Here is a 113,948-nt window from a genome sequence, read left to right as displayed (position 1 = left end):
GCCCTTCACTGACAAAACGGTGAGAGTATGGATGGGGTTGGATGAGGAATAGGAATGCACTTATGCCATAACATTCAGGTCATGAGAACCATAATTCCCAGATTACCCATAAAAGTCTGCCTGCGAACATACAATTCTTAAGAAAACAGAGTTGCCATGAGGACAACAAGATACAGGTCTCACTTTCTTTGACTTTGTTGTTGGGTTTGGGCTTGCAGCAGTTGAGGCTGGAGGGTAAAATGCAAGATTTGCACCCGTTGTTTGGAAAACCTGAGGAGCTGGGTGCTGGGTGCCCTTTCATTAGGGGGCAGGTCCAGCTGTTGCAGTGGGCTGGGAAAGAGAAGAGACACACTGTGCCCAGGAGGAGAGAGGGACCTGGTGGGTCGAGAGTTGTTTGGCTGCCATGTGCTGACAATTCTCTTGAGGTCCTGGCCCTGGACGTAGTGGATGGCTGGGCTCTAGTTGCCCGTCATCTCCCTGGGGTGCCCTGGGATGAGCTGATTACATGGGTGGACACCTGCACAGCACATTGGCCTGCAGCAGAAGAAGATGCAACCAGGTTCCCAAATGCTCAAAAGCAAAGGAGAGGCCCAGCAGCGAACCAGTCCCATCAAAGGCACTGCAGAACCCACTCCTTGAGGTCCTCTGCCTTATGGCAGTCTCATATCCAGTCCAGCTGCAAGGTTGAGTTCAGCATGGTACATTTTGGCCAGCAAAGTAAGACTCAATCTGCAGGACTTGCAGGTAGGGTCTTCCTAAACATGATCTCCCCATGGAAGCCTCCCAAGGCACCAGCTTGTCTCTATTGGTATTTGCTTTAGAAAAGCTCAATTGGTGCTTGAAATGCTCCATTTGGTGCTTGAAATGTAGGTACAAGCTGGGTGTAGAGTGAGCAGATGCCACCCTTCGTGCAAGTCGTTGCTTGCTTGATGACCCCACTTGAGAGCGTGACTCTATCACGTTGCGAGGCACCAGCGGCTTGGCACGCATCTGTACCCTTGCAGTGCATCTGTACAAACACCCTAACTGCCAACACTGTTAATAAGTAAGTCAAGCATCACTTACCACTCAAAATCAGGCAATATGCTGGCAGCTACATATTTTATTACTTGGAAAAAAATCACTAAATTCTCAATTAATCTTCCAGCATTGCTATTGTCCTGCGTTTCTTTCATCCTAGAAGGTGAACAAAATTTTTGTTTAGAACTAGCCTGAGTTTAAGCTTTGTCGAAGTCATCTTAAATTGTGCTGACACATTGGTCCTACAGCAGAAAAATATAGATTTTTTTTTTGTGAATAATTTTTGCTCTCAAAACACTTTGTTCTTGAAAAGATTCCAGGTAGGTGCATACCGGAAGGTCAATGGTGGAGGCAGGGAATGCAGGGTTTTGCAAAAGGCTGTTATCAACGATATGCGTGTTCTCATCCTCAGTTGAACCTCAAAATCTAAGCAAGGACTGAAGAAATTAAAAAGGGTGTAGTCTGCCCTGAAACGAACCTCCTTAATCTTGGAAGGTGGTTGACCTTTTCCCCGGCTGCAGGAATGCTTGGATTGTGCCAGCAGAGACCAGGCGGGATGTAGCTTTAATTCCTCCTCTCAGTTTGTGCTACCGCTCTTGTTCCCAGCAACTTTTCCAACAAATTGGTGGCATCTCCACTCAGTGGCACTAAGCCTGGCATTTGACACAGTGTGCCCCCATGAGACCTTCCTCCCCGGCTTGCACAAGGTTGCCCTCCCAGGACAGTTAACACCTTCTGAGACAGTTGTTGTCAAGGTCTGAGAAAAGAGATTTTGAGTTTTTTTTTTCAGGCATTTGTTTCAAGGACATGGTTTTGGCTTGTTTTGTCTTGTCAGCAGATGATTTCTGTCCTTCCTACATACAAATCTCTTTCTGGCTTTACTAAGTCATTTATGTGTAACTACAGAGGGACTGGCTGTGATTTTTTTTCTCTTGTTGGTTCCAGGCAATTAATGAAAGATATTGGCGCTTTTGATCTTTTCCCCAAACACTTATAACTATTAATCATTTCAATTGGACTCAAAGAAAAGTCAACATTCTTTCTAACCAGCACAAGAAAGGAATTTTTCAGGAAGATGCCAGGCTGTGTTGCCAATCAGTTCAGAAGAACTCCTGACAAACTCCCGCAATTCACTTCCCTGCTTGCAACACCAGACACCAGGGGCTGGATCCATCAGTCCTGCCTGCATCACCTTGAGCAGCAGGCGAGTGTCCTCGTTAGCCAGCCCTGGGAGGGGACATACTGTAAACAAGCAAAATAGGAATTCCCCAGAAGCTGCTCCCCTGTTTGCAGGGCAGTTGTTGTCCTTTGTCTTTTTTGTTTTCCTTCTGGGTATTGAAGATGACTAGGATAAGCACAGCAACAAATATTGGTCACACTCAAAAACATGATATGCAACCCCTCCACCCATTCCTTAGCTATGTTTTTATGTTCTTCCAGCCCCATGTTTAGTTATGGAGCAACCAGCTTTTATGAGAGTGACATGTGGACCTACATTTTTTACCAGTGTCTAAGTCTTTGAGTTGCTTCCATTTTGTCTTTCTTCTCTTTCTTTTTCCATGTTTAGACAGAGGCCTCTCAAAATAAACCATTAGGGGTGAAAACACAAATTGAAAGTACTGTGGTTTTCCACTTTTGACACCATGTCCAGCCTCCGTGCAGCGTAGGTGCAGTTTCATGGAGAAGCAAGGCAGGGTAGCTGTGATCTGCCAGGTAGAGAGCGAGGCATCAGCTCAGGGCAGTGAAGCATCCCTCTAGGATGGCTCGGCATTGGTATTTATCCCGACATATCTCTGTGCAGCAGATGTGACGTGCTTTCACTGCTGTTACCCTTGAAGGAGCATTGACCTGTCGACCTGTCTGTCTTGCTCAGGCACATTAAGATGGGCCGTGGCGGTTGCCCGTCATCTGCTCCCTGAGGGCTTCCCACGTTCCTCGCCAGCAGAGTGCCAGCAAGAGTGGCAACTCTTGCATGGACTGGCTTGTGATGGGCAGCCAGGCAACTTAACTGGATGCAGCTTGCCAAGCCTAGAGCACAACTGGCTCCAAAATGGCCATCCCCGGCAACGAGTTTCCCACAGGGAATTAGCAGTGAAGCAAGAGATGCCGATAAGCTTACCATGGAAATCTCCTGTTTGGCTTCTCCTGGGGCCTTGGGAGAGGGATTTTGGACCAGTTCTGGGCACTTACATCCCAAATGAATAAAACCCGTATAATCTCAGGGCAAACTCAGCATCAGCCAGGGAGTCTGCTCCTAGAGAAGGCAAAAAAGCCCTTTTAGCTCAAAATGGAGACCAAAATTACCTACATACCAAACATAAGTTAATGACCTTGAAACCCTTGCTCAGGCAAAACTCCCCTGTATAGCATTTTCCCTGCCTTGAAAGAAAACCACCTGTGGTTTTCACAGAAAACTGAGGTTTTAGGACACCTTATAAGCAGAAACCTGCTTTAACAGCAAACTAAAAAAACCCATAATGTCAAAATACCTTTTCCAGTCACTTCTCAAGAATCCTTTCTGTATTCAGTGGAAGGAAGAAAATTTCATAATCAGTTCCCACACAGGAGCAATGATGTATGAAAGTTAAACTTGGAATTTCAGCATTATGGTCGCTTTTAACTATGCTACACGTACTCTTTTGCTGGAAACACTGAAGTAACTATTCCATGGTGCTGAGATGGTTGCGTTATACAAGATGCTAAATGACGAAATGACTCAGGCCAAGATACTTCCGCTTCTCAGCAAAGCACTTCTTTAGAATTGAGTGCAATAAATGACAAAAAGAAATGACTATAATGTCATCCGAGGCAGAGGCACCCTGACCCTCAGCAGATCTCTTTCATAACACTGTCCCTCTTTTTGAACCTGTGTAAACCTCAAGCGACCGCAGTGCTTGGCCAGGAGAGTTCTTGGGCTGGTCTATGATGGAGGGTATCATATGAAGAAACAGCTCCCTTGGTTTTGAAGTCAGCTTGCCAGCTTCGCTTGAGGCCTCTTGGCTGCGTATCAGAGGAGTCAGCAAACAGCTGTCCCTATTTACCTTCTCCATGCAACCCATGCTGTTATTGACCTCTGCTACACTCCACCATCATCTCCTTTTCGCTGTGAGCAGTCTTGCTATGCTAATTTGTTCCTCATACCTTTCTTCCACCCCACCGAGTGATTCAAAGTGGGGAGAAAGACTCCCGTCGTGTGGTGTAGGGAAGGGCTCTGTCATCCCGCAGCATGTGGTGTATGTCTGGAAAGGGTTCAACGGGGTGGATGCGCTTCCTCCAAGCCTGTATCCACCCTGGCACCACTGACCCCCGCGCTCGCATCAGGTGTATGCCCACACGTACCGACTGCCCTGCAGACACGTAGCCAGAGACTACACCTAGAGCAAACAATATGAACAGGTATGAGGAAAAACGAAGCAAGAAAGCTTTGCAGAAAATAAATGGTAAGGGCAAGGAAATCAATAGCGCAAATATTGAACCAGGGATAAAATAGTTTATCTGTAAATTAGAAACAGCTTCAGCAGGCAAGGAAAACACTGACTGAATACCTTCCCACCTACAGGATATGGGAAATACTTGGTCACACGTGTGTATTAATGAGAAAACAGAAACCTGCATGCCAATATTTTCAAGTGACGTTCCTGTTTTCCGGGGGTAGCGCAATAGCTTCCCTCATCTGTCTGTCACCTTATCAGCATCTGTGCTGCCCTGCATTTTGGTGCACCACCCAAAATCTTGGGGTCCACGACTCAAATGAAATCGTGGTGCATGATGATGGCCTTGGCCGCAGGAGCCAGCACACCTGAGCTCCATCCCGGATGGTGTCGGGAACACCCGCCGGGGTTTCCTAGAGAGTGTTTTCCTGCAGCATCATCTCCTGGCCTATCCACGGATCCAAGTTACGCAACACCAGCGTGTCCTGAAGGGAAAGAAATTTGTCCTAGCCGTCTCATCACTGGATTAAGCAACTGTCATTCAGCAGCAGCAAATGTGGAATTTGTGGTGGATAATCCTTCCCCAGGGCCTTGCTTGTGATTAAAACATCTCCCATGGGGAGGACAGGGCAAACTGCTACCACTGGCAGAACTGAGGCCCCTGCTCCTGTCATGAAATGGCAGCTGTCACAGCCTCTGAGCAGGCAAAACTCTCCTGCTCATTCCCTACTGTCTTGTGAACCATCACGGGTACCAACTGCATGTGGTGGTGTCTTTGACAGCAGTGCTTTTGTTTTTGGGCTCCATGTGGCTACGTAAGTATGTGTTAAGGTTTCTGTTGTTGGTGGTGAAGCCCCTGGTGGCTCAGGATCGCAAGGAGATACTTCCTTTCTGTGTCATGGCAACGCTGAGGGGGCCATGGACTTGGAAGCAAAGAGGCCACCCCACTGTAGGTGGTGTTGCACATGAAATCTCCCCATGCACTGTGGCTCATAGAAAGCCCAAACTCGTGCTCCAAGTGGGATGATCATCACACCAGAGCAGGCTGCTTGAGGTTATGTGTACCTGAATACTGGAAAAACTCCAAAGATGGACATTCAGCCATCTCTCTTGGCAGCCTCCCAATTTTTTCCTAATCTCCGTCTCAAGCCTCCCAAGATGCCATCTGTGGTTGTTGCCTCTTTTTCTAGAGCCTCTCTATACCAAAAACAGCCTGGCTCTGCTGGCTCCGTAACTTCCCCCTCCAGTTGGCTGAAATCACCTCAGCCTTGAGCCTCAGAGCCTCCTGCTAAACAAATCCAGGTCCCTCAACCTTTTCTCATTGGCCCCTGGCCACCTTGGTATCACGCAACAGCCTGACTCATGGACTATGTCTAGACCTTGGGGGCTCCAATGGCTTTTACTGTTTCTGCTGCTGTCCGGACACGGGCACCCTGACACATGGGTGACTGCTCCACCTCACTTTGGCCCGGCCTGACCCCAGTCCCGTAATGGTGCCCAGAGTGTGGATTTTTGGGGAGCAAGTTGCTGCTCTGCAGTTCACAAATCTTCAAAACTGAGGCTCAGTCCTTCTCTTCTCTAGAAGATAAAAGTGGTTCACCTGGCTGTGTAATTGTTACCACAGAAATATCAGGATTACTGCCAATTTATTCCTAGCTTCATGTTTTTTGGCTCACAGCCAAGGTCAGATCCATGAGAGCATTTTTCTTCTTGTGAGTTGAGTCATCAATATTTCCTTCTTAGAAGACACACCAGAACTTTTAGTGCTGCAGTGCAATTGAGTGTACGTTTGACATCCTTGTAATTTCAATGGTATTTAAGCTCTCTGAAGCAACTTAAACCACCTCTGAATAGAATTTATTGGAAAGATAAGGCTCTGTTTCTCAAGAAAATAAAAATCTGAGATCAGAAGAATAATTGATCTTATCATATCTTATCATCTTATCATGTCTTATTTATCATATCCCCTTTTGTTATTGCCAGTCATGCAACTTTGATAAAACATGGTATGGAGTAAGTGAGTTTGATATGAGCTGTAGCTGATCTATCATGCCCTCCTTCCAAGGTTCAGTGGCTCATTGACAATGACAACAGCGGCATTTCAAAGGTTTTGTGTGGAGCTCATCTAATCAAGTCAAATTACGTTTTAAGGCTCAGTTGTGATCTAAGTTGGTTTGGATTTGTTCCTTGTAAAGATGTGCCAGGATTTATCTAACTGAGGACAGGGTAGAATATTTGTGGACCTAGTCTATACAACAGCTTTTCCAAATGCTTCCCACCATTAGCTCAATCATACTTACTTCTGTCTTCATGACATTGTGAGCCTCACTGTTAGCAACATATCAGCTTAAAAAATAAGGTTGTGTTTAAGAATGAAGGGAGAGTTTAGGAGAGAGACCCACTACGGCCAAGGCCTGGGAGACTTTCCCTGTGGTGCGCAAACAGAAGTGGTAATTCACTGAGGTTTCAGGACAAATGTTTTGGTGAGACTCTGCTCACCTTGAGCAACACCTCATCTTACGTGTGAAGAAGCTCCATACAAACATATGAAGGTGGCCCCCATGTAAGGTAACCCACCTTTGGGTCTTGTAAGCCAAGGGGCTGCAGCTGGCCAGGATCTTCAGCCAGCTCACTTGGCCAGGTCTACCACACGGGAATGGCGTGCTAATCATGCACGGCTCCCTCATTAGCCTCACATCACTCTTCTTGTGTGCGTGAGGGGTCTAAAGTATGTGCTAATACAGAATTTCAGCTGGCGAAATGCTGGCACTGCTTTTGGAAGTCACCTCTATCTGCATTTTGAGTGAATGAACACAAAGTAGTTGCCAGAAGTGCGACCTTGTGCTGTACCCTAACCACCACCCTCCTTGCAACCCCAGCCCTGCTGACAGGTACCACTGGGCAGAGACGTCAAACCCTGTAAAGGCCAAGGAGGAGGAGGATTCTGCTGAAAACGCACTCTGCTCAGCAAGCCTTCCCTCCCGCCGGGGCTGGATGCCTAACTCTTGTCACCAGCCTCAGGCCACTCATGAGGTGTTGTCCTGTCTGTTTGCAACCTCAGTCATGTTCTTGCCTTCTGCCTAAAACGTAAATGTCACAGAGGTAAAATACCTGGGCTTTATGCACATGTACAAACACCTCCAGGCCTTTACCAGCAATTATGACACTTTTATAAGAGAATGACGTTAAAAAAATCTTTTCAAAGGCACATTAGGAGGTGGGGAAGCAGCCACGCTAACCATGCAGCGCAAGCTCGAATGGGAAGAATAAACTTCTTCTGTGCTTCTGCCAGAAGATGTGGCCATGCACTAAACTCCTATTTGGTAGAAACCCTCCAGCATTTTGCTCCCGGACAATCTCAATGAGAATATGGACTAGTGTATGGCCGGATGCGATATAAACTCCACATTTTGCATTTTACTATGAGTATATGCTGAGCCAAGAGGGAAGCCATCCTGAGATGGACAGCCACTGCTGTTGCTGTGTGGCTGCTGTTGCACAGCACATCCTAATGGCATGGGACAAGTTGGGCATCACTACTTGGCAAAGCCAGAAATCCTGTCAGCCCCAGCAATGGGGTCCTTCTCTGGCCTGTCTCATAGAGGGGGCTGCAGCTTGCAACTGACTGAGTCAGTAAGTCTTGTAAAACCACAAGTAAGGGCAAGCAGCTCAGACTTGGGAGCTGGCATTGTCAGCGTCTGCAGCGTCCAGGCACTTCCTGGCTCACATATCTCTCTGCCACCAACTACAGGACTCACCTCCGTCTGGCGTGAGTCACTCTGGATTAGATGGTCTGTGTCAGACCAAGTCTGGCAAATGTTTGTGTTTCTGCCTGTACTTGAATTAAGCAGATTCAAACCAATCCATCACCAGGTATCAGCCAACTAATCAAACAAAAAACACTTCCTTCTCTGTCAGTCTGTCACCACATCAGGTTTCTACTTTCTAGGTGGCTGAGCGTGCCGCGCTCACTCCATGTCAGCGCTCGACCCATGTTAGCACTTGCTGCATCTTGGCAGGTGCCGAGCAGATCCTCCTAGCCATAAACCCATGTTCTAATGGGAAAAAGCACTCGGAGAACTTTGCTCGATTTTCCATTACATGTGCCGAGCAACTTCTTTTGGAGGGAAAGATTTATGGGCATATATGCAGGGGCAGAGAGGAAGATCCTTCCTCTCTTGAGACATGGATGCCATATGTGATGAGTTGGGGCAGCATCTTCAGGCAGGGCACCTGGAGCAAACAGTTTCTTCTGGGGGGGGCCTGGAGTTTGGGACTTCCTGATATAAGGAAGGAAAAGGCACAAAGCCAAGAGCGGCATCTCTTTATATGAGTCTATTTTTAATCTCTTGTTGGATACCAGGCACACCTGCCAGGCATGACAGACCTGACAGGTTCTGGTAATGAGGCTCCCAAATGTGTCCTCAGCTTTTCTGCACATGCCACAGCCATGACTCACTGGCTGCTGCTGCAAGAAGACACAGACAGCCTGGCAGGCTCTGGGTGAGCTGGTGGTATCAGCAGCATGATACAAGCCACTTTTAGGCATCACTATGTTTCCTAGTGAGGACTGCTGTTAAAAGCTTTCTAAGTGAAATAAGCCTGTGTGGGTAGGGGAAGGAAGGTGATACCTTAGAAAGGGTAATTCCTGACACGTGCAATGTACGGGCATGCATCTCATCCTGACAAGCACTCCTAACCCCAACATTTAGCATGTGCACAGGTGCCAGCGATATGGTTAAACACACTGTGCAAAAAGCAAACCTGGCTGCCTGTCAGGGCAAGGTGCCTGCTGCTCCATGCCCCAGGGTCCACCCAGGAGCTGGAGTAGGAGCAGGAGCAGGGCTGAGCAGATGTTCCTGCTTATGGGCGCCCACACCAACACATACACACATTATACATGGAGCTGAACACAGGGATCAACAAGGACACATACACACACACACACATATATGTATATATGGATCCTCCAGCAGCTGGCTGAGACCCTCAGCCAAGCCAGTGAGCGGCCCTGGATTGCCGCCCTCACCAGCTGCTGGCACCTGGACCTCGGTGCTCCCACGACTGCTGGTGCAGAGCCACTCACACCCACACCCACGTGTGATGCAGAGATGCTCACCCAAGAAAACAGTTACAAATGGCTTTAATAAGAAGATGCGACAGGCTGCGCTGGTCAGGCGCAGCCCCTGGCCAGACAACTGTACCCATCAGCCACATTTTCACCTGACTGGACCCTCCTATATCTCTAGCTTCCCATGTTTGAAACGAACATGAAATAAACAACTTTCTGCCCAGATCACCCACATCTCTCTCCTTCTCTGCCCTGGGTTCCTCTGGGTTTGCAGTGGCCCTTGCTGGGCTGACATGTTCCTGCGATGTGTCTAGAAGCAGCCAGGTGGGGGGTTATTTGGGTTCCCCCACCAGCCATGCTGGGTGCCCCTTGCTGCTAATGGAGAGTTTTTCCTCATACCCTGCACTGACCATGGGCACCCTCAGTCAAAGCTGTTAGCGGTTCACATGCACTCTGTCCTTACCAAAATCACAGTCTGGCCTACACGAAACCAGTGATGGCGATCAAAAGTCCATCCGGGACAGCAATAGCTGTTGAAGACTTCCAACCTATCTGGAAAACAACCTTAACTGTATCAGCCTTGCATCCAAATGAGCAATGTATCAGGAATGGGAAAGCGCAAAGCATAGACAGCAGATATAGATGGCGAGTGAAAAGATGTATGGGACTGACTGGGGAAGCTGAAGGAATTAAGTGATTCACAGTTTCTCGAGCACTGAGAACCTACCATGAACATGGGGACATTTCCAGAGGCAGAGAGGGAAACCATAATAAGCAGGGCAGGTATGTCAACAGTATTCTGTTGACATACTTCTGCTTCCAGGCTAGTTCCTCTTATGGAAAAGCCTCAATGCCCAGGAACCTTGCACAGCCACCACATTTGCTTTCCATTTTCTACCCCCAAATGGAGAAAGCTCCAGGGTGATGGGGCTGTTAGCCTCCATTTCCATTACACTGACTGAGAAGGGACACCTCTCTTTGCAGCAGCCTTTCCGGACACGTGCAGGAGCTCTCCACCACCACCGCACGTGAGGAAAGGCTGCTGCTCCCAGCAGGGAAGGCGCAGCGCGCGTGCGTGCCTTTGCTCATCAGCAGGGAAGCAGGCAAAGGGGCTCCCGAGGGTGAATGCATGTGACAGGCACGGGCCTGGGCACATCGGCGCAGCAAGGAAAGATGGAAATGGGGTGTGGGATGAGGAGGGTATGGGCAGAATTAGGAGGTGTCAACAAAAATGTTGCCAGACCGAAAAGTGAAAAAGGGAAACTTCCCACTCAGGTGTTTTAAGGAGCTGCCCTGAGAGGCATGGGTGGAGGCCCAACATTTTGGAGGCATCTGGGAATCAAGCCCACTTTGGCAGATGAAATGGTGCCTTCTCCAGCTCTCCCATTGACTGCTGCTGCCTTTCCCATGGCCCACAATCCTCCGCACTCCCAAGAACAAACAGGAGGGAAAGGAACCAGGCTCAACCAAAAGGTGACGCACAAAACCATTCAGCCTTATTCAATACGAAACCATAATTACTTGGTGAGCTGACCAGAAATCTGTGGAGTGCAGGTTTCACCCCACTCCTCCACTGCCCCTTGCGAATGCCGCATGTTGAACAAGTACAACTGCCTGCTGTTCCTCGTAGCCCAACACCATCGTCCCACCAGTGTCCGAGGGGCTGGCACCACCCATCAGCAGCCCCTGGGATACGGAGCAGGGGCTCCTCACGACGGGCGGCGCCGCTCCGGGTACCCTCCGTCCTCTTCACTTCCTCTTGTCCCCCGCCAGCAGCGGTGTGGCCTGTGGCGCCGCCGTGTGCAGCAGCGCGAGGCCGCCCAGCGTCATGGCGAGGCCGAGCCACCACAGCAGCGTCCACGTCTCCCCGAAGAGGAGCTTGCCCAGGACGGCCTGAAGAACAGGAAAGAGAGGATTTGTACTGCAGGGAGGGCTGAGTGTGGAAAAGCCAGCCTAAGAGAAGCACTGCTAGGACCACCAGCAGAAATGCTGCCGCTGCTGCTTCAGGGTGCTGCTAATGTTGAGAAAGGTCTACTCTGGCATCTGGGCTGGGAGGTGCAGCCACACAGAGGCCCAAAGCAGGAGTTTGGCAGAGGCACAGCTTTTTTGCTGCCTTCTGAACAATTTTAGGGAACTTAGACTCTACTCAAGTCAATAAAAGAGAGATCCCGCTGGTTTTAAAGTGTTTTGAGCAACCCTATAGAGCGACTGAGAACTGCTAGAGCACAGAAACGAGAGCAACAGCCTGAAAAGAAAGCAGAGGAAATGTGCAGGTCTGACACGCTCTTGCAGTGAGCAGTCACACCCAGGTAGCTTTGTCTTGCGGCAAGCGAGGTTTTGCTAAAGTAAAAGCAAAAGAAGGAAAAGTTTCCAGCTCCAGCTCTCATTGGCCCATTTTATTTCAGGCAATTAGAAAAGCTCAGTAAACACTGCAGCACCAGGTACTGTGCTTGGCAGCAGCGCCCTTCCTGCATTACTCAGAAAACACCTACACAAAGGGGTCAGATCCAGCGATACCTGACACAACTATTTCATGTCTGCCTACAGAGGAGTAGTTAAATCTCCCTTCACAGCTGCAGGTGCCCCTGGTTTCACTGAGGGATGATCTAGGACCGTCTTGCCCAGCAGCGCGTCCTCTCGTCGCTGCATTTCTGCAGCCTCCAGCACCTCTGGGGTGAATTCACTCACCGAGGAGATGAAGTTGGAGGCCGCTGTGGTCACGGAGGCAGCGGCTGAGGAGGAGGAGAGCCGCAGGGCTTTTGCGAAGAGCGTCCACATGACTGCGTTGCATGCGAACACCAGGCCAAAGCAGCCTCCTCGGAGCAGCATGTTCAGCTGCGGAACAAAAGGGAAAAACCTGTGTATTTGCACTGACTGTTCACCCACCCGCCTCATTTCAAGGACACCTGGAGCAAAACCAAATGGCAGGGTCTTGAAACTGAAGTACTAATGTTATTAAAGGATGATGAATATGAGTTGTAAATGTATTATTAAATCACAGAAGGCAACGGAAGCAAGAAAGGGCCCCCAACCCATGGCTCTAAGCTGAACAACACCAGGGCAATGTAGAGCAGCTGTCGTCAGAAACCAAAGTCCAGAAAGCTCTCGTGCCCAAGACATGATGCAGATGTCATCCAGTGAAACGAAATTCACTCATTTCTAGATTTATGAAAGAGGGTCAGACTGAGCTCTGGCATGCAACATGTGTGCAGGCAGTGAATGGTCCAGGATCCATCCATCGTCCATCATGAATTCAGCCCGAAAACACTGCAAAGACAACTATGTTCTCGACAAATCGCTCTTGTTAAATGCTAGGGCACGGCCTTTGTGCTGGTGACAAGGTCATTGTGAAGAGAGCCCTACATCTACTTCCAGCTGCATCCAAGAATGGCCTTGATCTGAAGAAAAAGAAAAGAGCAATTTCTCTTAAAAGGTCTTTACTCCCTACCCCGAGCTTTAGCTGCTGTGGCCATTGCCCTAGTCCCTGGGCATTGTGTACTTGATGTGAAAACACCATGCGAGGAAACCATAGAGTTTTAACTACATCCAGCCTTAAGAAAGAAGTTCTCAAGACTGACTTCAACAACCCATCCGAGGGTGCAGAGAAGGAGTTGGACTCTTCCCAGCTGGGAAAAGGCTAGGGGCAGCCAACCCAGGTCAGAACAATGGAAATTTGGACCAGATACAGAGGAAATCAATGTGGTCAAACACTGCAACAGAGCTGGTGAGATCTTCACCCTTAGAGATGTTCAAAGCTTGGATGGAGGCAGCGAGGAGCCACCTGGGCTATGCTGGGCAGGGGGCTACGGAGCTCGGGAGCTCCCATCCAGTCAGGGTTACTCCACGGGACGATCCGTGGTGCAGCAAAGCTGGTTGCCATCCTGGCAGCACCTGGAGCACCACGCAGGCTGAGGCGGGCACATCTCCTGGCTGCACGCCAGGAGGAAGAGCGCGGTGGCATTCCTCCCCTCGGCCGCGTCGGCCCGCTGAGTCAAGGATTACTGCGCTGGCTGCTTTTCTGAGGGCAGATTAATTTCAGTGTACACTTGAGATAATCCAGAATCACCCCCGGAGCGGCGGAAGTAAATTTAAATGGAGCTTGGCAGGCGGCCAGGGGCATGAAAAGCTGTTGTTCCAGTGAAATGACTCTGGTGGCCAGAGCTCTGGGGCTGGGACATCCCATCACACCCTCCTGGCTCGGGAGGCTCTCTGGGTGCCACCGGGGAGCATCCTGCTGCCCAGTGATGACGTTACTACCCCGAAGGAATAAGGCCACTTTTGGTGCCCGCTGCCGCTTCTAGCCTCTACGAGCAGCTGCTGGTCCCTTGCCCTCGGCTTTAGAGCCATGTGGCTCCTTCTCGAGCACCTCTGCTTCCTTGGGAGATGCCTCTGCAGGATGAAAACAGCCCTCACACCCCCCAGGGGCACCCGAAGCCGCACGGTATTTAGCCTGCTAGAAAGACCATTACGGCATTTACCAAAAATTACTGCCTATGTAAAATGCATCCGAAAGATGCAACCGAAGAAACCAATTTGTTTAGGAAAAAGAAACAAAGCATTTTGCTTCACAAAGCTTCAAATAACCGACAAACGGCCAGCTGCTCTGCAAATCCGGAAGGAGAAACCCTCCTCCAAACAGATGCTGCCAGCATTTTCAGTGACTCCACGCTCCCGTTTCTCTCACAGCGCAGAGCAAAATCTGCATTTATTTATTTATTTATTTATTCAGTGGGGGTGCGGAGGTCAGGGTGAACCCGAGGCTCCCCCGGAGCCCCGGTTCGCGCTCCCCGCGGCCGCGCTCCTTACCCCGCCCCGCGGCGCCAGCGCCGCCTTCGCTGCAGCCGCCGCCGCCGCCGCCAGCAGCCCCGCGGCCGCCGCCGCGCCGCCCGCCCGCATGGAGCCGCCCCGGCCTGCGCCGCCCGCCCGCATGGAGCCGCCCCGGCCCCGGCCGCCGCCTTCCGGGCCGCGGTGCCGCCTCGGCGGGCGGGCCCGGGCCGAGGAGCCGCCCCCAGCGCTGAGGCGGCGTCACGGCCGCGCTGCCCTGTCCCACACACAGGGTGCTCGCTGCGCTTATAGGTACAGGCTTTATTGTATTTATTTTTTTTAGGAAAAAAAGAACGACAAATAGAAAGGAATCATATAGTACTGAAATAGGCAGCAGTAATGTAGGACACAGACAGGTTCAGGGCCGCCCTGGTGCAAGGGGTGCAGGCACGGGGCAGCCCCCGCAGTGCAAACTTAGGCAGGACCATAAAAAATAACTGCAAAAATGTTTGTGCCAGAGCAGCGGCCACAGGGGCCAAAAGGGCCTCAAGGGGCTGTTTTCTGCACTATCCTTTTGTCTTCTTCCAGCTTCTAAGGTTCAAATCCTTCAGCCTAAGCCCAGTTTTAAACATCGGTGCTTAAGATCTGAGTTCAAGTAGAAATAAGTCTGTCTACAGCATTATGTGACTTTCGAAGGGGGATGAAATGGGATTCTCAGGAGTTAAGGTTTTAACTTTACCAGCCATGTAGTTGTTTATAGTTGCTCCATCATTGATTAGTATGATAAAGTAGCCAAAAAGAGAATAGGATGACTGACTGTGTATCAGAAACCTAAAATCCAGCTATAAGTGTTTGATATTGTCATAAAGATTGATGGTCTGTTCTACTAATAAAATGTCCAGTTACTTGCAATAAACCTCAATGACTTAAGTGACTTATACAGGTGGAAATGTGTGCTTAAAAGTGTGTGGATCTTCTGGGAAGAAGATCTTTAGTTTCCTAGAAAAATGATTGCTAAAGGCTCATAAAGTTATTTTCCACAATGCTGTTACAGAAATCTGCTGTAAATTTACAAGAGGGGGAAAGCTTTTTAATTTCGACTAAAGTGAGAAAGACAATGCCACAAGATATTTATAGTGCTATTTACAAATCTATTATTAAAAGGATGTTCTACTTTACTTAACAAACATCAATATAAAAATGATTTTTAAGGAACCCACAAGTATTAATGAGTTCATAGGTTTGTAGTGGGTTAAAAATCAACTTGTCAAACATTGTAAATTTTCCTAAGAATCACTAAGAAATTGTGCTTATATGAATTCAACTAACATGAAAAAAGAAAGTAGCATTTCAGAACAAACATAAAACTGAATTCAAGCACAGAAAGAAACAAAAATCCAGAGATGTTCCTATAAGGAAAGCTTTTCCTTGGCAAGGCACAAGATTGAGGAAGTTGCTTCCAGCACCTGTACAAAATCGGTTGGTGTGAGATTATAGAGCCCCTTCAATAAGAAGGTGCTACGATATGAATGAAAGCTGCCTTTTTAGCTGGAGTAGGATTCATCACTAAGAGCTACTTCCAGCAAAACATCCTGAAACAAAAAACTTCATTATTCTGAGTATAGCTGACAACATTGTTGCGCAGTTTCATGTCTGTCCTTGCAATTGCTCATGACTTCTACACATGTCACATTTTTTAGTTTCTTTCAAGAAAGCATTTTCAACACGTAGTTTTTCAGTCTCCTGTAAAACAGGGGAAAAAAAAAACAATACTTAGAACTATATAGGTATTAGGGAAGCTGTATTCATTTCTTACAGATTTCAAAGTCAGTCATATCTGCCCTTGCTCAAGTGTTTGAAACGATATATACTTGAGGAAATGGAGCGGGGTAATTTTTATTTAAATGTCTGAGTGGAGACAGACCAGTCACACAGTTGCATATAAGCAAGAGTCTTATTAACTAGAAGAGGAATTCGACCATTATCAAAGCTCAGCTTTCTTTTACATCAGGCCATCATTGCACCTGGATTCTGCTCCCTGAAGCTTACCTCAGTGAGTTTAGCATAATCCTTCTTCAGCTTCACAAGATACTGAATCTTCTGGTTTAGATTTTGATGACCAAGCAATTTCCCATTCTCCTCAGCAAGAGTTTCCACTTGCTTCCTCAGCAAGTTCATTTCCTGCAATTAATAACTAATCATTACTTGTACCTTGACTTTAGCTTTCCTTTCTCCTTCCAGAAAAAAAAAAAAAAAAAAAAAACAGAACACCACAAAAAAAATTTCTTTGAAACTCATTGACACTGCCATTTAAATGTGTTGAAACGCATGGCTTAAGAGTTGCCTCATGCAGGAAATAAGCATTTGTCACTGGCCTTCTTGGGTACAATGTTAGATCTCTCTAAAGGAGAAATGCATGATTTGATTTTTATTGTGAGTTGCAGCAGTGATTTCTGTACCCAAAATTCCCCTAGTGTTTTACCAGAAACCCAAGAAATACCATTGTAAATGTAGCTAAATGGTAAGGCAAAACATTGTCTTTGATTGCCAAGTATTTCACAATATCAACTAACCGGTAGTGGTTTTACCTCCACTGAATATGATTCTGTCGTAACATTAACAACAAAAGTACACATTTACAACCTTTGCAATTCTGTCTTTCTCTTCATATGTTTCCTCCAGTTTTGATCTAATTTCTTCTTTTTCATGAAATGCTTTCAGTTCCAAAGCCCTTGTTCGTTCCATCTCCAGGGTCATTTCAAGACAGGTATTCTCTTTGATTTTGAGGGTATTTTTGATTTCTTCTAGTCTGCCAATATAAAAGCATCACAAAATACTCAGAAACAAAATAAATGGCATATGACTGATTTATGTCAGCCTCTTTTTTCTTTTTTTTTTTTTAAAAAAAAAAAAAAAAAAAAAAAAAAAACACGTTTTTTCTGTAGAACCCAGTGCTAACAGAAGGAAAACATATATGCTGCTTCCCAGCTTTATGGTGGCTGCTGTTTGTGACTAGCCCGTGGCTTGGAGCTGCTCCTGGGAAGCATGCTGCTTCCAAGCCAGCACATACAATTGCACAATAGAAACTTAGCCCAAGGGGACCCTTGGAGATCACCTAGCACAGGGTAAATCCACCCAATGAACTCTGCTAGTTTTGGCAGCTTGTTTGTATAGGGCTTTCCCCTAACAGCATTTTTGCTGAGAAACCTCACTGAATAGCTCAGAGGGAGTCTGAGCTTGTTTGGCCAGGGGACAGGACAAGCACCATCACTTTGGAAAAATGCCACATCTGCTGAGAATGGCTTAACCCTAACAGGATGACAGAATATTGAACTGTGTCATCAAGCTTAACAGCATTTCTACTTAAAAGTCACCACATATAGAAATTCAAAGCCCTGTGCTGTAGATCATTTTATACAATCCCAAAAAGTCCCTTGCAAGTGAAGCTGTTGCACAGTTCCACTTCCTCAAGACTATTTTCTTCAAACTACTTACTCTTGCAGCAAATTAGTAATAGGTACTACTACCACCTACTGATGAAAGGGGGTAAAAACGGGGTGTTTTTCTCAAAAGTATAAACATTCTCTCCACACTGTCTTACAAATTCATGAATTTCAAATACTTGGAATTGAATCTTATTCAAATTACATCTTTTTGCTGTTAATAAGTTTAATACAGATCTCCAATCCGTTGAGAAATACTAAACTTACTCTGCTTTGATTTTCAGCATCTCCTCCACTGCTTTATTCTGTAAAAGTTCAAAATATAAATTATATTCTTAATATTTAATATATGCACATACTTAAAATTATTGCTGTCCCTTACTTAATGCCTAGTATCTTTAAGTCAGATGCCACCAAAATAACCCTGTTACCCAATAACTCGCATCTCTAACATTCACTGTAAGTTAATGTTGTTATAGGCACGTATTTGTTTCATACCAGCACAGATGACTCACATTAATGTCACTGTCCATAAATTAACCTCTTTTTGGCAGAAATCTTGATATTAGCAAGTGAAATAATCTTTGCTTTCCAACCTACTGGCAATCAATCAGATCTTTTGATTTGAATCTTATTTTACTTATTGTTCTGTAAATTTGACACCAAATTCATTACAGTTAATCCAAGGTAGAAACCATGAGAGATCAGTTTGAAGTGCTGTGTCCATCAGAATTCAGTAGCAACCAGTGCTTGTTTCACTGACACAAGACAGAAGAAAACATAATGAGCAATAATTGCTATCAGGGAAACAGAAACTGAATACTGGTGAGTGACAAACCTTGGCCAGTCGTTCTTCAGCAATCTTCTCCTCTTTGGCATGTTGAACATCAGGATGTTTCTGATCACTAGGAAATCCAAGAATTTGAGTAAAATTTTGTACGTACAAAAGGAACGAGTAGTAAAAAAACAGTTTCTCCAAATTAAGATTGTAGTGCATGCCCATTTAGATCATAAGGCATAACTCTGGAAGCGTTTTAACTTTAATGTTCTAGAAATACCACATTTTCCTTTGGTAGAGCATAAATGTAGAAAAAATAATGTTTTAGTGAAAAGATCATTTGACAAAAATTGTTACCACTATGCAACTGTATGTTAGATAACTTCAGGACTGAGGTAAGTGATTTACTGACAGTGTTCACTTGCATATAGACTTCAGAAAGCGACTCCCTCCTACAAGATCATTTCTCAGTGATCTTGCCAAAAGTTAAGAGATTTTTGTATTAGGAAGACTTGGAAATGATTTTACTAATTTTTAACAATCATCACTACAGGTAGAAGCAAGCAAATACCATAAAAATAAAAAACCAAACCCGTATGCGAATCAAAATACCATTAATGCTAGTTCACAGGTGTCTCAGAACTAGCCTTCAGGGGAAAACTGTACTGATTAGTCATTATCCTAATATAAAAGTCTGTTATTTTCAGTAGCTTAAAATCTATTTTGACCTACCTAGATAGGGTGATATTTTCCATAGGTGATATATGCTGCCTTAGGTTGAATGTGTGGGTTGGCCTGGTTTTATTTTTTGAATGTTTAGTAATAGTTTCAACAGTCTAGCCACTTCCAGTCACTTCTTCCTTAGCTTTGTACAAATCCTCTACAGAACCCACCTACATTTAGCCAGGTTAAAAATCTTTGGGAAAGACTATAACAAACCCGTGTTTCCTCCCTCTTGGTAGTTACATGACCTGTAAAATCCCCAAATACATCATTGGTTACACTTCAGTCTTTCAAGTTGTAGCACTGGTCAAGCCGCATCGATGCCTAAGAGGTGACCAGAGCCTGCTCCAGCTCAGCATTGCAGAGGTGAAGCCTGACCTTCCTTGTATGGCTGCTCTTCCCCGTGCTAAGGCTTAATACCAAAAGAGGGCAGATCTTGGCCTCATCTTGTACTCTCAAGCACCCACCTACAGCCTCCAAGATAGCCCAAGATCCTCACCACTCTATCATATGCAAGACCAACAATCAAATCATCTTGGTTACAACACTGGCCTTGCAAAGGGTAATCAGCAGCTACTGCTGTCAGCTGTTTCCTAATGTTTAAGGCAGGGGTCTGTGTTGAGAATATCCCAACCTGAGATAACCGAAACCTATTTTTTCATAGAACATGTAATATAATACAGCCTTCAACCTAGCAAAACTGTAACTCCTGTCAGCTTCAACCGCTGCTGGGAATTGCAAATGCTTTGCAAATGATACCCCAGGGTTTCAAGTCAGGGACCCAGCAGATAAGGAACATAAAATTAATGCTCTTATGTGGAAAAAAGAAGTCTAGGTAGGTCTAAATGACCTACCCTATAAACCACATGAAAAGCTAAGCCATGGAAACAATTTTTCAGGGTAAGTAACTATCACATGTTTTTATGAAAAATCCCTATCACTGCACACTTGAGACCTGCTGCCACAAACTAAGTAGAAGGCCCTAGAGACAACAGTATCATTCAGTCTCCCACCTGATCTGTCCCAACAGGCTTGTGCACAGGTTGTTTTCCACAAGTTCCATGAATCACTCAATAACTGAAGGTTATTGTATAATAAATACATATGCAAGGACAAGTTGGGGGTGCACAGGCACCTGCAGTTAAAGCATCTTCTAATTGGAATGCCTAATATGGTAAGCTTAATAACGGTCCCTTAATTTTGAATACTTATGAAGAAAGCTGTTTCTCAAACAGGCCACACTGATACTTTATTGAATAGAGATAGTCTAGAAGTGGAAAAAAAAAAAGTCTTGGAAACATAATAGGCAAAAAAAAAAGTTATTACTTATTACCTTGGCATTAAGTTATCAGTCTAGGTCAATATTTAGTAAACTACCCCCTTAAAAAGTGATTGTCATTAAATATCAACTGTGTACTGTCAATGAGTTATCTTTTTGTCAAAATACGAAGCAGCAGAGTATGCAATTCTTTACAAAACCAAAAAGGTTAAAAAGCAGCAGTGTCCAAAACCAAATCTTTTCAGTCCAAAGTAAAGTACAGATTGCAGTTCAAATCTCAGGATGCCTCCAATCTGATATCTGATACAAGTGTGCCATCTCTTCAGAAGTTTGTTCCTCCTTGAAAACATGAAGTGGTTCCACTGTTGTTGAATTCATTGTGGTATTTTATATCTACTGAATCCATAGCTTCATATGTAGTGTTGAAATTTATAATGTATTATAATGGCTACACATGCAATTTTGTATTCTTCATGCATTTGTACGCCTAACTTGTAATTTGAAGCTTGTAATTTGAAGTCAATAGTTTGTACGTCAGTAAAAGACTTTCACCAAAAAGGCTGAGATTGCTATTAATTATACAAATAAGTTGTAATGCAGTATTGTATTCCAAAACAAATGTAAATTTCAGTTTATCCTATCCAATTGTTTAAAGACAAAAATGTAAAAGAATTTTTTTTGTTTTACCTGTTTTTGCTTTGTCTCTGAGCTTCTGCAAGTTGACTCTGTAAGTTCCTGTTGTTCTCTGTTAGTATCTGCATTTCCAGTTGCAGGTTCACCAATTCGCTTAACTGTTCCTAAACAAGAAATGCAACAACACAGAAATGAAATTCCTATGTTTATTTTTGTTTTTGGTGAACCTATTTTAAAAAGTCAAGCTGATAAAACTATTTGAAAGAAAACAAGCACATTTTTGCTTCACAAAGACCTGCACAACCCCTTTAATTACAGCTTTGTTAAAAACTTGCTTCTAAAGAAGCCAAAACAGTTACACCAGCAAAAGTGATACTACCATTGATATTCATGCACAGTAATCAATTGAGACCTCAGGAAAGTGAGATATATGGACACCCCCAGGCAAGTTACCACCATGTGTGTAAAACTTTCCTATCACCAGAGAGAGAGAGTTAGAGGAGGCTCCCATTTCCAAGAAGCTGTCAAGCTAGCTACCACACTAGGCAGGAAGACCAAGAGCAGCCTTCCTGCATTACTAGACATACTGCTAATGAGGGCCCATTAACACAGAATACAGAATTCACATTTACTTTAATCCAATGGCCTTTTTAGGGTTCAACTTACAGTACCTTAAGTCTTAGAATTTCATCATTTTTCGCTCTTCGTTCTTCATTCAGTTCACGTACAAGGTGCTCTAGCGTAATTGCAGAAGCCCTCCGATCAGCTATTTCTTGTTCATGAGATTCCAAGATTTTTGCCAGATTCACATCAAAATTAGGAGGAGTTTTTGGACACTAGCGAATTAAAAAAACTTGTTGTTTAACTCATTGGTAAACTTTTTCAATGAGCTAAGTTCTAATAGCTTTTAGAGTGAAAGCATTTCTCTCAGTTGCCATACCTGAGGAAATGTTGCTGAAGATGAGTCCACAAAGCAATCTATTTGCTTCATTTTTAGTTCATATTCATTCTTCCTCCTCTCCAGTTCTTCTGTCCTTTTATCCAACTATTAGAAACCCCAGTTAGAATTAGATTAGTGCATAATACCTCAAAAATGTTAAACAGCAGAGATCTCTACTTTGAATAAAATATTTAAATACATCCCATAGATGATTTAATAATATTTCAGACTTCACTTTCATGGTTGCTTTCTATGTTTACCCAATAAAATCATTAATCGCTGAACAGTTGCATCTAACAAGCACTGCTGCAAAGCACACTATATGCTTATATATACACACACTGTCTCTAAATGAATTGTGTTGCTCTTTCTGGCTTTTTTATTTTTATTTTTTGCCTTGGGAATGTTTAATCTGCAATTTAAAGGGATTGTTAACAGAGATGAACCAGTAAGACCTTCAATGGCAAACACTCCTGGTCAAAACATGGTCTAATATCACCAATAAATTGACTGATACAGGCTTAACTTCCTCAACGAACATGCTAACATGATAGAGGGCCCTTTTTTTCTGAAATCTGTCTTCCTTTATTAGAGATTTGCCAAAAGAGGTAAGATATATTACAGTCAGCACTATGACAGTTAGGACTATTAAATTTTGAAAAAGCTTAATATAGCTATTTGTTCCAAAAGCTCCAAATCACTCTCAGATTGCATCCGTTACAGCGCTCAATAATCATCTCCAATATATAATGATACTGTTTGTGAACAAGTGTAAAGGAAGGGAAGAAGTAAAGACTTCATTTACACTAATTAAGACTGCAGGTTACTCTCCAGGTACTGATAATTCTATTCTGCTTTTAGAGTTAGCATTTCTGCCATCTCTAGACGCTTTTTTCCAAGCATTTAAAGTTTATCTAGTCTTTGTTCAAAATCCTTGTTCAAAGCACTGCTCACCAACAGTATTGTGTACAAAATGTTCTAAAATTACAGGTAACTCCCCACCATTTCTATAAGCTGTTAATAACTACAACTGCTCCAAAGAGCTAATTATCAGGAGACTTTCTTGTCATACCTGTTCCCTCAGTTCCTGGATTAGGGTTTCTTTCTTTGTTATGTCTTCCTGTGCACACTGAAGCAGTACACTATGTTTCGTAGAGGCTTCTGTCAGCCTCATCAGCTGCTCTGTGGCATGATGCAAATCTTCACACAGAAGGTCTCTCTATTTTAAATTGATGGATGAATTAAGAAAATATTAAGAGTTATAACTGTAAAGCAGCTGTTTTAAGATGTTTTTGTCACTGTTGCTAGAGACCACTAACAACTACAATACCTCATTTTTCCTTATTTTTTTTCCTGAATTGTGCCAAAAATTCATCTATGAAATTCTTATCTTAGCACGTTTTCCCAAGTCTCGGCTGCAGAATCAAAATGAGAACCATCTTACAATATAGTTATATATTTGTGAGAAATGCTTAGAATCAACCACGTTTTTCAAACATAGCTACATTTTTTTTTAGTATATGTTATTTAATAATAGAAGGCTAGAAAGGAAGACCTACATTTAATTCAATGTGAATTAATCTTTGCAGCTTTTTTACTGCACTACTATTCTATAGATGTGTCTGGATTTTTTTCTAGTATCTAGTCTTCAGTCCCTTGATCTGACAGGGCATCATACCTCCACGAGGTATATTAACATAGAAGAGGATCAGAATTTCCTATAATGACCCTTGGATCAGAGGGATCATCTCATATAATCAAAAAAGTATGAAGGAAATTAGCATTTGATAAACTCAAACCTTAAAATTACGTTGGGAGGCAGATACAAGCTCCTGACGACAAAGGATAACGCCATAGTAAGAATGCCGTTACTTTTGCTAAAAACCCTAAACAATCCAAAATAACCAACCACAAAATCCACACAATTCACTTGGCTGGAATCCCACACTACTCAGACATCATTTTTGCTAGTTGTTTGGATTCAGCATATGGAGTATGACTGAATATCTTGTAGAACCTGAATTTAGTCATAAGGACAGGCCAATTATTTTGGGTGAAGGGCATGTTCTCCAAAATAAAGGAAAGGGTAATAAGAGGAAAGACTGAATTAAAAAGTTATAGTTATAAAAGCAAAGCTGTAGTTGAATCAAACATGCATCCTAAGTCTGCTTCCAGCAGATGGAGCTTTTGGATAAAATTATGAGTTAAGAGAACCATCTAGTAAAGTGGCAGTGGGAGAAGAGATAATGTTATATATATTATTCTAACTTATATTTTCTCAGCTGCATCATCGAATACTGCTGTTAAATTCAGCTGTCTCCTCAGTCGCCTTAAGAATAAAGCAGGCCTTTAGCATAGGTATTTATAAAGCAGCTTATAAAATATTTATTTCAAATAATTTAGCAATATTTGTCAGGTATTTCACTAAAAATTCCTTTCAGAACATCCTAATCAGTTATATTTGAACTAAATAAGGTTAAGTTTCATACTAGTATTTTGAACAAAAACACATGGAATTCCTTTGTTAAACAGAGAATCACAATTGTAGTGTTCACAATACATGGAACACTAAAGCTTTTACCTCAATGTTATCTGCTATTTTTTTTCTCTCCAAGTCTTCCATCAGTTCTTCAATCTTCTTTTCCTGATCCTCTATGATTGCTTTGCTTTCTTCTTTTGCAGCCAAAACAGAATGATACTTGCACTAAGAAAAAAAGTTAAATTTTAGAATAGGAATGAAAACATGCTGCGAGTATTGACAAGTACCATATAAATAAGTGCATATCATAAGTCTTATGACAACTATAAACCTCATGTTTAAAAACTCATCTGTGTGAATGATACTAAAGTTAGTGAAATGTCACACTTGTTCAATCCTACAAACCATAGGTTATAAAAAAATGGTTGTCAGAATTAAAGAAAAATTAACCACTATACACATCCATTACAGATAGAAAAGATATGTAGAAATTAGTCTCAAACATCTTGTCCTTAGCACCTTTTGGATTCATAGTTCATAAGTATAGAGCAGCCAATGGAATGTTTTAGATGCTATATCAGTTTCTGTAAGATCTACTTAAATAAATTAGATGCATCATATTTATACGTAGGTTATTCACGTAGGTAATTTTAATTCTTTGTGTTTACAGATGTAGATAATAATCATTTCTCAGTTACAGTTCACAGAAATGTCTGAGTTCAGCTTCAATTATAAATGTCTTAAAGCACCAATTTCCCAGAAAATCTAAATGTGAGTGTCAGCTGAGTGTAGCTTACAGGATGTGAATAGGTCCCTTCAGAGACGCTGCTCTTTACCCACCACGTGGAAAGAGTTCGGTTTCAAGACAGCCTTAGGCATAAAATGTTCAGAAGATTTCAACATGTCAAAACAAAGAAGTTTCCTTCCATAACACTACAGCAAGTTATGCTGTTTGAGACCTGTGATAAGACATGTCATTGCCTTCCATTTTTGAAAACCTATACTATGTCCTTCAAAATGACAGAACATACATTTATGTCCTCCAGCTCTCTTGTCAGCCCATCTATGGACTCAGTTTTATGATTAATTGAAGACCTCAGCTCCTGGATCTGTTTCATCAAGTCAGTTACAACTTCCTGCAACACAAGAAAAAAGGTCACAATTTTTTAAAAAAACGTTTATTACTGGACATTGTTTGGTGTATATTTTGTCAATTCCAGATTTCAAACCAATATTTGAAAATGAGGCCTCAATTTGCACATGTAAAGGAGTAACAGGAAATGCTCTGATAAATCATGAGCTTTGTGCTAAGCACTTACTTAAGAGTTAAATAATCTGCTCTGCTGACTAAGAGAACACTAGTTCCCCATACAAAAGCTTTAGAGTCAGTCTGTGATGCGCTTCTAATAGAAGATTAGAGTCGCTAGCTGAAGCTCAGATTTGTTAGGAAGGAAAGTACATTCAGAAACACCACTGCACCAACAGTACCAGATTCTTCAGACCCTACACATCAGATTTGTTTTTGGTAGAAAGAAGCAACACTTGAAGCAATGCATTGTGTTGATTAACAAATACACTAGGCATTTTTTTAAAAAACTATTTTACATATAGAATAAGTGTTTGTGCTATGAGAATTCTGTTATTTAAGCTTTCCAAAGCTGGAGCTATCTTTGCATGTAAGCATGCTTCAATTTTATTAATAAAGAGTCATAATCACAGTCATGTTCTTATGATGCCTCACCTTTTCTATTAACCCACTTCAACACTGACTGGAAGGCCATGCTAATCACTAGGGAAATTATGCACTGGATGTTTCACCCACCAGATAGCTTAAGCCTCTGCTATCCTTTTCCTCCTCTCCCTCTTCTCTCCTTTCTACGATCATCTGCTATCCTTTTCCTCCTCTCCCTTTTCTCTCCTTTCTCCAATCATCTTGTATTTTCTCTAAGAGTACACCAGTTTTCTCCCATTCTGCAAACTCCATGTGAATAAAAGCTAGAATTTATTTTACCTTGATACACAGCCAGACTTGACTAGAATTACCAAGAATCATAAAAATGTTTGGGGCTTTTAACTCAGCTTCAGAACATGCAGTTACCTGCAAAACCTGGATATCAGTAACACAAATAAGCCCAAACCTTATCTGCATCATTTGTCTTCTTCAAAGAAGCAATAATCTCTTTATCGGCAGCCACCTTCTGTTCCAATTTCAGCAGCTTTGCTTCCTAGAAAAATATATTAGTAGTGAAAGAAAGCCTTAATTACTTAGGAAATCTGTTTGTTAGATGCACAAAGCTATGAAATAAATGGAAAGAACTTAATTGCATATCTTACTGGGAGAAAAAAAAAAAAAAAAGCAGTGAGAGTAATCTGAAACTAGAGAACTCTACATTTATTTACTGTTTATCTACAGAACAGGTCAGTTCTACACCAGTTAGAATGCTATCTCTACACCAGTTAGAATGCTATCAATGCCCACAGAGATCCATAAACATACAATCTGGAGTCATTTAACTCCAGTATTGTACCTGCTGCTCACATCGTGTCACCATTTCAGAGGAAGGTTTCTCCACTTGTGCTTTTTCAAGTACTTTTAAGAGCTCCCTGGAAAAGAAAACATGTTCCTTGCGAGAAATGTAATCAGAATGCAAGAGCTTTAACAGGCACCAATCCCTATAAGCTTATTCTTAGTTACATTCAGTTGTGATGAGTTCTTTAACTAACAGTTTCTCAGTACTGTATAAAACACTATTAGTTCAATTACTAGTAATATACTGCTATCAGTGTTGGAACTTTATCTTTGACGTGAAGAACATTTGTAATGTTAATTCAATACAGGAAGATGCAGCACTATTGTACAATGTATAAATTTAAAAAATCCATTATGTAATCATTTCTACAGGGACAAACACACATACTAAAAGGCTCCCTTACTAAAAGGCTAGCATAAGACAAAACCATTGAAGCTAAGTGGAAATAAACCCCACACCCAATCAAAACTCACTTTGAATTGTTTTCCTTGTCTTCTTGTAGTTGTAATGCTAGTTTTTGATTATGTTCTTTTTCTGTTTCCAGGAGTTTTAAGAGTGTCTAAAATATGAAGATTATGTGTTGCTGTTACAATTGTAGATGAAGATTATTGAGAGAACTTAGAATAATGTAAGCAAAAACACAAAACAAAACCCCTGAACTCCTAAAATTGCAATGTAAATGATTAGACTATGAAAAGTCTTAAAAACGTGATTTTCAATCTGTCAGTGTGCCTTTAAACACTATAGCAAGCTTGCTGAGCAGGCAAATAGCGAACACTGCAGAAAAGCAGGCAAAATCGTTTGCAAAAGCCCTCGAGCTACCTCATTGCTGTTTTGCAGTCATTGCTGTCTGACAGCTTTTCAAGGACAGCATCAACTAAACTGCACGAGAGTGATCCAACACAAAAAGGCACAGATCATTTTAACAAGATCACTACCACTATAGAAAGTAGCTCCTTAAAATTTTCAGAGATGGAAGAAATAAGCTGGCCTTAGCTAGCACTAAGATCAAAGATAACCAGCATTCCAATGTCAGGGATTTTTGCAAAGTGGTTTCTCATTCTGTTCCTAATTAATCCATTGCCCTCAAAATTCCCAAAGCAATTTCTTCAGCTAAAGAACTAACTACCTCATCATGCTATTGGATATTTTTTCTAGCTTTCAGTTGCAAAAAATCTTGCACTGGATTTAAACAAAACAACAAAAATCTGGATACATCTTCCAGATGAGACTATTAGAAAACCTGTTACTACTGCTGAACCTATTATCAGTGATTTAATAACATGAATTAAATAATCTGGTTTCATGAGGAAACATATAATAAAGTTTTTAAAAATCCTTGATGATCTTACACAAAGCTCAGTTTTCATAGCTTCAGCTTCTTGCTTTCTGTCCTCGAGTTGTTGCTTCAGTTGGTCCACTTCAAATTTTGTTACTTCCTGCAAATTGTCATAATCATCCTGCAGGCTTGCTTTTTCCTCAAGAATCTTCTCGTGTTCTAGCCTTTATTAAGAAAAAGCATAGTATTAAGAGACAAGAATTTGTTCCATTACAAAATGTCTTAATCAATTACATTTTACAAGCTTGAGAATCTTGAGAGTACAAGCTTGAGAGTATAGTCTTGTTTTTAGAGAAAATTAATTTTAAAAAAGTAACTATAAGGAGTGACAGCTTTAATCAGAATCACCAGATTTATAAAGAACTTTAAGGGACCCTGGCAGAGATGACAGAGTACCCTTTTAGCTCCTATATATACTTCTTCCCAAATTATACCCATGTAGGAATTTTAGTCACTGTCTTGATTGTGTTGCTCTACCCCTTAAAAAATTGCTCTACAAAACCAACACATCATAACTATCAGAATGATGCAGGTAGCTAGACTATCTGTTTAACTGATGCTTGTGTTATTTGTCCCACATAAGCATCTTTCCTTATTCTGGACAAACATGGAGCCTTTCCTTTAAAATGATTTATTTCATTGAATCTTTCACAAAATGCAAAAGTTAAGAGGGATAAAAGAGTTGTTAAAGTTTTATGAATCATGTTATTAATAGAAGGCCCACAGTAAGAATATTGACCACAGACCCTCCAAAAGTCAGTATTTTTGATAGTACATAAGACATTGGGTTTCTATTCCAAGTTCTCAGTCTCACAATGCCCCACTCAAAAGATGACATCAGCTAAGACAGGACAAAATTGCAATAATGTAGTTAATCTTTCCAGGTAAATCATGGTTAACTTAGTTGTATTAAAGATTAAAAACATAATTGATTTCTGTTTCCTAATAATAATGTCGATTATTGAAAGCAATGCAGTAAGCTTTTTAGGCTTCGATTGTCTAGTTTCATTTTTTTTTGTAGTTTCTTTCTGCATGTATTTAGATCAGCATCATTATGTCATCTGCTTCTTGGGAACAGACTGAAGAGTAGTAGTTATTTTAGGCTTTTTTTTTTATTATTAAACAATTTTGTCCTCTTTAAGACACTTTTAAGAGCCATAAGGTCTCTATTTATGAAGATCAAAAAACTAACAGGCAGATCCTACTTAATGGAAAAAGGCTATAGCAAACCAATATTGAAATTAAGGAAGCGTTATTTTAGTATTTTCCTGCTAATTTCACCATTTTCCACTAAGACTAGGAACGAGGCAGGAAAGACTTGAACAAGAAATAGGGAAAAGACATTGGCATAAAATGACAAATAAATAGATGATAAAGTGTAAGGTCACATGCAGGAAAGTAGAAATAAACCACTAGATTCACCTGGCAGGAAGGTTAAGATACTTCACCAGGCTTCCAACATACCTGACGCTATCCAGCTGGAACTGTACGTCCATATGTCTACCAGAGAGCTGAGTCATTTCCCTCTCTTGTTTTTCCCTAAAGGTGCTATACTCCAGTTTTACAGCAGACAGCTCCTTATCTGCAGACTGTAGGACAATGCGCAAGTCATGGACCTCACTTGTTAATACTGTTGAAAAACAAACAAATATTTTACTTTTTTTTTTTTTTTTTTTTTGAAAACTAAGCTAGATACAGAGCAACAAACACTACAGAATCTCATGTGACAGTCTCAGCAAAGTTCACATGTGTTTAGTAGAATTAACCTTGGAAATCAAAAAAAGAGAGATTTATAAGTAGGGTCAATGAAAAGAATATAAACAGAATCAAAATATTCTAGAGGATATTGGAGATTTCTGCAGTTCTGTAGAGTAATAATGGATTTATCCTTTATTTTTAGTTAATATTTTATCTTTAAATATTCTCTATTCTTTCATGTTCAGGAAGAGTAATCATCAGTATTGTACACTGTGAAAGAGCAGGTAGGTAAAAGGCTATTCTGGCAGTATTACATATTTTTTCTTTAATCAAGCCTGTAAGATATTTAACACCTGAAACCAAAACATCTACTTAACATGCGCTGGTTTTAATTCAAAACATTAAGGTTACTCAATACTTCGCCCAGCATTTCTGTGTTACATTGACTTACTATCAGCCTTGCTTTGAGCATCTTGGAATTGCTTTTCAAGTAACTTAATCTGCTCAAGGAGCTCCTGACGCTCTTTATTCCAGTCATTCCTTTCTGATGAAAAAAGCTTAAGAAAAGAGAAGTAAAATTTTTGAATGAAAATAAACATAGGAAAGGTCAAGTCAAACCTGTAAAAGCAACAACGTGTTAAAACATTTCTTCACTGATTATTTATTGAAGATAAATAGAGTTTGGTAAATCCATACTAGTTCAAGAAAAATTATTTCAATACAACTGGAAAAGTGAAGTTATCAAAGGAGAAAATGTTCATTTAAAACCAATCCACAGCTTGGGAGCTGAGTGTTGCTCCAAAACAAAAATATTTCGAACAGGACTGCTATGGGAAGAGCTGTTCAAACCTTACTTGTCATTTTCTACATTAAAATCAAAACTAATTAAGGAAAACTTGTGAATACTTTATGCGGTAATGACACTTCAGTTACAGTTAAGACAAACAGAATTTTCAGCATTCCAAAGAATCACAGAATCGCAGAATGGTTGAGGTTGGAAGGGACCTCTAAAGATCATCTCGTCCAACCTCCCTGCTCAAGCAGGGACACCTAGAGCACATTGCACAGGGTCACAGAGTGGTTAACATTGGAAGGGACCTCTAGAGATCATCTAGTCCAAACCCCCTGCTCAAGCAGGAACACCTAGAGCACGTGGCCACTAAAAGGTCTTACAATTTTTTGGTGACTATTGATGTTTCACAAGATACCATTAAATGTAAGCACAGATATCTGTGCTTACATTTGTGAGCATTTGTGAGTGTTTTTACTTATGTTCAAGAGCAGGTAGGCTCAAAATTGTACCATACTTTTTGAACTGCAATATGAAGTTAATTGTAGTCCCTGTCTTTCTGCACAGCTCAGAACTAAGATTATAGTAGCATTTTCTTTTGAAAAATTAAGCAATGCTTCAGACCTCACCAAAAGATACATTTAGTTTGAGTGAAACAGGTTTCAGCCTGTCATATATGTGTATGTACCAGACACACACACATGTATGCAGACACAGTTGTGAAAGCCCCTGCATTATACTGTTCTCTCACCTCCTGTAGTTGTGCAGAGTGATGCTCTAGCTTATTAACCTGCTGCTCAAGTTTTATATTCTTGCTTTCCTCTTCATCCAGCTTTGCCTGCACTGTACTCAGTTGTTCCTGTGGCACAACAAATAGTCAAAATTAGAACACCTGTCTTCAAGATATTCTCACATGCCATATGGCAGTCTGTGCATACTAAACATAAAAAGTATCAACTACTACTATTTTTTTAATAACCCAAAACAGCAGGAAACAGAACATTCAAAAATAAACTGGCATCCTAAGTAGCCCATCTCTCCCCTATTGCTGATAAAAGCTGCCGGAACACAAGGAGATCCATCAGACAGTGTAAGGACTGAATCCTATAAATACTTAATATGCGCTTTAGTCTTCAGACACTTTTATCTTAGAGAAATAAGACTCTAAACAGAAGTTATTCAGAATATAGACTAGCTTAATTTCTTGCAGATCTCTGCACTATAGTAAACAAAGTGGGAACTGGACAGTTCTACAAGGTTTTACGCACAACGAAGTTCCTCATTTGCAGTAGTTCAGCTGAATTTGTAGCACTTCTCTATTCAGGAAGGGTACAAGACAATTGAGGTATAATTCTAGGCAAACAATATTTGGCAGGTTTCTTCAAATAATACATTCATACACTAAGCATGGGTATTATTCCAAATACAATTGTCATTATGACCTTACTTAGAAGTTCCCTTGAAAACAAGCTATCAGGCCAGAATAGCAAAGTTTAAATGTTCCTGAGCATCCAATAAAATTACAGTTTGTTGAAAAATGTAAATAAGAGGTTCTCCAGACAGAATGCAGAGCATGTTTCAGTTCCACACATAATTAAGATATCAACTCCCAAACAATGTCAATATTTTCACTTTAATTCCCCTTAAATACAACATATAATTAGAGAACTTAAATTTGTCTAGTGCTTCATTTTTTTTCAGTTTCAAGGTTCTTGTTGCAAAGGGTGGGGAGGAGTGGAGTGGAACAAGACAAAGCTGTTTCATGACAAAAAAACCTGCTTTAAAATAAAATCAAGACATTCTTTAGTTTTACCCAGAACATTCACCTGCGCCACTTTGAGTTCCTCCGCAATGGCCTCATAGGCTTGTTCATTCATCTCTGGGGGAACTGGCTCTTTAAAAATGTCATCCATCATCTCGCCTGAACACGGAAAATCTTCAGAATGATAATCTAAGATTTCTGGGCTTATTCGAGGCACCAGGCGAGACCTTAGCTGGTAGGCTTTTGTTGGAGTGGTTATGTTCTGTTATAAAAATCACAAAGCAGCCTTTAACTATAAAACAGGATTAGACTGTCTGGTAACATTTTTGATGGTTTATGAGCAGAATAATGAAATAAAATGTTTAAAGCAGGTCACAGTTCTATACTACTATGATTTTTCATATTTGTCATCTGATTACAAGTAGTAGTGACTCAGAAAATTTCAGAATAAAACACAGCATTTCTAGTTTATCACAGTTTATGCCCGAATACTAGTTAAATAAAGGATCATATTAATAAATGTTATGTTCTCACACAATTCATGAGTAATTGTGTATGGTTTTAAGTACTCTTCTTGTACCTTAAGAGTTTCTCTATGTAGCTTATGTAATTGAGAGACTTCTCGCCTCTTGTGAGCTTTGGTCGCCTCCAGAATATTCTCAAGATGTTGGTTTGCTTTCCGAAGGGACTGAAGCTCCGATTCCAGTTCCATGTGCTTTTTCCTGTTCAGAAAAGTGTTACTACTGTCAAGAGGCTAGGATGCTCACCATCATCAATAAAAATAAGGTGATATATTGGCAATGAGCATCATACTGAAGCCCTCTTGCTTTCCCCAAGCCCTCTTCCCTCAAAAAAGCCCAGGAAGCTTATTTCTGATGGCACAAGGGAGAAATCATATGGATAACTAAACATGTCAGAAAGCTTATTTCTTACTGTGTAATGGATTCTGAGAGCTCTGCAATTTCTGTTTAAAAAAAAAAGGGATATTACCCACACCAATATGGTTTTAAGCTTTAAAAGTTATCCAGTTATATGAGAAGCCTGAACTAGTGGTAGCGAGGATTAAAGAAAATCCTTTCTTGCTTCTCTGTTAAAGTACCCTTACAATGCAAAATAGTCTTAACTAAAAATCCACCACTTGAAAGAAATTTGGAAATACTTTTCATCAGGTATTTTGTTATTACTGTGACAGCTTGCTTTACTGACATAATTGAAGGGTCAGAGTCTACAGACAAACAGAAAATATTTTAATCTTTGGGGAGTTCCATGCTATCACCTTCCCTCACAACTTTAGAATCTACAACAAAATAATATAGGGAATAGAGTAGAACTATTACATTTTACAGTATTTTTAATAGACATATACACATTGCAGATATATGCAGTATTACTTGCACATATAATTACACATAAATTACTCTGAAACTAAAAGCAAGCTTTGTATTTAGATATTCATAATGAATCCAGAGGATCAAAAGCGCTTTTCTGTTTGATTACACTCCACTAAGAAAATGAAAATAATTCATTTCAGTGTGTCTAGAGGGTAATTTTAGAGGCACCAGGCAGAAAATAGCCTTCAGTTTCCACCTCCCCATCGTTTCAGGCAAAGTAGCTTTGTAATGTCTTTTTTGCAGATTCGCGCAGTTGCACAAATCAGTACAAATGACAATGTAGGTGCAAGCTAAAAGAAACAAAACCCAGGTTCCCCTTTGCTTTCTAGGTGTATGTTATATTTGCTCAAATAATTTTTCCTTACATGTGAAGGCAGAGGACCTGTTCCCCCCCTCCCTCCAAAAACTGAGTTGAATCAGATTAAGCCTCATGTTTGCATGTGAATATATATGTAAGTGAAGGTGTCATCCAGGACTTCCACACTATCTTGTGTCAGCTTCAAGGAGAACAGTGACAGTAAAGTCTCTACTGCATCAGTAAGGACAAAGTACACCCTCATGTTTAGATATCAGTTAATGAAAATATTCCCAAAACTAGCACAGTGAGACAAACTCCCCGTCTCATTAAGAGGATGACCATGAGAATATCTCCTGTATATGTGAAATATTTTTTTGCATCTTAGCATATGATGAGCTTGTAGAAAGAAATTTGCCACAGTGCAGACGTGCCTTCAGATTGTTTCACTTTTGCTTACTAGCCCAAAACAGGGATGAATTAGAAAGGATTTTGCATCTATGTCATGTTTTTCCTAACTCTAAAATGCAAAGAATGTATTTATTCTATTTCCAGAATGTGAGACTATTTTTCTCTTAGATCAATGTAAGTAGCAATATAAAATACATTAAAATATGGAAGATATTTCTATACTGTTTGTCTCACTTGGTTAGCTCTTTAAATTCTTCATATTCTTGTTTGGAACTTGCCAGTTCACTTTGGGTATGCAGCAGGCGGACTTTCAGCCTTTCAACAGATGCCATGGAGTTGCCCTCTACTGATAAGCTGGTGGAGTATAATTGATGACCTAAAAAACAGAAGATAGCCTCTCTTAAAACAGAGCCACTTTAAAGAAAAAAGTTTTATCAAAATTATAACAATTGCATGCTTTTGAACAGCAGTACAACCAGGACTGAACAAAATGATCATTTTCATGTGAGGGGAAAAAAAAAAAAAACAAAAAAAAAAACACCAAGTCAAATAGTTAGTATTACTACAACCTTCATGACAACTAATGAAGCAAAATGGGATTACAGATATTGTTCACAAAATGCACCAGGATCCAAAACCCCTACAGCTGTGTTTGCACGAAGGCTAGCATGAATAAAATGAAGCAAATTTGTTTCAAAGTTTGCAGGTATCACTTTGAAGGAAGGAAAAATATGTGAAGGACACTACAGTCCAGACAACAGAAATAGAGTAGGCTATTTTAGCTCATGAAAGCATTAGCTTATTTTTACCTCCACTGTTTTTATCTGTGGTTGAAGCTTCCAAAAAAGCCTTTTCTAGCTCTGCAATTGTCTGAGCATCAATTTCTTGGGCTCTTTTCACTGATTGCAAAGATTGAAGTTTTTTATTCTCCTCTCTGAGGTTATGGTTCTCCATGGCATACTTAACAATTCGTGGGTGTTGTTCCATCTGCAATGAGCAATATTTTTCAACAGTTTTTATTTTCCAAATAATGCTATACTGTTTTAACTGTTAAACCACAACCTTTAGTAAATATTAAATTGCAATGGAAGAAAAACAAAAACAAAATCAGCATTCCTTAGAGTGGTTAAAATTGGTTAATAGAAGTGGTTAAAAATGCTTTATGTTAATTTTCTTATTCTCTTAGAGTTTAGTCTCAGAAGAAGTAGCTCCATGTTTTTCTTGTTTATTCTTTTACTGCTAATATAGCCTTAGAAGCCTTCTGAAGCTCTGGGTCTTTACTTTGCTACTTGCCTTCATCACTCTCCTCAGAATCTGGAGCTTGACTGTTTCATGGTGACTTACCAAGGCCATAACATTGGTTGCAGAATTCCAGTCACATAAGCTAGAAAACTCAGATAGCAAAATTGTTTTTAGAAATGAAAAATAAGTACCTGTTCTCTGAGCGTCTGTACTTCCTTCCGCAATTCACTGAGGAAATCCTCTTGCTCTTTTGGCAATAAACTTCCACCAGCTTCTGCGTGTAATCTCTCCAAGCGAGCAATATGGTCTTCCCGGAATTTAACTATCATTTTATTGGACTGAATAAATTTCTCCTTCTTAGCACAGAGATCTTCCAGTTGTGCAATTTTTTCTAATAAAATCTTAAAAAGCACATACGTAAATTAAAAGAAAAAAATAACAGTGACGCTAGTTGAATTTCTAGGGTGTATGTATTGCATATGTATGCAAATCAACCAGAACTCACTTTTAACAATATTTTACATAAATAAACAAAAGCTACGTTTGAATACTCTGTGGTTCATTTAGAAAAGATCTGTAGAGAACAACAGTTCATACCAAGAATACAAATTCCATTACAACCAACTGTACTTATTGCAGAAACTTTACTCCGAAGAAGCTCTAGTACAATCCTGGGGACCAAATATCTATAAACAGTGATGCAAATAAGAGACACTCTTAAAAACTGCAGCTTTCCATTCTGTTCCTTCCAAAAGAAATTTGCACAATCCAGCACTGCTTCATGACATGAACCAAAGCACAATAAACAGGGATAACTGGGAGATTTGTCTGAATTTGAGATGAAACATTTTATCTTTGTTATTTGACTGGTTCCTCTGCAACCAAATATTGCTGTCTCGGGGCAGAGTATTTTTTGCTCAAGAATGAAAACAAAAAAAAATAAATCATGAAGAGTGTGTTTCACTATGCTCTAATCAGAGAGTACACAGAAAGCACTGTAGAATTGCACTGTTAGTGCTTTCTTACCTTGTTTTCACCTTCAGATTTCTCCCAGAACAACATTGCTTCAAGGAAGTTGTTCATGTAATTTAGGTTTTTCTTCTCTTTTTCAATAGAACCTATAGAAAAAGTCCAAGAACCTAATGTCATATTTGTTATGATATTAATTTAAAACAGGTTTTCCTGCATATCTAACACAACAGTTTTATTAAAAAACCCTACTCCTGTAGAAAAGTAATTCTTCTGCAAAGATCATAGGTCATTTCCAGAGCAAAGAAATGTTTAGACTGTAATTTTTAGACACATGTTAATTTTTGTAAAGACAACTAATATACATAATACTATTAGAAACAGTATGATACAATAACATAATACAGCTACAACATATTTATCGAACAATAGCTTTAAGATTAATTTTATTAAAATTAAATAATCAGCTTGTTTAGCTGAAAATATTTATAAAATACGAAAGCCCTTCTGAAATTAATTTGATAACACTAAGACAATAGTGGCATTATTATTGTACTTTGTAAACATTGGAAGTGAACTAACTGGTTTATAAAAAGGAAATTCAGGAAAATTAGTGAGTCAAGTGGACAATTAATGATTTATTCTGGATGAAAATGTCCACACAAAGGATTAAAGGGTTTTAACTTTAAAAAATAATTCAAAATATTTTTCCCAAATATCCTCATACAGCCAGCACGATACTCATTTATAGAATAGTAATCACTACAGTATCTAGGGGCAGAATAACTACCCATTGTAATTTAATATATTAAAAAATCATGATTTAACTGCATACAGTAAATAGCTCTGATGAATTAGGTACTGTGCAAACTCTCTCCAGAAGTTAAACATTACTGGTAAGTGCAGAGGCAATGTGCAAACTTTTCAATACTGAAAGAGACTGAACAGTCCAAGTCTCACAAACTGGTATAAAATTCTAGATAGGAGCGAAACACAACTCAATACACAAACTTGTAAGAGGAAGATAAAATAGCAGCAGGGGAACAATATCCGAAAAATATTATATACAAATATAAGCAATTTACTCTACAAGACAAATGAAGTCTCTGTAGGCCAATGCCCACAAACAAAAATATTAATTATTCAGCAACTCAATAATTTACATAAAGCTCCAAAATGCTAGTCTGAAAAAGAAATTTTTCTCCCTCTACCCATGAGTTACCTTGAGATACACAGATTCCAGATATTGATGGCACTGAAGTAAGTTGAGCAAGCTGCTCTTTCAACTTTTTCACCTCAGCTTGCAGCTGGCTCACGTTTCCTTGTGTGTCTTCATTTACTACAGCCTTTCATAAATATTTTAAGAGAAAAACAGGAGGAGTTAAAAAAACTTACAGGATAATAGAAAACTCAAATTCTGCACAGCGACGTGTAACTACCTCAAGTCTTAGCATCTTAGGGAAAAAGAATTAATGGAAAAAGCAGCATTCAGTTTTCTGAGATTTCAGTAAATTATATTTCAACTAAAAAACATGTTCAGGAAAAATTTAATTTCTTCTTTGTTGAAGAATTTACCCTCCAACTTTCTTGACTAAAGGTAAGCAATATACAGCAAAGGAGAATTAACAATCAGATGTCAAACTGTCAAAATCCACTTAAGACAGAAATAATTTGCTTGGATGTTGACATATATGGAAACTAGATGCACTGAAATACTATCAAAACATTTTTAATCACAATTTTAGATTTTAATACAGATATAGTTACATTATATTGATTTTAATGGAGTGCTCAATGAACAAACAATGGATAAAAAACAATTTTGTAAAATTTTTATTAGTCATCTGTTCTCTAGCTGTTGCACTCTATTCATAATGAAAATAAAACAAACCTTCTCAAAAAAAAAAAAATCAAAATCACATTATACATAGATTATTTTAAAATTCTAAGATTACTTTCCTTAATATTTTTATTTCAGTTATTGAGAGCACAAGAGTACTTCAAACAAGTTATCTTGTTTGGCAATAAATATGTATTTTTAAAAGATAAAAGTTAGTTGCCACCAAAAAAAAAAAGTAACTCTTACCTTGTTTTTAATCAGCTTTGCTCGCTGAGCAAAATTAAGAGTGGACAGTGTTTCACCAAAACACCTGGATCCAGGATGAACATTTGCAATGATACAGGTTTTTGCATTGCCACCAAGGGAATCCTGTTTGAAAACATGAAAGTTGTTTCATTTGTGTGTTTTTGGTTATGGCAGGAAATCATCAACTTCCTCCTTACAGTAGCTATCATTTTGAACAACTGCAAAACAGGGTTTTATTTAACAAATCTCTATGCTGCTTAAGTTTCTGAAATTTCCTTTCTAACCTTATAGAATACCACTAAGAAAAAGCTTTATTTGGGTTTAAAACTCTGATTTTAGGTTACTAATCATCAGTTATTCAAACTGATGATTAGTAGCACTCAGCAAGAAGGGGGGAAAAATGTGGGAATAAAGTAGATTTTTCACTTTAAACTTGGTTATTAGCACCTTGGTATTGGCACTGGCCAATACCAATTGGTCATCTAGCCTACTCATGGCTCTTACAAATCTTCTAACAGTAGTTCTCAAAAAAAAACAACAAACAAACAAAAACCCCACCCATACAAACAAACAAAAAACCAACAAAAAACCCCACATGATCCATGGACAATTGGGCAATTTGACCAAAGAAATAAATGAAACCCTCTCCATTTCACATGTTTTCAAACATCTCAGTGCAATTTGTCAAGAAGGTCTCAACTCTGTGGAGAAGGAAGAGGCTAAAAGAAAAAGCCCATAAATTTCCACAGCATTCTTGCTGCAGCGGAGGCATTTGCAATTCTCTTCCAGTTTCAATGTATTTTAGATTGACCTGGCGGGGAAGGAAAAAAATCTTCCAAGACGTGAGTCTGAGATGTACAAAAAACAGTAAAGGAATTGCTGGAAAATTCTCTTGTGGTAGTAAAGACTTTTGCTAACTGCTATATTACTATATTAAAAGTTGGAGTTGTTTTTTCATATCTGGTTGCAAAATTTTCCTACGTGCTTGCATTCAGCAGAAAAATCTTTGACCATTCTACCTTTATTCTGTTATTCATCTTGAAAAGAGCCCATGAATTCTCAAATAGGAAACTAAGTCTAATTCCTAACATCATACCGAATCTTATGACACATAGGATAATTCTGGAAGCTTCTAAACACTTAAATATGCCCAAATTGTAGGGAAGAAAAATATGCTCCTTTTTCATTAACACATGCCTTTCTTGTGTTTTCACATATCTGCAAAAACACATTTCACACTCTCAGTGATCTGTTACACAAAAATTACCCATCATTACCAAAATAGTTTTCAAGTTTTCTTTCACAACCACCCTCCTATTTCTGAGGATGTTTCTGTTTTTTTAAACTGAGGGGTAAAAAAGAAAAAAAGAAGCTGATTTGCAGAATCCCAATGATATATCTTACCCGCAGCAGAAAGGTGAGCTTGGAATCCCGGTAACAAATGTGTCTCTGTTTTCCATTACCCACATCAACAAGTGCTGTGATTACTTGGCCCAGGCAACTTAGTGATCGATTTATATTACCCGCTTCCTAAAAAGAGAAGAAAACAAAAGTGATGGTCTCTTTCAGGGATGGGGCAAGACAACATGCCTGAAAAAAATAAACAGAAACAAAAAACCCAGATGTTACAGAACTGACCTTCAATCTCAGTCCTTCTGTATGGGTGTCTTTTTGTCTCTCAGATCCTGCCAAATCTACCAGGTTGAGCAGGGACGATCGAATGTTCACAATCTCGTTGTTTTTCTCCATTGATTCCACTGTGATAGTGAAGACTGCATGCGATCTCGAGGATTCTCTGTTCATTGAGGTAGATGCAACACGACGGTTTCTCCAGCCCATAGTTAATACCTAGGCATAAATAAATAAATCAATTATAACAATAAAAGTATCAAGTGTTTCGGACTGTACCCAGTAACTATGCAAAGGTGAGATAAAAGTGTAATAGCTGCCCAAAACCACAACTTTTTTCCAATAAGGAAGTATTTTAAAAGGCAAAAAAGAGAGCAGCAACTTCTCACTCACTTCTTTCCTCCTGTAGTGCAACTACATTTTGAGAGTATAACATATCTAACAGTGGGGTATGTTAGCAGTATGCAAGGAAGGAAATACTTAAAATTGCAGAAGTATTGTGTCCTCTTGGAAGAATAAACCTGAATTTCTGGAACATACACACTACCCTAATGGCCCCAGCTTCTGTTTTCTGTTGCTATTTCAGAGATGAACAGTGCATGCATTTGGGAAAGACTACTGCTGCTGCAATTGATACATTCCAACCTTACAGTGGGATAGTCAGGAAACATCTCCTAGAAACAAGAGATTTCTCCATTGTTTTTCGTGGAAAACGGAGATAGTAGAAAAGGGCGTCACAGACACGGTTCAGAAATATATACTCTAATCAAATGGAAATATTAACCAAATCAGCAATGAGATGTGTTGTCCAAACATTAGAAAGTAACCAAAGGACTACCTGGTATGCTTCAGCAGCCGATGACAGCACCTGTTCAACAGCACCATCAACAAAGACTCCTTTCTTGATGTGCTCTCTGAGAAAGAGTCCAGCTGAAGCAGAATCTAGCAAGTCAAATATCTGTTCATTGTAGATTTCAATAAACGAGCATTTGCAGAGAAAACTTTTTCCATTGCCAGCCTGAAAAACATGGTAATTAGCACTATAAACAGACTGGCTTTATTAAGCCTGGCATTTTGGCAATTAGTTTCTTTTTATGTACATGAACTAATAGTTTGGAAATATGTTCTCTATATTAGATACCTCTGATATCCAAACAATTACTGTCGCACAGAAAGCTAGGTGCATTTACAAACTAAAAATATAAGCACAATCGAGTCCAAAGACCGACCACCATAATTTAGCAGATTACTAAAAGGACTTGTTGCTCGTTAATAATACTCGTGCAAGGCAGATGTAATGCAGCAGATTTAACTCGTACACACCAGGCTTGCTGAACAAATACTGATCACGCTAATCTTAAATCTGAAACATTACTTTCATTGCAATGATAAACATAAAAATAAATATACCTTTTCTTTTTCACGTTCAATTAGAAAAAATAAGTATTCAAAGCTCCGTGGAATTACACCTCTCAGACTGTGAGTGAAATTATCAGAATCAGATGGTCCTAAAGAGATTTTTAATCAAAAAAATTTAATTAGTTAGTACCGTTCAATAGTAATGATTGATCCTTTCAAGACATCTTATAGAGGACTTAAGCAAAGAGGTTTTATTCAATTTATGGCAAAACACTGCATAAACACATCAAAATCATGTTTCAAAATCTAAGCTGATACTCCATAATCAGATTGAAATGTATTCTAAGTGATGCTCGTGAAAGGCAACATAACTGCTAAAATATTGCAAGTCTAAAACAGCACAAACAACAAGGACTTCCATAGAGCACATATACAGATGGGCAGGCATTCTAGCACACCTGCCGTATTCCTGATCTGAAGAACTGAGAAAAAGATCCCACACTCCATTAATCTCTATGCAGTCCTCTAAAACATGCAGGCCACACTCTTTTTGCTTATTGCAGTAACTTTCTAAATGCAAGTACAATATAAATGCATATAAAACTAACACTCTGTACAGCAGGAATATTGGAGACTTCCTTTATATACAGAAGGGAAATTAAATACCTAATTGGCTAGGATACAGTTATTTTTAAAACCTTCCTGTTTTCATGTGGAAGATTCATATTGGAAAACCAGAACTACTCATTCTTGAAACAACTTATTAAAGCTTTTGATTTCATTGAAAAGCTTTTTCCTGCTGAAAAGCAGAAAAATTATACATATTCAAAATGAGTAACTACTCAACCCTCTTTTGGTATAGAGCATGAATAATTGCATTGAGTGGTCAGCCATTTTTTTTTTAAACCATACAAGCTATTTACACAAAGACAAAAATCTACATCACCTCTGGTATTCAAGAAGGGTGACATTTCAACTCAAGACAAAAAGATTAAGAAAACACTGAAAGATCACGCTTAAGAACTTACCCATCATAGTAAAAGTTTTTCCAGATCCAGTCTGGCCACTAACAGGAGGGGAAAAAAAAGATCTGGTTGGAAATTTCCATTTATCTGCATATTTTGTGATATGCTGGTAGTTTAATAGCAGAAATATTTTCTCCTAAACTAAGAATTTAAAGAAAAGCCACAACCAAGTTGAAAACCAGTCAGCTAAAAAGACCTATGAAAACATAGCAGTAAATCTGGCCACAATTCTCTTGTATTCAACCATATTTCCTACTCCTCCAGCCATTTTCTTTGTTTCTGCTGGAAAAGGAAATAGTGGAACTCAGCATTGAAATAAGAGCATTCAAATTTACACATAAAATTAACTTTTGATCTCAATGTTTTGGGCTTTACATTGAGTTTATAGAACACAAAAACAAAGCAGAAAGAATCCTTCCTTCCAAATTGAATATATCATTTTTATAAACATAGCTATTAATCGTGCTACAAAAACTTAAGGGCAATTTCATTTCATTTTTCTGTGTTAGTATTTTGTAACAAAGTGGATTTAACTTCAGTTTTGCAAATGATGACATAATGAAAACAACTGGCTTTCTCTGTAACAACACAGTAAGAGAACACAGTACTTTTAAAATAAATATAACGGTAAAATTGAGATTAGTTACAACTCGCATTATTGGCTTTACATATTAGAAACACAACAGTGATAAATAGATGCCTCAGCAGAGGAATAAGAAGTCCTCTTCAATATTGCAAGAATAGCCCCTACATGATGGTGCACTAAATAAGGAAGCTGTGGGACACAGCTGTAACATTAAGCAAGGCTGTGGGACTCAAAACCACTTGCATTCATTTACACAAACTTCTCAAGTGTTGCAGTTGACAGAAAATGCCAGTAAATGACTTACTATGCAAAGATTGTTCCATTGTAGCCATTCATACAGGATTCAACAATGCTTTTGGCCACACTTGAAAATACAGACTCCTGGAGACAAGGGAGAGAGGAGAGAAAAAAAACAAGGTGGTTGGCACCTGTGGTTCAAATCTCTTGCCTATTAGCATTGGCTATGCTATAACCCTGTAATATATAAAATACATTGCATTATTTAAAGTCACAATGCTATCATGACTCCTAGAGTTCTTTTGCAACACAACAATATATTGTAAGTATTTGTGACATGAAATCATACATCCTGAAAAAAAAATATTTCTTGTTTCACTCTAAAAGAATGAAACTCAGCGTCATAATGAAGACTTCCAAAAATGTATTATGTTAACAATTATCCCGTGTTTTGGATTGTAATTATGCCAAGTTGTTTGTACCATCAGTAGGTCAAAAATTAGCCTATCACACTGAAAAGGTCCTGTTTTCTGTAAATCAGTTGCAGTGTGCTGTATTTAGTAATCTGAACTGCTACTATAATCTATTACCATATATTTCTTAAACCTGCAGTGATAGCCTAGCTCCAACCAAATCATAGCCTGTCTCAGGGCGTATTTTTTCATTTTTGCGTTGTGTTAAAGAGGTACAATACACCACCTTAATTTAGTGTAATATTTGTGTACTATATCTAAATATTAAACCAGTCTCGTTGCATCAAATATTAACATCCAAGAAATTTTAAGAAAGGTTTAATATAACAGCCGCCATAATCTGGAGAAAAAAGCGCAATAGTGTTAAAAGTTTTTACCTGCGTTGTTTCCATATTTGCAACATAATCAAAAGTGAAGATCTTTGGCTCGGGCTTCGAATGCAGACGAATGGTGTTTGTTGAAAGAACAGACAGACACAAGCCTTGATCCCCATCGGGTAACGCAGTTCCCTCTGAAGGGGGACGTACCCTTACGTAAACTTTGATAGCATCACCTTCAACACTAAATGAATATGTATGCATTAGATTATTTGGAAATAGATCTCTCAGCTGTTTGACAAAATGAAATCACAAAAATCAGATTAAGCATGTGAATTCATACAAAAGTCATGAATTCATTACAAGTCAGATTCATTGAAGCTAAAGATAAGGCAGATTTAAAAGCAAAGAACAAGTTAACTGGGATTTATGGCTGTTGCATTTAACTTTAGCTCTAAAAGAGCGCATTTCAGAGAGAACTTGACACGCACATAGATTATAAACAACAAAGCTTTCGTTATATTAAAGGCTTTAGAATAAGCTAAGATTTCACAGTTCAAGCATCCTTCTTGCTACTGGAGATTAGAAGAGATTTTATACACGCAGCAGATGATGATATATTCCAGCAAGAAAGTTACTAGCATTTTTCATTGCTGCTCGCAAAAGGAACAGAATAAACTTAAAAGTGTAAAATGACTTCATGACCGGAATGTGGGATAGGGACATGGTAGAGGAAAGGGCTAAATTCAGGGAGGAGTGGAGAGGTAAGTGGTATTGGATTTGAGATAGATGACAATTAAATTGTCAAAACTTTTTTCTGTATATAGTATTGTTTTGGGTGAGGACAGAAATTTTGATTTTTCTTTTAGTATACGACTTCCTGGTGAAATTCAAGCTTACTGTCCCTTTGGTGATAATCCAAAATCAGCTGTAGAGTTAATACACAAATGAGAATTTATCATAGAGCAGCATTCCAAGATGAACTTGATGTCTCAGAACCACTTTTTAAATTAAGAGCAATTCTAAATTTAGAAAGAAAGACAATAATCTTGTGCAGGAAATTCCTGAAGAAAAACATAAATGTTTGCATGTTTTCTGCAATGTGATTATTCATATAAAAGAACTGATAAATATTTCTTTACCTAGGCAACTTCAATGAAGGTAACGTAGAGTCACGCAAATCTATAAAACAGAAGTGAAAAAAGCACATAAATACCAAGCGTACAGGGTTATCTCAAAAACAATGAAATAGAAAATACTGTAATCAATACTGAGGGAAATAAACGAAGAGCTTTTTACATGTTTGTTCCACAATGATGTGGAACTGAACAAAAGCTATCTTCCTTTGACAGAATTTTTCTTGCAAAGGTAGAGAATCCTCTAGTCCTGCAACATAAGCACATAGAAGCTTTAACTTTATGCTCACAAGTAGCCAGTTAAAATGAATATATTCATTGAACACCAATTTTATGTGAATGCATATGAAGTTTTTGTGGGTATTTTGGAGAATTAGAAACACAAATATTAATAGCATCGCATATTTCCATTATGTTTTAAAATTGTTAACTCAGTGCAGGCAAAAGACCACACAGTATGAAATAGCTGTATTGATGTGATTGAGAAATTGCACCCACAAGTTGTGGGCACTTATTCTGCTTTCACATGATTGAAAAGAGACTGAGCATCAGTCAGTAATGCACACGGTCCTTTTGTACACATGATCATCACTCTGCACAGCTTAAAATTTCAGGCAGAGAGCATGAATAACTCCATGGACAGACAGGGTGACTTGTTTTTTACTTAAAGATGAATTTGAGATGAAATTACTCCACATAGTGTGATAAAAAATTCTATTTTAAGGACACAAGTAAATACAAATAAAACAACAATCAAAGGTGATTTACCAAAATATTAAGCCTCTAAACTTGGACAACTTTTACTGCAGGGGGATTTAAACCTCTAATCTAAGAGTAGGATTAGTAATAAGGCACAAGGGCACAGATCTCGAGTAGCTTTCACGCTACACAAACATCCTTCTACTCCTACACACAAAACAAATACATGGAAGAGTGTTGAAGCCTGTTTGCTTCAACCCACAAAACATTTCAACAGTGCATCAACTTCGTAGAGTCGAAGAATAAATGCTTAACTCAGAAGCGTCAAAATAAGTCAGCATAAGGAAAATGGTACATTTTAAGGAGTGAAGTCAGACAGAGGGGTAAAGAGGCGGGCATTTGTCGGTGGGACACCTTGAGGAATCATCGGCCCCTGTTACCCTCCCCAGCTCCCAAATGAAGGGACTGGCCCCGAGTAAGGGCATTCCAGGGGCACGAGACCTTCGCACCAACGGGAGCTGAAGCTTTCACATGCAGCGAAGACTTGACGAAATCAGGGCGGGTGGGATAAAAGGAGGGGGTGCCAGAGTCGCGGTCCCGGGCACGGGCCCTGCGCTGCCCGCCCGCTTCCCCCCGCGCGAAGCGCCACGGCCGGAGCGCGGCCGCTCCACACACGGGGCACGGCGGCAGAGCAGGTAAAGGGATAGGGAAACGCTCCGCGTCCCCCCTAACCTTTGGTGCCGGGAGCCATGGTCCCGCCGGCGCCTCCCCACTGCCGCGGCCGCTGGGCCCAAAATGGCGGCGCGTTTGAATTTGGCGCTATGAGAGGCGGGCGGCACAGCCCCGCCCCCACGCTGAAGCCGCCGCGGGCGCCGCCATTTCGCTCCCCGCCCTTCCCCGCCCCGCCTCCTCCGCTGCCATTGGCTGGGGGAGCCGTGCCTCCATCACGTGACGGCGAAGCGGCGGGGCAGGAGTGAGGAAGTCTGTCCCTCTAGGGTCGCCATCCTCATCTCCACGCGGCCGTGAAGCCGGAAGCGTGTGACGGGGGCCGGCCGTTAGGCTGCGGCGGGGTGGGGGAGGGGCAGTGGCGGCGGCGGCGGCGGCGGCGGCGGCGGCGGCGGCGAGTGCCGCCATGAGCAAACGGAACCAGGTCTCCTACGTGCGGCCGGCCGAGCCCGCCTTTCTGAGCCGCTTCAAGCGGCAGGTCGGGTATCGGGAGGGGCCCACGGTGGAAACCAAGGTAAAGGCCTGGCCCCTGCGGCGGTGGGATATTCTCCTCGGCCCTGTTCGCTCCCCCATGCTCGGACCCTGTTACTGTCGCCACCAGACCCGTATACGTGGGCCTCGGCCCTGTGCATACGGGCTGGGGCCCTTGCTGGCGTGCCCAGCGGTCTGTGGGGCCGTGGGGGGAAGTGATTATGGTGCTGTTAAAATCTGGAAGGGGTAAGGTGTCCTGAAGCCGGGTCGGCTGCTGCAAGCACTTGTGTGATGGTGAGGTGCAGGGCTGGGGCCCTAAAGGCCGGAGTCAGATGATTTGTGTGGTTTACCAAACTGCAGAGTTTCTGCCAATTGCAGCGTTTTGCAGGACCCTCTTTAAAAAACAGTCTTATCATTACCCCAATGTGTTATAGATTGATTTGGTGTTTCCTGCAGAAGACCCAAAGTTTTTAAATTTAAGCTGTAGTGTAGTTTTGGTGGTAGTCCTGCTTGTGCAGTTATGTTATTGCCTAGTTGTATTGGCAGAAACATTAGGGGAACCTTGAAGATGACCTGTATGCAGCAACCTTGGGGTTGGGGAGAGGGAAGCAACCCATCAAGCAGTAGTGACTAGTTGTTACAATTGGCAGGGCCTTTATCGGAAAGGTGTTTGTGCCACTGTAACGTGCAGCTGGTTTAGCTACTGTTAAACCCAGCCTTGCCACCCCAAAGCTGCAGCCACTTTCTGAAGTATTTTTTATGATGCTGTTCTTACATGGTACTTAACTGTGATAGTTCATTACTTAAAAGCACAGAATGGTGCTTATGGCTGTTGCTCAAATAATAAGTATCATCTAGTTAGGACATGTAAGTTATTTGTGAGAATACCTTGTCTTGCAAACGAAGTATAGGCTTTCACTGCTGGCCTCATTTGCCTTTTCTGCCTTTTAAGATGCAATCCTTGTATGTAGTAGACCTTAAGCTGTATATATTACTGTGTATACATCTATACACGTACACAAGGTATATGGCTTAAGCCAGACAGGTCAGTGAAGTAATAACAGTAATGATTTCTTAGAAAGGAAATGTGTAAATGAATTTGAGATAAATTATGCAGTTAGCATGAGCTATTTCATTTCCTGGGGAAGGCTGCAATTTGCCTATTCCCGTGGAAACCTCAGTTGATTTGGGTAATACTTAATTTTTTTTTTTTTTTGTTAATATAAGACTGCTTCCAGTTCCTATAATCTTACCAAACTTTGCATTGTGGACTGAAGTTTCTGTAGTGATTCTCTGCCTTAGACCAAGTTTGTTTATGTAAAATTTTAATCCCAGGTAAATCTTTTTCACAGCATGAATGAGGGAGAGTGGAAACAGGAGAGTTATCTCCCTATGTTAATAATGTTTGCAATTTAATTGAGTAGCTTTAATAATAAAGCCACCATGGACTCCCTTTCCCTTCTCACTGTTTGAGTGTATCTCAGAGGATTCAAATTTGGTCCTAGACGTTTAAGAGTATCTTAGTGTGATGTGAGAGACATTATTTATATGAACAAAGGCAATGGATTTCTTACCTTCCAAGCTCATACTGCTTTGGTCTTTAATTGAAAGAACACATACTGTTTTTTTTTTCCACAGGAATCCGTGTCTCAATGGTGGAATTGGACTATTAACCTTGTGCCCAGCTGCAGCGGCTCCCCAAGAGCCCATTTAGTTGCCAAGTACCAGCAAATCATAACAGACTTTGACTGTGCCCGCTGTACTGCAATGAGGGAGTGTGCCTGGTGGGCCAGAGTCATGTACGCCCTTTTCCTGAAGGGAATGGCAGTGACTTGGTGTCATTTGGACAGTGTGTGTTAGGAGAGCTTAGTACCGAAAGCCAGGACTCCTTACTAATTTAACAGCAGAAGGGAAATGAAAGGTTGATCACAGAATGGTTGAGGTTAGAAGGGGCCTCTGGAGATCATCTAGTCCAATCCCCCTGCCCAGGCGGGGACACTGGGAGTAGGTTACCCAGGAACACATCCTTTTGAGTGTCTCCTAGGATGGAGACTGCACAACCTCTCTGGGCAACCTGTTTCAGTGCTTACCTTCCCAGGAAAAGCTTTTCCTTAGTTCCAGACAGAACAGTTGCATCTTGGGAGTTGTGATTTGGGGTGGTGATCAGAATTGCTTTTGTCTCTCCCCTGTCTAGAGAGAACAGCTTCCAACTCCAGATGATGACAGTGAGAATGGCAGTGACAAAGAGGATGAGCAGCCTCAAGTGGTGACACTGAAAAAGGGGGACTTGACTGCAGAAGAAGCAATGAAAATTAAGCAACAAATCAAAGAGGCCTTAAAATCAAATGAATCAGGTGAATTTCAAATTACTAATTGCTTTGTATGGCAAACAAGAAAGAAAAAAAAGTAAAATAAAGCTTGGTGATACTGTTAATTGTTTAATATTACCTCTGATTAATAGTGGTTTTTTTTTTTCTGAAATCATTTGTGCTATTTGAGTGCATGTCCCGAATCTCCAAATTGTTACAGTGTTGCAGTTACATGCCTCTTGACTGTACATCCTACCTCCATATAGCGATAATCTGTTTTGTGTGGGGTGCCATCTTGATAAACAGTCTTTTTGTCATCACCTATGATAGCTTTTGAATCCAGCTCAGTGAAATGTGATAGAGTTGAGGAGTCTTAAAGACAACAATATGAGCTGGTAAAAAAGAATGCCTGAGTAGAAGGAGTAAACTCAATTGGCCTCTTCTAAGGAGAGAATGGCTGGTGTGCAAGCCCACTAACATGGTCAAGTAACTGAATGGCTCGTATTAATTGCTCAGAAAGCCCCAGTGTGTGCTGTGACTTCCACAGCTAGTGGTTGTGAGGCCATGGGAGAGACTAAGGAGTAGTGGAAGGAGGTGAGCTGAAGGTTTTCAAGAGCGTGTGGATGGAGGTTGTAGGATGAAAAGGGAGAGCTGAGTTTTTCCATATTGGTATTTTGGAACATTGACTGTAGTAAACAAACCGTCGTAACTCAGACTTTGTTATTTCTGTGGCTCATGAGGCAGTGGTTCATCTTTTATGCAATTTTATATTTATGTAATTATAAAAAAAGTTTGAATTACCTATTTTTCAGATCATTATGATCTAAAAAATGTGTAGATTTTTACATCAGAAAAAAATCCCCTTTACACTGCTTAAAGTAATGAAAATTATATCTTTTTTTGCATGTTCCCTATGGAAATAAGAAAGTCTCTAGAGCCCTAGAGGAGAAAGATACAATACATTAATTTATTGTTGGCAGGTAGATAGTGACAAAGCAGCTGTCACTGTGGGTTGATGACGGAGGAGTTAATAAAATGAAATACACCATTTAAGCTTCTACCTAGTGCTTTGGCCCTTGATGGGAAAGGGATAATTTCATTGTACTATTAAATCCTTTTTAAAAATTTGAACATTGCTTTACACTCTTAATAAATGTAAGTAAAAACTTGGTAATTCTGGGCAGAGGTGATTAGCTATTCTCAAAAATCTTGATGACTGTATTTGTTTTAACTTTCTAAAAGTTAGCAACTAAGTGAACTGAAGTAATGCAAATAGCATTTCTGCAGTAAAATGTAAGCCTTGGCCAGAGTTAGATTAAAAAAAAAATAGGAAAGAGGCAGAAAATATCTCATCTTCCACAAATGACTGAAAATCAAATCTTCCTTACATCTGGGAAGTCTTCTAATATATTAATTGATATCAGTGAAGACTGCATTTCTCTCTGAGTGTGATACAGCATGAGCGATATGCAGACTTTAAAGGTCCATGTACATTTTTCTGCTGAATGGCCTTTCACAACAGCTTTACATGTAAACCTATGCTACAAATACATTATGCAAAATTAAATGAATTAGTTGAATGTAACATATGATACAATGATGGCAACAGACACCTAGAGAAGAAAAAAGAAACGTGTTTCTTTGTAATGGTTTTATCTAAGTTATTGCATAGGCTTTTCAGCAATGGAAAGATGAAGTGTTATGAAAGTGGTTGTTGCAGTAAAGACACAAAATTATGCTTCATGCACAGAGTTAAGAACATCTGTGAGTATTCCTCATTCAGGTATTGTTGACACAAATTATTTGCGAGTCCCAAACTCTTGCATCATAACACAGGGTGTGAAGAACTAGCTTTGCTCTGTGCCTATGTGTGGATATATCAAGTAATAGGTTGATACTGCTGTCTTTAGGGAAAATGTCTTAACACAATTAACTAACTAGAACTGGAACCTCACAAGTATAAAACAGAAAGATGATTTGTAAAAGTTGGGGATTTTTTTCCTTGGCTAACCGTTATGGCTATTTCTGAAGGCTGTAAATAGAGTTCAGATCAGAATAAGAGGCTAGCACAGAGATACTAGTATGACATCCATACCTACTTCTGTCTTTTTCTACCTCTTGGATTAGAAAATTCAGGTTTGGGCTGCAAATCTGTCCTTGTGTAGTAGCATGTGTAAAAATCAAAATTATAGGAAAAGGAGAAGTCAAAAAATAAGTAGAGGGAACAAATACACTGAGAATTTTATGATTTTGAAAAGCACATTGATGAAAAAAGTCTTAGAATTTCATAACATAAGTTAGCTTTGAAGTAAATGATCTGATTTATTTCTGTAGTTAGCTATGTAAAAGTGGCAGGCATAACCAATGAGCGGACCAAGGGCTGTATTTATACAGTTCAAGCTCCTCTGAGAAAATGTGCTCAGCTTCCTGTTTGCTGTCTGGTTTCTGTTTTTGAAGTGTAATGCCTGTATGTGGTGGTGGTGTTTATAAAGCTGTCACATATCTTCTTTTTAAAAGGGATCACTTTCTAGGTCTTGGGGGAAATTTCAGCCTACTGGAAGAAAGGGGCAAGATTCCTTCTGAGCAATTTCTCATGTAAGCAGCTCTTATAGCAGCCGCTGGAATTTTGTGTGATAATAGTAGAAGAAAAGATGATTGTACAAGGAAGAAGCATTTGTCCAGGAGAGTCTATTGAGATGGAGTCCATGCTGTGAAAAAAGTCCAAAGGCAGTTCATCTACCAATATGCAATATTGAAATATATTTGAACAGAGAAACTGAACTTCTCTGGTGGAGAAAGACCTTCCTAAAGCATAAATGCATGTAGTAAGCATACTACTGTTGAGCCCCTGTAGGGCTTTGGCACTTCTGCTTCCCACCCGCTCCTCCCTGGAGTAATAACTTGCAGTTGAAGGGAAAGATGCACAATAGGGAATAGCTGGATTGTGGTACCACTGTGCTGTGGGGTCTGCTGCTCTCTATTCTGAGTTCTGTTACTATTTGCTGATTTCTCTCTCTCTTTTTTTTTTTTTTTTCTTCATCTGGGAATGAACAGTGAATGCAGCAGCTCCTCTGCTGTGGAGAGGAACAGATTGAAGTCAGGTTTCCAATGGAAATTTAAGTGACAGTTCTTAGCTTGCTGAAGGCTTCTTTGAGTCTGTGTGCATCTTTGCCATACCAGTTATAATTCCAGTTTTAAATTCTGATTTCTAGTCAGAGGCAGATATTTAGGCAGCTGATTACTTCTAGCTTAATAAGGAGAGTTAAGTTTCAGAACTGCTTATCTTCTTTTCCACCATGCTGAGAGTAGGGCCAAAGGGCTTTGATAGATCCTAAGTAATGTGTTTCTCATTGTATGTTGTGACTAGAAACTGTCTGTTAGTTTTCCAAAACACCACAGATGACCAGTTTCAAGGTTCTGCTTACCTTTGTCTATGTATCTGAAATGACTGTCTTCATCTGAAGGTCCTTGTCTTCAGGCTTTAGTTTGGGATATTATTCTAGGATTTTACCAATCTCATTTACTTTCTTCTGGTTCATTTTGTTCAGTTGGCTAACTTTTGTTTCAAGCACCAGCAGTTCCTGTGACTTGCTTTTTCTTTAAAAGATGAGCATGAATCTTCCATTAATTTGGCAAAAACAGTTGATTAATGTTCCTTAGCTGCCTCCTGAGGCAGAGCAAAATTTAGTAATGCTCTTAACACTGGCTTTGCAAGTACAGTAGCGCAGAACATTTTTAGCTGGCTTAACCTTTTCTATATTAAAAGCCTCCTCCTTTGCTGAAATCTTTTCATCCATGGTAGACTGACTTACAGACTTTTTAAAAACAAGTCATTTGTTTACCAACAGACATTCTGCTTAGGAATTTTATAGGGCATTTTATAAATAGTTTCTGTCAGTGCAGAGATAGATAAAAATGGTCTTATGAGAAATGAAAATTGCACAAAAGATGGTAATTGCTGCAAGATACTTTCTCCCAGAATTCATTATAGTCTCTGGAATTGATTTTTTTTCTGCTGCTCTTCTTGTTCTTTTGGCTTCTGGGACACTCCAATACATGCAGATGACCGAATTTGTCAGGAGGTGTCTTTACTCATTTGAAGTCATTAGTATTATTCTTGTGTCATTCTATATGCTGGCAGTGGAAGAGGAAAAGAGAGAGGAGAGGCAAAGAGAATCCAGCCCCTTCTGCCTGTCTTGAATCTCAGAGTTCTTTTCTTATCTTAAGCAGTTGTTTTACTACATTTAGAGTTCGTGTTGCTTTTTATCAAGTGAACAGCAGGAATCTAAATCAGGGCTATTCTTATGGTATTTAAAGAAGAAACAAACAAACAAACCCAAACAAACAAAAAGCCCCCACCCACCCAAAACCTGAAGAGCAGTGTTTCTTTTTCAATTCCTCACTTCTACTCTGCTTGTAAGATACTTCTTGTAATTAAAGGAGGGGAAAACACCTTTCTGAATTCATGGTGTTGTAAGCTGATGTCACTTGTGACGTGAGATTTCAACTCCATATCTGAATAAATCTCTCTCAGTCTAGCAGCATAAGTGTTTGTGATCCAGGCATTGGCAGCTATGGCCAAGACTTTATTACTTCTGTGATGTATCTTGGTTGTCCTTTACCTTGTACCTTCTAATGCATTTACCAGAAATTCTTTTCTTAATTTGTAATACTATCTAGTCTTTTATCAAGGCGCTTGTTTTATACTGTTTTAAAAGTTACCAACACTGAGGTTGCTTCCTGAATCTCTTTTGCCCTGCTTATTTATGATTAAAAATCAATTTCTGGAGGTCATCAATGCAAACAGCAGCTGATGTATAGCAGCCAAGTAAAATTAAAAGAGCTAAGGTGACTTTGTACTAACTGAAAAAGACAGTCCTAGCAAATCAACATTAAATTCTTGAGCTGTTAAATCAAATTCTTTCAAAATGCATAATCTTTCTATTCTCTCTCTCTACACAAGTTGCTTAGATAGAGCCAGACCTGCTATTTTTCCTTATCTGATTCATTCTTTGTCAAGCTCTGCAGACATATCTTAGCTGTCTGAAGCTGGCCCGAGTTTCCTACTGAAATGAATTTTGTTGAACATATGTATAATAAAATTTTGTCAGTGTTTTGCCAGGTCTTCTTTATTGCAGAATCATACACAAATAATATTGAGGCCCTAGATAGCAGAGCTAACCCAGTTGCCATTTTTAGTGGCATTTCTGAGCTTCATTTTGTTTATGCATTTTGCTTATAAAGATTTTAAACTCATGTTGCAAAGCTATCTGTTGGTTTCTGCTTCTCGTGGACAAAATGAAAGGCTTAATGCAGTTCATAGCATGGATAGCAGGACTGCTGGGAGTGAAATTTGAAGCTCCTGTTTTCCATTTTTCTGTGGAGTATGAGTACATAGTTGTTTAGCTGCTCTATTTTGCAGGTATGCTTTTGTTAGATTGTTGTAGTTCTGTGTTTTTTTTTTTTTTTTTTTTTTTTTTAAGTTTACCATTCTAAGAAAATGTAATGACCACTCTTGTAAGAGCATCTAAAGAGACTTTGACCTTACTCCTCATGCTTCTGCATTAGCTGGTTACTTTGAAGCCCCTTTCCACAGCTTCAGCTGGTACTGTATGCAGTCTGTGTGTTCGCTGAGAGAAGGATATAGACAGTTAGGTCTGGTCTCCAGGATCCGACTTATCATTTGCTTGTTAAATTAGAAAATCTGGGCCTCCTTCTAGACAAAAACCCCTTTGTTCTCATGTAGCTGACCAACAATCAGTAGGTGAATTATTTTACATTAAGCTTCTGAACCCCAAAATGGAGTTTGTGATGGGAAAAAAAATATATATATAAAGTTTAGTATGACTTCTGAGAGAATTGATAAGTACTGTATTTTGATTGGCTAGATATGGCATATATTAAGTAGTGATTTTTCCCTCCCCAAAGCTACTGTGGACTGTTCTTAAACCTGTATATGTACAAGTTTAAAGTTACATGTATAGCATCTAAACATCTAAGGTTTTTTTGCATACAATTCACAATAGAACTATTGATAAACATACTTTTAATAACTACTGTATATTATTGCTAGTTATTTCTTGCAACTGTGATGCTTTTCTAGAGCATAAATACTGAGGTATATTCAAAAAATTCAGTTAGTTATTTTCTGCCTTGTATTATTTCCCGGTATACTACTGCAGAAATCTGCATTCTGCAGAAGTCATTGACAGAATTGGCAGTCCTTAAGGAAGTACTTCAGGCTAGATTTCTTCCTTTTTTTTTAAAAAAAAAAAAAAAAAGTCTGTGGAAAAAAAAAGGAAAAAAGGGAATTTTAAGTGAAGTTTCCTAAATAAGTTGATGTCTTGAGGTGTACCACAAAACGTTTAATACAGTTGATCTAATAGTTTTATCGTTTGGAGAATGGACTGAAAAGTTTTAGCCAGCACTGTGTATGATAGCACGAAAATATTAGTCCTCTGCCATAATGCTTAGGTAATTCAAGAAGGAATTTGTGCTGAAGGCAAAAAGTGTTTATTGGTTATAACTAAATAAAAGATAATCTTGTCAAGCACTACTATATTATTAGGAAATTTCTATCGAATAATTTATTCAGAAAACTACTTTAGGAAAAATGTCTTGCATGGAACCACTATGGTTCCATAATATCCATCACATATACATTATAAAAATTGTGAACTACTGCAGCATGAACCTTTGCTTCTGATTCATGACTTTAAAATTAAGTTTTTTTTTTTTTTTTTTCCCCTTTCCCCTCCGCCCCCATACTCCCCTGAAATACTGCCCAATTGCTGTTACTTGTCTAGGATTTAGAGGATTTTTTTTTGTATGCCTGATAATCCTGAAAAAAAGCTTTTTTTTTTTTTTTTTTTTTTTTTTTTTTTTTTTTTTAGTACATATAGATGAGGAGAACTAGTGGGTTTTGATGTGTTTTCATGGCATAGTTTGGTGGCTTTGCAGATATGAAGAGACATTCATCTGCTATGATAATAAAAAGTAGGTTTATGGTCACATGATCTTTTTACTTGTCTCTGTAGGACAGGGTTTATTAAAATGAATGAAAAACTTTGTCTTGTATATGTGATATTTAGTCATTTAAAGAGGTACCATAATTCAGAAATAATTGTATTTGCTATTGTGGAGTTAGAGGATCATATAAAGTTGTCTTTTGATAAGTGGATGAAACTGGATTGTGTGGGAAGAGCTCTGCTACTTTTAGTTTTTCCTAATTTAAAGCCCCCTTCCTAATAGCAGCTGTGGGAGGAGGGCTGCCTTCAGGTGCTGGTTGCCATGCTGCAATTGTACTTGCATGAAGGGCATCAGCCCAGTGGAGGTTTTAGGGCCAAAAAAAGAAAAACCCACAATGTTTTCACTGTTGCTTAATTATTTATTTTATCTGGCTGATTTTGCCTATGGGGAAAAAGAAAAGATAGTAGTGAAGTTCCATGTGTATGTATCATTCATATGAAGGTGAGTTCTGATTTAACTCTTATTTTCATAGATGATGAACCAGAACCTGCTGATGGAAAAATTATGTTCAGGAAGCCTGCCAAACGCTCATCAGAGAAGTGTTCAGACCTCAATGTAAGTTCAAGTAAGAAGATAAAAGAGGTGAAGAAAGCTAAAAAAGAAGCATCTACACCCCAAAGTGCAGTTAAGCAAATAAAAAACAGCAGTCTTCTCTCATTTGATGATGAAGAAAATGATGATTAGGAGTTGTATGAATTCATATTTCACGTACCATTTCAGAGAACAGAGTAAGATTAAGCGTTTTCTTAGGAACTGAGTGTTGTTGTCTTACTTTGTCTGCTCTTTGTTACAATCCAATTAGAGTAGCGTAGTATAAAACTAGTGAGAGCAAAACTGAGCTCACTGTTTTCCATTTCAGATGGAACTGTATAAGCAGTATCTCATGTCTTTGTTTTTAAAAGAGAATTTAAACATGTATGCCAATGTTGTTCACTGTCGCAAAGGAGCAACAAAATTCACCTGTACATATCCAGATTGCAATCCAAGAAGCACCACATTAATTTGAATTGATTTTGCTAGTACAATCAATGAAATCAAAGTAAGGAGTTTGATTCTAGTTGATTGTATCAGCCTCTGCAGAAGAAAGATGTCTAAACTTCTGGAGATTGTCTTCTTTGGTTATCACGCTTAATGGGCTCAGCATTTTTTAAGTATATTTCTTCAAGTCCAAAGTGTATATATACATGCATAATTATTTGGGAACTGTTTATTTTAAAACCTGTATGTTATCTGTATGTATGAAAAACTGCTTGTTTTTGATACAGTAGGAAATTCTAAGCAGGAAGTCTAAGTCAAGAAATGTTACAGCTGTGATAAAACGTCTTTAAAAATTCTTCACTTGACCATGTACTGTTCGACTGTGACCATTGAAATAGACCATTTCTGTGTGACTTATGTAACAGCACACACTAAAGTTAAAAATAACATTGCAAGCTGATGGGGCTGGGGAGAACAAGGTGGTGGAAATAGGTCTAGTGACTTATTGTCATTGGAGTAAATGTAGTGCAGTGTGTGTTCTGTGATTGTATGTAAGCCAGACCTGAGATTGCTGCAGAATTATAGGATGTGGGGCTATGAAATCAGTTTTGCTGCTGTGTCACAAGATGTTCAAAATTATTCAGGCCATAAAGCTTCATTGAGGAGCAAATCTGAACTCGCTGTATGAAACAGCTGTTTTTAATTTGTTAATGTGGTATTAATAAATTGTGTTTTCTATGTGTAGTCCAAATATATTTAAATTTTCAGGGCATAAAATGGGATTTTTGGAGTAACCTGCTCTCAGATGACTCCAAAGCTTGTAATTCTCTTATCATTGCTACCTGTGTATATAGTAACTTCCTGCAGCATAAGAGCGTCTAAGTTTGTATATTATTTCAAACTAATTTTGTGAGTGTGTGTTTTGAAAATAAATAGATATATTGTGGTTTCTGGAAATTAAAAGCAGACCTATAAGGGGATATTCAAGTTTTGAGGTGGCACTGGTCTTATACTAGAATTGCCAGAGGTGCAGAATGATGACCTAACTAGAAAGCAAAACATAGGCAAGAAAAAGAAACACTGAGTCAAAGGCTTCTGAGCATTAGTCTTTCTGTTCATTTGCTATGGTTAAACTTTGTTTGAAAATATTTTTTAAAAATTAAGTATACCCATGGGAGATCCTGTAGAGTTACAGTATACCAAAGAAGTATTTTGTGGTGTATCTAGGATGGAGTAAATATTCTAACTTGCTGAGGATCATTTTAAAGAATGAGTTAACATATGAATACTCACCTAAACTTTTCTGATTCTGTCTGTCAGCACAAAAAATCCACGTGCCTACATTTTCTTGTGCAGACTGAAAGCTCTTCACTTTAGCTGTAGGGCAGTTCCAGAGACATGGTTATCAAGAGGTAAATGCTTGCCAAGGATCAGAAGGAATTTAGATTTACCTTACAATTTGAGAGGCCTTCCAACTATCTAGCTTATTTGGCACATTCAAAATAAGATTGATGTTCTTTTTGAACCCAGTCAATAATTGCATTTAAACAAAATTTACTCTTCTTGGTGAAAGACTTGTGAAGGTTGGTAAAAAGAGGGTCATTTCAGAATATTCGGTGCAATACTCTTGCTTAATCATCCTCCTTGCCCTGCGACTTCATGCATTCCGGACATCTGCCAAATACATTAATTGAATTTGCTTGGAAATAGTATAATGGAAGGCATGTTGTTGTTCAGGCAACACAGCAGGGAGAAGAAAGGTGGATACAGAAACACAGTTTCTTTCCTTTATTCTGTCTGTGATTAGTAGTGCTCTGACCAGGAGACCTTTGTATTCATTGTATTTCACTCCTGGTTCACTTAACAATAATTAATTGGATATATTTTATTAAGAGGTGTGAGTGATGCACAAAAGCGTTTCAGTCAGGTAACCATGTGAAATTTCAGTGTTCTTAATGTGACACACCAGGAAAATTATACACGCCGTCAACTCCCCGTGGAACCTGTGACTAAAGAGAACAATTACTTGTTCATTTAGGAAAGCAATGTGAAACTGTCTTGAGCAATCACCCGTCTTAAGCAGTGGGACTTGGAAAAAATAATAACCACGAGAAACTTCTAATAAATGGGATGCCAAAGTTGAGTGCATGGACCATGGGACTGGAGTGGACGAATTTCCAGACTCTCTCTAATTATTTATTTTTATCTTTTGCCTTCTGTAGTGGGAAATATATTTTGATTATTGATTTTTGGTTTTTGCTTGTTTTTCTTTTGGAACTTGCTTGGCTAAATGTGAGAGAAGTGCAATAGAGGAGCAAGGTGAAAGGAGCTTAATCTGATAAATAAGCTTTTTAACCTGCATAGTATAAGTTTAGTTAGTCAAATATGGCTTGTTACCCAATATGGTCATTTCATACAGTTTTTAATAGTGAAAGTTTGAAATTTCCCAGATCCTTAGGTCTTTAAAAACATTTATTGATAGTGGTGCTAATTCTCACTATTCATGGCTTAGTAGTAAGCTGGAAAAAAACAGTGGTGAACCCTTGTAGTATTGTGGCCATGCTTGCTTATAATGGAAGTTTTGTTGCATTGCAAGGATCACAGAGCAACTCATCCTTCCTGGTGATATCCAAGCAGCTTATTTCAGGGCAGGCCTGGTGCCTGTCATCAAGGAATCAGACCACCCGGTCTTCAGAAGAAAGGGCATCTCTCCTTAAGTGATAAAAAAACAAAAAATGTTGCATTATTGAGACAGAAATTGCAAAGACATGGGATGGAGTAAGCAAGAAAATATAAGTATGAGGAGGTGGCCCAGGAATTCCTTCCCATATTATTATTATTCCATAATAATTTTCTCATCAAGTAAAAACAAATTTGTAGGGTCAGCAGATGTTCATTTCATTGGCCTAAACAGGAACAGATGTCTGAGAATTTTATTCTGATAGTTTTTTTGTCCATCTCTTTCCCAGGAAATATCACTTGGAGACTCAGAGGCTGTGTTTTGTAGACACGCTGAGCCCGAGAAGCCTGTATTTAGCTGTTTTAATTATATGTTACCCATTTTTGAAGTTTCATCATTGGAATTAATAATTTTTTTACCGTGCTGCAGTATACAATCCTGTTAGGCAACTGCAGATTTATAATGAGGCAGGAAGCAGCAATGTCATCATTTTGGCTGATTGTTGCCCTTATGCTGTAGTGCCTTAACTAAGTAATGCTCCACTGGGCTGCGTGGAGTCGCTTGCGCTCTCAAGGGCACGAGGCTTCCCTGAGCATGACTCATTACCTCAGGCAAACCAGAAGAGGTGCCATGTGCAGGCTCAGCAAGTGTCATCCGTTGAAGCCAGTCAATAACCGATAGCCCTTTCCCTTGGCAAGGTGGCATCAATCAATCCTTGGTGCGTTTGCCAGGGGCAGAGGCTGGTGTGTCAGCTGCCTCTTCAGTATCAGCCCATTATATGCCCATTCCTGGGGCAAGGAGTTAGTCTGAAAAATAAACAAACAAACATTTCTGTGTTGTAGGAATCCCCTGCTCCTAGACTTCCTCAAGTATGCTCCAGATGCAGCAAGTACAAGGGTAAGAGAAAAGCGCTAAAAAGTTTTGTATAAAAGGCAGTAACTGCCTGTAGAGCTCCCGGAGATTTTGAGAAGCAATAAAATCTTAGAGCCAGCCCCTAGAAAGTAATTTTTTCCTCAGCAAAGTGGATGGGAACAGTACGGAAAATAACATAAAATTGAATTTTATGGCGCTTCTCCCGTCATGACCTCTTGTTCGTGCTTTTTTTGCAGAAGGTAAAGCAGGAGCTGGCAAAGGCAGGTTTTCTCTGTAGAGTGATGTAGAGAAAAGTGACTTTGGTGCCATTCTGGTCCATATGGCAAAGGATTCCTTTCTCTTGACTCCCATGGCAGTCCTCAGTACAGGGATCACCAGTTAATAGGTAAGGCCACGGGTAAGAGGGAGCTACCTTGTAATAGGCAGAAGTTATTAGAGGAAGTTTTTATCAAGCCTCCAAGGGGTAGCAGTGATCACTGCACGCTTTTAGTTCTGATATCGTAAAAGAGTTGTTCCCTTAGGGACAACATAGTAACAACGAACTTTAAAAGGGCAGATTACAAAACTATAAGGAAAATGGTTAACAGCAGGCTGAAGGGCAAAGAGAAATACTTAAAAACCATAGAGATCTGCCTGGAGGCTATTTAAGAACATTGTATTAGAGGCACAGATGGTTTGTATACCTCTGAGCAAAAACATAGCGTATGAACAAGAATGAAGCTCACAGGGTTACGTGGGAGAAAAGTGAGTATAGTGAGGCTGAAAAGGCATCCCTTAAAAATGACAACTGTCTGAATGACAGGCTAGGAATCATTGTCAGGAGAGTGGAAAGAGCTAGAAAGTGACAGTACCAAGAAAAAGACTATAGCAGCTGCTGACTATGGATCCCCAGGATAAAACGCTGAAAACAGTGATTTTAATAAAGTGCTGAGCACTTGCCTTTGAAAATTGGGCTACTCCAGAGGAGACTTAAGTAGAAAAACAGAAGTGCTCTTCATTTGAATTTAGCTAGCACAAAACAAAGTCTTGATTAAGACAAAGCACTCTGTAGTATGAATATGTCAGATGGCTAAATTTAAGGATGAGAGAGATGTAGCTGATTCAAATACATTTCTTTAGGACTTTAATTTCAACTTGTTTTAGATTCAGTGCCAAAAATACGATTTTTAATCTTTACCAAAGAATGTAGAGATAAAAAATACTCTAGCAAGTCTAAGTTTAGTAAAATCAGAGTCTACATTGGTCTGGAACAGCTTTGGTCTGAGAGGGATACTACCTGACAAGGATGTAATGAGGTTTGCAAAGATTTTCTACATTAGTGTGCAATTAGATAATACCGTTGTCCGGTGTATGAGAACAGGAACATGCTGATTATAAACTAAAAGGGAAATGAACATCTCAAGGATCTCGTAGATGTCCTTGAAATCTGATGGTATGTGCTAGAAAGTATCCTCCTGAAATCAGGAAAAGTTATTTTTTAGCTTAATGTAGGGAAAGGTAGAGGAAGGCTAGAATAATTATTTTGGGAATATGAACATGATCCACACAGTCCCAGTGGACTACAGCCCTGGCATCTAGGCTGTTCTGCGCTGCCCTGTTAAATTGAAACAAGCAATTGAGCGGCCTCAGTCTCTCCTTTTCTCCTCCAACGTGCCAGCGATCTCTAGAGAAGAGATTAAGCATCGTTCTGATCAGTGCTGCGGCAGCAGCGGCAGTTTTGTAATTTAAGGACTGCATAAAATTTATGGAGCACTGAACAGAGCTTAAATCAATTTTATGATTTTCATAAATTATAGCAGGCAGATCGTGTTTGTGAAAACCAGGGATGTTTCAAGCTGTCCATCCAGGGGACAAAAACATTCAAAACAAGGATTTTCAGAAGCATCTATGGGAATTACGGGAAGTTTGATGGGAATTAGAATATTAAGTAGCTCAATAGAACAAATATTCCACTATTAATGTTTAATCCTGCTAAATTGTTTTAAATATTTGGTAAAAATCAAAATCAGAGCAAGGTCAAATTCAGAGCAATTTTTAATTTCACTATTATTCTGCTTAATGTGCTTGTAACCAGGGAGTTGTAATTTTAGGTCAGGTGAAACACCGCTTTGGGACTTGAATAATTGGCCTTTTTCTTATGGTAGTGTCTTTTTCAGGGGGGCCCCTATTACTGCTATGAACCTTGATCTCTGTATCTGCTAGAGGCTGTACATACAAATTACTGTGACTGCAAAGAAAAGGATCTGCCAGTAGAACAAGAAGAGGATGAACAGCTGTTTTCTTGTGACATGTTTCAAGACTACAATAAATATTATTCTATATATTATAGATATGGAGAGGGAACTTGCAACCAAGGTGGACCTAATAAAATACAGTTCCCATTTCATCCCATTTTGGCTTGGAATAGCTCTCTGTTCACTGGGCATTATGCCCACCAGGATCTGAATAGATAGGAGACTTCCACCGTATTGGGGTAATTCTGAGTGTTTAATTTTCCACATTTTAAACTTTGCCAACTCCTCTAAAAGAAATCATTGCATTTCAGGTTATTGCAGGCTGAATATGCTGAACATGGTATTAACACAAAGAACCATTACTGAATCCCTCTATCCCATATGGGCAGCCTGGGCTAAATTCTTTTCTGATGTTACCTCATCGCTTCCAGTGAAATGACACTGATAGATACATGAGCTCCTTGCTAGCCTTGATAAAGTTCAAGGAAGTTGTTTTGAACTCACCAGGATCTTGTCGCTGAATTCTTAAGAGTCAACAATATATATAAATGATGAGAGTGACTGACTTAGCAGCCATTCTGCAGGAAGGGATCTGTGACTGCCATGGATTAAGAACAGAACACAAGTCAGTGTGTCATGAAAGCTAATGTAATTTGGGCTCTGAATAGATGTGTCATGGCAAAGAAACATGAAGTAATCCTACACTAATTGTTCTGTCCCCCAGACCTTAGCTGGAGTAACCTGCCTCCTTTTGTGCACTATGCCTCAGAAGGGAAAGATGTTGACCAGTTGGACAGTTCAGCAGTAAGTATCGATCAGAAGTCTAGAAAACAAGACCTTTCAGGATAGAATGAAGGAAATGGGATTATATACCTAAAGAAAGGAGATGCAAAGGAGGGAAGATGAATGTGATAACAGTCTTCAAATATGTAAAGCTTGCTGCAAAGAGGAAAGTAATTAATTGTTCTGTGTGTCCCCTCGGAATAGGAAAAGAACTAATGGATTTAAATTGCAGCAAAGGAGATATAAGACATTAGGGCAGGCTTTCTAGCCTAGCAGTGGTGAAGCACTGAAACAGATTGCCTGGGTTGTGGGATCTTAGGTTCTAGAGGTTTTTCATAACAGGTTAGACAAACATCTGTCAGGAATGATTGGGTGTAATTGATCCTGCCTGAGGGCAAAGGGCTGGACTAGGTGACCTCGCAAGGTCCTTTCCAACCTTATTTTCTATGAGTCTCTGATATTCTTGGGAACTTACCATTGCATTACTAGCAAAAACGTGCAATAGTAATACCAAGGGTCAGATATCAACTGACAATATCTACAAAAAAATCAAAGTTTAAGGTTGATATCCCACGCTTATTTAACACTTGTATGTATATAATAAAATTGCAGCTGTTCAAAGACTAAATTCTTAGAGGTTAAACAACTAAGTCCTTTTTGACGAAACCCTGATCCTTTTAATAGCAGGTGAATCTATTTTATCTAAGACGTATTAACTTTACATACTGAAACTTTTTTTTTGTCCTCGCTTCAAAAAGTAGCCCACATTGTATTTTAGCGTCTAGCGTATTCCAGGTGGGGATCACTGTCATTTCCCCCCATGTCATCATACAGTTGGCTGCATACTACAGTTTTGCTCACTCCCACTTTATCGTTAGTGCTGAGTTTCACAACGTTGCTGTGTTTAAGTGACTGATATGGCTGTAAATGCATGTGGTACATTCCTCTCCCTTCTCAGGCACTGTATATTCCTGCTGCTTTCTGCTCACATGTTCTTTTATTCCTTTGGATAACTTTCATTTTCATCTCTCTCTTGCTGCTTTCCTTCCAAGCTGCGCTTACATTACAAACCACAGTTCAGCAGTTCAGCAATTGGATTCCATCCAGATATTACCAATTGCCACATCTTTTAATATCAGGCAGAACAGTTTACATTTTCTTCACCGGGGTATTGTAAAAGACAGACTGGCATATTTTTTTGCGTAAATGCCAAAAAAAAAAAAAAAAAGGTTAACAAAAGAAGGGGGGAAGGAGGTGAAGGAGGCTGAAATGTCTGCATTCCTAGAATTTAATAATTTCCCCAGCTTTGGGTTTTAGTTCACGACCTGGCTGCTGGTTTATGTAACTCAGTGGAACTATGCCAGTTCAGCAAAGCCAAGAATTTGGCGCTGTCACATTTGTGGTGGGTGGTACCTTGCTGTTGAGAGGCCTGCACTTCATGTGTTTTGGAGATAAGTGAAGGACATGCCACACAGATACAGTGGCCTGTCCAGACAGGGCCATTCTTTCTGTGCGTTCTCAGGTTCTGTTGTGTCTCCAAATGTGACACCTCAGCGTGGTGGCTTGCACAGCACCCATGTATCACTTAAGATCACTGGCTTAGCATGGGCTTAGCCTGGGGACAGACTCCCCCCACGTTACTTGTTTCTGTGTTGTATTCTGCTTTATTCAAAACATTCATTCTTTCTCCCCAGCGGGTGCAGTTACATAGAAAGGGGTCACTTGGCCCTGAAATGTAGTTTCCTCTTTTTTTGCCTTTTGGTTAATACCAAGATTAAGAGGTGGTAAGCCATGTTATTCAAATACTGCAACGGGGATCAGTTCCTGCTTCTTCCACAGATTTCCTGTGTAAGAGAGTTTCAGCATGTGCTGTAACATGAAGAGAGTAATACTTCTTTCCTAACACTTTTGAATCTGATTTTACCTATCTGCAGTACAGTGGCAAACTTATTTTGGGATTTGGAGAGTCCCAGTGCATTTGTTTGTTTCTGCCTCTTTGGGCCATTTGCTCCCTAATTCTTCCTCCCTCCAACAGCCCCAGTGGGGAGGTGAATGTTTCCCAGGAAATCCAGCGGAGAGGTGGAGTGCTTGCATTGCTATCCCACCTCTGCAACCCTCCTGTGTTTCCCTCTCCGGCCTCCCAGCTTCGGGTTGGCACAGAGAGAGACTGAAGATGTTGGTGAATTGGACTCCACTACTCTTCTTGAGCTCAGACCTCCCAGCAAGGAGTTTGAGGAGAACCCTGTGGCTGCAGCACTAGATGCTCAGGCTGGATTTGGGGTTTCAGTGTGTTAGGCACTTTTATGTCAGCATAGTAGCCTTCTCAAGGCACCTGTTAGCATTTGAGAGCCCATGTAGACTCTAAAACGTTAAATCTTGCAAAACTTATGCTTTTATCTCCGTTTGGACTTCAGTGTAATCTTTGAATTACACTTACAAATACATGAACATCCCACATCTCTTTCACTGTATGGTTTAAAAAGCCAGTTCTTGGCTGATGATTCAAAGGCACAGGTCCTTCATTATGAGTTTACGTGGCACCAAGCACAAGCCAAATCTGTGCTACAGACTGGGGTGCTACCTTATACAAAGATAGTAGTAATAATTTGTAAATGAGTAAGAGATCATATTTTTAAATCAGTTTCCTTCACCATGCAGCAATTATTGAAATGGCTGCAGTTATCACTGATGACTAAGTGTATAAAATGCTTCAAGATACAGAATTGAATTCTATAAATATGTAATTCTTTTATCAATAATTCCTATAAGCAGGTTACTTTCTACATTCTCCCTTTTGCCAAAACTCTCCCCTCTGTTATATACTGAGCTCATTTCCCTTCTGGATAGCTGTGGATTTGTTGGTATACAAATTAATTTTGTTATTGACTAGAATGAGCATTTAGAGGGCAAGAATGGCATTGCTATTCACACCTAAAGCTAATCAATACAGCTACAGAGGAATACGCATTTTCTACCTGAGTAGGAATCCTTTTCTAAAACCCGCAGGACTGTACCCCTAGCTGCTGTACATGTGAATAAAGCAGTGATAGGCAGCAGCGTTTGAATCTTTCTTCCTATTTCCTGTTACCAAAAGAAGGTTCATGAGGAACTTCTGTCCTAGTTTTACTTTTTGAAGTGCTCCAGAAGTCACTGACTCGCAAGGACCCATGCCCATCGCAGCGACAGCCACCATGTGTCCATGGTCACCTTGTGACACCAAACACACTGGAGGAGAAATAAATCCTGACGTGGAAGTGCCTTGGCATCTGCTTGGAAGTCCCAGGTTGGTTTCAGAGAATCATTATGGGTGGAAAAGACCTTGAAGATCATCGAGTCCAACGCTAAACCGATCAGCCCCATGCCTGCTAAACCATGTCCTTAAGTGTTTCATCCACACGGTTCTCAAGTGCCGCTGCTGGGGACAGTGACTTCAGCTCTTCCCTGGGCAGCCTGTTCCCGTGCTTGAGCATCTTGTGGCTGGCTGCGCAGATTGAGGGAAAGGATACGAGTGAGGAGGTATATGGTGATGTAGGGTGAATCACATCAGTCTGGGGTTCGTCTGCAAAATGGATGTTATTAACACACACACACACAAGCACTGGAAAGGGTGCAAGAAAAAGGTAAGATTAGGATGGGAAATAAAGTTCTGGCATATTCCACCAAGGAGTTCCAGTTATTCCTGAGAAACTTTTAGTGTTACTTACACCATTTGAGACTTTTCTTGCTCAAAGACAGCAGGATCAACTTGCAGGAGATCTGCACTGACTTGTAACTAAATTCTGCCTTAATTTACACTTGAAATCAGCCAGGAGCCGACAAAATGTCAGAGCAGAAATCCCGCTTTGCTCCAGTTGGCCGCTTTGCTAACAGGATTTGCAGAGGAAACCTCGGGTGCCGGGAGGAGGCCGCGCGGAGCCCGGCCAGGCGCTGCCGAGCCCCAGCGCTCCCCGGAGCTGCGCGATCCCCCCCGCAGCTGCGGGGCACCGGGGCGGGCGCTCCCGGCCGGGTTCGGGAAAGGAGGGTCCCCGGGACGCCTCTTCCCGCCCTCCATCGCTCAGTGTCGCCGCGGGCCGGGGCCGCCAGGGGGCAGCAGCGGCGCGGGCAGCGCGCTCGCCTCAGCGGCGCCGGGGGCGCGGGAGGGGGGAGGCGTGTTTGTTTTCCAAGGGATTGAACGTGGCTTTCCCAAGCAAGGCTCCCAGCACCCGGCCATCAGGAAATATCACCCCCCGGGCGCTCCCTCCATCCCCAGCCCGGGCTTGGGGGGCGGCAGGGGCGGCTCAGGGCCGGGGGCTCCCGCTTCCCTCTCTGCTACTTCCCGCCTGCTCCCTGCTACCCCTGCCCCCGTTTTTCCCTCTCTCCCTGCCTCCCGACATATCTGCGATAGCACCTGCTACTCGGGGAGGGAGTGGGGCATTATTTAATTTGAGCGGGATGAGAGGATGCCACCTCCTGCCGTGGCCACCCTGCTCCCCACAGCGAGGCAAGGAGGGTGGCAGCCACTGCGTGTCCCGCTCCTGCTCTGGCCATCCTTCCCCTGAGCGCCACATGTGGGATGGGGGCTGCAGACTGCCATGGGGACGAGGAGGGCCAGGGGAACAAGGGCACCAGGGGACAAGGGCACCAGGGGACAAAGGCAGGCAAGGGATGAGGATGAGGGCGGCCAGGGGGACGAGGCGAGGCTGGCTTGGTGCAGCCACCACCCTGTGTCGAGTGTCTCATGCACCTGCGCGAATCGGGGGAGCCTGTGAACGTGGCGAGGAAAATTCTCCCTTCCAGCACAGGCTGCTGCTGAGGGGCTGTATCTTGTGACCATCCTATGCGGTGGTGGAAGTGTATTCATGTGAAAAGTCTCTGCTGACTTCTGTGACAGCGGGCCACAGTGTAAAGAGGCATAATCCGATTCCGCTTTTTTTTTTTAGTGCCTAAAATTTAATACCGTGAAAGTCTGAATCCTGTAAATTCTCTTTGATTGGGCTGGCTCTATTTGCAGTGCTTGACCTGCCATCTATTAATATTATTTATAACTTCCCTCGCAGCACAGATGTGCCCAGAACTTTATTAAGCAAAACAAACTGGAGTTAAATATCTAGGCTGAAGTGCAATTTCTAATGGCAAGGGAGAGGCTCTAATAAAATGTGATTTACAATATATCATAAAGAGCAGAGGAGTTCAAATCAATTGATCAATATTTGTGGAATTATGAAGTAAAATTTCCAACTCCGGACTGTTTGATACAAGGGTATTTAATTACTGGACTTTGTATGCATACACAAAGCCTGTATGTATGGGTAATGCTTTAGGAAGGCATTGTGGGCTGAAGAAATCAAAGTCCATCTGAAGGTCGACTGCCCATATCTCTGAATCTGACCTGTTACAGGAACAGGATCTGTGCACTCCTTTAGTGATGAAAAATCACACAGTGCGATGGGGCAGGAGCACATTTCAGTGGATGTGCTGCTATATAACGTTGCCTGACGGGCCACAGCTTCTGCCCTGCGTACCTGTCCTCTCCTTTGTGAAGTGAGGACCCTAAGGTTGTATTTTATAAAATGTTGTAAAACTGGCCAATGAGTGTTTTAACATGCTAGTTTCCCTTTGTTTTGTAATTGCATTTTCTCAAATGAAGTGGGAAGCAACTGAGCTTCTAAGACAAATGCTTAGGAACTTAGAAAGGTTCCTAAGAAGTGTGGAAAGCAAGTCCTATGTCTACAAGATGCATCTTTCCTTCTCAAACAGCAGATTTCATAACTTTGAATGCTTTTCAGAGACCTTTGTAGGCTGAATTGAATAAAACCGATGGATGAACAAGCCATTTGGTTTCTTTGGCAAATACATAGGTCAGTACCAGCTGCTGCAGTCCTACTGTCTGTGCTCCTCTCCTTGTTCTTTACAAGGTAGACACCAAGGTGGCACAACCATGACCGATAGTTATTCCTCAGGAAGGATAGGGCTGGTGGGAAAAACTATGTCATTGTTCCAGAACCAGCCAGGGATGAAGCTATGGAAGCTGCGGTGAGATCCAGAGCATCTGTCTCATTTGAAGCTGCAGTTTTGCCTCTCTTCTTTCTTTGCCAGGCTAGGTGCTTTGCTTAAGCCTCAAGCTGAAACCTGTTTATACCCCACAGTGATGGCAAGAAACTCCTAAGTTCTTACCTTGCTACAGATAAATGAATATTATAATGAAAAAAATATCTATTAAGAATTACAACAAATTGTTGCTAAAATAATGAAATTGGGAACCCCATCAGCAGTGCAGCTGACGGGGCTTAACTTCACTTTGCTTTGGTGGCTGCATCCATGCTGTCCTGAGGTGCATCTTAAGTCCCCATTTCCCCGTCAAACAGAGGGGGAGCAACTCTCTGAAGCCAGGCCTCTCCTCACATGGCTGGGCACGGCCAACGTGCACATGTGCCACCCGGCACACACGGGGAGGCAGCTCCCAGGTGATCTGCCAGGCCAGCGGAGATCCCTGTAACTGAAGCCACCCCTGAAGCTGCTCTTGCAGAGAGGTGCGGGTGAAACCGGAGAGGCTGTTTACTCCACGCAAAATAAAGGTTTAAAAGCACAGGCCTCCTGGGGAAGCCCGTAAGCAGGAAACCTGCTGGTCGCATGGAGGACACTGCTCTATTTTGGGAAGTCCGAATGTAGGGCAGTTGTCCCCCCTCCCAGGGGAGATCACAAACAAGTGCCCGGGTTTTATGAGCACCAGGGCCTTCTCGGATTGCTGAGCGGGTGGGGGAATCCCTTCCCATTTCTGCCTAGCTGGGCAGGGAATTCCAGGGGCTTCCTGGTATGGAAAAGGCTGACGAGCACAGCTCTGCTCTAACTATAGCATCACCATGAGGCAAGAGGTGCAGGCGATGGAGGGCATTTTCCACCCCCCTCCTTCCTCCGGGAAGTGCTTTTAACCATGTTCTTTGCATCCTCATTTAGCACCTGGGCATCCTGAAAGCTCAAGTGGCCCTGGCACTTAAACCAAAAATCAGACAAAGAGCGAGAGGAGATTGATTCAGTTCCCCGCATAGGCACTGCCACCTTTCAAGCTCCAGGATAAGCGCTTGCGGAATGAGACCCTTCAGCGAAACACACGCTTTGAACCTCAAGCCCAAACTTCTCCCACCATAGGCAAAGACGCTGCCAGCGCCCTGGTCCCAGTCACCGCACCGGCTCCATCAAAGTGTTCCTGGACAGAAAGCGGCGCCTGCGAGTGCCCAGCAGAGGAGAACAGTAGCCGCGTGCCTCGTCCACGCCTGCTGCTGCTCTTGTGGCTGCACTCACCATGGGGCTGCCGGGGCTTGCAAAGCCAGAGTTTAACACAGAGCCAGGGCTTAACACCTCTGTTCATAAACGCCACGGATAACTTCCCCTGCAGGACATGCTGCGGAGGGAAAAAACGGGATCTTCTCCTAGCTCATTCAAACAGAGCCCCCAAGGTTTCTGAAACATGTGTGGAAAGCCTTGTCCAGGAATTATTATTCCCCCTATCCCTTGCCTGTTTGTCAAAAGCTATTTTTGCTTAATGGGATGTTTAAGTCCATGTATTCTTCTCCACACCTCTTCTCCTCCACCCTGTGGTAGTTCTTTCCTGGGCTTTGTGCTGGCAAAATATATCAATGGGTTTAGAACAACGAAACAGATATTTTACATGTAATTAATTTAGTGATTTGCTCAGCTGCTGACTCACGTGCATAACCTCAATTAACATTAATGGGAGTTATGTAGGCATGTCAAGGCCAGAATAGACCCTAATAATCTAACATGGAATGTTATTACATTACTGCTGTAATTATATCCTGCACACATATCATTTCTACTTTGCTTCATGAACTGCTTTTCAAATGCGGCGGCCAGTCATCTGTTATGCTGTGTGCATTAACGCCGGGGTTACGGGCAGTGAGCATCTGTTCCTCGTTTTTTTGCTGCCCGTCCATGACGGGGCCTAGAACTAAACAAGCAACTCACCAGCTAGTGCCTTGTAAAGCTCCAGGTTTCATTTTTGAAGGTGATCTTGGGAGCCAGAAAGAAAATCTTAAAAACAACAAACCTCGGCAGAACTGCTTGTCGTCTCTCCCTCGGCGTTTCATTTGTGTTTACACTTGGTGGAATCTGAGCCAGCGTGGCTAGGACACCTTCAGCCTCATGCTCCAAGGCAGTGGAGGCTGCATGAATCAAACCTCTCCAAGAGGTGCTGAAACAGTTCCCTAATTTCGAATGGTTTTGGGTATTTTTAAACTCTTCCTCTTCGGGGGCATTGGTTCAGGAGAGGGCAGAAGAGTCCTGCCCTGTTACACCAGGTGGATATACCAGAGTCTAAAGCTATTGTGCCACCCGCTCTGAGGCGTCACAGGTATGTGAGTGGCTTCGTGTCGAGGCTCCCCCTTGCAGCTGTGCAGCAGCTGAGGCCTCCTGCTCCTGTGCGAATGGGACTCCCGCTCAAACCTGCGTGTTTGCGGCAGCCCCCAAGTTCACACTCTTTTAAAACGGCTGCCATCAACATGTACCAGGCTGCAGGTACGCGCTGCTATCAGCATCCACTGATCTGTTAGGAAGGAACTCGGTATCACTGGCTTCTATTTGTGTATGTTTGTTAAAATGTTTGCAAAAACAGAGCTCTGTTTCCATACCTCTGTTTCCAAGGTAACCGCTACCTAACTTTATTATTAAAACGGCACTAATTCAAACAGGGATCTGAACCAACGGATTCATGTTAATTTCAAGCTCCATTAAAAAAGCACAAGGAAAAAAAATCAATGTTTGCCAAATGGAAGAAGAAAAGCAATCAATAGAGAAATTTTATTTTCAACTCTTTAAATGGGATCCTGTAGACAACAGAGGTCAAAAAAAGTAAAACTCCGCGAGAGGTGTGCGCACCATCCTTGCAAAGAGGAGACCAAAAAGACTCAGTGACAGCACAAGAATATCCTTAGGGCTGCAAAACCCAAGTGCCTTGAGGAACAGAGGGACCGAGGTGGCTCGGCCCGTCTCGAGCCACGTGTGGCCCCGTAGCCCCTTGAGTCCAGCTCCCGCCTGCTCCGATCCTCAGTCCTTTCCTCCGCAGCTGCACGACGGCACTCAGGGTTCCCCATTTCCCAATGTCTTTTCAAGGCTAACTTTGTTATTAAGGGAGACCAGCTCCCGGGAAGGCAGTAGGGCCTGGAGAGCTTTGAGGAGGCCCTTTTGAAACCCAGACTTTCCTTGGTAACTTAGCCAATGGCTCTTCATGCTTTGCATGGATTTATTAGACCTGAGAAGCCCCAGTTCCTTTCTTTCCAAGTGAAAGCTATATAGGCATTTCCATTTAAAGTGTTAGGAAATTATTTTCACAAGGTATAGCAATAATATCACCATCACTGGGCCATATCTTTTCCAATTTATCACTATTAATAAATATTCTCATTTCTAAAGTCTTGTTTGGGGAGGGGAGAGAGATTCTGAATTCTGCCCCCTGCACTATTGTGTTCCCATAAACAAAATGTTGTTCTGTTATTTAGCACGGTGAAAATATATGGCTCTAAGCTGAAAGCGCCTTAAGTGCAGGTAGTGAGAGATGCTGCTAGAATTCAGTTGTGCAAGATCCGCGTTATTTTGTGATGGTGAATGGGCTGTCTCACACCTTTCTCTAAAATAGTTGCTGCTGACGACTGTCAGAGACAAGCTCCTAGACGAAAGGAATCCTAGATAGGGGTGCAATAATAGGTCTTGCTTTTCTGGCTACACAGCAGTGAAGGCAGTGACATCTGCCTGCCATGTGAATAACAAGGGATCTATCTCCATAGGGCTATCCAAAAATAAAAAAGAAAATAAAGAAGATAGGGCCGAGAATTTATGGTTAGTGCTCACAGCCCAAGTTTCCAGCATTTAACGTGGAGGGAAAAGGCAAAATCTCCAGTGTGCCTTTGAGTGGCTGCATAGTAGAGTGTGACACAAGTCTGTCGGGCAGGCACTGATAAGACAGTAATGAAACCGGTAATGAAACTGTGCAAATGAGACCAAATAACCTAGTGCGCAGAGCAGTAGATTATTTATAGTTATCTTTGTAAGAATAACTAATGATTGCAATCCCCTTACAACACAACAAAAGATGCAGCCGAGAGCAGCAGTGCTCTGAAAGAAGGGGCTGATGACAACACAAGTCTCTGGCAACGTTTGAGATGATTTTTGTCAGGGCAGCTGGTTTCTCCAGTCGTTTGTCCTTTGAAGAGGCATCCTCTGCCGAGACAGCGCATGATACTCGCTTTGCTCTCCTCCTCTCCCCCTTCTCTAGCCACCTCACTGGTATTATATTGTTTGCCCTGTATTATAAATGGTATTTACTTTAAATCTTCTTTGATTCAGTTGCTTCACCTTGGCATCCCATCAGCTGGCAAACAAAACTAATGAAGTGAGGGGAACGTGGCTAAGTTGATATCTTAAACGCACACAAATCCCTCATGCTGTGGCAACAACAAAATGAATAACAAACACACTGCATGAAAATCCTCTTAAGTTCCTTTTTTTTTCTTTTTTTTTTTTCAGTTCCAGCCTTGAATACAGCAGGGGGAACATCTTAAAAATAATCCTCTAATATTCCTGAACTAGCAACACTGGCACAAGGTACAGGAGGGTCTTCTTATTCTTCCTTGTCTATCTCCAGACAATCATCACAGCTGCTGTTAGCAAATGAATGGCTGCAAGGGGGTTGGGAGAGGGAGAACAAGGAGAAAGAAGGGAAATGGAAAGACTCGTAGGTGGCCTTGTCTCTGCCAAAGCTAAATATTTTCATTGGAACTTTTTCCATTCAACAATTGGCAGCTTTATCCAAAGGCCTTAAACACACATAAAAATTCTTGCTGTTCCACGAGTGGCTGTTAATGGAATACAGCACTATCTGTTAATGTACATGAGTGAATGGCTGTTTAATAATAGAATTGTTTTCTCCCAAGGTGCCTTTCTTCTTTCTTTTCTTTTAAATTCTTGCCTGCTGGGTCTGCCTTTGCCCTAGAAATTAAACCTTGGTACTTTCTTATGCAAGATTTATGCTAGAAACTTGGGCTGGTATTTCACTGTCAGTCAGGGTACGATTCTGCTGTGCCGTTTCCAGCTATATTTTTATGGCAACTGCAGTTATACCAACATCAACCATGAAAACAAGCTTTTTTTTCCCCTCTCTTGCCAAGTTCATTTACTTCAGTGAACTAGAGTAAAAGGTGCACTAGCCAAAGTGATTCGGCTGCTTTTATTTATATATGCATACACTAGAGAGCTTTGCTAGGACAGACATAGCTGGATTGCCAGCAGTTCAAGGGGGTTGTATGTGTATGTTAGTATGTGGAGGCTAGCTGAGGTGCAAAATGGATAGTCTCAGAACCGAAAAAATAAATATATATATAAAGGAAGAGTACGATTAAATGAAAGTGATTTGATAGCGACCGTCAGTCCTGCAGTCAGCAAGGACAATTATCCACGGAGCTGAGGTGCCTGGTGTTGATAATCAGTGGCCAGTGGCTCTTTCCTTCCCCTACATCCATCCTTAATGAAGGAAGAGCCCCCGAAGCCCCGCTGAGGGACACGCAGGGGAGCAGACACAAGCAGAGCCTCCAGCGCGAGGGCGGCCCTGGCAGGGGAGGGAACGGGAGCCTGCGGTTGTGGGCTCCCATATTTACAAACCCATCATCTCCACCTCCCTCGTTTACTCACTCCTTAAAGGTACCTTTTCCCCCTCTCGGAAGAGGCTGGGAAGTGATGCTGCCATTCCAGGACCTTCCAGCTGCAATGCCTTTTCCATGGGAAACTTGAATTTCTTGGCAACGTCTCCTGTCTCCCTTTTCCTCCCTGGCACATAGTCTTTGCCTTGTTAAATATTGATGCCTTCCCATGCCACAGGGTTCTCTACCACTTGAATTTCCACAGCCTTATATGTTGTTTTCTCCTCCGCGCTGGCTTTCAGCCTCTCTGGGTGCAGGAGGAGGGCGATGAGGGGGCAGGAGGCTGATGTAAATTAACCGGCTCGTGTAACTTAGTGCAAATGTGCAGAGCTGCTCTGACTACAATGAAGCGGCGCTGAATTACTGTAGCCGGGAGCCTGCTTTGTAGTGTCTCCCTCTCGTGTGTGTTTTAAACTGCCTGTTGTAAAAAGGGGGGAAAAAAAAGAAGTTAAAAAAAAAGAGGCCTCTCCACCAAAACTCCCATTCTTTCTGTTTTGCTCTCCAAAAGGTGCAGCTGTATGCTAATAGTCGCCTTCTCTAGCGGGAAATATAAAGGGCTGGTGCTTTGATAAACCGGGACGCCGACTCCGATGCTGGAGTGCAGGCAGAGGGAAACGCGGAACCAGGTCCCCCCTCTTCCCTCCCTTGCATCCATTTCACACTCCTTTAGCTCTGTTGACCTCCACGGAGTCCTTCCGAATTTACAGTGCTGTAAACAAAATTGGAAGGGTGCCCTCTGGAATCCATGGGATTGCTTCCAGCTTCTACCGAAGACCGCACTACGTCCCAGGGATTTGCCACGGCCTCCCTGTGCTCGGTGAGTGTCTTACACCCTCTCCTGTTCCTGCTGCTCTTGCTGCCATGTGCTGCTTGGATGCATAGGCACAGACAGCAATGTGATCTTGCGGCCTGCTGTTTTGGAAAAATGGGATTCTGCCATCATTTTCTTCGGAATTTGCAGTTGGGAGTTGCAGGGCCGTGGCTGAAGCAACAGCGGAGCCCTTGAGCGCACCAGCACCCTGAGGGAGGGTTTGGGGTTACTGCTGTGCTGCTTAGGTTCATGGCAGGGGTGGGCGAGAAGCACCTCAGCACGTGTCCAAGGTGCGCCCTTAACCAGCCCAACTGCGTGGGCTGTGCCAGCTCATTGCTCAATTAAGACGCTTCAGTAATTTGCTTGAGGTTAATACTTATTTATATGGAGCTGAAGTTTCATCTCTTTGGGGGATGAGTTATTGAACTGCATTAGCTGAAGCAAATCAATAAAATATTATTGCAAATGAAAATGACTGCCTCTGCCTTGCACTTCAGTCCTTTCACAAAGCTCACAAAAAAATAAAAAAAAACTCACTTAAAGGAGGCCTTCACGCTTACACTCAGCTTCCAATTTTCCAGCTAAACATGATATTTAATAATATTTCTGACTACACTTGCCCTCATTACCTGAACTAGATTGTGAAGACCTGAGGGAGTGCTGCTAAGAGTCAGGGGTGTTTTTAGTTATTCAGATACAGGATAGTGACTCTATTAGGATGTTGCTTAGAAGCCCAGCCTTTCCAGGGTCTACTGCAAAACAAAACCCCTCACACCAGTCTGTTACTGGAGAGCTTTTTATCCTCATATATATGCACATAGGTTGCATTTGTTTGGAACGGGACATTGGTCATTCATGGGTGATGCCCAGCATACGTAGCATAATAGGAGGGGCTTGTTAAGCTAAGATAACTTGTTTTAAAAAAATGCAAATAGCTTCCAATTAATATAATCTCTTAATTCTCTTCCAGGGTTGAGGGAGATGTTCCCCTGGCCACTGAGTGGCCCATGGTGTCTTCCCTTGGCTGGGGCTGTGTCACGACACCTCTTTCATCAGGGGCGCCCTCTCAGATAGATTCCAGGTAGTCTGGAATAACAGAGATCCTTTTTGCCTTTTCTTAGATGTTGTCTCTAGCTCTCTTAAGTCTGACCTTCCAGGACAGATCTGACATACACCCTTTAGCTACAAGTATATATAGTTTTACCTTGGCAAGTGGTTGCTTTTCATTCCTGGTTCTCCTGTTCTTCACCCAGACTTTTAGCAATTCAGGTTTGCAGAAGCTTTATCCATTGCTCCTTTTCTGTGGGAAAAAGTGATAGTGTTCAGTTAAAAACTTGAAGCAGAGGAATGCTTCCAAGAAAATAAAACTTTATTTACTTTTTTTTTTGTCCTAATCTTTGTTATCTTTGCAACAGTCTTTTCCATCAAGCGACAGGGTCAGAAATTCACGGGTTCAGGGGGCTGCCGTAACAAGTGCTAGGTGAGGACGAAACGCTCATGTTGAATGAACGACGGGCCTCAGTTCAGAGGTGCTCAGCGAGACAACAGACTTCACCTCTACCTCGGGCCTTCTGCACAAAATAACAGAGTCCCCTTTAAAAAAGATGGGTTTTTTTCTTATTTCTTATGTGTAATTGAGAAAGGTCTTTCATCCAGACCCTAACGCAAGGACAACCTACACCTCTGCTATCAGCATCTCACCCTGCCTCTCTTCCTCTCCGCTGCCGCTTTTAGCCTTGCTGCTGTTGCCGCTGAAAAGCCTCCTGCCGGTGCCGTGGGGAAGGGCTCACACCATTAAGAAACAAGAGATGCTCTTGCTGCAGCAGGGGCTGCTTAAAGCGGGGCTGAACGTGCTCTCCTGGCCTCGGCTGAACCCACTCCCAGAGCACCCCGTGCCCCGTCTCTCCCTTCCCACCCTGCTCAACATTATCGCTGCTTCAGATGTGCCGGCATCACTGCAGGTTGGAGGTGCTCCCTAACCCGATTCTGTCACCGCTATCTGGGTCAGCTTCAACACTTGCAGTAGTACGTTTATTTTTGTAGCTCTCGTCACTTCAGCAGTTGGGTTAGGGAGCCCTTTCATGTGCAGTTATGCTGACAAAATCGAGAGGGAAGTGAGCTCCAGAGGGAGCTGAACAGAGCAGCGCAGGGGTGCCAGGATGGCTGTCCCCTGATGGGGCTGTCCCTACAGCACCCCATAAGCAAAGCTGGTAAACAAGGCGGCCCAGATCGCTTTGGCATCTTGCAATCCTACCTTGTGCGGGTAGCAAGAGTTGGTGAGAAGTGTGCAGATTTAGGATTTCATTCCTGAATTGGTAATTTGTCTGAAGTGATCCCAAAGCGTAGATTTCCTTAGGTAAATTCTTTCCACCTTGGCACAGCCCTTTTTCTCTAGGTGAAGTTAGTGCATTGGGCTCAGCCTTGCAGCAAGCCTCACAGGGTGCAGGTACTGTGCTGCCAAAGACTCCCTGAAAAAAAGAGCGCCTTACATCTTCTCAGGTATGCCTTCAAGTTGGCTGAAAACATGCACAGGCGTCAAAATAGTTCAAAACGGTTAAGTGCAACCTCCATGGAAACAGCACAGCAGCAGGCAGCTTTGCTGAGGAGTGTAATCAGTGGCGAATGCTGAGATGTTTGATTTAGTATCAAACAGGAACAAGCTTGAGCTGAACTTCCCTCAAGTTTAGTAGGGGAGCAAGGAGGGAGCTGTTCAGATCACAGGTTTTGGCCCATTGCTGCTTTTGATATTTAACTGTTGGTAAAAGGCAACAATGAGGAGCAGAAAGAAAAGAAGTGATTGTAAATCATCTGGACACTTTGTTTTATTATTACCTAAGTTTGGTATTTCCCTAGCTGCTCTTCTTCTAACCCTTCCCTCATCTACTTTCATCTTTCATTTCACCAAGATTATTCTGTGTGCTAGAGCTGATTCTCTACAGAAAAAGCAAGCTACAAGATCTTGAGACATTTGCCCCTGGAAAAGAAATATGCTGTAGGTGAAGTATAGGAGTAAGCGCCTCATGAGGATCTGAGTCCAAGCAAATGTCACTGTAACTTGGAACTGAATATAATACCTCTAATGCCTCTGAAAGCAAACCTGCCCTGCCAGTACCACTCCAAATTACTTCTTCAATAATATCTGAACACTGGAGCAGGTTTGACAATTCAAGGAAACTTCTCCTTTGCCCCATGAAAAACTGGCATACATGCAAGCATATGTTGCCAGGTCCTTGTTGAACCTACATGACACTGGAGTTACTCACCATTTTACACACCATTGCAAGCAACTTTAACGTGGTTTCCACCTCCTCAGGCTTTTCAACCTCTTTTTAAGCCTTCTTTCTTTATTCAGCATGTGGATGTCTAATGTAAATGTCCAGATTTTTCTTAAACCCACTCATCTGGGCATGTTCACTTGCAAAGTGAAAACACAGGTTTGCAGTTGTGGGTGCAGTGTATATTTATTCAACTATCTGCATAGATACCGATTGTTAGGTTTTCAATGCAGCCTTAATTAATTCCACGTAATGGTAGATACAAAACAGCCAGAGCAAATATATGGATGCTTCGTCCTTGTAGTTTGGACCACAGACTGTCTTTTGTGGCTGAGGTGGGAAGCTAAGAACTGACTGCACTGCAAAGTTTTATCAGTTGCTTGCATCAGGGACAGTTCACACTTAGTTTTATAGCAATATAATTGGCCTGTATAGCCAAGTTTTTACATAGTGAATTTACATATTCCCAGATTTATGCCGCTATTTAATATACACACACACACTTATACCCTATGAGGTGGTCATACATCCATGTATGCTGCCAAAGCAGGTCATAAGCTGTATTTAATCTGACTTTCACCTTTGTTCGCCTCAATGATTGGGCTTGTTTGCTGAAGAAGCCCTTTGCTTGGGAACAACTTCTTGGTAGAGAATTCCCCTGGGATTGCAGATCAGGACATATCAAGCCTAATTAGAACAAATTTATCTATTTATAAATGAGAACACATATCTGATATTTTATACTGCAACCAATTTATTGTAACCTTCTTCACATTGACCAGCAGCAAAAATTTCCTTTTCAAACACAAAATCCTGCTTCCACTCAAAATTCAGCCAGTCAATCAATCTGGCTGGTTTTGCTATATGTACAATATTCAGCCTCCCAACAGTGACAGTTACAAGAAGCAAATATCAATATCTATCATTATTAGTCCTTGAAAGCTTTCTTTTACTGGAAAGCTGAGAAATCCTTCTTTCCAGAAGAATAGAGCAAATGTTTCTAACCATAGCTGCTTGGGAAAAGCAAGATTTCAGAACTGTGGTGCTGAGTGACAGACTCACTGTTTCAGGGGCTTGCTGAGATATTTGAAATAACCCATTTATATTTATTTTCCCTCTTAGGCCTTTACTAAGACAAATTAATAGTATAGGTAGAGGGATTTAAAAAGCCTGTTTTAATAACATCTCAAGGCTTTTCTCTGCAAATCCTTTGGCATAAACAAGAGGCAGTGGTGTGGCACAGTAAACATCCAAGTGTCAGTCATGCCAGGGTGACGAATATAACTCACTTGTGGCCTCATTAATCATGAGTGGAGCAGGCATCCCAAATTCATGTCAAGAACAGCTTCATGCCACCCCAGCAAATAAGGAATCCTCTGTAGATATCCTCAGGTAGAGTGAGAAAACTGGGCCCCTCACTGGTGTAAACCAACACAGTTCCACCGAGCACTGATGAGCAATGCCCGTTTTTATTAGCTGAGCATCTGACCCACGCTTGTTATTCATTATTACCCTGTTATTTTTTGGGAGTCAGCAGAGTTCGTCCTGCCATCCTGAGCAACATGTTTACCTTGTAAACTCGTCAGTCTAGGGATGTCTCCAAATAGTCAGTGGGAATTGTATAAAAAATGTGCCCTCTTCCCCAGTAGCACAAAGAGTCGGAATGTTTTTTCTCCCCTGAGTGGAAACTATATCATCTTTGGATATAAGTGATCCCTAAATAAGGGATGCACGCAAGTAATTTCAAGCAAGCACATTTACCACTTGAGTAGGTAGACTGCAAAAAGGTGGCAGTTAAAAAGGAATATTTAGGTAAAGAGGCCTAAAATACTTTAAAAACTTTTTTCTTCCCCTTTGTCCAAGTTATAAATGTGGAACATTATGCTTTACTATTCATGTCCCCGCATCTCCATAACAATATTAATTTGGGATGAGGAAGAAACACTCCTGTCAAGCTATTCACTTCATTTCCAGGCATGAGGTGTTTTCAGTCTTGAGCGTGACAATGAGACTGTCACTTATGCTACAGCATATTTAAGTCCAAGAGTTGAGACTCACTCTGGGTGCACTTCTACCAGCAGTTAAAAGCAACAAAAGCCCAACCTGCATCAGAGGCCAGTGAGATGCCTGTTGGACCAGCCAGTCCCAGGAGTGCCCACGAGTGCACGAGTGATAAACAGTGTCACTTTACTTTGTGTGTGCACATCTAAATTGGAAAATAGAGTTCAATGGGTGAAAAATAAAGGAAAGAAAGAAAAAAAAAGGAATATGAGGTTTCTGGTTAGTCTGGCTTTGCACTGAATTTAAAATTGTAGCTAGTTATAAATAGCTCGCAAACGGCTGATAAAATAGCTCATAACATAGCTAGTTATATTAACAGGGAAGGGAGGAAATAGGGTATTCTTTGACACCCTGGAAAATGAGCTGGCATTCTGCAGGGGTATGGTCCCTTTTGGTGTTTTAAAGGCCATTTTAAGGTGCTTTGTAATCAGTTAGCCTTTCGGTGCAACTACTGCAATTCCAGAGTATAACTCAGGAATTGGTGGTTAATGTGGTCTTCTCCTGTTTTTATTCCCCCCTCCTCCCCCCGTATGTTTTGTATATACGTATAGATATCCAAGCCCATGCTCTGAGCTCCTGGGGGCTGCTGGCTCCCTCCTTGTTGAGGCAGAGAGAGGCGTCTGGCTTTCCCGGTGCCACGCCGGGAAGAGAGGGAAAGAGGAGCAGCTCCTGCCTTTCGGCACATGCAGGGGAATTCACATGGAGCTGATGTCCAGAGCCGCGGGCGGCTGGCTGAGATTCCCTGGGGCTGGTCTCACCGCGGCAGCCAAAGGGTGTTGCAGTTATCGCCTGGAGGGGAAGGGAAGCGAGAGCAGGAGAGTCGGCAGATGCTGCTGGATCAGTGTCTGGATCGTGGCAGGGAAAGCAGCCGCGGCGCTCCCAGAGCCACCAGTCAGTCGCTGCTGCTTTGGCTTCCCCCGGGAAGGGGGAGCGCGGGCGGCATCTCCGGGAAGGGCACCAGGGCATTAGGACATCTGAGGTGGGGCTCGCGTGGCTGCGCAGGGCTCCAGGGGCTGGCGGCAGCCTGTGGAGGGGAAGGCGCCCGCTCTTTGCTGCTGTTCTCCTGGTGCTTTCCTGCTGTTCTCCTGGTGCTTTGCTGCTGTTCTCCTGGTGCTTTGCTGCTGTTCTCCTGGTGCTTTGCTCCTTTTCTCCCTTGCAACCTCTGCAGCTCAAGGCTCGGCAGGCCCTGGACTGGCAGCAAGTTCCTCTGCCGTAAGAGCGCTGCAAAGGCTACTTTATTTATTTATTTATTTATTTATTTATGCACTGGCAGCAAGGTGCTTTCACGGCAATGGTCTCCGTTTTCCTGTGCTTCACTGCCATGGCAATGGTCTCCGTTTTCCTGTGCTTCACTGCCATGCCACCACAAAGATATTAGTTAAAAGTTCTGTAAAAAAAAAAAAGGAAAAAAAGAAATATTGCCACTGTATAAACATTTTTATGGCTGAGTTCACCATTTCCATGTGCAATGCTCCTGTTTGCTTTAGGGGCTCGGGCTTGCATTACTCATCCTTTAAAAACTCCTATTGACTTGCCGGGAAGCTGCGTTTCCTTCAGTAGTGCAAGGTCAGCTGGTTAATGATGCAAACTCACCTGGTACTCCTGAGCTCAGCACAAATTAGGACGGACATGTCCCAAGGAAAGCATGCCCTGCATTGCTCTGCAGCAGATTGCAAAATACGACTGTCCCTGGCTTGTCCCCCTGCAGGCACAAGCGACTCCCCCCCGGAGAACCTTGTCTGTGCCAGATCCTCTGGAAACAGAGTTTTGTGGTTCTGGAAGACTCTGGTTCTTCTTGTTTTCTTGCAGTGATGCTTTCCGTTTAAGGAGTCCCTGCTGCTGCCCGCTCTTGCTCCCTTCGCCCTGCTCCTGTGCTTGTCCTTTAGCAGGGGAACCAGGACTGCTTGCAGCTCCCTGCACTTCTAACCTGATCCATGAGCTGCTCCAAGTTTAAATAACAAAACCAGGCAGGGGATAGCTTTAAAGAAGTTTTACCAGAGCCAATGCAGGGATGGAAAAAATCAGAGAGAAGAGGGGTAAGAACTGTTTAAACTGAATTTTGCTGCCGCGGGAAGTGCAGCATTGCACTACATTAAACTCCTCATCGGCCAAGTCCGTGCAGACTGGCAGAATTAGGCACAGTTTCTATTTTGGATCAAACGCATGTGTGGGTGTGGGGAGTGAGGGGAAGCCAGTTCGGCACACACCATAGCCCGGCCTCGCTGCTCAGTCTGAGAGGCCACCGTAACGAGCTGGTTGAATCCCATGCGGCGCAGCCGGTTGCGGTGGGTTTTGCGCAAGGGCTGGCGCTCTGCCCTGGGGACAGCCCCTCCGCTGGCGATGGCCATGGCCGATGGCCGGGCCCGGCCTCCCGCGTGGGGCTTCCCTGCCCGGGGCCGCAGGGCCCGCGCGCGCCCTGGGGACGCCTGCGCCGTGACCTCCCGCCTGCCCTACTTGACTTTGCCATTTTGACTTCTTCCCTCGTTGGCCGGCCCCAGCCAACAGCTTTGAGTGGGGGCTTGCAGGCTGTTCCTGAAACACAGCCGCTCTACGGCAAAATACTCCTTCACCCAAGTTGGGTATTTGTCTTCCTATGGTGTTTCTCGTGCTGCTGTCATTAGGGGGACAGCATTATAAACACACTGCTTGTCTCTTCCCCTGACCACCTTTTAACTTGGTCAAGGTTAAAGCGCAGCATTCATATTCCTAGCTTGTCGGGAAGATGCAGACAGAACAATAAAAAAGAACACTGAGGTTTTAGTGCCCTCTTCGACTTTCTGCGTATCTTCGGGTTGGGTCTTACAAGGTAGCGATGATCAAACCCAGTAAAAAGGTTGTTTGCAAATATTCATTAATATTCCAAAGGACGGCTGTTCTCAAGTCCTGCTTCATTTACTTATTTGTTTGCTTTTCTCATCACCTACGTAACAGGACTTCTGCTTGCACAAATGTTAGGTGAAAGACTGCTCTCTCTGTAAATGCCCCTGTTCACCTGCAAGCATGAGCATTCGAGAAGCCACCTGAAGCAGATGCTCGTCCCTGTTTGCTAACTGCTGCTCTACCCCCATTAGTGCCATTGCTGCCGAGGGTTCCAGCGAGGGTATGTTCACTGCGTAGCGGCTTGGGTCAAAGCCACCCTCAGCCACCGAGGTAGGTGATGCTCTGGATCAGGGTCTGCAAGGTGTTTTACAACCATATAGGTACAAGGGGTCTGCTATGAAAAGCTCCCTGGTGAGACCCTTGCTGCTTTTACAGGTTCCGACACCTTACCAGGGAAGAGCTTTGATATCATATGGTGGGAAAAATATTCTGTAAGGGAAGAAGAGCATTTGCAGGCAACCACAGATACAAAGGTTAAAATCAAACTGATGAGTCATAATCAAGGGGAAAAAAAAACCAACTAAAAATCAACAATTAATATAAGCAGTTCTAGGTTTAAAGTGGAGTATTGTACGCTGCCTGCTCCAAGAGTCTTGGTGGAAAAGGGGTATGTTGAGGGAGAAGGTTGGTGGATGTGAGGACGCTCAGAAGGAGAGTTTCTGAAAAGATACAAGTATTTTTCACTTGTGGACTAAAACATAGGTAATGAAATCTGGAGGATTCTCACCAGCTTTTATTCCATTTGCTCGTGGCAAGTTTCTGCTGCACCAAGACCAAAATGCTTGTCCTCCTTTAACACAGCCTCTGTGGGACAGATTTTCTGCCTTCCCTCCTATTCCCTGCCTGTGTCTGTCCAGGCTGGGGCCAAGCTGCCCTTCATAAGCAGTGCATCTCACTGCCTGTCGGGTGTGAGACGACATTTCCATCCTTGTGCTCTGTGCTGCATGGGCACCAGTGCTTTCTTCAAGGAGCGCTACGTTTGTTCCCAAGCTATTTAAAATGAACAACCAAACAATTTCTTTTTCCTAAGCGCTTGCTGCATTACATAGGCCCAGTGGCAACTTCTTAGTGTTAACTATTTCCTAAGGACTGTGTTCATGCTTCAGCACGGTGCTTGCTTGCAGAAACCACATTATGCACACGTCGGACCGAGCATAACAGCATCTGCTGCTGCTCCTGCTGCTCCTAAAAAGGGAGCAACTAATCCCCCTAATTATTGGAGAAGAATTAAGGCTTTGATTCATCTTACTGCAAAAACACAGGTAATTGCCCCCCGCAACTCGGGGAGGAGATGCTCTTCACTTTCCCATCCCGCTGCAAGAGGGGCTTAACCCACCAACACCCAGAGGAAGGACATTGTTGGACAGACACCCGGGCTGCATCCCGCGGTGGCGCCGGAATGGGTTAGACTCTCGCTGGGAGCAAGGTGAAGGCAGCAGGATGGTGTGGGTGCTGCTGGGGCCCACTTGCGTGCGGATGCACGGCAGCTTCCCAGCACGCCGCGGGGAAACGGCGGGACAGGCAGCACATCAGCTGTCTCCGGCAAAAAGGAGGGCTTTTAATCAAGCGAGCACATCTGCTTCTTTAGCCCGGAAGGAAGAGGCTGTGAGTCGTGAGTGGAAAATAGTAATGGGGGAGATCGTCTCCGTGAGGATTTGGTCGCATATTATTAGGAGGATGTTGCCAGCTGCAGTCTCCAAAGTCACCCTCCAAGGGCCAAAGGGAGTCCAAGCGTCTCCTGCATGGCTGGGGGGGGGGTCTCTTGCCAGGTTCCCCCAGCTGAAGCTGGACCAGGCTATACCCTAGCGGTCTCCTCCCAAAGCTCACCAACATTTGGTGACCCTCCTTTTCTACATCCCCCATCCCAGCTCTGCTTTGTTCCCTCCCAGCTCCTTGCCTCCTAGTCAGCATTAAAGCAAGAGCAGAGCAGCCATGCAAAAGCTGGGGAAAGAAAGTTCCTTTCCATCCTTTCAGCTCCCCGCTGCCCTCAGCTCCCTCTCTGCCTTCCCACAAAGACGCCGTAAGGATCCTCTGCACGGCGCAAAGGAGGCGCCTGAGGCTGGCGGACAGAAAGGGTTAAACTCAAGCGAGTGCTAGCTCCAACACAGTTAATCCATATAAAGCTCATGGATTTCTCCGCAGTGATCTTTGTGGTTGTCATTTGCATTTTTTTCCTTTTGTGAAATCTTTTCTTCTTCCCTTTTACCCTCGTATGCATGCAGAAATTAGCATATTGTACCGAGAGTGGGAGATGTAAGAAGCCGACCCCCTGCTGTTCGGCGGATTGTGCAATCTGCAGGCGGCATCAATTTTTCAGCAGTTTTCTCATTTCTCATTACAGTCAGGGCACCGCGCAGCTCCCGCTTCAACACAATCCCTAGTGGTCCGACAGGCAAGCATATGGGCTGGCGAATATCTGCGCGGAGACTTCCAGAGCATTAATATCCTTGTTTATGCTTCTGCTGTAATTAATCCGGGTATTAATATAGTTTGGGCTTAGCTTTGCTAATTATGTAGGGGGTAGCAGGATAATTATGTGAGCACGCTCTGACGCTGCTACTTGATGGCTGTTTGCTACTTTTGGCTGATCCTGCCTTGGAAACAAGAAGGGTGAGGAGACAAGGAGGAGGGTGGACATGGCGACGCGGTGCCTAATAACTATAAATAGTATTTTTAAAATAAGGGAATTTCACAAGCACAAAAAAGTTGTCCTCGGGTATCAAACTCTGCGGTTGTCATAGCGATGTGTGCATTATTAAGAGGGTGTTGTTGTGCTGGCATCTAGTCTTTTAATGAGCCTGGCTCATTATCGGCCTGACGAGAGCCCATTTCCTCCTCTGACCAGCTCTCCAGCTTCTCCAGTGCATGGGACCGAGGGCAACTTTTCCTTGCTCTTTTCCTGTCCTCCATCCCACCCTCCCCAAATTAACTTGGCAAGCTCTCTGTGCAGTATATCCCTTTGCAGGGCTAACGCATGGCCGGAGTTTGGGAAGTCTTTTTCTGATTTTCCTTGGTTTTGTGCAATAACGTGACTTTAATGGGTACAAGAAGATCACTCTCTAACCACTTTCGTCTCTTTAGCTCTTGCTGGCCCTTGTGTTCATTAACACTGGAGGTTGGGGGGTTTAAAATGAGCCATTGGTTTGCTTTTATTTCTGCACCTGTTTCTTCTGCCTGACCTTCCCAGCAAACATCCTTCCCAGGGTCAATGATACCGTTTGGCATCAGGCACAGGGCTTAATGGAACTTCCTTTTCCTATCATAAGCCACTTTGCATTTTTATAGGACACTCTTAACTGGATGCAGACTTGCTTTTAATTCCCCTCCGAGATTTGGATGCGCTGGTTGTTTCCCTCCCCCAGCTCCCCAAACAATCCAATTATCACAGTTTGTCACTCGGGCACTGGTGACCCACACGCCACCTGCTCTGCTTGCGGACCCCATCCTTCCCCGCGGGAGTGAGATACAGGAGTCGGACGTTTGTGAGGCAGGGCTTGCCTTGGCAGGACACCTTAAATGGTGCTCAAACAAAACTTTATTTTAAAAAATATTTCTGGCACAAACAAATCCAGAACCTGAAATCAGCTGTGAAATTGCATTGTTTGAAGGTCTGGGATTTGAAAACAACTTAAAAGATTTTCATTCTTCCCTCTCTCGCTTTCTTTTTTTTTTTTTTTTTTGGAGAAATAGATTTATGTCCAGACAAGCAACCTGTGTATTGTTCCAACCAAGCTGTGATTAAAATGACCCTGGCAACATAAGGATGTGATCAACTGGAAACTGGGAAAAGTGGAAGTTGAAGAGAGAACTGCCTCCTATATAGGTATTAACCTCCAATATAGGTATGCATGTCTCCTTCTCAGCAGATTTTCAAAAACTGCCTGGACACAATCCTGTGCAACCTGCTCTAGGCCACCCTGCTTGAGCAGGTAGATTGAACCAGATGATCTCCAAAGGTCCCTTCCAACCTCAACCATTCTGTGATTCTCTGACAAGATTAAAATCAATGACACAATTAAATGTCATCATCTTAAATTGGATTTCCAGTCTCTTTGTGCATTTTCCTGAACTGTGTCCCTCTTGTCCAAAAACATCTGTAGAAGTACTCTGCAAATCTTGAGTTAATTTTGGCGCAGTCCCTTTGAGCTATGCCATGAGACCACCAGAGCAGAATTGCCTCAGCTCAGCCCTCACTGCACAATTTCATTCTTTCCCTTGCGGCATCTGGGTCTCAGTGGGGGCAAGTCCATCCCTACAGCATTGCTTGCATCATCTGGGTCTCCCGATCCTTTAGCAAGGTGGTGTGGACATGCTGGGCCACCTGTGAGATGGCCATGGCTTTCCACCCTCTGGCATGCAGCAGTGCTTGGGTGGCCCCAAGTGACCACGCAGTTTTAGTGAAAATACTTACCTGTGCAGTAGTGGCCATGGTAGTCAAGAATACTTACCTTCCCCCAAAGCAGCATGCTTTGCATTCACCTGACACATTTAGTCAAAGCCAGGTCCCCAAAATGAGCATAGGCAGCGCAAAGTGAAATGTCTGTCATGCAGAGTGGAGTCTAACACTTAAAGAACACAGTGGAGCGTTAGGGACCTCAGAAGGGGGTCTAGAGCCAACATCAAACTCTCGAGGGGGACAACTAAAGCATCCAAAAGACAGTGCTTATGGAGGAAAGTGCCTGAGATCCTAATTAGAGACAATAGAGTCACGTTTGCTCTTTGGCCAAATGTTTAATTACTACTTTGCCCAACAATGTACCTTGAGTGGGTAAAGATAGGTATCTATCAGTAGATGGGAACCAACAGCAGACTGGCTTGGTCAGCCCGTGGGAGAGAAGAAAAAGGGAGCCTGAATTTCTCAAGCAGAGGTACATACTAAGCCAAGCTTTCACATTTCCCTCCAAGTTCTCCCCTAAGCTTTAATAAGAGAGCTCTTATTTTAGAGACTTCTATATTTTTACAATGCCTCCACTCGTCCATAGGAGAAATCCTACCTTTATGTTTGTGCTTTAGGACTCAAGTGGGAATCTAAAGAGGCCACGGAACTGTACAAACCTTTGAGCTCCCCAACAAATTCCAAATCTTCAGATCCAGATTTTCTGAGAGTTGTGTGGTGTTTAAATGCAGGACATTCCACCTTGTTCTGTGCCTTCTGAAGGCTGAAAGAGTCAGTAGGAAGGAGTAAAATGAGAAAAATGTTTTAAATATGTGTGACTAGTAAATGGATTGACATTTTGTCTTGTATTTCAAAAAGCTTTTCTGCTGGGAAATTAGTCTCTACTTACACTGTGGTGATAATCCGCTTATAGTCCAGTTCATCAATATCTTAAGTACGCAAACGCTTTTCCCTTACAACAAAGTAACTTTGTCATTTACAGGCTGGTTGTCAACATCTCAAGTAAATTGCCTAGCGGAATATGCGTGAGTCTGAGCTTGCTTTAGTAGCATGGACTAAGTAGTACTATCGGTAATTATATTTTCCAGTTACCAGGAGCTTGTTAGACACCTCAGAGTATAACTGCTTGCAAAACCTCGCAGATTGACATCGCATGCAGTGGAAAGGGAACGGCTTGGAGGAACATGGGCATTAGCGTGGGAATGTGGTTCATTGGCAGAATGAAGAGATAACAAATCTGCAGGATAAGTAACAAGGATCTTCTGCTTGGCTCATTCTTCATAAGCCACATCAGTCAGTGAACTTGGTCCCTTTGGATTCCCTGAAATAGCTGAATGGGTCCTCAGCTATGCGTGTTGATAACTCACTGAGCACAGAAACCTTTCATGGGCATGACCACAGACAGAGGTTGCAGAAGCAGCCTTACGAACAAATGGGTTTAGTAAAAACCTAGATAGAAATGGGGAGGATGGATCTAGTGCCATACAACCTGATATACAACCAATATACAACCTGAGCACCAGAAAGTGTTGATGGCCAGAAGCTAGGAGGGTATATCAGGGCAAGATCTATATACACTACCTATTTCTGTTTTTCTTGTTAAGCATTTGCTTTCAGCCACTCTCAGAGAGAAGATCCTGGACTACATGTGTCTTTTGTTTGATGCAATATGGCCTTTCTTAGGCCTTTTTTTTTTTCTTTTTTTCTGTACTATTGCATGTCTGGCTGGTGCTCCTGGCTTTGCTGATAGCGCACGTGCTGCCTCACATGTTCCCAGGGCTGCAGGTAGCATTGCAAACTCCTGAGCAAAGATCAAGGCCTCTGCTCTTGATCTTTGCGAGTCATGATGAAGAAAATTCATTTCAGCCCCCATAGGGGCAGAATTGCTAATGCAGAATGCCAGTAAGAGCTTGTTCTGTTTCTCTAGGGTCTTGAAAAGGGAATCCTAGCAAACCAATGTGGGTATAAATTTGCTTTCCATCACTGCCTTGGGTTATTACAAAGGAGACTCAGGGGAAAAAAAAACCTAAATGGAGCATGGGATTCCTTTTGAGTGCATGAGAATTGAAACTATTACGTTTGCAGTATAGTGTGATTCCATGCAGCTTTAGATGCTGTACATGTATTCACCATACATTTAATGGTTGGATATCAGAATTGTACATCTTCCCTCAGTTTATAAAAGGATCTTTTTCAATTTTAAGCCCCCAAATTTACAAAACAATTTTTCAAATGTGTATTTTTAAGCATATACTTTAAGCCAGTCCTTCTAAGTACATGCTCAAACTAAGCAAGTAGGAGACCATTTTACTCAACTGGGCCTGGGTAAATTTTCCAAGCATAGTTATAAGTAAGTTAAACAACTGGTGTAATTTTAATAATTTCAAGACTTTCGCTTCTTTGTAAGGAATCCAGATGCTGATAAAATCCTTGGTTAATGAAGTCAGTTAGAAGAGGATAATTCCAAGATTGTGGCAGCTTCTGAGTTTTGTCATTTGTTTTCATTCTTCATGCCCAACATTTTAAGGGCAGTGGAAGGGGATATGCCCACTTAGGGCTCAGAGCTGGCTCCTGGCCAGGGCTGGGATAACTCTGGCTTTTCCTTCCCAGTGGTACAGTTGAAGGTAAGCAAAGCTGCTCTACATCTAATTTAGGCAATACAGGATTTGCCCTCTTTTTATATAAGTTAAATGTGTGAATTCACCCAATCTTTACTTATCAGTAAACAACATTTTTGGTCACACACCAGTTGTCTGTGACAACACCTGGTATTTTCTCTCTCACAAAACTTTTCTAGTGGAAGTTAATTTGCCTTAAAGCTTTTTGGCTTCAGCAAAGTAGATTAAAGTTACCCAAAATGCCCCTTCAGCCATTTCTGCTTGTAGAATCAGGCCCCTTTCCCATAGATGCCAGTAAGGTGAGCAGGTGCTCAGCACCAGCTAGGCCTTGCACTTATGTGACACAGAAAATTTGCCTTGACAAGGTGCTTTTTTTCTGCACAGCCCCAAGTGTGCCAGGGATGAGCTGAGTGATCAGGTATTTCACAGCAAATGAAGGCAGTCAGGACAGAAGGAGCAGGTCTCAGATGAATTGCATGTAAAAGGAGATCCACATTCTGCTGGTTGCGTGATTATATGCTGGGACATGTTTTTTTAATGGAGACTGAAAACAGACATTTTGACAGGACCGAATTTTGCTCTGGGCTATGTGTGTGCTGCTCCCACTGAAGCTTCTTGGCCAAATTCGGCTCTTGTTTCAGAAGACACAACTCTACCAAGGCATGATGGAGTCAAGTTTGATACCGTGGTATAGCTGAAGAAAAATATTCCGCACTGTCTCCTGTCAGGTCATTTTGAGGAGCCATGTGAAAACTTAGTTATGAAGTAATATTGCTGCCCTGTGCTTGTTTTGCTGGTTTTTCTGATTTAAAGAGCTGTAAAAAAAAATCTCCAATTGATCTCTAATTCCATCTCTCTTCTGTAAGCTTGTCTTGTTGAACACACACTTGTGACTATCCCTTATTGGCATTTTACTCATTCTGAGCATCAGGAATCTCAAAGACTGTCAGACTTCCATGTACATAAAATTTTATTGAATTAAAAATAAATAAACAAACAGAAACAGAAAGGAAAAAGACTACCGAAAGGAATAAGCTGCAAGAGCATTTCATCCACTGAGATACAAGAAGGAAAAACACAACCCTTGCCAGGAGTGATCATGTCAGCGCAGGCTGATGTCTTCTTCTCTTTGGTGATGGCACTAGCAGGGCTTTGGAAAGCACCAGTGCTCCAAGTACTGCAGCATTATTGTGCTTTCATAAACATACACACACTTGATTTTCTTCATACTGATAGGAAGACTTTACCCTTTTCCAAACATACTTTCTTTTGAGAAGCCTACACTGGTGCTGAATCTTCTGTCTCTGGAAGATTTCAGATCAAGAGTAAAGCTGTTTTGAAAGGCGCACTTTAGCCAGATGCAGGTGAGATCAACTGAACTACAAGAAAGTAAATATTTTGCTCAGATAAGTCTTTGGCTCACATTAAATGGAAGGTCAGATCAAGTGATTTCATAACCCATCTACAAAAACAACCAGTGCTGTATTACTAGGAGCTAGCAGGCTTGCAAGTTAATGTCAAAATGTCAAAAGGCCTCAAGAAATGTTAGGAAGAGGCTTTGGTTCAGCAAGCTGATTTTTTTTTTTTTTCTCCAGATACTTTACCCACGTGAGACATCTCCCTGAAGTCTTTGGATTTATTCATGTCTTTTAGCCCAAATGTGGCTAATTATCTTGGGCTATAAGCCTAACACTGAAATCAAGTGGGGTTTTCAATTGGTTTCAAGAAAGAAAGAAGGGACCCAGTCCCTTGTTACCTGGGAGAAGGAAAGGGGAATGATTTAGGAGAGAGATTTGACCTTTTCTCCATGTGTGTGGTATTGCATGGTGATTCCTGTGATGGCTCTCACCAGTTCCTTGTGGCACTCCATCAGTAGTCCTACCTTGTGGTTTCGCTTCACTGGCTTGAGGTAAAGGAGTCTACAATAACAGCACTGGAGATTGAAACCTTCATTCATCCATTAAACTTAACTGAATGTTGCCAGCTTCACCTTGCCAAGCACTTCTTGACCTGGCTTTGGAGCGATGCTCTATACAGCCATATGGAAAGCTCATTTCTCAAACACATTCAAGCTATTCCACTGAGAGGTCCAAAAGGCCAACAGGTGGTAGCTAGTGGTTAGCTGTCAGCTGGGATAGCTAAGGTTAAAGGAAGTCACTCTGTCTTAGCTGCCTCCTACCATATCCACCATGTCACTAAGAAGCCAGCCACTGGAAATGTGCTGTCTGGCTCTGCAGGGCCCCAAGTGAAGCTGCAGAAGAGAAAGCTCTCCTCTATCATTACTCTTAGCAGACTGATTCCTGCTTGTTTGTGAAAAAAGTGTTTTTTTATTTTTTTTATATATTTTTTTAAAAAGTCAAATACAGTAAAAAGATGTGCAAGAAATTGAAATCAAGTTGCCTGCAGTGAAGAGGATGATAATTCCCAGAAACATGGCAATTTAGATATTAAAATCTACTTTCTCCATGAGAGAAAACCCTACGACAGTTAAAACAGTCATAAAGCCCTTTAAATCAGGCTAAGGTACCTTTCTGAAAACTGATTGCCAGGATCTGTTCAATGTGTAGAAGTACAAATGTGGTATCTTAATCATGATAAATAACTTCTCTTTTATCAAATCATCTCTGTTGGAAATAGTTTCACTCCATGCAGTAATGATAATTTGTGCACTTATCATTCAGTACTTTCCCAAGGCGAGCAGTCAGCCATGGGATGTAATTTAACAACTTATCAGCCACAGGTTCATCCAGCCCTTTCCAGCCAAAATGGCATTTCACATTATTTAAGAGACTTTGCCATACATTGCCGTCAATTTAAAATTTTACCAGCCCCATGTCATTAAATTGTTCCATTCAGCACTTCATTTTCTAACCTGGGGACATTAATGCTGAAGTGCACAAGCAGGCCCATGGAATTATCTGTCTTGTGCAGGTGATGGGATAATTACCAAAAGGATCCAAACCACTAACTGACTATCAACAGAGGCAATCATGATTAACTGAGTGTCACACACAGAAGGTGGGAAAGCCATAGTGGAAAATAACACACATCTGTGGCATGCTGATCCATCTCCTTGTGTTTTTTTTTTTTTTTTTTTTTAACCTGGAGACCTCTTTGGGGTTGTGTTCATTCAGTGCTCAAAGCAATGGGGTCTTGGCTCTGCTTCAGTGCTTTGAATGCTGTTTCCTTGAATCAATACTGGACAGATTGGGAAGGCCTGTAAGTTCCCAGAATTCACTGTCCTGCAAATCAAGGTCCAGGTTTAGAAAAGTCCTGGATTCAAGGTCAGAGTGCTTCTGCCTGCCTACTGTGGAGGACGTGTGTTACATTATCAAAAATGTGTACGTAGGAATTGCATTCAGGAGGAGTAGATGGTCCTTATCATCCTGGTGAATGAAGCCATTGATGGTCAGGCTTTCCCTTGTCCTATGCATCTCTCCAGGTCTGTGTGAGGATAAGACACTGAAACCAAATCTTCTTCAATCCCTGTTAGACTCTGGCAGGCTTGGAGGGCTGCGTATGATGGAAAATGGCTCACCAGTCTACAGAAACTCTTACTGCTGTATCACAGCAGCAGGATCACAGCAGCGATGGGCAGCTGCCTTCTCTAGATTCAGCCAAAACTGTCCCTGGCTGGAATTAAAACCCAGGTGGAAAAACTCTGGAAAAAAAGTTGTGAGCTTTCCTCCTTTGGCCTCTATTTTAATTTCTCCTAGAAACATCTGTAATGGTTACATGAAATACGACAAGAGCCTTCTCTTAAGCTCTCACAAAATGTCTGAGCTAAGGCACATGAGAAACTGCAGATGCTTCCTGAATAGCTGTGGTGATTTAAGAGAACCTCAGGTAGTAAGGTGCTAGGATGGGCGATGTGTTTCTGCTATGGTATCTGTTGGGCCAACATGAAGCCAAGCCATTCAACATCTGCTCTGCCGCAGCCAACCTTTGGCAGAGGCATGATGGACAGCTGGGGTCAGAGGCATCTTCAAGCATCCCAGCACGAGTCACCTGGCTCATCCAACCCGCCTGCTATGCCCCCACAGGCCAGTTGCTGGTCCTCCCAGTAAGTAAGGCTGAGGCCATGCTGAAACCTTGTTTTTCCAATCAACTTTGGAGAAATCTGCTCTTTTATTTGTCTGTATGCTTTACAAAATAATCCTCAGCCATGGTACCCACTCTCTAACCCCTTACAATTGTGTCCACAGCCAGTTCTGGATGCAACTTGGTCCTGGAAGGGCAATACCAAAGTCAAATGCATAGAAACAGGGGCTGAGAAATCAGAGAAAGAGGTAGAGGTCTAGAAGAGATGTTTTGCCGTGAGAGCTACAGGCCTGCAGTAGTCTCAGGATCTGACTAGGTGGCTTGCTTGCAGCTTTCTTGGCTCGTCTCCTGTCAGAGGCAACCTGAAAACTCATCTGTTGTTTGGCAAGGCAAGGTACAGGAGGGCAGGCTAGGTTCCTCCTGCCCAAAACGAGCCTTGCTGGTGAGCAGCACCAGCGAATGGTGCCTATGGACAAAGACAGGGCTGGCCATTCATTCGTTTGTAAGGAGAAGGGCAGGGAACCTCTTGGGAATGACAGAGGAAGTGAGATCCCTTGGAGCTGCTGTTGTGGATGTAGCACATAAGGATTTTAAGAGCTGCTTGTGCTATGTGAGAGCCACAGATAGAGGCAGTTTTAAGCCTGGAAGAGCCTGCAGGGGATTTACTGACATAGGGGAGAAACAGGAAAAGGGAGGTGGCAGCTCCATGATATTGCAGCCCTTGCAAGGGCATGCCTGGGCACTGAAGCTGGCTCTTACCTTTGCCCCTCGGTTGAAGACGTGAAATGGGATGACTATAGGAGACACAGTGGAATCCTTTTAGAAAGAGAAGTTTTTAATAGGATTTTTTTTTCTTTGAGGTATTCTTCATTATTTGCAGCCTCTGCAAATTAGGTCTCTGGGGGTGAGGTGCTACTGGCTAGATATGCTGCTCCACCGCTTGGAACAACTGGCAGGCGGCTAATGTGTGCACAGCGGTTATTTGTAGCTGGGAACTTCCTTTGTAGAAAGCGATGTTTGGTCCCTCCTTTGTGCTTATGATAGTAGATAGGTTGTGTTCTCACTCTCCTGCTCTCACACCTTCTCCCTGGCTGGTGGATTTCAAATTAACTGATGCTGTGGAGAGAGAATTTGCAAAAGGAATGGTGGGCCCTGGAGAGTGCTTCTCTGTAGTATTTAGGACAAAATGCTTTGAGCTGCTTTCCTGTGCTATCTGACCTGTGGTTTGAGATACCCTGTGCTGAAAATACCTGTTTGTGGTAGTATAATTTATTTTTTGGAAGACAGGCTCAAGGAAAAAAGACGTTAGGGGGACTACTAGATAGGACTCATTCACCCAAACAAAGATTTCCCCATCCTAGATACCCCAGCTTTCCTTCATAATTGGCATGTGCCAAATTAGGTCTTGGCCGTGTCCCTTCTTGTCCTAAGGAGGCACCCTAAAATGATATTGCCCTTCTCCTTTTCCTATGAAGAGAGACAGGAGCGACCAGCTTAATGGCAGACTTCTATCGTAATGTGAATAGTGAGAAGATTCCCTCTTTCTCGTATTTGGATACACTTTTCTGTGGTGAGTGAATGAGACTGGGGACCTCATTTGGCCTTTGTAGGAACTTTCTTCTGACAGCTCTACCAGTTTTTTCTGCCCCTGTTGTTCTTTTATTGAAAACATGCACCAGTACAGTGCTTGCTGACCCTCCGATACACACAGCTGGACCCAGTATTCTCCAGCTGGGTATTGGAGCTCTCTATTTATATATATATGTATATATATGTGTGTGTGTATGTATATATAAAAGCCTATTAAAGCCTCATTGCAGCATGCTCAGACTCCTGCAGTGTGCCTCCTCCTTTCTTCTAGGAACAAGGCTCCTGGCATCTTCTTTCCTCTTCCTCCCCCACTCTGACCCCTGTTTGGACCTGGAGGCTTGGAAAGTGGTGCTGGCACTCATAGATATATGTCAATATGGTAAATGATTTGCCTGTTGGCTTCCTCTCCTCTTCCCCTGCTGTGGAAGTAGGCAATCCATACAGCACTGGGTGCAAACTTTTTCATCTTTGATGTTTTTATTTCACTTAGGAAACAGAAAAAGCAGTAAAGAGCTTATTTTTATGTCATCTTTTAAAGAGTTCTTCTCTAGGCAAACTGTCTTCCATGATCTGTCCCACGAAGCCACATGCTTTGTCCCTCCCTAACCCCTTTCCCTACTCTCTCTCACACTCCCAGGCTATTTGCTGGGGCAAGTGGCAGTCTGTGCTGGGCCTGAGTCAGGGATGTGCTCTAGATCCTGCCCTCTGCAACAGATAAGGACCTGTGAAATCACAGCCTTTCTATCAATGCTACCTTGAGACCTTTCTATTGAGTGTCTCAAAGCTCACAGGACTCTGAGGTATCTACCCATGTGTCAAAGCTGCCCAGTCTGACCAGCCAACCCAAAAGCTCCTTGAGGAGTAGTCCTGCAAGTCTCATTTACTTGGGAAAACATGTTTAGCATTAATATAATTTATTTAAAGCTTTGCTTCATTTAAATAAGAAATGTCATTCCCTCTCCTTCAGCTACCACTTGCCTTTAAAGGGCTCTTTGGACTGGAAAAAAACAGCATATAATTCTTTCCATAAATGGTGCAACATCCATTTTAAAACTTAAAAAAATTCTGAACAGGTCATCTGTCTCAGCTCTATTTGCTGCTACCATGCAGAGATTTGAACATAAACCTACAGCACAGGAACCAGAAGCCAAAGTCCCGAACCAGCCTATTATAGACTGTTCAGGAATTAAAGGAAAGAGGAAAAGGTGGGGGAGGTAGAATAGAATGGAGAGAAAAAATATGCCCGTTAAAATGAATTCTAGATATATTTTTTCCTAATAATTTTTAATGTGAAGAGGTGACTTTTAAGCAGATTGTTGCATACGGTATTTCAAGGAGACCTATTACAGGAAAAGTTCACTGTATAGCACAATTTAATTAAAAAAAAAAAAAAAGGAAAAAGTTGCAGAATTCACAAGTGCTCATTAAACCTCCCACCACCGTCTCCGTGCGGCAGGAAGGAGCACGGAACCGGGGGCTGAGCTGCCTGGTGTCACGCAGCACTGTGTCCCTGGGGTCCCCATTGCGGGTCTTAGTCATCGAATCGTTCTTCCCCTGTGCAGCTAACCCCTCTCCAGGCGTGACTGCCTCAGATGCAGGCAAATGCTCAGTGTTTCTATCATTTTGTCACTGGCTACGGTAGTCAAGCAGGGTGTGAGTGAAAGCGCTGGCCGTAGTCCTCACATGTGCCTCTGCCAGCCTGGTGCTGAAAACAAGCACTGTGTTCCCCTGCTATGCTCCATGCCCTGGAAGAGCACCAATCTGCTAATTTGGGGACCAGTGAACGGTCCCCTGTAGTTTTCTGGCGTGGTGATATTTAGCAGAGCATGTCAGGAGAAGTGCAGGCCAAAGCACAGGCTCAATTTAACATGTGCTTGATTTTTTTCGTTATTTCTAGCTTACAAAGTGACCTTGGTGTAAACTTGGTAAAACGTCACTCTGCTGTTTGAGAGAGGATGAAGGTCTCCACTACATTTATACAGACTGTAATGAATATATTGCTGGATTTACATCTGCGTAGAGGAGAGGAGAATGATGAGGCCAGACCTGGCATTATAGGGACATTTGAGAACCAGAAGGAAAGTTAGAGCCCAGAAAAAGAGTATAAAACGTTGTAGCTGAGCACAGTGCTTTGCTGTTGCACATAGAATAATTTTCTTGCATCGTCATAACTTTGAGCTGTTCATCTTCCAGATGGTTTACAGGTGCTATACTGCATCTGCATTCGACTCTCCAAGCATAAGGTATTAGGGAGAGAATATTTACTTGGGGAAAAAAAAGAGAAATCCTCCCAAAAGGCAGGATGAATCCTCTATGCCGCACTGTTAAAATGCCAGCAATATTTCTGCAACAGGCTGGCAGATTTCTCAGAGAAGAATCTAGGTTTTCTGAGAGAAGGGTCAAGCTTTAAAGAGATGCTGCTTCTCACTGGGTGTGTAACCACAGGGCAGAGCCTCACACTTTGCATCATCCTCGGAGCAGCTGGGAAGATTTTCTTTTTTAAAGGAGCTGGTGAGTGTCTTTGAAATATGGGCTCCATTGTATCTCTTCTGCAGCCATGGCCTGGCTCTTGTGAGCTGAGCATGGAGGCCTAGGCAAAAGGGACCAATCCCTGAATGATGGCGCTGGGAGATGGCAGGAAGAGGCAGAATAAAAGTTCATTTGGGGGCATCTCTAAGGAGTGACCTCTGGGCACCAGTGGGGCTCCGGTTATCTCTGCCTTCCTCGTGCTTGGGCTAATTCAATCAGCCTGTGGTATTATTGCAGAGGCTCTCAGTTGTGTGCTGGATTAAGGATTTGTGGAGGGGATTCCTGCTGACTACCCTGCAATGCTTATGTTCAGTGTTAAAGACTTTACCAGGGGGGAGATTTTTTTCCAAGTGTCCTGCAGGAAGCAATGAATGAATTTTCTTGTAGCTGTCAGCTTCCTGGGAGCTGCATTGGATGCACATAGTTTCGCCGCTCCTGAGCTGCGGGGGCATAAGGTACAAAACAGTCCTTGCTTGGATAATTTCTATGGAGGGGAAGGATGTGCCAGGATTTTCTGCGAGGCTTCCTTGTGCTGCAGCCCGCTGTGGGACGGTGCAACGCGCTGATGAAAAGCACGTTCACGTTCTGGACACTGCCTCCCTGTAAATGCAGCCCCAACAACCCTTGCTGGACTTGGCCAGGCCTTTGGCACCGCCGTGGAGCCTCACGATGGTGGCCTCATGACAGTGGCGCTTGCAATCACAGGAGAAAAATAAGGCTCACTGCTGTGATTACAGCAAATGCCAGCTCTGAATGAAGAACAGTGAGTTTTCCAGGGCTCGGAAGGAAGATAAACTGGGAGCATATTGGAGGGTGAAACCGCATGAAGCAACACGGAACAGTGTGTGAACAGCCTGGCCAGCAACTGGCTTGTGCATCCTGTACTGGTGGTGCTGGGGGTGGCAAACTGTGCAGGCAAATTAAAGGCAAAGCCCTTTGATTTTCTCCTCATTGAAGCTGCAAAACAGCAAGAGCCCATGCCAAGAGTAGGGTCTGGGGGCATGAAGCTCCTCACCACATACAGGAGAGGAGCAAGGCTGGCTCAGACCTGTCCCGGCTACAAATCCCCATGCAAGCCCATCCCTCCCCTTTCGTCTGGCCTCCCTCCCACCTGCTCTGCATCTTGTGTGCGTTGGGCACCTCTGTAAGTGTGGTGGATGAGATAACCCTGATGCAGCTGGCAGCACAGACACATATTCTGGAGTAATTCAGCAGAGCAAAAGCAGAGCTTATTTCCCATCTCCCTGTGTTACAGCCACAGCTGTAGCAGTCCGTGATCTTTTGCTGGTAGCAGCTGCAAGAGGAAGGAGTATTACAACAGAGCAGATGATAGAGAGATCCTTTTTCAATAAAACCTAGCAGTTTCTGGCAGTTGCTCAATTAGGGAACTTCACATGCCAGAGCCTGCATCCAGATCTGTGTGTTCAGTAGCTACCAATGGGGTCACTCTTGACAATTTGTCTAATCCTTTTTTTAACCCATTTGTAATTCCAATCTTCAAAACATTCCATGGTGATGATTGTGTCTCTAGTTGTTTTAAACCTGATGTCTGGACATCTCATTGGATGGCCCTTTTCTTCAAGTCAGAGCCATTTGGCTTTGCTTCATTTCTTCAGAGACCTCTGAAAAGCTCCATAAGCTCTTATGACCAGAAAATACCCTTTGAATCCCACGGTGTCATTTCAAAGTTCTGGAGTATGTGTGTGGTCTCTTAAATTCATGTATGCCTAAAAATATAAGAGTATTTTTTTTCCACCCAAGTGGTCTGGAATGGATCAGATTGAACTTGAACCGTTTGCAGAATCCATAATTTGTCTGCTGTCGTTCATCTGGCTTTTCCCTGCCTCCAGGATTGATGATATTCTGGAAGGCAAAAGGCAGATGATGTTGGGAAGGGCTGAGGGAAGTGGAGGAAGATTTTAAAATTGCTGGTGTCTAGGCTTTCAAATCTAGGAGTGCTCCTCCTCCCATCTCTTAAAGTTATTGTGCTTATTCCTTTGACCTTTGAAATTTGCTATTTTCTTTGACCAAAGGCCAACGAACAGCAAATGATGTGTATATATTTTGCAGAAGCAAAAAAAAAAGTAGCTTCCAGTACAGTGCAACAGCAAAACACTAGTCTGAACATTAGTCTGAGAGCAACAGCAAAACTCTGAGAGCATTACTCAAGTGGTTTTTTTAGAGATTGTCATCGGGGTTGGACTAGATGACCTCTAGAGGTCTCTTCCAACCTTAAGCATTCTATGACTATCTATGATTTTTATTCACCCTGCATTGTAGAGGGGAGAAATCAATGCTCTAATTAGCTATTCAGGAACAGTCCATTATTACCAAAGAAGTAAAAAAGAGTAAAGCAACAAACTTCCAGCCTTTAAAAAACAAAGTGAAAAAGAATCCAGGCAAGCATAAACTTGCTGAGCATTTCAGAGACCTGAATTAAAATGCTACCAGGAGCTCAGGACAGAACGAACTGTGGTTCACTAGCTGGAGATTTCACAAAGAGTGGAAATCACTTCTGTAGAAGAAGCCTACACATCACGCACATCTTTAAAATGTGACCGAAGTGCAATTAGGATGATTTGTGTGCATCATGTTGACCCTCTACATTCCTGAATGTGTTGAAAGAGTAAAAGCCAGCTTAATACTGTCTCAGTATTGGCCAGAAAATATGCATTAGTGTCAAAGTTGCAAGAAAGAGAAATCCTAAAGGTGACATTTAAATGGGTCTGGAAGGGCTAATACAGGAAGTAAAAGACCATAAGGCAGGCCAAAAGACCTGTCCTGTGAGATGTTTCTCATCAAAGTCAGAGATAGGTTCTTAGCCCTATCATCAGTCTGTAAAAAAATTGGGGTTGGGGCTGGGAGAAAGAGCAAGCCTAGCGGTTCTATTGGAGCGGGTCTGGAGAGGGGATGCCAAGGGGAGTTGTGCACTTCTGAAAGACTTGTTTCATGAGGCTTATTGCATCGGGGCTGAAGATGGAGGTCACAGTCCTAGCATCGTCTACAAAATACATCCAGGGTATGACTGGAAGAATAAGTCTAGAGGTGCTGCTTGAGTGGGTCTGGAAAGGGGCTCCCATAAGGAGGTCTATACTCCCAAGAGATGTGTCTTGTGAGGCTTTTCTTGTGTGGGCCAGAGATGGTCATCCTAATACTAGTGCTGCCTGAAAAATATGTTTAGTGCTAGGATTAGGATCAGGGTAGAAAGAAAGAAGAAGTCTATAGGTGCTGTTGGGGAAAGTCTGGAAAGGAGGTGCCAAAGGGATCTCTGCACTGCTGAAAAGTCTGTCCTGTGAGACATCCCACTTGTAGGCCAGGGATGAGGGCCCTTGTCCTAGAGTTGTCTGGAAAATATGTTTAGAGTTAGCATTGTGAGAGAGAGTAAGACAAAAGCTGCCATTGCTGTGAGTCTGAGATGGGGGGTCCTAGTCATAACAATGCCTGGAAAGTATATTTAGGGGCTGCAGTTAGGGCAGTGAGAAAGAGCAAAGTGTAGAGATGCTATTGGAGTGGGTCTGAGTGTTCAAGGGGCTGCATTGGAGTGGAGCCGCTTTGCACTGCCAAGGGACCTGTTCTGTTAGAAATTTTGAATCTAGGCTGGAGTTGGGGATCCTCTTCTCCACATAGGCCTGAAGGAAGGCTTAGGGTTAGGTTTGGAAGAAAGGGGTAGCCTAGAGGTTTCTCCAGAGTGAGTCTTTAACAGGGCAGTGAGAGGAAGTTTTGGTGGCTTGGAAATGGTCTGTTCTTCATGGCCTTTTTCATTGGGACCTTATGTGAGCCTTAGCCAAAATATTCTTTTTTGAGTATGATTAGGGTTGTGAAAAAGAGAAAACCTTGGTGTGGCCCTGGCAAGGGGCTACTGAAGGACATGCCCTGCTGAGATGTCTGTCTTTGAGGAGTTTTTCATGTGGAATTCATATGTTAGTGCTCAAGAGAGCAGAATGTGCTGTCCTTTAAGCATGGGCAAAACACCTCTTAATCCGCCTTGTATGAGGCATTAGCATTTAAGCATTAGCAGCATAGTGGAAGATATTCCACAAATTAATAAAGCAGAAATGACAACATATGGAAAAAGAGTTATGAGAAACATTTCCAGATTGCCACTGAACGGAGCTATCAATGCAAGCTCTTTGTGGCTGTCCTGGTACATTGGGGTTCCCTGGCAGCGCTTCATGTTCTCTACAAAGGAACGTTAGTCCCAGGAGCTAAATGAATTGTTGGTGTAACACCACTGGAAAGCTGGCCCAGTCCCAGATTTTCTACAAGTATATTTTTTCACAGACATGCATTGAACCCACATTTGAAAATTTGTCTTTTTTTTTTTTTTTTTTATCTCCAGTTTAGTATTCAGTCTGATTTGTGAGATCCCTTCTTCCTGTGACCCAGGGAAGCATCCATGCTGTGGATTCAAGCTTCTGCCCCCATTCCTCTCCTTGGAGTGTACTGAGCCAAATCCATTGTTATCTGTTAAATGAGCATTTAGAGTGAAGCCACCACAGATCAATCCCAGGTGTTTGCCTTGGCTACTACTATCTTTAGCAGCTAAGCCCGGATCACTTCAGGAAGAAAAATACATCTGAAACTTTCACAGTTGCTGAAGCAGATGTGATTTTTCTTAGGGCATTAAAGACTAAAGGAAGGAGAGAGCAGTGTTCCCAACATATCCATTTCATGCTTCACTGGAAATATCCGTGGCTTGGAATTGCCTGGGGTACATGAAACAACTCAAGAGCCAACGCTATGCAAATCTGGAACCAGCTTCAAGCAGCTTGCTTTTGGTGTCACTGAGGAGATTGCTGTGCTAAGTTGTCCAGACAAGAAGTTAGAGCTCAATTCTGTGAGGAATATCTCTTTCCTTGCATTAGGAGAACAGTTTTCCAGACATGATGGCTGACTCGAAGCAGCTCTGCAGCCATACCAAATATTCATTTGCAGTAGGTGTAAAATTAGTATGCTCTTGCAATATCACAGGGGAGCTCTGTATCTCCTACAAGTGTCCTAGTATAGAGAATCAGCATTTTATTTCTACCTGCATTTTAACCCAATGGCAAGGAAACAGAATTTGTCCTTGTGCAAGCAGAGTGCAACACAGCAAACAGTTCAGGGAAGCTAGGCAGGAGAAGGCTGTAGTTGTCCTTTTTTTTTTTTTTTCCCCAAAAAGAAGCAAAATATTTTGCTTTAATGTGTCCTGCTGAATCCTGGCAGTAGCAGACTATTAATAGTAGCAGGTTACTCTTAAGAGAAGGCAAGTGGAAGGTGAAGCATATAGCATATGCTCTTGTGTATCGAGGGACACAACAGTTAGCCAGAAGCTGGCTTCATCTGAGTCTCTCTTGTTGAGCTCACAAGCTTTGGCCTCATAAATATGTGTGCTTGGAACTGTTTGTACCAGCAGTTTTAGTCACTTAGGGACTTAAACCTCGAATTGTGCAAAATTGCAGACATGGGTCGTGCAAAATTGCTTCCAGTGATTTGTTCAAAAAAAAAAAAAAGAAACAAAGAAAGGAATGTCCCCATGCAAACATCAAACCTGATGCCCAAGTTTATCCTGAAAAAGGCACACTCACCTCTAAATAAAAAAAAAAAAAAGAGTTGTTTTAGCTGTTGAGCTATTGTTTATGCCAAGGCAAGAAACAAACTGAGGTGTTTGTCTCCCAGCACAAATTTTGCAGAGTGGTGTCATAGAGATGGACCGAATTGGTAGAATCAGACCTTTATGGTACTTGCCCCTTCTCTAGTGATTTCTAGATTAACATTTGGAGTGACAAAGATAAATTATACAGCTTTGGAATCTCTCTCATTTTTTTTTAATAGCAATGACTCTGAAAATGACGTTAGTTTTACTGTTGTCCCTAAGACTAAGGGAAGAGGTGCATGTGACTTTGGTATTTCGATTCAAATGATTTTTATTGCAAAATGGTTTTTCTTTTGTTGTCTTCCTAGCTGGGTGGCTTCAGGAGCTTGAATAATACATGTGCAGCAATGTACGGTTATTGTTCCCTGTCCTCAAAAATTCACAGATTATGAATCTGTAGATTGTTTGTGCAGCTGAGAGTGGCTTTAAGTTTTTTTCCTGTACTGAGAAAGGAATATTTTTTATTATATTTTTTCTTTCATGGGATCATGTTTATCTTGTTTACCTTGCTTTTTGCCAATCTGAGTTGGAAAAAAAAATAATCAGCTCTAAGCCTACTCCGAACAGTATATCAAGTTGGTAGGATATGAAGTCCAGATTCATCCTGGCTGCCTTCAGATAAAAGGAAATCTGAGGTGTCTGATTCAGGTGCATGATCTGAGCCAAATTATCCACAGCCAATAAGCATAAGGCCACTCCAGAAGATAACGATGGGATGAATCAGCCTGCAGAATCTTTTACTTGTTTTAGGAGAAAAAAAAAAAAAAAAAAAAAAAAGTAGAGCCCTTTAGGGTGACTAGATCAGTAATGAAAATAATGGTTAATGCAAAAAAAAAAATACCAGGTGATGCACGCAGGCCTGCATGTCTGAAGATGTTTAGGTTGTACTAGGGAGAGCTTGTGATGTGCCACTGCTGTATTGGCAGGACACTCAGATCTGGAGAGGAAGAGCAGCTTCCAGCTGTAGGTAGGAAGGGGAGAGAGAAAACTGCAAGCTGAAGGCAGATGAGCAATAGGGAATAATCCAGGTGAAGAAAGGAAGAAGACACAAGAAATGCAGAGAAACTGCAAAGGACACTGTGATAAGAGCACCTTATATTGATGTATATACCTGCAGCTCTTCGAGCAATATATTTGTTCCTCTCAGGCAGGACGCACTGGTGCTCCAGTTCCTCATTTCTGAGCGAGTCTCACGAACTTGCTTGTGTACATCTTCTCAACACCCCCCGTGGCTTATGCAGAGTAAGGCTTTGGTTAGATCTACCTTCAAACTATATCTTGTAGCCTCAGGACCAGCTGTGTCTTAAGTGAATTCCTGGTGGCAACCCAGATTTAAGTGTATCCAAAAGTAATGTTGTTTTCTTTTTTTAGCACACAACCTCTACATCTAGCTACAGGAGCTGCACTATCCAGAGCACCCTTATGTGCTCTTATGTGAGCTGGAAAGCAGCAAAGGAATTCTCTCAATGGATGCATTCAGCCCTCTGTATCACTCTTGCACACATTTCAGGGATAAAAAACTTTATATTTGATTACCCCTTTAAAGGAATGTCACTCTCGGTGAGATTTCCAGTGCCTCAGGGCACAAGAGAAGGATTATTTTCATTGTTTTGAACTGATTGTCTTCTCTGTATTTCAGGGTACAACTCTGCTTCAGCTTCCCATTTGTGGGCTTCTTGCCCTTGTGCAAGCTGAATCCCTCTTGCACCCACGCACTGTTGATGGCCAAGGTGTAAGAAGGGTTGGCGCAGGAGGACCAGAAGCCCATCTGCTCCTGGCTGGCTGACCACCCCCAAGGGACTCTGCATCTGCAGTGAGATTTGAAGCCATCACTGAGTCACATCTCAAGCAACTGACTATAGGAATCTCCTCTGCAGTTCCCTCACTTCTCTGGGGCCCAGATTTGAATCTCACATATTTGAGGCTTTGAAGGATCCATTGCCCATGCCCAACCACATAAACGCCCAGTGTTACTGAGATATGAGTTACTGCTAATGAGTACCTGCAATGAAAGGCAGTGGCTTCAGACTCCGGATTTGTTTATGCAAATCCATCAAAGAACACTTAATCTGAACTAATCAGAACAATCTAACCTAACCAGAAGTGTGAATCAAAAGTGGATTAGTAGAGCCACATAAATGGATGGAGTCCGCTCTTCAGAACTAAAATGGTCCTCATCCATAATAGCATAATTATGAAAGAGAAGGTTATACAGAGCTTTAATAAGATATATTTTACTCTCTGTAAAACTTAGTCTGGATTAATTTATGTGTGGGTCCCAGTAGGAGTGGGGTTGGAATATAGTTCTGAAAATGTTGAGTATGTTGAGTTGAGTATGAAAATGTTGTATTGATTTACAATGGATTTTAATAACTAATACTGATAATGTAGTAATCTGTTTTTATTATGATTATACTGTTTTTAATCCTAGGATATAAAAGCTCTGAATAAGCAGTTAGTTAATCCTCTCCATGTGCCTGCACCATTGGTAAATGCTTTGAAGCAAGCAGTTCATTTGCTGCTGAACTACATCTGCTGTTGATGTGGAATATAGCAAGACAGAGCAGTGTTACAAGGAATGGAAGGGGAGATGAATATCAAACCTCATTGAATGCATAGGGGGAATTAAGTAAAGAAAAAATATTTTTGCCCAGTTTAGAATTTGGTCAAGCCACCATGGTGGACTCAGGAGAAAATGCCAGGGGAGCTTTAGTGATCAAGACATCTGTTTTATGTCTAACCAAAACCACAGCACATACAACAGTACCACACACAGTGCACCATAGTGCGGAATCAGTTTAAAAGCAGTGTGTAAATATCAAGGATTAAAAATAATTTATCTGATTTCCTTTTATTTGGAAATAGGATTTATCTACTTAAATCACATTACTTGGGGAGAAAAAAAAAAGAAAGAGAAAACCTTGGAGATCATGACTGCTCTTTGAAGACTGACTCTCCATTTTCATATCCTGCTCCATTGGTATTCCAGTACAATGTAGCACCCCTCATAGCCCCTTCTCTGTAAGGACAGCTTGTTTCATTTCCTCAGCAGAGAGTTTATTTTTTATTCAACACTAAGCGCCATGTTTGCCTTACTACTTTAAACGAGAGCAAGCACTGTGCTTTTGTTCTTTTCGTTTTTCCAGTGCCTCTTTGCTGATCTTCTCTGCATGTATCTAAAAGGTCAGGTAAACAAATCGATGAGGAAAAGGACCTGCTGCCCCTTTTAACCTAACCTGGAGGAAGGAGGAACGGGAAATAGCCAATTACTTGAAAGGGAATTTTAAATCTACTTGAAAAAAAGCACAGTGGGAGCAGAGGTTTAGAAGGACAGGTGTCAACAAGCCCAGTCTCTGCAGTTCACAGGGGCCCTTGATTAACTTAGTCTTTTCCACAACAGAATATGTGGGTAGATCCATCGGGCATGCCATAAAAGGGGTGTTTTATCAGGTCTGTAAAGAGGTTTTGTACTGGCTGGCTTTGTCTCAATGCTTTCCAATCACCACAGTCCCATTATCCCTCTTGCAGGTGACCTGCTCCTATCTTCTGTGTATAACTGAAGCCCACGTTGCAGAGTATGAGGAAGCTGGACAGGGAAGCTCCACATCTGCATGGCCATGGACACCTGCCCAAACATCACTGTGATAGAGCACTGAATAGAGTGGAGTTTTTGTCTCAACTCAAGTTTGATAACTATAGGCTCTGTGTCTAATGCCTAGATTCAGCTGAGGGTCATCCCCTAAGGGAGCACTCCTGGGAACCTCTTGGTGGTCGGTGGAGAAGGACGAATGCTCCCAGGGGGTGGTTCGAGCAGTGCCTGCTACTTTTCAATGACAAACATTGATTTACAGCTGCTATAGATATTTTGTCTACATTTTTATATTGTGTACAAGTCTATACATTCAGGCCTCAATCTCTTAAATACCCCTGTAATGCACTTTCCTTCCCTCCCCTCCACCCTGGCTGATTTCTAAGAACGGCCTTTTACTTATTACGTGTCTGATCAATACCATCGTGCCAGGAAAAGTGGTTAATTGCTCGACCCTCCCTTCAGCATCACGAGTAGCAAACAGAGAAATGCAGCAAGCAACACAAGTCACTGTTTTAAAAAACAGGAGTTTTAAACAGTGGCCATCCCTGCTAGGTACACAGCAACACTTTGCACAAATAGTGGCAGACAGTGTCCATTGCTCCCAGCTAGCTGTTGAATGGATTTCTGTCTTTTCTGCATTCCATTTTTTCCTACTGAGTCAGCAGTAGAGATCAAACCTTCTTTTCTTAAATCTTAAAACATGTAGCCCTTTTGTAGGAGAAAATAGCAGTGACTATTCCTCAGAAAGCCCGGCATTACCCTGCTGTGTGTAAGATGCTGGCGCTCCTCCTATGTGCTGGTGGAGTGTCAGCCTCCAGAGCAGCGAGAGGCAGGGCACAGAAACAATAAAGTAAATGATTTCCGTCCCTGAGGTGGTCTATTGTGCTACCAAAACTGGCTTATTAAAAGCCTTTTAGGAATAAAGTTCTCATGTTATTTGCAGTAAGAGCCTTTTGCAAAAAGCTATTAGAAAAAAAAATCAGCATGCTTTGGCAGATGCTAAACACAGAAGCCCACATTCTGGATGGTTTTTAGCTTTGCTTATCATTCTCCTTTGTGCCCTACCCCAAGCCATCATGCTTGCGTGCCTGTAATTGCCTGGCCTGATGTGGCAGTGCCTGACTAAGCAATGCCAGTGGCAGAGCCAGGCTGGAGACGGACAATGCTGGTGTGCTGCTTTCTGCCTTTCAAAATGACCACTTGCAAGATCCTTTTGGACAAGGTGCTGACATTGGCATGGTGTTAATGTGCCTTTTGGTGCATTGTTTTCATACAAAGAATTAACTGGAGAACTCAGAAAGAACAAGCCCCAAAGCAAGGAAACCATCTGAAGTTTTGAACTTGTGTGAAAATTTGTTGGATGACAGTTCTTATACTGAGGTGCCCTGGGGTGTCAGGAAATTTAGCCTAAGTTCTATATTTATGTTTATCACCGTGACTGAAAATAGAAATTGGTTCTTTAGATTGAGCAGAGAGTAATTCCCTTGAAGATCTCTTAAGTGCCAAAGATATGTAAAGGAGGCACCAGTGCAAATGAGAACATGGACATTTGGTTAGAGAGCATAGACAAGAGTATATAGAGTATAATACAAGAAGGGACCATGAGTTTGACTTTGTGTCCAGCTCCATGGAGTTCTCATCTTGTTTTAGATGTTCAGATGTTTTTAAAATACAACTAACAACAAAGTATTAATGCACCTTATGTTACTAGATCAAAAAGGCCTTAATGGCCTTTTGTTATGGGGGGGATCAAAATTTGCCCTCAGTGCTGTAAATCTGAAGTAATTCAGTTGATCACAATGGGAATTATTCTAGAACGATTCATGTGCAAGAATAGGAAATGAAGCATTTAAAAAATCTCTGCTTCTATCCTTTTTCTCTAAAAATCTCCCTGGGATTGTTGTGTTGGTTTGAAGAGACTGTTCAGAAAGATATCTAATCGATCATTATTTATATTATGGGAATTTTCCTCTAGTTTGCATTCCAGCTACCTCAGAAAATTAGACTGAATAGCTCAACCTCTCCCTTAGGTGCTAGGATGGCCATGCATCTTCAATGCGCCTAGGAGCATTTTGCAGAACTTTTGAGGTTTACTTTATCAAAACATTGAGCAGTGATGTTTTGCATGAACTTCTGCACATCTTTATTTCCTATTACACACAGCAGTGCTCAAATACCATCCTGACTAGACTTCCTGGCCTAATGTGTTCATTAAATGATGAAGACTTGCTGCTAGCCTTCACAACCACAAAAGGAAAGGAGTACAGTTACTTACTAAGGCTTGAACAATGAAATTGGAGTTATGGGCTGTAATGAAGTGGATTCAGGACAGAAAAGTTGAGTAATTAATATATAAAATGTAATTGCTACACGTGTTACCTGTGGAACGAGATGCTTTATACACAGGAAAGCTTGTTTGCTGGGATGGCAGAGTATACTGGACCCTGTGGGCTTACACAGTGTACTTCTTACAACAGCTGTGCATTTATTCTGCTCATTAGATAGTAGAGTCGGCGGCTATTCCCATCTCTCTGTTTTGTTTAACTTGTACTTTGTGTTGAAGTGCTTGTGCTGTGACAACAGCCCTGAGTATCCTACCAGTAAGTCATAGTAGCAAGCATGAGGAAAAAAAAAGGCTTCATCTTTTCTCCCTTGCTATTTTGATTCAGATTCTATTGAAAATTTGGCACCAGATTCCAGAAGCTAATCAAGCCCCTGTCTGCTGTAGTTTACTCATGAATTCCCTTTAGAAAAATGCTATCAAGAACAATCCCCAAGGTAAGGCATTGTAAAATTATACCAAAATTATGTGTGAAGTGAGCCCACAGAACTGATTTGTGATTCCGATACCTCTGATCTTTTGATTTAAGGTTTTAGGCTGAGCCATCAGCAGAATATTTTAAGTGTCTGTGTGTGTGTATAACACAATCGTATTTTTTACTGCCCACATGCAATGCCACAACACGCGCACAAGTATGCAGAGCAGCCGTCACTGCCTGTAGATTTGGGTTCAGGAAACGGGTATCTATGTACCTAGTAATGTTCTCAGGTCTCTAAAAGAGATGAGCCAAAAATATCCAGAAAAAAGATATAAAAACCAAATCTGCACTAGTCCTCTAAAAGGCATGAACAAATACAGCTGCTCTGTTTATAACTGCTCACTGCATCAATAAATACTTTAGGCAGGTGCTTACTCTGATATCCTCCTACATGGCAGTTTCTAATCTGCAGTGTGAGAATTGCACTTGTTGACATAATAACAGATGAAGATGAAATTTGATGGGGGTCTGATAAACCTTAGTAATTGAACATCAATCATCCTTTTTATGGAAAAAAAAAAAAGACAAGATCCATGCAGCATCATAGTGCCTTTGGGTTAAATGGCTGCCTAATGAAACAGAATTCAATGTCTGGATAGTTCATTAGAGGATATGGAATGGGCATTTCGCAGAACTTTCGAATTCCTAAGAAATCCTAAGAAGGGTTTCTGAAATACACCTAACAATTTCTTAGACGTTTATTCATATATAGCCATGTATTTTCTTGTATGGGAGAGCTAAACGAAGCTCTCTTTCCTTGGCAGACTGTTGAGACGCAGGTACCACAGGACGTAGAACTAAGTCATCTACGCTTTGAAGCAGAACACAAATTTTGCAAAATGCAAATCTTCCCCTTGAATGTCTGGAAGAGCCTCTTCCAATATTACCACATGCCAGAATTATCCTTGTGCTAGCATGGATCTGAGCAGCTAAAATGTAAAGAAGAGACCTGATGAACCATATGACTACCCTCCTCACAGGTGATTAGGAACTTCTATCCTGCATTAAACTGAACACTGGAGGAAAAGGAGGGGTGAAATCAGGGGGAACTGTAGCCCCATCAGCTCTCCTGCCAAATTCTCACCTGTCAGTAAGCCAGTGTTCTTGAAAGCCAGTGAAGTCCTGAAAGGTAACTCAGGACAATATTTAGCTTCTCTAATATGTGAGAGATATTGGATACTATTTGCTTCCCACTCTATGATAATGATGATGATGATGATAATAATAATAATAATAATAATAATATGAATGCTCACTTAGTGTCCTTCAGCATTCTGGGTTAGAAGTACAATAATGAGCATTGAGTTCCCAGGCCTGTTTCTCCCTTCCTGGGTTTTCAAGGCCTGCTTGCAACTCTTCTGGAGGCAATAGCTCAAATTTCCAAAAGGAGAGATTACT

At 42.0% G+C, this 113,948-nt stretch overlaps 3 protein-coding genes across 3 annotated transcripts; 1 reads left to right on the top strand and 2 right to left on the bottom strand.

Moving 5' to 3' along the window:
* Positions 1-11,271: 11,271 nt before the first annotated feature.
* TMEM42 (transmembrane protein 42) lies at positions 11,272-14,418 on the bottom strand. Its single transcript, XM_088521220.1, has 3 exons — positions 14,329-14,418; positions 12,211-12,357; positions 11,272-11,415 (listed from the first exon to the last, which is right to left on the bottom strand). The coding sequence occupies exons 1-3, from the start codon at positions 14,416-14,418 to the stop codon at positions 11,272-11,274; spliced, it is 381 nt and encodes a 126-aa protein (XP_088377346.1).
* A 1,515-nt stretch (positions 14,419-15,933) lies between these two features.
* KIF15 (kinesin family member 15) lies at positions 15,934-47,287 on the bottom strand. Its single transcript, XM_088521219.1, has 36 exons — positions 47,269-47,287; positions 46,001-46,087; positions 45,844-45,883; positions 44,762-44,945; positions 43,979-44,055; positions 43,092-43,129; positions 42,115-42,212; positions 41,543-41,722; positions 40,714-40,923; positions 40,480-40,605; positions 39,076-39,198; positions 38,212-38,335; positions 37,047-37,138; positions 36,212-36,421; positions 35,588-35,765; positions 35,013-35,154; positions 33,262-33,403; positions 32,746-32,943; positions 31,671-31,778; positions 30,581-30,686; positions 29,896-30,061; positions 28,445-28,595; positions 27,566-27,651; positions 27,090-27,165; positions 26,700-26,786; positions 25,593-25,697; positions 24,664-24,786; positions 23,155-23,301; positions 22,083-22,187; positions 21,814-21,978; positions 21,197-21,306; positions 18,568-18,634; positions 17,997-18,034; positions 16,930-17,095; positions 16,336-16,467; positions 15,934-16,029 (listed from the first exon to the last, which is right to left on the bottom strand). The coding sequence occupies exons 1-36, from the start codon at positions 47,285-47,287 to the stop codon at positions 15,934-15,936; spliced, it is 4,302 nt and encodes a 1,433-aa protein (XP_088377345.1).
* A 371-nt stretch (positions 47,288-47,658) lies between these two features.
* Positions 47,659-58,504, top strand: KIAA1143 (KIAA1143 ortholog). The gene is made up of 3 exons (XM_010216458.2): positions 47,659-47,776; positions 49,928-50,087; positions 57,544-58,504. Exons 1-3 carry the CDS (start codon positions 47,669-47,671, stop codon positions 57,753-57,755), a joined length of 480 nt encoding a protein of 159 aa, XP_010214760.2. The 5' UTR covers positions 47,659-47,668; the 3' UTR covers positions 57,756-58,504.
* The last annotated feature ends 55,444 nt before the right edge of the window (positions 58,505-113,948 follow it).

The sequence above is a fragment of the Tinamus guttatus genome, unplaced genomic scaffold (assembly GCF_059628265.1).
Source record: "Tinamus guttatus ecotype Peru unplaced genomic scaffold, ASM5962826v1 Tinamus_guttatus_pri_ptg000115l, whole genome shotgun sequence".
In the NCBI taxonomy this organism is placed as follows: Eukaryota; Metazoa; Chordata; class Aves; order Tinamiformes; family Tinamidae; genus Tinamus; species Tinamus guttatus.
Note: the sequence above shows the minus strand (reverse complement) of the source record. Positions and strands in the feature narration are given on the sequence as shown.

Coding starts and splice junctions, on each gene's coding strand:
- KIF15 (XM_088521219.1), bottom strand. Junction 18,635..21,196: donor CAGAGACAAAGCAAAAACAG/GTAAAACAAAAA, acceptor TGGATTTCCTAG/TGATCAGAAACATCCTGATG. Junction 18,035..18,567: donor CTGAAGAACGACTGGCCAAG/GTTTGTCACTCA, acceptor GAACTTTTACAG/AATAAAGCAGTGGAGGAGAT.
- KIAA1143 (XM_010216458.2), top strand. CDS start 47,669: ATGAGCAAACGGAACCAGGTCTCCTACGTGCGGCCGGCCGAGCCCGCC. Junction 47,777..49,927: donor GGCCCACGGTGGAAACCAAG/GTAAAGGCCTGG, acceptor TCCCCTGTCTAG/AGAGAACAGCTTCCAACTCC. Junction 50,088..57,543: donor CTTAAAATCAAATGAATCAG/GTGAATTTCAAA, acceptor TTATTTTCATAG/ATGATGAACCAGAACCTGCT.
- TMEM42 (XM_088521220.1), bottom strand. CDS start 14,418: ATGCGGGCGGGCGGCGCGGCGGCGGCCGCGGGGCTGCTGGCGGCGGCG. Junction 12,358..14,328: donor CGCTGGCGCCGCGGGGCGGG/GTAAGGAGCGCG, acceptor TTTGTTCCGCAG/CTGAACATGCTGCTCCGAGG. Junction 11,416..12,210: donor CCTCCAACTTCATCTCCTCG/GTGAGTGAATTC, acceptor CCTGTTCTTCAG/GCCGTCCTGGGCAAGCTCCT.